The sequence below is a fragment of the Melitaea cinxia genome, chromosome 2, assembly GCF_905220565.1.
Source record: "Melitaea cinxia chromosome 2, ilMelCinx1.1, whole genome shotgun sequence".
In the NCBI taxonomy this organism is placed as follows: domain Eukaryota; kingdom Metazoa; phylum Arthropoda; class Insecta; order Lepidoptera; family Nymphalidae; genus Melitaea; species Melitaea cinxia.
In genome coordinates, this window is record NC_059395.1 from 5,601,190 (window position 1) to 5,745,368 (window position 144,179).

At 32.8% G+C, this 144,179-nt stretch overlaps 13 protein-coding genes and 1 non-coding gene across 16 annotated transcripts; 7 read left to right on the forward strand and 7 right to left on the reverse strand.

Annotated features, from left to right (window-relative positions):
• The first annotated feature begins 6,393 nt into the window (after positions 1-6,393).
• On the forward strand, positions 6,394-7,987 carry LOC123659876 (proteasome subunit beta type-6). The gene is made up of 4 exons (XM_045595042.1): positions 6,394-6,500; positions 6,653-6,918; positions 7,101-7,235; positions 7,651-7,987. Exons 2-4 carry the CDS (start codon positions 6,657-6,659, stop codon positions 7,926-7,928), a joined length of 675 nt encoding a protein of 224 aa, XP_045450998.1. The 5' UTR covers positions 6,394-6,500; positions 6,653-6,656; the 3' UTR covers positions 7,929-7,987.
• Positions 7,988-9,675: 1,688 nt separating this feature from the next.
• LOC123663230 (PHD finger protein 20-like) lies at positions 9,676-25,057 on the reverse strand. Its single transcript, XM_045597926.1, has 17 exons — positions 24,804-25,057; positions 23,798-24,178; positions 23,259-23,394; positions 22,350-22,582; positions 21,190-21,627; positions 19,401-19,657; positions 18,454-19,005; positions 16,793-16,887; positions 15,691-15,958; positions 15,269-15,371; positions 14,347-15,075; positions 14,027-14,137; positions 13,377-13,528; positions 12,877-13,088; positions 11,545-11,885; positions 10,588-10,734; positions 9,676-10,260 (listed from the first exon to the last, which is right to left on the reverse strand). Exons 1-17 carry the CDS (start codon positions 25,033-25,035, stop codon positions 10,133-10,135), a joined length of 4,515 nt encoding a protein of 1,504 aa, XP_045453882.1. The 5' UTR covers positions 25,036-25,057; the 3' UTR covers positions 9,676-10,132.
• Positions 25,058-30,199: 5,142 nt separating this feature from the next.
• LOC123659883 (small G protein signaling modulator 3 homolog) lies at positions 30,200-33,740 on the forward strand. The gene has a single exon (XM_045595048.1). The coding sequence runs from the start codon at positions 30,337-30,339 to the stop codon at positions 32,725-32,727; it is 2,391 nt and encodes a 796-aa protein (XP_045451004.1). The 5' UTR covers positions 30,200-30,336; the 3' UTR covers positions 32,728-33,740.
• A 4,772-nt stretch (positions 33,741-38,512) lies between these two features.
• On the forward strand, positions 38,513-40,242 carry LOC123663243 (60S acidic ribosomal protein P1). Its single transcript, XM_045597934.1, has 3 exons — positions 38,513-38,697; positions 38,911-39,160; positions 40,135-40,242. The coding sequence occupies exons 1-3, from the start codon at positions 38,626-38,628 to the stop codon at positions 40,146-40,148; spliced, it is 336 nt and encodes a 111-aa protein (XP_045453890.1). The 5' UTR covers positions 38,513-38,625; the 3' UTR covers positions 40,149-40,242.
• A 1,200-nt stretch (positions 40,243-41,442) lies between these two features.
• On the reverse strand, positions 41,443-42,607 carry LOC123663250 (28S ribosomal protein S14, mitochondrial). Its single transcript, XM_045597942.1, has 3 exons — positions 42,350-42,607; positions 42,061-42,284; positions 41,443-41,602 (listed from the first exon to the last, which is right to left on the reverse strand). Exons 1-3 carry the CDS (start codon positions 42,413-42,415, stop codon positions 41,500-41,502), a joined length of 393 nt encoding a protein of 130 aa, XP_045453898.1. The 5' UTR covers positions 42,416-42,607; the 3' UTR covers positions 41,443-41,499.
• Positions 42,608-42,819: 212 nt separating this feature from the next.
• Positions 42,820-43,685, forward strand: LOC123663259. The gene is made up of 2 exons (XM_045597950.1): positions 42,820-43,143; positions 43,372-43,685. The coding sequence occupies exons 1-2, from the start codon at positions 43,040-43,042 to the stop codon at positions 43,631-43,633; spliced, it is 366 nt and encodes a 121-aa protein (XP_045453906.1). The 5' UTR covers positions 42,820-43,039; the 3' UTR covers positions 43,634-43,685.
• A 1,791-nt stretch (positions 43,686-45,476) lies between these two features.
• LOC123663267 (60S ribosomal protein L10a) lies at positions 45,477-47,518 on the reverse strand. The gene is made up of 5 exons (XM_045597960.1): positions 47,409-47,518; positions 47,095-47,250; positions 46,592-46,747; positions 45,978-46,143; positions 45,477-45,676 (listed from the first exon to the last, which is right to left on the reverse strand). Coding segments are annotated over exons 1-5 (651 nt in total). The 5' UTR covers positions 47,411-47,518; the 3' UTR covers positions 45,477-45,505.
• A 570-nt stretch (positions 47,519-48,088) lies between these two features.
• On the reverse strand, positions 48,089-50,811 carry LOC123659890. Of its 2 annotated transcripts, none has more exons than XR_006744096.1 (3): positions 50,576-50,811; positions 49,365-49,535; positions 48,089-48,247 (listed from the first exon to the last, which is right to left on the reverse strand). XR_006744096.1 is itself a non-coding variant. In XM_045595056.1 (3 exons), the coding sequence occupies exons 1-3, from the start codon at positions 49,752-49,754 to the stop codon at positions 48,107-48,109; spliced, it is 456 nt and encodes a 151-aa protein (XP_045451012.1). In that variant the 3' UTR covers positions 48,089-48,106. The 2 variants fall into 2 exon arrangements, 1 of the variants encoding a protein (XP_045451012.1); XM_045595056.1 differs by lacking the exon at positions 50,576-50,811 and adding an exon at positions 49,611-49,754.
• A 594-nt stretch (positions 50,812-51,405) lies between these two features.
• On the forward strand, positions 51,406-53,291 carry LOC123659902 (phospholipid phosphatase 6). 2 transcript variants are annotated; one of them, XM_045595072.1, is made up of 4 exons: positions 51,406-51,539; positions 51,840-51,986; positions 52,537-52,636; positions 52,838-53,291. In XM_045595072.1, the coding sequence occupies exons 2-4, from the start codon at positions 51,876-51,878 to the stop codon at positions 53,230-53,232; spliced, it is 606 nt and encodes a 201-aa protein (XP_045451028.1). In that variant the 5' UTR covers positions 51,406-51,539; positions 51,840-51,875; the 3' UTR covers positions 53,233-53,291. The 2 variants fall into 2 exon arrangements, with proteins under 2 accessions (XP_045451028.1, XP_045451022.1); XM_045595066.1 differs by lacking the exon at positions 51,406-51,539 and adding an exon at positions 51,623-51,718.
• A 641-nt stretch (positions 53,292-53,932) lies between these two features.
• Positions 53,933-55,342, forward strand: LOC123659914 (single-pass membrane and coiled-coil domain-containing protein 4 homolog). The gene is made up of 2 exons (XM_045595081.1): positions 53,933-54,575; positions 54,694-55,342. The coding sequence occupies exon 2, from the start codon at positions 54,701-54,703 to the stop codon at positions 54,881-54,883; it is 183 nt and encodes a 60-aa protein (XP_045451037.1). The 5' UTR covers positions 53,933-54,575; positions 54,694-54,700; the 3' UTR covers positions 54,884-55,342.
• A 1,787-nt stretch (positions 55,343-57,129) lies between these two features.
• LOC123663276 (thiamine transporter 1-like) lies at positions 57,130-82,801 on the reverse strand. Its single transcript, XM_045597968.1, has 7 exons — positions 82,567-82,801; positions 70,265-70,395; positions 67,283-67,427; positions 59,824-59,969; positions 59,006-59,191; positions 57,892-58,109; positions 57,130-57,612 (listed from the first exon to the last, which is right to left on the reverse strand). The coding sequence occupies exons 1-7, from the start codon at positions 82,799-82,801 to the stop codon at positions 57,363-57,365; spliced, it is 1,311 nt and encodes a 436-aa protein (XP_045453924.1). The 3' UTR covers positions 57,130-57,362.
• A 1,938-nt stretch (positions 82,802-84,739) lies between these two features.
• On the forward strand, positions 84,740-90,794 carry LOC123659923 (zinc finger protein 878-like). The gene is made up of 6 exons (XM_045595089.1): positions 84,740-85,209; positions 85,299-85,420; positions 86,805-87,014; positions 89,193-89,327; positions 89,825-89,890; positions 89,972-90,794. The coding sequence occupies exons 1-6, from the start codon at positions 85,091-85,093 to the stop codon at positions 90,715-90,717; spliced, it is 1,398 nt and encodes a 465-aa protein (XP_045451045.1). The 5' UTR covers positions 84,740-85,090; the 3' UTR covers positions 90,718-90,794.
• Positions 90,795-90,859: 65 nt separating this feature from the next.
• LOC123663285 (protein slender lobes-like) lies at positions 90,860-118,874 on the reverse strand. Its single transcript, XM_045597978.1, has 6 exons — positions 118,726-118,874; positions 113,531-113,896; positions 98,296-98,420; positions 96,479-96,769; positions 95,842-96,031; positions 90,860-95,436 (listed from the first exon to the last, which is right to left on the reverse strand). The coding sequence occupies exons 1-6, from the start codon at positions 118,872-118,874 to the stop codon at positions 91,557-91,559; spliced, it is 5,001 nt and encodes a 1,666-aa protein (XP_045453934.1). The 3' UTR covers positions 90,860-91,556.
• Trnad-guc lies at positions 97,645-97,716 on the reverse strand. The gene has a single exon. It is a non-coding gene; the product is annotated as a tRNA-Asp (tRNA).
• Positions 118,875-144,179: the final 25,305 nt, after the last annotated feature.

Below are 144,179 nucleotides of genomic sequence, written 5' to 3' on the forward strand. Positions count from 1 at the left end.
AACGCGTATTTACTTGACTATTTTTTTCGTTCGCCTACGATGTATTATTTGTCGACGCAATTGAAGTCGTTTTTTTTTCGTTTGCGAACAAACACAATTATTATCTTTTTATGCTCAAAAACATTTATTTATATTAGTAGAGTAAGACGTTGTAAGGTTTTATTTTTATGTTTACCTACCTGTTAACTTGTTTATTATGTGCTTTTACCATGCAATTGAAAACGAAAACAATAAATCTATGTTTTTTTTAATACCATCACTCTTTCTACATACTTTTTACATAATATATAGGTTGTAATATTCAAATTTGTAAAATTAAAAAAAGTATCTTATAAAACCCTAGTTGACATATTGTTCTGTAACTTAATCTCCTAGATAGCTCTGATAATTTAATATCAAATAAAATGCATTTTTTTTTTGTTTTTTGGTTGTATAACAGTTGATGTCGTAACCAATTTATGAAAAACCTTTAAATATTCTAGGCTTCAATAAAGAAGAAACAATCAACCTTTTTGGTTAATAAAATGTCGTTAAGTTCAGTTTAATTTTATGTAAAAAATTTAGCAAAATGCACGTCAGCCGTTAACCAGACATCAACAGAATGGACATCAATTCAAGTTCAACGGAAACTGCCACATCTCCATCACAAAGCGGGACCATCGCGACTTAAAATACATTGTAATATAGAAAAAATATCAACATCTGGCCGTTGTCTCGATAGCGGGGGAGTCGCTATAAAATAAAATAAATAAATAATAAAATGTCTACACCGCACGCGTCATTATTCAAGTACGATTGACAGCTACTTCCATAGGTCAGGGTACGGCATAATAATACGCCTACTTATTGCTCCTGAAAGTATAAGGAACAAACAATTTTGATATTATATAAATTTCTATGTTATTAACATACACACAAGGTCGTTCATATGGTAGGCAATTTCAAGGTCGCGTGTCAGAATGAGCCGCCAATAGTGATGAAGACGTTGGTCCCTGGACTATTACAATTCCATAACCATCGGTTTGCATCAACAACGTTTCCCTTAGATATGAGGATCAGGCTCTTTGGTTCGATTTTAGCATTTGCATACTGAACCACTGCAATTCAAATGCCCTCCTCATACTCTATCTCCCTTGACCACATGTTTCGAAGTATGAAGCAACGCAACACGTCTGGAGCCAATCTCCAGCCTACTACAGAAACTTTTATGATCACTCACGAAGGGACAATTTTATCGTCGTGCTCAATTCTTTCAGAGTTTCTACGAATACGCTTGCTCCATGCCACAATTTGTCTTCTCCTGGCTACTGTGTCTGGCCCGACCCGAAGCTTTACAGTCTGCCAAATGGAGCCCTGTACAGGCTAATATGGCGTTAGCCTTATGATGAGCGCGTCTGGGCCTCTGAATTTTGGCACTAATAAGGTCCGCCAAAAGTGTTCTCTGAGAAAGCTGCGTAGGTATTATGGAGCCTTTGGTTGTCCTAAGTCGCCTTTTAAGACACTGTAGGCATAGGGAGCGGTGGTTCAATTCTTATCTGCCGGAGACTACACGCCATTAATATTGTTTTATATACTTAGTTACTATTAACTTACAACTATAAAACAAGAAAATATCAGTAGGTACATAATTATATATCTCACGATTAAATTAACCTTTGTTATTTATACATATCAGTAATAGGTAAAATTAGACCATTTATAAACTTATTACTACGAAGTGAGTATCTCTTGTTTAAGTTAAATAACGATAATAAACAACAAACATTTACTACATTGGCGCCTCTTTAGATTATTCTAGATATTAATTACCAAAACAACAGCTCTGATTAAAATTATACTTTAAAAAAAATGTGATCTTTATTTCTATGACCTTGATATATAAAATAGGTACAAATATCAAAATTGGTCGAATGTCTATATCAAAAGTATTTTTTTAAACGCTCGTGAGCTATCGCTTTAAAAGACGGTGGCGAATCGAAAACTTCATGAATAAATATAAATTCGATATTCCTTTTAAATAAAAATGTGGAATAAAAAGACGATCTATCAAAAATGTTCGCTCATTCAAACCGAAATCTTTTATAAAAGTTTAAATAAACAACTATTTAGGATGACGTACAAAATGGTGCGTGCCGAATTGAAGATTTTTTTTAAGTTCATTTTCAGTGGGACAAGAGTACTAATGAGTGCGGACACCCACGCTACGATGATATGCGATTCTATTGTATAGAAATCACCAAAATTCATATTCACGTTTTATTTACTTTTCGTTGTAACGGTTCAAGTAATTTGTTGACATAACGCTAAATATAGTTAAAGTATACCAGACCTGAGGTGATTTTTTGTTTTCTACATTTAGGAAAATATCTATAGTATGTGGCATCCGTAATAGCCTATAGAAGTACAGCAAAATAAAAACTATTTATGTCAAATCCGTAAATTACTGACCTGGTAGAGCAAGATAACACGAATATAAATTTTACCCTGTGAAGAATTGCTAAAATATTTTATAAGGAGCAGAAAATATCGTCAAATTAGTGTCTGGCAATTAATACTGCCTACAGAAGGTAGGCAATGCAAATGTAATTTTGCTTACAATATTTCCTACTACCACACTTAAGAATATAAGTAAGGTTAGCACAAATTTTACGTAGTTGAAACGAGTATTTATACGTTCAATGTTCACACTAATACTAGGTACTCTATTCTATATATTTGTCTATCAGCAATATGACTAGACCGTTGGCGCAGATTGTAGTGACCCGATTGTGCTTTCTGCTCTGGGGGTTGTGGGTTCGATTCCTACCTCGAGTCTGGATATATATATATATATATATATATATATTTGATTATTTATATATGTTTTATTTATTTATTTATAAGTATGTTTATCGAAAAAAAAATTTAGCTCTACCAGTCTACCATATTAAATACTATATTATACTACAGAAAATTATTTTTATTCTACAATGCCTATACTATAGTGTATTATTATAGTACGGACATTTGGCATTAAGTTGTACGAGTGGAGCGCCAGTGATTGCGTTCCAATGAAACAAAGTTTAGTAATATTCCTATATAGCACTATATTCGATGAGTGCGAAAGAGACAGGCCGACGCGTGAAGTTAAAGATTTCATATGAGAAATTAGCCTAATCTGGAGCACGCTCACGCGCAACGTTGCTAATGCTATATCTACCGCAGGTTGGCTGTGCAGCGTGCGGCGTGCGGGGTGTCCACGTGCAGCGTGGATAATCTGTCTAAAACTATGCGCTGTACCGTTTTATGTATACAAACAAACATGTTGGCTTCGTCAGTTATTTAACAGTTTTTCTTTTAAACAAATAATAAAACTAATTTGTGCGCGAATTTTGTGTTTTAAAAAGGAACAATACAGTCTAGCTTTTATTAAAAAGCCTGAAAAGACTCAAAATGTGCCTCGAACTGAAATCGTACTTACTACTTACTCAAAAATGTAGTATGAAAACTTGTTTACGCTTTTACGCTTGTTTTTAAATTTGACGCGTTGGCGCAACGGTTACAACATTGATTTGTGGCTGTTGCACTGGCGGATTCGATCCCCTCACATGGAAAACTTTTGTATTAGCCATACAGATGTTTACCGTGGTCGGAGTGTTTGTGCTTGTGTATTGTGTGTGTTTCCGGACCCTCGACATAAAGCATCGCTTCAGCCTGTAATATCCCACACTGGGCATAGGCCTCTTTCCCCATGCAGAAGAAAGATCAGAGCTTAATCCACCATGCTGCTCCAATGCGGGTTGGCGGATATATTCCCTACTATGAGTACCGATCACTATCGGGTGTGCATGATAACAACTGGGACCGACGGCTTAACGTGCTCTCCGAGGCACGGTGGAGAGACCCATAAAGACTGACATAAAGCATAATAAATGATTTTGTTTTCCGTGTCTGGTGTTTGGAGCTGGCGCGTGCAGTGGTGGTGAATCTGCATGGACGGAATGGATTTTCTATAAATAAATAAATGGTAAGCTCTAGTTTTTCTTTTTTGTTTTTTGTAAACCCCAATCAAAAAATGTCTCGAGCCACCTGTATTTACAACAGTTTTATACATTCCTCTGTAATTTAATAACTTAACTTTAAGTTTTTTATTTGATATATATATAAAGGTCGTCTGGAAGAAATCGCTTACCTGGCGATAAGACCGCCTTTGTGCATAATATTATTTTGTAAGTTTTATTTTTAAAGATACCTATGTATGTTAGCTTGTACTGAATATGCACAATAAAGTATATTTCTTCTTCTTCTTCTTCTATCTTTTGTGTAATTCGATGAATCCTATTACAAGCAATTGCCTCCATAGTACAGCTCTAAAGCAAAAGAATATGCAAATTCCTAGTATTTTACAACACAATTGAAAACTTCTGAATGATTTTGTTTTATGGTAAATGATTACGTCTTACACAGAATTTTTTTAATTTTTATTTTCTTGAAGAAAACTGTAACTAATCTTTTGTCATTTTAAGATTTATAATATTAATATTATTCCTGTAAGTCTTACTTCTATAAGTTTCCGTTGTAAGTGGTAGTTGTTGATCACGGTTAGCCTCGCTCACCATTTAAGAGAACTCGGTATCCGTGGGGTCCGTCAGCCATGATGCAGAAGGCAGCCATTACACAACTCATCTAGGATTGTCCGGCAATTTCTCAGCCTAATCAAACGGCAGCGCCCGCTTATATTTATGTATGTAAGTATATGTCAATTTATTACATAAGTTACACGTCGATAAGTATTCACGACATTGTATTATACATACATGTCTATGTATAGAACAGCTCAGACGGGCCAATTGGCAATTAGAAGTTAATAATAATGAGCTTTATATTTGATTGATATTTTTTTTTTGCACTGGATTAAGCTTTGTATTTTAGGTATGTATGCGTTTTGGGCTATGGGCTATGTACTAGATAAAAGTACGGATAGTACTTAATTGATTATGGAAGACGGACATCTGAGAAAGGAAGAATCCAGAAATACAGACGATCAGCGCCCGGATCGGGTGATAACATGATCAAGTACTAGTAAGTATGCTGTGTGGTTACTGCATTAAAGAATATAGCCACCTCCTTTCTTCCCGCGGGTATCGTAAGAGGCGACTAAAAGATAACACAATTCTACTACCACCATGGAACTTAAAAAGCCGACCGATGGCGGGATCGGTGCGTCTTCGGTGCGACAAAGCCTGCCCTGCGGTCACCAACCCGCCTGCCCAGCGTGGTGACTATGGGCAAATATGTGAGATCGCGCCATTTTTGGCGCGAACTTGTGGAGGTCTATGTCCAGCAGTGGACTGCGATAGGCTAAAGTGATGATGATGGAGTAGTGCGTGCGTGCGCGCGCGCGTGCGTGTGTGCGTGAATGCTTGCGTGCGCGCGTGCGTGCGTGATTGTGAGCAGGCGGGCGTGCGAGCGTGCGTGCGTGCGTGCGTGCGTGCGTGCGTGCTTGCATGGGTTCGTGCGTTCTTGTGTGCGTGCGTTCTGTTATAATACAGCACTGAAGCCTAAATCGCATACACCTTTATTTCCTACTAAGTCAGCACTCTCAGGCTAGGAGCTAGAGACGACAGTTTAGAAAGACTTTCTTTCTTTCAGTTCGGTTCCATCATCCGTCACGGACACACCTCTTGGCTTATCCATATTTAATTAATATTATACTTAATTTAAGTTCAAGTCTTAAATAAAATGCTAAAATTATATTTCTGTTTTTTAAAAAAGCCAAGCATATGTTTTTTTTTATGTCACTAGGTCGGCAAACAAGCGTACGGCTCACCTGATGGTAAGCGATTACCGTAGCTTATAGACGCCTGCAACACCAGAAGCATCGCAAGCGCGTTGCCGACCCAATCCCCAATCCTCCCAGGAGCTCTGGTCACCTTCTGGAGGTCTATATGTCTAGCATATGTGCTGAGTATGCTTTGTTCTAAAAGTTCGTATTATTAATATTATTAATTAGTTAGATAAGACCAAGGTCATGTTAAACGAACACGTCACTTCCAAACCTATCTATGTCGAAGGTGTAGCCCTAGAAGTTGTCCAGGTGTATATGTTACTCATAGGCCATAGCTCGGCAAACGTAGTACTGGACTACGCAAATACGCATAATTTATTTCATGTAGTGGATATTACAGTGCAAAAAAAATACAAAATAATTTAAAAGCTTAAAATCTTATATTACAACTTTATAAATCAAATTAAAATAATAAATTTGGATAACAATAATTAAGTTTTTTATTGTATTAAAAAAGTAAGGTTTGGCAATTATAAAGGCTTCAATCAATTTCATTTTTATAAATAAAAAAATAATCCAGAGGTATTAAATAAATCATAATCATACTTTATAGCCTGTGTATATAATTTTTGTTTTTGACATTGAAACTTGACAGTTACCACAGCTTACCGCAACCGAATCGTGACTTTCATAAATTGTTAAATCTTATTTTGTTTGCAATAATTAAAATACAGTAAGTAATATTTTATTTAGTTTAAAAAGCTAAATTTAAAAGTAATCAGTTCGTATCAGCAAAATTTATTTACTGTGAATCTTATAAGATTAGAGTATTCTTCAAGGAAGTAGGTTTTGTGTACAATGATTTTGCATGTGTAAATTTTATAGAAATATGGCTGCGTCGGTTGTTGATACTTACACGGACCCTACCATGAGCTGGATGAACGCGCCTCACAGCACAGGGACATCTATTATGGCCTGCGAGTATGATGGAGGAGTTGTGATCGGCGCCGACTCTAGAACGACCACCGGCGCTTACATCGCTAATAGAGTTACGGACAAGTTGACTAGGATCACCGATCACATCTACTGCTGCCGCTCTGGTTCAGCTGCAGACACTCAAGCTATTGCTGATATTGTCACTTACCATTTGAGTGAGTAGCTTTAAACATAGGTGTAAATTGTTAAACAACTTCTAATAATTGTAACATCCTTTTAATGTCGATTGTCGTCTATGTTTCTCTTCTCATTTCTTAAAAAATTTTAGATTTAAGGTATGATAAGGCTGGATATTACTTAAATAATAGCTGCTAAATCTGTTAATTTTGTGTTCCAGATTTCCACAAGATGGAATTAGGTGAAGAGCCGTTAGTACAGACTGCTGCGGCTATTTTCAGAGAACTGTGTTACAATTATCGTGATTCTCTTGTAGCTGGTATACTTGTTGCTGGCTGGGATAAGAAGAAAGGAGGTATGTTTCATTGTTTTCACTTATATTATCTTTATACTACTACAACATTTGTGTCAAGTAAATGATAATATTTCTTTGTAGACTACAGTGTAATATTATAAAATTTTCTCTTGTTTTTGATGATAATACCAATATAAATTTAAATCTAGAAATAAAACAAGTAAAAATTTTCAGTATATGATGGTAAAACAAGCAATATTTTTTATTTCCTTCTATACCAACCTTGTTTTGACAATAACAAACACAACAATAATCGATTATCCAATTTAATGCATAACATATTTTGGAAGCTACTTAATTTTAAGCTTGTGATAGTGACACTGTTTGTACATACCTACATTTCAGTGATTCTTTTTATGTTTAGACATTTAATAGATGGATGAGATATATAATAATATTGGTAAACATCTTTCAGGCCAAATATACTCTGTACCAATTGGTGGTATGGTACAACGCCAAGCAGTTTCTATTGGAGGATCGGGTTCTACGTATGTCTATGGTTATGTTGATGCCAATTTCAAGCCCAACATGACTAAAGAGGAAGCTAAGAAATTTGTCACCAACACCCTAACGTTGGCTATGTTACGAGATGGTTCGTCTGGTGGGGTTGTAAGGCTCGGTGTGATATCTGAGGCTGGTGTTGAGAGGTCGGTTATCCTTGGTGACCAGTTGCCTAAATTTTATGAAGGATAAATGTTGGAGAGTGAAATGTAATGTTTGATTTTTAAGGTATTATAAATTTGCTATAAAAATTTGTTTCATTTTTTATAACATTCTATATTCATTACCTCAAGTAAAATTAATAAAAGTTAATAGGGGTAATAAGTCTTAAGCTGTAACTCTTATTATATATCTTCATGTTTGTTCCCACAGTGAGGCAAAATGGGGCTTCTGCCCCACCCTGACTCGCAGCAAATAATTGATATTTTAGATTGTTAATTAGGAAATTATAGCCAAAACCTCTGCAAGCTATTATTGTAGTAATGTAGATAGTGAAACGTAATGAAAAGTTGAGTAAATAAAAATAATTTAGTTTTCTACTACATATCGAGTTTTGCATTTATTTGTTTTTGCCCCACTTCGATAATATTCTGGGTACGCCCATGTATATCTTACAAATCTTTTGTAGTTGAATAATCTTCCTTTGTATTTAAAAAATTAAGTAAGCTGTAAATACAATAAATGTAAGGTCAAATCATTGTTTGTGTCTAAGCTAGAATTTCTTATTGAATAAAATCATTAAGGTTTACTGAAATACACCTGCCCAGCGTGGTGACTATGGGCAAAACACATAAGTTCACGTTATTTTTGACGTAAACTTGTGGAGGCCTATGTCCAGCAGTGGACTGTATAGGCTGTAATGATGATGATGATACTGAAATAAAGTAAATAAAACTGAAACAACTTTTAACTGAGGTAGGACACAGCAGGAAATATCCTGCTCAAATCTGGAGCAGCCTGACTGAGGAAGTGCCTTCGCCTTACACAAGATCATATCTAATTAATACTGCACTAAGTAGGAGGCCATTCATTCATTACGTAAGGATGCTTTTTGATCGTAATTAATGAATGCCCCCTAGTGTTGTATTCCTGGGGTGAGTTAGGTAACCTGCTCTTTAGACTAGGGTCGACGACGCGCTTGCGATGCTCCTGGTGTAGCCGCCGTCTAAAACTACGGTAATCGCTTACCATCAGGTGAGCCGTACGCTTGTTTGCCGACCTTGTTTTAAATATAAAAAAAAATGGTTATCTTTAAAGTTATCTTACGGACGATAGTTTAACGTGACAACGTCATAAAAACACATCTCGGACGTATAGGCCAATAATTAGTACCAGCGGCCCTTTACTAAATTATACTTTAACAATTATACTAAATTAACTCACTAAATAACTCACTAAACGACTAAATTATATTTAGTTTCTCAAAATGCAACACCGGACTCGTAAAATAGTAAACTCACGACAATAAGAAAAGAACAAACACGTTGTCCGTACTGATTACTTAACGAAACGAAATAAATAATCTAGCGTGTAGTATAATACAAACAAAAATATTCTTAAATATTAGTTTTCAAAATATATTAAGTTCTGGGCATTGAAAGGAAAAAAGTTCATATTTAGTTACAACAGAATACAATTTGACATGGGACTAAATATATTATACGGCAAGGTGAGATGTTCTAGACATCGAAAGGATTTTTTTTTTCTTATTCTGTTACAATAGAGTACAATTTAGCTTTGTGTACATTTGAGTAGTAAAGTAATTCTTTCAACATAAATAACGCTTGCCAAGTAAAATAACTATATCCGGTATCGACTCCTAGCCGGCTAAAATTCATCCATGTTTAAACTTTGACGGGACTCTTGACACCACCTTTACTAATCAGCTAGTAGATTATCTACCAAACAACACCATGATCAATTAAATAAAGCACAGAAATAATAGTAGCAAATAATTCATATATTATTAATATTCATTATTTAATAGTAACAAGTATTATACAAAGATTAGTTCAAAACAAGTTATCTTTTGTTAAAGCACTATACATTGAAAAAAACACAGTGAGATAGTGTACAATTATTACTTTTTTTCATGTACACTGGGGCGTGGTCACGATAAAGTGAATTTATTTTTTAAAGTGCATATTACATACTTATTATACAATACCAATTACTATAATAGTGAAATAGTGTACTGAACAAGAACAATAATACATTAGATATAAAGGGTCAACCATTAAACATGTGATGGATTTTAGAAACTTTTTAATCCCTTCCCCCCCCCCCCCCCCCCATCTTTCCCTTGGGGATATTTGGTAAGGTTTTAAACTACCCTCCCAGGGACCCAAAAAACACCTCATGTGTTTAATGGACGACCCCTAAGATGTTTAATATATTTATGTGATAACTCCAAGCTCTTCCATAGTTTCAAGGTCACGCATGAGCATTTGTATGGTTTGTTTGGTCCGAGGGAAGTAATCTGCTGTTTCATCATCTTCGAATGATGGATCCTGAGATTCAAGCTCTGCAAATGGAAAAAAATTCGCGAATATGAAATTTTGATTTTATACCTTTTGGAAAAATGTCTTTATTTTTTATCAAAAGTAACATATTTAAACAGAGTGAGAGTGCGAGAGAGACAGAGATATTTTTTATTACTTTCAATGAAACGATTCGTTAATTAACAACATTTAGCCTGAAATGTAAATGACAAAATAACTATAATATAATTTTAGCTCAACGATAATTTTATATGATAACCGCGACACTTGTGGTATGAAATAACAAATGGGCACTGGGGATTTTTTAGGCAGAAAATCTGGTGGGTTTGTTAATATAATTAGTTTTTTACCAGCAACTTGAGCATCGATGGAGTCTAATCTCGCGTCGATAAGAGCTTGACAGCGTTGAATGTGTTTCAGAAGTCTTTCCCTGCAAGCACTGTTCTCAATGGCCGCTTCGGGTTGAGGCACTATCATATTCGTGTGAACTTCTTGTTCTGGGGAATTAAAAAAAAATATAAGCTACCAAATTGGTTTTTAGTACTGTAAAACAATCGACTTGACTTGATTGAATTGACAACGCGTTGGCGCAATGGTCACGGCACTGGTTTGTGACTGTTGGGTTAGCGGTTGCGGGTTCGATCCCCGCACATGGCAAACGTTTGTATTGGCCATACAGATGTTTGCCGTGGTTTGGGCGTTTATACTTGTTTATTGTGTGTGTTTCCGGACTCCTGACACAGGAGATAATCCTACCTGGGGCCGTTGAGTGTGAAGCGTTAATGTTTATATTAGGTATATTATAACAATCAGGATCGACAGCTTAACGTGCCTCCGAGGCGCGGTGTGTCCTTAAGGCATCCAGAACAAAAACAAATATTTGCACTAATATAATATCCATCCCAAGCAGGAATCGAACCCGCGACCACTGGTGTGCGCCACACAGCAAAATGAAAATCCTTGGGAAACACAACAGTCTCGTACACCTAGACCTCAACAAACAACAAACAAGGTTCCCTGGAAGAGATTGCTTTTAAGCAATAAGGCCGCCTTTTCTACATTTTTTTTTCTACAAATTATTGTTCATGTTGCTTGTTTATTTTATTTGTTTGGTGTACAATAGAGTAAAATAAATAAATAAATAATAAACATGTATGGCCTATACTTAATAATTTATTTATTTTATCGTGTGTAGAGAACTAAAGATTGACTGACCACTAGCCCATCTGATATTTACTGTGACCAATTCGTCTTCATATGATATATAATAATTTTTATTTCATACATGTATTTGAAGAATCATTTACCTTGAACAGATTTCGCCAACCTTTCCAACTCTGATGTTGTTATCGGTAAATCCAAAGATGGCCCACCGCTGGAACTGGACAAGGCAGTTGTCAAATTTAACAAGGAATTAGGATTCTGAATAAACCTATCTTGATCTGTCTCTTCAATTATCGGTATTCTCATATCTAAGCTCGCATCTTTTACTTCCTCTGGCTTTACTGGTAGGTTTTCCTTGCCTATGTTATTTATATATTTGATATTTAGATCTGAGTAATCAGAGTTTAATCGCTCTTGAGTGAAGGTTGTTTCAGCGTTCTCCCAATCTTTGGCCCATAGATATAGCTTTGGATGATCTTTTTTACTGCAAAATAGTAGATTAGTAAGTTTCTTAAAATGTTTTAAGTAAGGTAGAATTAGGTTATAATGAGTAGTTATATGCTCATATATATTATTCACATTTTTTTTATGTTAAAAATGTGAATACCCGACATTCAACTAAAATTTTTACATAAATTTTATAGTCAACTAAACCATAATGGCTCAGTTAGAGTTGTATTATTTAATAATTAAATTAATTTAACATACTGACACTATGAATCAACAAATAAAATATTACATACAATAACATTACTTCCGGGAAGGAAGGTAGTAGTAAAATTCTAAAAGTAATATTTTTGACTTCTTTTTTTCTTATAAAGACCCCTCATACATTATTTTCACAAATATCTCCTATATACAGACAAAAATCAGTTACAGTTTTATTGAAGTAGCTTGACTTTGGGAGTAAGCTGGTGAATGCGTTGCGAAAAGTGTGATCGGGCAAGGCGAATGGAAGTTGAGAGGGAGATATAAGTTAGATGGAGCTAAAGAGGTTTTAATTCAGTCGTGTGATCCAAATCACACTCGTTTTTGTAGCTACATTAGTCAAATGATTTAACCATCAATTTGTTTAAATATCATCATCATCACTTCAGCCTATCGCAGTCTACTGCAGGACATAGGACTCCACAAGTTCGCGCCAATAATGGCGTGAGCTCATCTGTGTTGCCCATAGTCACCACGCTGGGTAGGCGGGTTGATGACCGCAGATCTGGCTTTGTAGTGGCTGGCAACGAAGACGCTGCTGCCCGTCTTGGGTTTGTGTATTTAAAAGTCAGTAATTGGATGGTTATCCCGCCATCGGTCGGCTTTATAAGTTCCAAGATGGTAGTGGAACTGTGTTATTCCTTAGTCGCCTCTTGCGACACCCACGTGCAGAGAGGGGGTGGCTATATTATTTACCGCCGCAGCCACACAACTAAAAGCTGATGATGATGAGTGATGTTGTTTAAATAAATATAAATAGTACTTACGTAGCTACATAGTATTTAACCCTTAAAGCATGCAGGGCATCTTGAATCCTGAGCAAATTGCCAGACAACTCATGCGACCTACGAAGGGATTCGCAGGGCTTCGCCCCCGGCAGCAGACCTTCGTATAACCGATCTTGGTCATGCAAAAATCTTTTCGATCGGCGACCACGTCGAGGATTGAGGCAAATACTACATGTGTACTTTTCAGGGACCTAGAAGTAAATTATCATCGTATAAAGTTATTTGCACTAAAATTGATTCATCCTTATCTACTTAACTGCTAAACCGTATCTTGTTCACAATTACTCATTTTAGTTTAGGCCAATGCATCCAAGTATCCTGTTATAATATTTTGATTATAATACAATATTTAGATATATATTTAATTAAAAAAAATAGTCAATTATAAAAGTCGATTGTGAAAAAAAAATCGGATTCAACAGTCCACTTGGCAACACATTTAGCGATTAATTTTGATAAGATTTTCAAATTATTTTCACCTCAGTTTCATGGTGTATGTTATGGCAGAGAGCATGTTGCCAACATAGACAGAGCTCACACTGTACCATAAGACCATCTTCCTCTCGGTAACCACAATGACAATTAATTATTTCTTCACGTTTCATGTGCTCTATTTTAATGCGCTCACCGGCTGTCAAGAAAGTAAAGTATTATAATTTGTAATACAAAAAGACCTTATATCAATTTAAATATTGGTAAATGAAAAAATCTACGTGTATAATCTATATATAAAGGATTCAGCCTGTAATATACTACTGCTGGGCAAAGGCCTCTTTCCCCATATAGGAGAAGGATCAGAACTTAATCCACCAAACTGTTCCACTGCAAGTTGGCAGATAACATGTATATATTTTCTGAGAATTACTATATAAAGGAACACTGATAACAGAAAAAAGAACCTTAATATCATTAGTATAAAATATTATTTATAATGAAAAATACCTAAGCAATCACATAGAAATATGGATTTTTATCCACAAAATTTATAAGGTAGCTTTATTAGGTATGCAGAGTTCCTGAGTAGGGTCAGGGATAGAATGGGCAACGGGTTTGTAATACTTCTGTTTCGGAATATTTATTTACCAACTTTTGTAATATATAAAAAAAATGAATACAATTAGTAACTTACTTTCTGTGTATATATACATGTTGCTATCTTTCTGATCTTCATTATTGGACTCAGAGGACATAATTTGCTGGTTACACATCCCTTTGTCCATAGTCTTAGAATCAGGTGTACCTGAAATTAAATGAAAATATTTATTTCGCCATAAGGTGATTCAGACGACAAAAAAAATTATAATTCCAAAAAAAAAAAGTCATGATAGCAAATGACTAACAATTTCAAAATTGCCACAATTTAACATTAGGTACATCACAAACTCAGGTCAAATATACCCAGTGCTATGCAATAAAAATCAATACTTATTATTTTACTCTAAAACTTGCCTGAACCTGGAAAGCTAGACCTTGTCTCCATATCAGAATTAGCGTACCATTCATCATCTTCACTTAACGGTTTCTTTGATATAGTCGAGAAACATTTACGTTTCTTTTCCGTTATCTTCCTAATATCATCCAAAGGTTTTTGAACCGTGTGAGTGGAAATTTCTGCTTCGAAATCTAAAGCTTCAAATGGCGGTTCATACACAGTTTCAATTGTACTATCATCGTATTCGAGATTTGGTTCTTCTTTTTTCTCTACAATCGGTTCAGGGTCTGGCCTTCTAACTGGTAGCAAAACTTTTGGTCTTTTCAGCGGTTTGTTAGCAAGTGCTTGACGTAGTTTCGGCGAATCTTGAGACCTTGGTATAGGCGAATCGATTTTAGTTGGAACCAGCGGTAAATCAATATTCAGTTCGGGTACCGGTTCTTCTAATTTCGGTTTTATTTCTAATTTTGGTTCTTCAGAACGTTTTGGTGCTCGAATTTTGACTTTGATTATTTTGGATTCTGGTTCGTGACGTGGCTTCGACGGTTCTAAATCCGTTGGTTTGGTTCTCTTTCTAGCCAAATCTAGTACTTTAGGAGTTGCACCCAACATTTTCCTCAATTCTCTGTGATAATGTTTTATGTGCATTTGTAATAGCGTATTATTTCTGAAATTTTTAAAGCAACCTTCGGCTGGACATCGAAGTAAGTTTTCGATTATTTGTACTTTTAGCGATCCAACATACACTACAACAAGGACATAGGATTTAACAAGTAAATTATTGATTTCCATGGTACTGATATCTTAATAACTTAGAATTCGCTTTTAAACTATCAGAAAAATAATTTACTACTAAAATAACTCATTATAACAAATCAAAATACATTAACAATTGCGTTTAGCCAAGAACAAAATTTCAAAATATAGTTTAATACTTACCATAACCATCTTCCAAAGTGGGAGCCTCAAAGGATGCATCGGTTATGTCTGATGTATCCAAAACAGCTTGACTACTTGTGCCGGGCTCATCGTCCAAAGAAGGCTATTAAACATATTATTTTTACAACATCTTCAAAATCTCTAAGTACACAATGAATATTTCATAGCATCACTAAAGAAAGTTTGTTTAAAAATGATACAGTCATGGACAGTGTATAGTAATGTTTTTTTGGAAGCAAAAAAAATATCAGTAAGAATATCTTAAACATTTTGAAGATTCGGAAAAATGTCTCTAATGATGATATATTTTTACTTGTTTTCTTGGAAATCGTCGCCAAGTCAAACTGTTTTTATTGATAGACAAATTTGGCGAGTTCAAAGAAATTTTTCCTAGTCTTGAACTAAGTCTACTTTACTTTTACCTTCTTCTTCTTACGTCTCCTCTCTTTCTTGTCCTCTTTTCGTTTATGGCTTATTTTCTTTCTCTTTATCAGAGGCGACAAAACGTTAACACCACTCACTGGTAACGTCCCATCACCTGTGTTACTGACCCAACCCATGCGTCTCGACAATTTGAGATGAACGCCGAAATCTAACAAAGCGTACTCGTAAGGTTTGAGATTTTCGTCTCTATTGAGTTCTAAGAAGGCGCGCATATCCGTCTTTGTATGGAATTTTCGGTTATCTGGTCTGAAATAAAGGAATGAATTGTGATGCTTATGGAATTTACTCTTTAAGAAGCTATATAAGTCCCGTCGTACAAAAATATAAAAGAGATATCGTGTGAAACAGTAACTAAGCAGTGATGTTGAGGCCTGTCCTGAGAATGACGTTTACCGCACGTCTCTTGCGAAAAAGAGTACGGTTTACGGTAATTGTTCTGAGGAGTAAAATATTGTCGCGTGTCGGAGCTAACACACACTTTTTTATGTCTTATGTCATGACTTCTGTAAATCATGTACTCTTCTTTAGTATACTTTCTATAGAATATTAGAATTGCAACTATCAGAGGTAGAGAGTAATTCAATCCATAAAATATATGAAATATTATGATGAAAATAAAAAAAAAATAAAGATACTAAAAATATTAAGTAGCGCAGCTAGTTTAGAAACTACCATGTTTATAAAAAGAAATTTACTATTTATTTAATTTACATTTCAAAAATTACGTCAGTCAAAAACTTTGAATATTAAAAAATATATTTCCCAGAAGATCATTAAAATAAAATGAAATAAAAAATACCAAAATATTATTATAAATAAATAAATAATTAATTGTTGAAACATTAAATTTGTGTAAAATAAAAATTATCTTTGTAAAATCATATCAATATCGGTTTAAAAACACCAAAATCATTACCATTACAAAAAAATCATTACCATTACATAAATGGTAACATACAGACGGACATAAATTCCTAAGATAGACAACTAAGTGCCTGTGTTGAAGCAAAGTCACCGAAAACTGCGACAACGGGTTAATCCAATTATATAAAATAGATAAATATGAAAAAAAATACTTGCCCAACTAGAACCACATCCCATTTTCCAGCAGATTGACCTAAACTCCGCCGAACCATGTGCTTCGTCCAGCCCGGAGGCAATCTCTTATCTTCAACCTGCAATAAATGATCATATATTTACATTTACACATATTTATAAGATTATGGTGATAGATCTATAAAATCACTGAATCGATTTTCTTATACCATATAACTGTCAAGTACATATAACTAGATGTGTTTAAAAAACCGGTCACTTGTTCTACTTCCGTAAAGGTGATGAGCTTTCCCAAGGTGACGTCGGTTTTCTGTTCTACAAAGCCCTCACTATCAACGTTGTTACTATAATTTCTTGTAATTTTAATTTTGTTCTTTATTTAAATGTGCAATAAAGTATATTATTATTATTATTATTGTGGAAGTCAGCAGTGTGTCAATGGACAGTGTACATTGTACTTAAACTCACTGACAGTTACTCCCTGAAAGTGATACAAGGTATATGCGCTGACCTCGAGACACTCTGACAATTAAGTCGAAGCCTTGTATAAAGATACTAAGATATACAAATGCAGCGCTTGGATAGCTTAAAAACGGAGGGGCCCTGGGGGATGACGGAGTTTCGACTGAGCTCCTTATAGCCGCAGAGAGGCCTGCCCTAAAAGCCTTACGCCGTCATCCACCGAGGAACCACGCCGAAGTCGTGATCCAGGAGTGTGGTGGTGCTGTTCTTTAAGAGAGGCGATAAGTCTCTGTTATAGAATTACAGACCGATCTTACTTCCGAGCCACGTCTATAAGCTGTTTTCGAGGGTTGTTACGAATCGTTTCACCAGAAGACACGACGAATTCCAACCACCGTAGCAGGCTGGGTTTCGAAATCGCTACAGAACAGTAGGCCACATCCATACTGTTCGGCAGATTACTCAAAAGACAGAAGAATATAATCAGCCGCTGTGTATGTCATTTGTGGACTACGAGAAAGCATTTGATTCGAACTAGGCATCAACGTCGCCGACGATATCGTCATCTTTGCGGAGACGTTGGATGAGCTAGACCAAATGCTGGCCAGCCTAAACGAGTCCTCCCGACGAGTTGGTCTCGGTATGAACTTGGACAAAACGAAAGTTATGTTTAACAACCAAGTCATACCGATACCGGTATCGGTCAATGGTACCCTTCTCGAAGTTGTTCAGGATTATGTTTACCTAAGCCATACCATCCAACTCATCTTCATCCAACAGAGGCTGATAAGAGAATTCGATTGGGCTGGACGGCATTTAGCAGACTTCGTCGAGTCTTCACTTTGAAGATTCCGCAATGCTTGAAAACAAAGGTCTTCGAGCAATGCGTCCTGCCTGTGTTAACATACGGAGCCGAGACGTGGACACTGACGAAGGGACTGGTCCACAAGTTTCAAGTCTAGGCTATGCTTGAGGTTTCTTTCAACGATAGAATTAGAAATGAGACTATTCGCAAGAGAACGAAAGTAACTGACATAGCTCACAGAATTAGCAAGTTGAAGTGGCAGTAGGCTGGTTATCTGTGCCGCTGGACCGACGATCTATGTAAGATTGCCGATGTAAGCTGGATGAGAATTGCGGAAAACCCGGATGTCTGGCGAGAACTTGGGGAGGCCTATGTCCAGCAGTGGACTACAATAGGCTGAACTAAAATAATATATTACCTGTACACTTCTCCGAAGCAGAGGTAACTTCCCGCCATCAACTTTTGCTTCAGCTTCGATCTCACTAACATTGCCAACTGGTTGACCATTAACCCACTTGCAACACCACTCGCCCGGTAAAAGAAAACTTTCTGGCATTTCATTAGGCCTATCAGTCGATAATTCCTGTGATTTCAGTAAAATTTGTTTCCTAATCTCCTCAACTTGTTTTCTCATTGCCTTCATCTGCTCAACTTCTTTTCTCATTTCTTCAAGTTCATTTTGCACTATCTCCACTTGTTTCTTAACTTTCTTTTCCTGTAACAATCTCAATTTCTTAGTTTTCTTTATTTTTGATACTTTCTTTCCTTTCTTCTCATTATCTATATCCTGTACTTCGCTTACTGATTTAGTTTCGGTTTTGGTTGCAGGTTTTGGTGAATCGACATTTGTATCCGTTTGATTCAAACCACCCTCAAGTTTGTTTATGACTTCTTTCATTTTCTCAATTTCCTCTTGTTTACTTTGGTCTGGCTTTTCGAAATTTTCTAATTTCATTTCCTCTTCTATGGCCTGTACATTTGATATATTATTAGTAATTTTATTTTATTCAGACATAAATATAAGTATAGTGTGGTCATATAGACTGAAGCTCAGAAATAAGGAAAATAAGAGTAATCATCACCATCATAAATGTTGGTATACGGATTTTTTCTCAAAATTCTACTAAAACATAAATTACCATTCATTTTTAAACGGGAGTTTTTGTGGAAGAAATATTTATAAAGTAATATTTTTCCTAAATCTTTATCTATTTTTTACAAAAAATATTTATGACATTTTTCAAGCTTAACAAATATCCTTCAAAAGATACGTTAGCACTAATAATAGCTAAGCACTATTTCTCTCTTCTATGTCTATAACTAGACTAGTAGATCTAAAGTTAAATTTTTAGTAAGTACACTTACAGTTTCCACATATGAAGTAGGGCTCTCCAAACCTAAATCACTAGGCTGAACTAAATCTGAACTTATATCACCCGAGTCCTCTTTCATCTCTTTCTCGGTTTCTTTTTCTATCTTAACATCTTTGGAGTCAGATTGAGCATCTTCAGGTGATTGAACTTTTTCATTTTCAGTTTCAGTAACAGTTTTTTCATCATTTTCTTTCTTTTTTACATCAGGTTCATCTTTGGCAACCATACCAATGATAGACGCTACTGCATCTACGAAAATATTTCACTAAAATTGATACTTAAATATCAGAGTTGACAAACGAGAAATTATCAGAAAATACAGGTACAAATATACTTTCAACAATATCTTAAAATGGAATTAATGTCTTATGCGGTTGTTTTAAGATTTTTCCTTTATAAGGTTTTCCCAGAAGTACTTAAAAGCAATTCATACAATAAATTTTTAAAAGTTATTTTCAATATTCTATATACAGACGTACAAAATTTAAAATTAGCTCCTTATAAATTTGGAAAGCTGTAATGATTGCGAAGAAATAACATAACGAGCAAGGTGTGTCTTTTCAATGTGACTAAAATACCTAAACCCTGGTTGAACCATATCACAATTAAATAATTGTGATATGGTTTATAAATTATCTGCTGTGTCTAACTATTTAAATAAAATGTACTCACATGCATTGCTAAGTACAAAACTCGAAATGGGTGGACATTTTTTTTGATTCTCTAACATTTAGTACATAGATAGTTCTTACAGTATCAAAAGTTAAGAAAATTACAAAACTTCAGAAAATGTAACGATTCAAATACACGCATTTGACATTTCGCAAGACGAGACAACGTCTGTCAAGTCAGCTAAAAACATAATTAATAAAAATAATATGGCAGGTCGTAAATATTTACGGCCTGTTCCACCAGTTGCAAATAACGCTGTTTGACGGATGACGGACCGACAGTTAAAATTTTCGGATTCATTATATCATTTCAAAAATCGAATTCTACTTATAATTATATTCCCATATATCTTAATGTTGTTGTTTATTGATTGAGGTGAAACAGGTCCTAATGGCTTATTCTATCTCCTGCTGTTAAAGTTATGTTATTTATAAGTTACTAGCTTCTGTGCGCGACTTCGTCCGCGTGGAACAGAGGCGCGCGCAATACTTGATCATTATTTTGCTGCGATGTTATTTTAAAACTGCGATATCTCCTGAGATACTCATTGAAATCGAATTATATAAAAGGCTATTTTGTTTTAAATTAAATACTTGTAACGAATAACGCATTTATTTAGCTAAGGATTAATATCATGTTTATAAAAACATCTTCGCAAATAATGCATTATTTTAGAACGAACTTGGTTAGCATAAAAAAGGTTATAGTGAGCCAACCTTAAAAGATAGATATATGCTGTCGCTGACTTTTTTTTTAGAACTTTTAAAGGGGACCAATTCTGTCATACATGATTTTTGCGAAACTTTAACTGTTTTTACAGCGCACGCAGCGGAAGCTCTCAAAAGGAAAAAAGAACCCCCGATTTTGAAACATTCTTCATTGGTGCTCCGCTCCTTTTGGTCTTAGCGTGATGATATATAGCCTATAACCTTCCTCGATAAATGGGCTATCTAACACTAAAAGAATTTTTCAAATCGGACCAGTAGTTTCTGAGATTAGCGCGTTCAAACAAACAAACAAACTCTTCAGCTTTATAATATTAGCATAGATTCGCAAGGTAAACTGTATCTGCAACTGGTAAAATCAGCCCTTAATTAAGTCACACTTACCAGGTATCTCCACCTGAACTTCAGTTTTATCCTCTTCCACCGATTTTACTGATTGAGGCTTCTTTTTAAATACCTTAACTTTATTTTCCCTTGGAACTCTATCAGCTTTCTCATTTGGTGACTTAATTTTCCTCTTCTTTTTCTGACCAATATTGAAAATCTCTTTTATATTTAATTTCCTTTTTTTTTCCCGTCGTTCACTTTTAGTACCTAAATAATCACGGGTGGGATCAAAGAGGTGGTTATGAAATATTGGATACAACTGGTTTGTTGGAGATGCACTTGGTCCACCGGATAATATCGGTGATGGTGTAGATACTGTAGGAGATAAGGAGGTGTCAACTGTTAAGCTATCGTTTCTCGATGATTTTAATTTATACAGCCTCGATGTACTGCACTTCCATACGAAACCATCGTCAAATACAACCTCGAAATGTCCTGTAGATACAAAAAGAAACATAAAGCTACAAAAAAAGTTAAAAGTAAAAGTACATTAAAGATGATAAGATTAAAAGTGGACTCGTCAAGCTAAAACTTTGAATAAAGATATCATTCAGGTAGGGCACAACAGGATATATCCTGCTCAAAATCTGGAGCAGCCCGACTTTAGAAGTACCTCTACCTAACAGAAGATCACAGCTAAATAATACAGCTTTCTAGCAATGTTCTGTTCTTGTGTAGGGTAAGATGACCAAAGCTCCTGAAGGGATTGGGGGTGGGGTTGGCAACACGCTTGCGACGCTTCTGGTATTACAAGTGTCTATTGGCTACGGTAACCACTTACCAAGAAGAAGGTTGTAAGTTTGTTTACCGACCAGTTGTATTAAAAAAAAAGTGAGCCGTCACGTGATGACTGGCACATGTGAAACATTTATTTTCTTAATACACAAAAATTTTTAATTCAAAAACTTTAAAATCGTACATAGATTCCATCATATAGCGTGGCAATGCGTCGTCACGGCCTGTATCGCTACGCAAAAAAATCAGGTTTACCCTATTACTACATAATCAGGTTTACCCTACTACTACGTAATCAGGTTTACAAATTATATGTGTATAATGAGTTAATAGTTTAAGGGAAACTACAATTGATTCAATTATAGAAAATATAAACCTTTTGTTTACTATAATTATTAAATGTAATTAGGAAATAAATATACCATTCCCTAAATCGTTAGTAATCGTAGCAACAAATCTACGATTATCCCTCCAACGTGCCAAACATCTTTCTCCGACAATAAACTGTAATTTAGTTTTTTCTTCTTGTTTCTCTTCTTTCCCTGTTTCACGGGGTTCGGGTGGTTCTTGAATGGCAGAGGATGTGGACGGAGTAGACGTATTTGCACTCATAGGCCTTAGCCGAGGGCTACTCACGCTTATCCATTCATCATGTCTGAAACAGTTTATAAATAAAGAATAAATATAAATAATACCATCAAATAATAGTGCTTGCTCGCAAACAAAAAAAAAACACTTTAATTACATCATCAAGTAGTTCGATTTAGGTAGTCAGTAAAACAGTCAAATATTATTAAGAATAACAAAATTAGGCATAACTCAAAAAGAACTCATCAGATATCGATCAAATTTAAATGGGACCACACGATAAGCAATAGCTTACGATTAAAACAAGAATCATTAAGTAGTTAGTGATATAAAAAAGACGAGTGTGCTTTAGACTGCACAACTGAAGTAAAACTTCTTTAGCATTAGGCCTACACTGTGTCTTAGATATACGAAAGGTGACTTAGCTAAAAGGAAACTGTCTATAAGAGTAAGAGAGAAAGAAAATGTGTGCTCCCATCTCTTTCTCTTGCTCCGTTTGATCCGATGATCTCACCTTTCGTAACTCTCTCATCAGGCATTCACCAGCTTACTCCCTAAGTAGTAAGTCGTCTTGGTACATCTTTTAGAAGTTTTACTTCAAAAAGCATGTTTATGTATCATATCTTATTATGCATCATAGTTACTCTGAGATAGAATCTTCTTGGTAAAACTACCATACGTGTAGTAAAAATATTGATATGCATTAAATTCTCAAATAATAAAAAAGTACTAAGTTTACTTACTTATTAGTTACAGTGTTATAGTGCACTAGTACCTCCATCTCATCATAGTCAACTTCAACAATCTCAGCTGGGTACCAGAATTCGCCAAAATCTTTCACTTCTACTTTCGAACCCACTGACAAGGCCATACTGTTGCCTGAAAAATCATGATAAAATATTAATTGCATAACAATTTTTCTTTCAAAAGACTATATGAGGCAAAATAATCATACATTATATGTATAATGAGACTGTAAACTGTAGTTATAAATAAACATTTTTTTTTTCAGTATCTTAAAAAAAAGCAATGCCTGACTAACACCGGAAATAGTTCCATAAGTATTTTAATACACAATCAAAATCTAAATCAAAATTTACTTTATTCAAGTAGGCTTCAAAACTTTTTTGAACAGTCATTTTACAAACTAAAATTATATCAGTTTTTAGTAAATGAATTATAGTAAATTTAAAGCTACCACTGCTTCAGAATCGAGATTCTACAGAGAAAAATCAGTGAGAAACTTCAGTTACAATTTAATACTTTCAAACTATTGCCATACCTTTTTCTTTAGGACTCAAACTCTGTTTCGTTATAGGTTTCATGTTTTTATTTGCTATTTTAGCTTCTGATTCACTCAAGATCATGTCCATAACACTGGTTGCTATGACTATCGGATCTCCTTGTTCAATCACTTGCATTTTTTCTATAATATCCTTATTTTGTTCCATTTCACTTTTTGCTTTGTCTTTTGTTTCTTGAATTTCCTTTTCTTGATCTTCTATGAATTTCTTTATAGCTTCTACATTTTCAACCTCGGACTCCTTACTAGTGTTGGGTAAGTTTAATTTTTCATTTTCATCTTTGGCGGAGTCCTGCGTCTCCATTTTTGTGTCTTTTGTAACATCTGTCATGTTCCAGGCAAATATTGATGGTACAGCATCTGCAATGTATTTATTATATATATATTAATTTTTTAAATAATTTATGAATTGACAAGACCAGGGATGGTAAGTGTATTAAGAGCTGCGGAGATTTATTTGTATAGTCTTTATATTTGACTAAATATTTACGATTTTTGTATTCTCAATTAACTACTGATAAAAAGAAAATGATAATTTAGCAAAATTACAATTTATAGTTCTAATTTTATTGTCAAAATTGTGTTGCTTTGATAATAATCTATATCGAGTGTCATGCAAAACTTTAATAATAAATGACTAATATAACTCTACTAGATATAATAGTTGCAATAATAGAAAATTAGTGTCTTACTAGTATGTGTAGTCCTTACTACAACTCTAAGTGTGAATTTCAGTATAAAAATATAACCAAAATTCAAAGCTAGCAAATTAAAAAAAAGAAAAGTTTGAAGCCACAAATTCTATAAAAAAAAAAAAGTAAAATTACATGAATGAAATTAATGATACGATATATTAGTAATGAACTATGTTCATCATTGTGTAGAAAAAGTAAAATGAGTAGGACACAAACAAATAAAAAAGGAAAAACTACAATTCTAATAAGATATACAATATTTGAAAATCTAAGTTCTTCTATGTAAATACCTGACTTCAAGACATATTTCGAGTCCTGATATATTTGAAAATCGCTTTTACAAAAGTGTCGTGAGCACACATAAGAAAAGTGGTCTGTGTTAGTGTGTGTGAACTGTGTAACTGACACCCATTTTTCACGTAATGCCTTATCTTTAGGGAACTTGTGATATGTTACACCAACATCTTCGGCTCTTGTTGAAGACGAATTACAGTTTTCTACACAACATTTTTTAACAGCCATCCTATTTCACAAAAATTATTAACATAACATCACTATTCAGAAAATTATTACACCACGTAATAGTAAGTCCATTATAGTGATTTCTATAGGTTAAACAAGGTGATTATAAACAAAAAAATTAAATAAACTTACCTAAATAATCAGTAATTCAAAATAATGATACTGATGTTTGGTTAGAAATTTGTTTTTATTTTCTACATTGCCATAAAATCATGAATACATAACATATTATTAATAGTGAACGTTCATAAGTTGCAATTCAATTTTATATTCCAACAAAACTTTATTAAATTATTTTAATTAGTAATTAATTAAGTAATAATTAATGATCCCAATGTACGTATAACACACAAAATGAATATGGAATACTCTTTCAAGTCTTTGGGATTTGGGAATTATGAATAATGACATATAAAGAAAAGTCAAATAACAAAACGTAAACCACAGATTGTACAGACTACAGATAGAGTTCTTAATATAGATAACCCATAAACCCAACCTACCCCACCCCAGCCCGCAAAATAATGATATTTGTAATAAAAAAAATACTAATTGATAGATTTTGAATTGCTCAATTCAACTACGTTGTCCTTTTAAATTGCTCACCTCAAATTATATAATTAAAAATCAAAATTTAAAAAAAAAATCAAATATTTTCAAACTCCTATATCTTTCGATGTATACAATATTTTAAATTGCTCAAAGTGTTAAAAAACTGCACAAGTTGCATTTATAATTGCTCAAGTATAGTTTGGAACAGATCCACTTCCCTTAATTTTTAAATAAATATAAATAGTTTGCACAAATAAAATATTGATATTTGTAAAAAAAAATACTAATCGATACATTTTCAATAGCTCAATTCGACTACGTTGTCCTTTTAATTTGCTCACCTCAAATTATTTAATTATAAATTAAAAAAGTCGTTGGAAAATATTCTTTTATCAATATTTTCAAACTCCTATATCTTTTGATGTATACAATATTTTAAATTGCTCAACGTGTTAAAACCCTGCTGAAGTTGCATTTATAATTGCTCAAGTACAGATTTGAACAGCTCCACTTTCCTTAATTTTTAAATAAATATATAAAGTTGGAACAAATTTAACGTTTATATCGATAAAGTGAGCGCTGCAGATGCGCATAGACAATGATGGGAAGCCAAAAAAATTGCGGATATTCGTAATAAAAAGATGCTAATCGTTCGATTTTCAATAGCTCAATTCAACTACGTTGGCCTTTTAAATTGCTCACTTCAAATTATTTAATTAAAAATCAAAAAAGTCGTTGAAAAAAATCATTTATCAATATTTTCAAACTCCTATATCTTTTGATGTATACAATATTTTAAATTGCTCAACGTGTTAAAACCCTGCTGAAGTTGCATTTATAATTGCTCAAATACAGTTTTGAACAACTCCGCTTTCCTTAATTTTTAAATAAATATAAATAGTTTGAACAAATTTATCGTTTATATCATAAGACAGGTGTATATACGCTGCGCGTGCGCATAGACAATGATGGGAAGCCAAAAAATTGCGGATATTCGTAATAAAAAAGATACTAATCGATAGATTTTCAATAGCTCAATTCAACTACGTTGTCCTTTTAAATTGCTCACCTCAAATTATTTAATTAAAAATCAAAGAAGTCGTTGAAAAAAATTCATTTATCAATATTTTCAAACTCGTATATCTTTTGATGTATACAATATTTTAAATTGCTCAACGTGTTAAAACCCTGCTGAAGTTGCATTTATAATTGCTCAAGTTCAGTTTGGAACAACCCCACTTTTTTGGCAGGCAGATTTCATACTTTCCTCGTATAATTAAAATAATTACCTACTTTTATTAGTTATCAGGATTCACATACATTGTTAAAGTAACATTACTTTCCACTGTTATCCTCAATTGCCGGTTGCTTCTATTAAATAGTTTAAGGTGAGCAATTTAAAAGACCAACGTAGTTGAATTGAGCTATTGAAAATCTATCGATTAGTATCTTTTTTATTACGAATATCCGCAATTTTTTTGCTTCGCATCATTGTCTATGCGTACGCGCAGCGTACACCTGTCTTACGATATAAACGTTAAATTTGTTCAAACTATTTATATTTATTTAAAAATTACGGAAAGTGGAGCTGTTCAAATCTGTACTTGAGCAATTATAAATGCAACTTCAGCACGGTTTTAACACGTTGAGCAATTTAAAATATTGTATACATCAAAAGATATAGGAGTTTGAAAATATTGATAAATGAATTTTTTCAACGACTTTTTTGATTTATAATTAAATAATTTGAGGTGAGCAATTTAAAAGGATAACGTAGTTGAATTGAGCTATTGAAAATCGAACGTTTAGCATCTTTTTATTACGAATATCCGCAATTTTTTTGGCTTCCCATCATTGTCTATGCGCATCTGCAGCGCTCACTTTATCGATTTATACGTTAAATTTGTTCCAACTTTACATATTTATTTAAAAATTAAGGAAAGTGGAGCTGTTCAAATCTGTACTTGAGCAATTATAAATGCAACTTCAGCAGGGTTTCAACACGTTGAGCAATTTAAAATATTGTATACATCAAAAGATATACGAGTTTGAAAATATTGATAAATGAATTTTTTTCAACGACTTCTTTGATTTTTAATTAAATAATTTGAGGTGAGCAATTTAAAAGGACAACGTAGTTGAATTGAGCTATTGAAAATCTATCGATTAGTATCTTTTTTATTACGAATATCCGCAATTTTTTGGCTTCCCATCATTGTCTATGCGCACGCGCAGCGTATATACACCTGTCTTATGATATAAACGATAAATTTGTTCAAACTATTTATATTTATTTAAAAATTAAGGAAAGCGGAGTTGTTCAAAACTGTATTTGAGCAATTATAAATGCAACTTCAGCAGGGTTTTAACACGTTGAGCAATTTAAAATATTGTATACATCAAAAGATATAGGAGTTTGAAAATATTGATAAATGATTTTTTTCAACGACTTTTTTGATTTTTAATTAAATAATTTGAAGTGAGCAATTTAAAAGGCCAACGTAGTTGAATTGAGCTATTGAAAATCGAACGATTAGCATCTTTTTATTACGAATATCCGCAATTTTTTTGGCTTCCCATCATTGTCTATGCGCATCTGCAGCGCTCACTTTATCGATATAAACGTTAAATTTGTTCCAACTTTATATATTTATTTAAAAATTAAGGAAAGTGGAGCTGTTCAAATCTGTACTTGAGCAATTATAAATGCAACTTCAGCAGGGTTTTAACACGTTGAGCAATTTAAAATATTGTATACATCAAAAGATATAGGAGTTTGAAAATATTGATAAAAGAATATTTTCCAACGACTTTTTTAATTTATAATTAAATAATTTGAGGTGAGCAAATTAAAAGGACAACGTAGTCGAATTGAGCTATTGAAAATGTATCGATTAGTATTTTTTTTTACAAATATCAATATTTTATTTGTGCAAACTATTTATATTTATTTAAAAATTAAGGGAAGTGGATCTGTTCCAAACTATACTTGAGCAATTATAAATGCAACTTGAGCAGTTTTTTAACACTTTGAGCAATTTAAAATATTGTATACATCGAAAGATATAGGAGTTTGAAAATATTTGATTTTTTTTTTAAATTTTGATTTTTAATTATATAATTTGAGGTGAGCAATTTAAAAGGACAACGTAGTTGAATTGAGCAATTCAAAATCTATCAATTAGTATTTTTTTTATTACAAATATCATTATTTTGCGGGCTGGGGTGGGGTAGGTATAAACCCATCCTCACAAAACCATAAATAAGAAGAAATAAGTTATTTTTAACCCACCCCACCCCAGCCTGACCTATCCCACCCCAACCTGTAAAATAATGATACTTGTAATAATAAAAATACTAATTGATAGATTTGCAATAGCTCAATTCAACTACGTTGTCCTTTTAAATTGCTCACCTTAAATTATTTAATTAAATATCAAAAAAGTCATTGAAAAATATTCATTTATCAATTTTTTCACACTCCTATATCTTTTGATGTATACAATATTTTAAATTGCTCAAAGTGTTAAAAATCTGCTCAAGTTGCATTTATAATTGTCCAAGTATAGTTTCGAATAGATCCACTTTCCTTAATTGTTAAATAAATATAAATAGTTGCAACAAATAAAATAATGATATTTGTAAAAAAAAATTCTAATCGTTAGATTTTTAATAGTTCAATTCAACTACGTTGTCCTTTTAAATTGCTCACCTTAAACTTTTTAATTAAAAATCAATAAAGTCGAAAAAAAATATTTAACAATACCTTCGGACTCCTATATCTTTTGATGTATATAATATTTGAAATTGCTCAAAGTGTTAAGAAACTGCTCAAGTTGCATTTATAGCCCTAAAAATGTGTGTACAATGTTTCATAATGATCGTTTAAGTAGTTTTCGCGTGAAATCGTAACAAGCAGACTTACATTCACATTTATATTACTAGTAGTCATTAAATATGCATACCATCGACCTCAAAAAAATACATGTACTTAATTATACATGTACTACGGATCAGAGTCTTAAAGATAGGAAATGTAAATTATAAATATTACTTTTTCCAAAAAGACAATTATGCAACTATAAAGTTTGACTCATCATCATTACAGCCTATACAGTCCACTGCTGGACATAGGCCTCCACAAGTTTACGCCAAAAATAACGTGAACTCATGTGTGTTGCCGATAGTCACCACGCTGGGCAGGCGGGTTGGTGACCGCAGTACTGGCTTTGTCGCACCGAATCTTCGGACTGTGTATTTCAAAGCCAGCAGTTGGATGGTTATCCCGCCACCGGTCGGCTTTTTAAGTTCCAAGGTGGTAGTGGCAATGTGTTATCCCTTAGTCGCCTCTTACGACACCCACGGGAAGAGAGGGGGTGGCCATATTCATAAGTACCGTAGTCACACAGTACGCCATAAAGTTTGACTACAAAATAAAATTGTTAAAATTAGATTACAATAATAGAAATTTGCTTAAACACATGTCTGTTCTTAACATATACAAGCCAATGATAACTAGAAAAAGCATAGAGTTTAATTGAAAGCATTTTGGTGACAAATTTTTATTACAAATTTTCTTATGGCAAACGAAATAAATGGAAATGACATTTGGAGTATAGACTATTGCTCTGTGGACTATTGTTGAGTTATTGACATTTAATTAGAAAGTGTTTTGTGTTTGTGTTTAATTTATACAAATTCTGATTCTAATTATTCTAATCTAATTCATGTAATTCATAATAAAAGGAAATGGATTTAGCCAAGTCTCTATTCAGCTCACGCGATCACGTCGGGTATGTGGGGCGTGAAGAACACGAACGCAAAATCAGTGCAGCTTTAGCAGATGACGACCCAGAAGATATTATTGACGCTATTCGTGGTATGAACGTCGCTGATGAATTACTACCTGCTCCCGGTGGACCCTTTTCCGCTTTAACAGCTAGCATGGTGCCCCAAGATATCATGGCAAAACTCGCACAGCCAGAATCTGAAGGTCACGGAGGTGGCCTACCCGATTATAGATTCGACGAATTTGGATTCTGTGTCGAGGAAGAAGACGGACCTGAACAAAGCTCTAATAAATTACTTGCTAACGTTTTTGTTGAAGATGATCAACATCGCCTGCAGTGGGAATTTTACAGCAAAGAAATAAGCTTTTCAGAGAGTGAAAACAAATTAGAAAAGACCGACAAACTACAGAAAATGGTTAAAGATGGCGTACCTCACTCTTTGAGACCTCAAGTTTGGATGCATCTCTGTGGTGCAAACAAAAAAAGAGTATCCACAGAAATTACTTATCATGAAATTGTACGGGCATCCAGTGATGATGGATTGGTTACAAGTAAGCAAATTGAAAAAGATTTAGTTCAAATTTTACCGAATAATGTGTGTTTTTCTCATCCAACAAGCACTGGCGTACCACGACTCAGGCGTATTCTTAGAGCATTGGCGTGGCTATATCCTGATATTGGATATTGCCAAGGAACTGGTATGATTGCAGCTTCTCTATTATTACTCATGGAGGAGGAAGAAGCATTCTGGATAATGTGCACAACTGTAGAGGATCTTTTACCAGCTTCTTATTATTCATCAACATTAATAGGAATACAGGCAGATCAAAAAGTGTTGAGGAGCCTAATATCTACTTATTTACCAGGTATTGACCAAGTCCTTAATGCCCATGACATTGAACTCTCTCTTATAACTATGCACTGGTTCCTGACTTTGTATGCCAATGTGGTTCACATGAAGATTTTACTAAGAATTTGGGATTTGTTCTTCTTAGACGGCTCTATTGTTCTGTTCAAAGTAACATTAGCAATGTTAAAGATCAAGGAAAACCGATTTACTGAAATATCTAATTCTGCTCAAATTTTCAATGCATTGTCAGATATTCCTGGAGAAATTGATGATGTTGATCTCTTAATCAAAACTATAGATGAGGTTTGTGGTGAAACACTAAGTCCAGCTTTAATTGAGACTCATCGTCGAAGACATTTGGCTTATCTGATGGCTGATCAGGGTGCCTTGGTTGGAAACCCAAATGCGGTACCAAATCTCCCCAAACAGCAACTCCAGAGGCGTCAAATTAAAAGAAACAAATCAGTTATACAAACTATTTTGTTTGGAGATGACAGTAACAATGAAGATGCAGTGTCTAAGAATGTGAAACAAACTGAAATCCTTGTTGATCTGAGAGAAGCTATTTTACAAGTTGCTCGACATTTTCTTGCACTTGAACCTCAGTTAGCATCTGAAGTCCAACTTACTGCAGATTACAGTATGCAGAGTCATGCAGCTGACAGAGAGAGATATGTCAACGTCTCTAGAAGTAAAAGGCGACGTGCTAAGGCTTTGCTTGATTTTGAAAGGAGAGATGGTGATGAATTAGGATTCAGAAAAAACGATGTAATCGAAGTTATCAGCTCTAGAGATGAACATTGTTGGATTGGAGAATTAAACGGTTTAAGAGGCTGGTTTCCTGCAAGATTTGTTAAATTGTTAGATGAAAAAGGTGTGAAATATAGTAGAGCTGGAGATGACTCTGTAACAGAAAAAGCAGCTCATCTAGTAAGAGGAGTATTAGCACCAGCATTTAAAAGGGTATTGTTGCATGGTATCAAAAAACCCAGTTTCCTAGATGGACCCTGTCATCCATGGCTGTTTATAGAGGAAGCATCATCCAGGGAAGTGGAAAAGGATTTCAATTCTGTATATAGTCGCCTAGTTTTATGTAAGACATATCGCTTGGATGAAGATGGTAAAGTTTTAACACCAGAGGAGTTATTGTACAGATGTGTACAAGCAATTAATCTTTCTCATGACAATGCCCATGCCCAAATGGATGTAAAATTACGTACATTAATATGCATGGGATTAAATGAAGAAGCATTACATCTATGGTTGGAGGTTCTATGTTCCTGTGTCGACGTTGTACAGAAATGGTACCATCCTTGGTCATTTATCAATTCTCCAGGCTGGGTTCAAATTAAATGTGAATTGAGAATACTTTCACAGTTTGGATTCAATTTAAATCCTGACTGGGAACTGCCGTTAAAGAAAGATACCCAAAATCAACCACTAAAAGAAGGTGTCAGAGATATGTTGGTGAAACATCACTTATTTTCTTGGGATCTCTAATAATACATTTCATTCAGTCTAAAATATTAACACTGCTACACATAAAAGAACGGAAGAGCTACCAACATAGCAAAACTTTACAAAATTCATTATCTTCCATATACTTAGCGCTTAATTGCTTAAAGTTTTATTTTATTTCAAAGATTTTGTAATCGAATTTTGTACATAAAGCTATTATATATATAATGAATGAACATTCCAAAGATACTGTACTTATAAAATTTTTTGTAATTAAATTACATTGTTTTAAATATTATTTTAATTTTATTTATATTAAAAATATATATATAGTTTTAAAGTGTACATGATGTGATATTTTTCCTTCTTATATGATATTTGTTTGTTTTTCATTTATATGCTAGATGAACTTATGTAGTATTACTAAAAAAACTTTTTGCTTATAATGTAAAAAATACAAATCTATCGTTTTTTATGACTTAATTTGTAGTTTGTAAGTAAAATCGTAATATTTATATAATGTATAATAAAGAAGAAAAGAAAATAAAAATATAATTATTTGTTGCATATGTACACACCGTATTATTTTGGACATAGTTGGTTTACAATTTGGCTATTGCAAAAATGTGAACTGGTATAAATGTGACATTTAAATATGTTTACAATTATTTATTTTTATTAACACAAAGTAGAGTTTGAGTAAGTATTTGGGTGGCTTTCGTTAACAACTTTTTTTTGAACCAGACAGATTAGATATACTTATTATATCTTAATCTAACTGGCTTTGGGTTTAATTAATATATTTAATTTTATTTTTATGTTATACTTTAAATGAAACAATATGTTTTTAATTTGACTTCGAACCTAGTAGTCTATTTTTATTTACCAAGACGTCACAATAAATAATTTTAAGGTACAATAATTGATAGATTATAATCTGACGATGTTCAAAACACTATGGTGCTACATTTTTTTTTTTTGTATAATTTATATTTCAATAATTTTGTGATTGTTGTTTGAAAATAAAATACTTTATAACATCTCTTAATTATTAACAGTGCCTTTATTTCATACCAATTAGGTTAGTTCTTACTTCTAAAAGCAGTTCCAAAGGAATTTCGTTAATGTAACATAACAGTTAATAACAAAAAGACGATGTCTATACCATGGCGTATATGTTGGAGCCATCTCTGAGTATAGGTACATTTTCAGACTTGGAATTTGGTCTCATGACATACATACCTACTCAATGATTTCCACAACAAGACAGATAAATATTGTTAAATATTGTTTTTTTTTTTCAATAAGATACACTTATAAAGACACGCCACGCTTAACTGCCGCACTCAACTACCTTACTCACTATTTCCATCGCTTACCACCCCATCCCTTTTTTTTAGCGTGGGGAAAATCCTTATGGACACCCTCCGGCACGGGGGCCCGGAAGAGATTCAGACTTACTGAATAAAAACCGCCACGTGTGTCCGCCTAGGTGCCTATGTGGCGGGGTCGCGGGGACGCTGTAGCATGCTTCCGCAAACCCCACTGGCGCTTGCCCTTGCGGGCCCACCGTGGTGTAAAGCACCTAGGAGGGCGCGCTCGAACACGAAGCGCGCCCTCCCTGACTTGGGACCGTGCAATGCGAACGACGAATCCTTGACCCATCGCCCGCTGGCCCCCTCGGGCGGGGAGTAAATCCCTCGCCCGCCTTCGTGCCCTACGGCACCGGAGGACGCCACCTCCTCACGCCGCCCCGGCGCCCCAGGCCTAGCCCAGGTGCACCAGGCCTAACCCGGGGCGGACAGTGCCAACCGGAGTCGACAAAGGCCAGGGTGGCCACGGCCCCCACACAGAGGCTGACCGCAGCCTCGGCGCGACAGCGCTTTCGCACGCCTTAGGGCGGGCGAGCGAACCCACCCACCAACCGAGTCCTCCACGTAGGGGAAGGAAGAACCGACACCCACGTCACCGCGCCGTCTCAACGCCACACACACCTCCGCACCTCCGTGCCAACACACCTGCGCTCACAGGTCCACTCTGAGAACCCGGAGCGCATCGTCTGGTGTTGTTTGGTCCGCGGGAGTCCGAAGACCCCACCACCCGCTGCGGCTAAACAGCGAGTGGTATTATTAGTAGAAGTGCAGATACAAATAAATAGTGCATAGCCAAAGAGTAAGTATATTCTATCATAAGGTTGTGTTTTTATCTATACATACATATCGCACCTTCGGTGGAACAAGGGCGTATCTTACAAAAAATCGTAAAATGAGTTAAATATGCAGAAATGCCCAAAAAACACTCTAGTATCTAGTGGGACAAAGACTCCCATTAGATTCACTTTAAAAGTCGCTACACGGCAATAGTGACTTTGTCATTTTGGATCGAATTGGTGGGCGTTTTGGCGCGACATCGTCTCATTGGTCAGTTGCGCCGTTGCCCCCGCGCGCAATTTTTTTATCTTGGAGCGCCAAAGCCGCGAAGGTAAATATGCCTTTTGATATTTGATATTCCTGGAGAGACAAAGTCATATTTAGCACACTTATGCCTTTTTCGTGAGCAAATGCTTGGAAAGACAAAGCCATTGCAACATTTGTGACTTTGTACTTCCAACATTTTTATTATTTTATAGTGTTATGAACAAATGTGGTGTTGTTATTGCAATACATGTTTTATAAAATAGGCATAAAAACAATTCATACTTTCTCATACCGAATTCCTTTCTAACTCTTGAGTAGTTGATTACATTGTGACAAATATATATATTTTTTTTTAATTTTAAAATGGTGTTGCTGTTTAAACTCTGAAGCTTTATTCTAAGTTATACAGTTAAATTTTCAGGGAAAAATGGGATCCCGAAGTCGAAAAGTTTTGATGATGTTAAATGATGACAAAAAACATTCAGAATATCGAAGAAATGCATGTTCCTCAAATTTATAGCATCCAAGCCACCTTCGTTGAAGACCACCAGAATAAAAAAATCATCATCATCATCATAATACCAGCTCATGGACGCCCACTGCTGAGCATAAGCCTCCCCTAATGCTTTCGACGACGATCGGTCCTGCGTTGGTTCTTTTTTTTTTTGGCAGCGGGTCTTGAAGAACTTAGACCCCACTGCATGGGCAATTTCCACCAGCCCGTCGTTGAGCTCGTCCACATTTACGCAGTCGGCCAGGCGACAGGCCAAAGCGATTTTTGGAGTTCGAGTTGAAAGCTCTCGGGGTTTTGAATCTGAGCAGGCGCAGGTCGGAGCGCAGACCCTATCAGCCGAACCCTCTCAAACTTGACATCTATATTCAATGTGCCTCGGACAAGTCGGTGATCACTTCCTGTTTTCACAGCATTGATCACTGAGACATCACTAAATATGTGCTTGTTCGTCGACATGATAAAGTCTATCTCGTTCCTGACGGTGCCTTCGGGACTCAATCAAGGTCCATTTGCGCCGTTCCGGCTTCCTGAAGAAGGAGTTCATTATAAAGAGTCCCTCCTTCTCCATGAAGTCAGTCAGTAGCCAGTCCCGGGAGTTCGGTTCATCATCATTACAGCCTATACAGTCCACTGCTGGACATAGGCCTCCACAAGTTTACGTCAAAAATAACGAACTCATGTGTTTTGCCCAGAGTTCCGTTCTCCGAGTTCCGTTGCTCGTATCCAAATTGCTCTACTCACAACTCATCACCGCATCGTCTGCTTAGCTTCGCATTGAAGTCCCCCATCACAGCAGTGTAGTGGCATGTAGAGCTATGTATGGCTGTAGAGATTTCCTCATACATAGCTTCCACTTCGTCATATGGATGTGTCCAGGTCGGTGCGTAAACCTGTATGACCTTTAGCGAATACCGCTTGGATATTCTGAGTATAAGGTACGCCACCCTGCTCGACACTCTCCTGACGACGTCGATGTTGTTGACGAAAGCCTTGCGGACGAGGAACCTGACACCACCCTGGGACTGTTAGTCGCCCTCCTGATAGTACAGCAGGTTGCCAGACTTGAGACATCGAGTCCTCTCCCTCTCTTCGGACTTCAGATAAGCCTATAATATCCCAGCTCAACCTGCTGAGAGCTTCTTTCAACTCAATGAGCTTCGCGTCGGTCCGCAGCGTCCTAGCGTTATATGTTGCCAGGGCCAAGTGTCGTCGTTGGGTGTGGCGGCCTGGCTTCTGCCGGAGATTATAGCCTCTTGCCCCGCCGTTATCAGGGCCGCCGGGGACTGGGGGACAATTTTTTGTCGTGTCTGCCATTTAGGGGGATTTGGCGTAATCGCCACGCTTGCTAGGCTGTGCTTAGAAGGCGCTGCTGCCCACCCTCTAGTGGTTTTTCCTCTATCGCCTCTTACGATACCCACGGGATGAGATGGGGTGAAATTACAGATACCTCTTTAAGGGATAGATCTCGCGCTACGTGATTCATTTGTTTTCTATGAAAGCATCGTTGCTACTATTATTTTAGTTTCTTAGATACGTTTTCTTTTTATCGTTTTTTTTTTTTTGCTAAATATTTACTGTAAAATGCCAAAGTGGTCTGTACAACAATAACTATGAAGATTGTTTGTAGTTTTATGTTCGTTAGTTTTGATTTGTTCAAGTGGAGTTAGTGAGTAAGTGAGTTTGATTTGTAAGAGTAAAGTAAAAACGGACTGATTACTATGGACAAAGATTTTATAACGTTAATATTGACGCTAATTTTAAAGGCAAATTCCAAAGAGTTTCGCTAGAGTTTTTTAAGATTTTTCAACAGAAGTTCCTAAAAAAGATGTTTAATTATAAAATAAAACATTTTTTGCAACAAATAAACTAATTTCTATTTTTCAAAATCTTTAAAACACGAACGATAAATATGGTCATAATTACAAAACGATTTAAATGTTGGTGGAACAAAGGCATAAATGTACACCTTATTTTGAAAAAAATATTAATAGCAATTAACAAAAAATATTTGACACTTGCAAAGTACATGGCCATATTCACAAATAAATAGGTCGTATTTCATGCAAAGAACAAACACTTTGAAGCAGTACAAAGACGAATAATACGACTCGGAATGTAAAAAAAACTTTAAAATGGCTCTCCTGTAAAATTACAAAAAGTGGAGTTGAGCCCTTGTTCCACCGAAGGTGCGATATAATAAAATGGTAGGAAAGTCAAAACTGTACATTGAATATTTTTTTAAAAGAATACTTGGGGTGTGATCTACAATCGATACCGAAGCCAAAAATATAGTTTTTAGAATTTTTGTCCGTTTGTCTGTTTATCTGTATGTATGTCCGGGATAAACTCAAAAAGTACCGTATGGATTTACTTCAAATTTGGCACGAATATTATTAAGAAGTCGGGTCAACATATAGGCTACATATACATATTATCACGCTATCACCTACGGGGAACGAGCAGTGAACCTTTATTTCCTCAACTCATTCTATAACAACGTGTAATCTAACGACGCATATTTGAATGTTGTTGTTATTATGTTAATAACCATGCTATATAAGCTAGCTTCACACTATAAAAAATCACGCAATATAAGTAACTAAGCCTTTAAACATAATTAAATGATTATAAGTAGACAAGACAATTTTAAAGCAGCGCCATCTATGAGATTTTTTGTAGATATGAAATGTAAAGAAGAAACGGGTAAATGAATGTTATTTTAAAAGGTATAATCGTAGGCATTTTTGGTGCTGTATAGCGTTCACGCAGATGACGTCGCGGGCAGTAGCTAGTTGATAATAAAATAAAGATGTATAAAAAAATGATTATGATGATTTTTATAAGCTTAAAGAACTTGTATTCAAGGCAATAATACGATGACAAGTTGTCAACTGAAATCATTTTGACAATAAGACAAACAAATTTTTCTCTCTTCAATTTTAGAAGTCAAACGTGCTTGTCCTCCTTGAGCTAAGGCCACTCGGCGACTTGCACTAAATATTTGAAAAAATGGTTTCAAAGGCTGAATTAGCTTGTGTTTACGCTGCTCTCATCCTTGTTGATGATGATGTTGCCGTTACCGTAAGTTACTGTACATTTTAGTCTTCTATAATTTAAACTAGGTTGGTTACATCTGCTTGGATATTTATCCGTTAACATCCGATCAAACATCAAGATATTTCAAGTTGAAGTGCTTTATTTAGATATAATGTATCATTCAACATCGTTACCATACCGTATTTGTTTGCTAAAACAATATTATAAATTATAAATAACCAAGACGTTTGTTTACAGGGCGAAAAAATCTCCACCATCTTGAAGGCGGCTAGCGTTGATGTTGAACCTTACTGGCCGGGTCTATTCGCGAAAGCTCTGGAAGGTGTCAATGTGCGTGATTTGATTACCAACATCGGCTCTGGTGTCGGAGCGGCCCCAGCCGCTGGTGTTCCCGCCGCGGCCGCCGCCGCTGCTCCAGCTGCGGAAGCCGCTAAGGAAGAAAAGAAGGAGGAAGAGCCTGAAGAATCTGACGATGACATGGGCTTCGGTGAGTGATTAAAACATTAAATGTGTATTTATGACACGTGTGAACTACGATACTGCTCTTGTGGTTTAAATGTTTTTTCGGTGATTCAGGGCCGGTTTCACACTTCGCAAATAAAGTTTGTCGTATGTACAATTTACGTACAGACTACACACAGCAGGATGTAGACTAGGCATTAGGGCCTTGTTTCTCCTCTAATAATAAACTACAACTTTTAGATTCATATTTGTAAAGAAACATCTCCTAAATATAGTTTAATTTGATGGTAAAAGAGAATAATATATTAAAAACTTTTATCTGTTGGATACCATGATACATCCAATAGCAATATACTCAACTGGTGAAATGGGCCTTTAAAGTTCGATATCTAAAATTTATAATGGTAATCAGTGAAGGCAGTTTAAAATAAAATGGCACAATCTTGTTCTATATATATATAAAAATGAATGTTTGTCTGTATGTTCTTTAAAGAATCGTAAACTATGAATTTGATCATATCATGATCTTTAGCAAAGTGTTGTGCATGAGCCCACAAAGGTTTCTTGAGTTGGTATGATATAAAAAAAAGAAACTTCGCAACGCGCGCAGCGTACAGCTAGTAATATATAATTGATACAAAAACTAGTAAATTGTAATAGCAGTCGTAGTTAAATTATAGAGGTAATTTTCAAAATAAGTTAACTGTACATGACAACATTTCAAAGTAAACTTGTTGGTAATAGACTGTTTTAACACAGACTAAGCTAAAATAATTATCTAGAAATTTTTAATATGTTGTTTTCAATCCTCAAATTTTCTTAAACTTTATGGAGATTTCGGCTTTTGAAAATTACCTTGTCAATTATCAATGATGTTTGATCTAATGTATTAGCTTCAGAAAATATATGATAGACAACATTTAACTGAGATTTCAATGTTATGAATAAGAGCTTGTTTAAAATAATTATAAATTTAAATCTCTTGTTTGTTTGTTTCAGGTCTTTTCGACTAAAAAGCTTTTTATAAAAGCATTGGTATTCCATTAAGCTTTATGAAGCTTGTTTAGTTGTAAGAAAACTAAAATGATAAAAATTTTATAAAAACAGCATGATATCTTTTATTTATCCATTTTACTTATACACAACTTATGCAAACTCTAATGTTACTTAAAACTTTAAAATTTACGTCAGTCTGTGTTTATTAAAAGCATTTTCGACTAATTAACAGTACAATGTACTAGAGTAGATATTTATGGGTGTGCAAGATCGGGGATAACCATCCAACTGCTGGCTTTGAAATACACAGGCCGAAGACGGGCAGCAGCGTCTTCGGTGCGACAAAGCCAGCCCTGCGGTCACCAACCCGCCTGCCCAGTGTGGTGACTGTGGGCAACACACATGAGTTCACGTTATTTTTGGCGTAAACATGTGGAGGCCTATGTCCAGCAGTGGACTGTATAGGCTGTAATGATGATGATGAAGATCAGAAGCAGGAACTTTTTTTCTAAAGAAAGTGACAAAACTAGCGACATTCAGTATATTAACTTTATTGTGAAAATTAGTTTTTTTATGATTTGCACTTTAAACCTTCCAAACTTACCTAACCTAATAATAGTGAAAAAACCCTTAATATTTATTTCCAAGTGAGATTTATATTAATTGCAAAAATAATAAGTTGCAAAACTTGTATAATGTGACAATTTTACGCATTGAAGATACTTATGGAGTGATTTTTGTAAATAGTTATTGATTTTGGTTTCTTGTTGACTATGAAACCTGATCAAACTGAGCTAGAAATATGGATTCATAGGGACTAGGTAAGCTAGGACAAAACAATGTGGGTATTGGTTATCAGTAATAAAAAGCATAACAAGGTCACATCAAAATTTTCAACATAAATTACACTCAAGTTTATTAAGTCAAGTTTAATTAGCCCACTAGTTCACTACTATAGATACTAAAAAGAACAATTTTTTTTCTAGTATGGTAATATTACGCTTCAGCCTGTAATATCCGACTACTGGGCATAGGCCTCTTTCTCCATGTAGGAGAAGGATCAGAGCTTAATCCACCACGCTGCATCTGAGTAATTTGTATTTTAATGAAGAAAATGGGAAAACAGCCATCTAAGTACTATATCAATTATTTCAGAGTGAGTTAGAATATACAGAACCGTAATTTCTTTTAATATGTTAATTTTTTTTTTGATAAATTTAATTTAATGTACATATTGACTTCAAAATAATTTATTCTAATTATGACATCTTTATTTTAATTTATAAAAGGAAGGTTTGTTAAAAAAAAAACTGGTAACATTATTTATTATTATCTAATCCTAAAACAGTATAGAAATGGATTTATTAATTAGCCCCACATAGCCCTCTGAACACCAGAAAGCTTGTTATAATCTGCAAGATGTCTCCATACAATTCGGCTCATTCTCCATTCCTTGACAATACCACGAGGCCTAAAACATAATTAATAATTAACATTTAAGAGTTCCACTATTACGATAAAAAGTTCAATTTTAACTCTAGATGAGTATTGGTAAAGGTCAACTATAGATATTTGTATGCAGTATTTCAACATAGAAAACATGTTGCATAATAGCCTGCAATTCACTGTCGCTGATGGTAGTCAGTTGCAGTATGCTTATGAATAATTTTTTAATTGTGAGACAAAATTTGTCATCTTAATTTTTGTGTTTGGTCTGGGTATTCTCGAATCCTACGTCTAACATCAAGATTTTTGTCCAAAAGAAGCCTCTGAGTGCAAAATGTTTATTTTTATCATTCATAATATTTTCATTTGTTGCTTATTAACCCCCCACTTTATTACTGAAGTTTTATTTTTGGTATAATTTTCTATTTATGATGAGTAGTATATCTTCCTTGTAATTAAACAATGATTAAAGAAAGTAAATACCTGGACGTAATCACACATCTGTTGTTAATCCGAAGAGGTGTCGCGTTTAACTCAAATTTATTTATTTCCTTGTCCGCAATTTCTCTGATTTCTATTGGAAGAACATCATTCTTTCTTAAAGCATTAATTCTAGACCTTTCCAGAAAGTTTTCAGCACTCATACGCCTTCTCTTAACATCTCTTATCATTAAGGCATTTGCCCATTTATTTCTTACTTGCTGGAACTAAACAGGACCGAATGTTATTTTAATAAACATTACTATTAATATCAATCCTTGGTTATACTTACCCCGAAACCTGATATCGTTTGAGACTTCCAAACAAACTTACTAAGACTCGAAATGTTTAGGTTCATTTTAAGAAGTTTTCGTATGTATATACGACGACTAATTTAATTAAAATCTTAAATTTCAATTAGCTATAATAACCTTAAATATTTTCATTACGAAACTACGAAACTTCACTATTTCATTGACAAGTGACAGGTTTGTTGTTAACATTTCATGCACGGAAGCCATTATACAAGAAGAAGAACATTTCATGACAAAAAAGCTTGACAATCGTGTTTTTTTTAACGACTTTATTGATTTTTAATTAAATAATTTAAGGTGAGCAATTTAAAAGTAAAACGTAGTTGAATTGAGTCGTCTAGTATCAAAATCCGCCAGATCCATTTTTATTAAAAAAAAAGTTATTATGCTCAGTGGTTTCTTTTTCTTAAAATCTATGCTTCCATAAAATAAATTCATATCAATCCCACATACATCTATAGTAAATTGAGGTTAAAAACTTGTATTTAGTATCAAATCCCGCCAGATCTTTGACAATTGAGGTTCATTCGCCGCCAGATCCAAATAGGCCAATTAGAACACAGGATTTTGACGGATAACTGTCATGGCGTCCTCGGTCTCAGTATGGACGCCCATACATTGTTTTGTGGGTTTCGTGCTGCGTTTTATGGTGAATTTAATAAGAAATAATGGCCGATTTTCTGAAAAAAATAGACAGAGTTCCGCCAAATCAGGCAAGGAAGCGAGGTGTGAAGAGAGAAAACTGGAAAAGAGAAAGAAAACGTCGAGAAATGTGAGTAAAAATTTCATTGAAATTGTTCTTATTAGGCTGTACAGGCTGTTAAAATAGTAACCGTTTTTGAGTCAAATTATACGTGTAATTTATTTTATTGGATTTGGTCTATCATAACAAAAGAGTCGATGACATTCAAATTGAAAAACGATGGTTAGGTTACGTGGTTTTGCGTTTCGTCCGTAGTTGCTGACTCATTAAAATATTTACATTATTTATACTGCGCAGGGGTCGACAGAACGTTAGCGTGCAAGGTGAAGAAAACTATCGGAGTGAAATTGGGCAACCTAAATATGTAACGAAACGAAGAAAGAAAATCTCTGACTTGGCACCCGTAATTTTGCCAAGAGTCAATAAAGTAAACATTAAGAAAATACTTGATGTTGCAAACCTTTTAAAGAAGCACTTCGGTGAAGACTGGAGGATTGTCGACCCTTTGAAATATTATAAAGACATAGAAGAAAATAATAACAATTTTGCAGAACTTTAAATTTTATATTATAATTAATAACATTAATACAATTTCTTAATTTTCATCAATACGTTAGTTGTTTTATTTATGACTTCTCAATGACTATTTCCTAACATCACTCATTATTTTCACTTTTTGAATCTATAATGCTCATCATCATCATCATCATCATCATCATCATCATCATTATCATCACCATCACCATCATTTCAGCCTATCGCAGTCCACTGCTGGACATAGGCCTTCCCAAATTCGCGCGAAAAAGTGGCACGAACTCATTAGGGGTTTTGCCCATAGTCACCACGCTGGGCAGGCGGGTTGGTGACCGCAGAGCTGGCTTCGTCGCACTGAAGACGCTGCTGCCCGTCTTCAGCCTGCCACTTTTAATACTTCCTGTATATTAAGAAAATGAATGTCAAAACCCGCTACATCCATTGAGTTGAATAACAAACTCCGTCAGATCCTTTTCTCAATATCAATATCCGCTACATCCATTTTTTTTACTTACATTTAGTTGTATAATTTAAAAGTTAAAAATAATTTTGCTTAGATGAGTCGGAGATTCGAATAAAGTAAATTTACTTTAAATGTATAAAATGATATGCCACTTGTAACTGTGACAGTAACGAAAAGTCATTTATTGTAAAATTGACCTTTCTGGATCTGGCGGATTTTGATACTAGACGACTCAATTGAGCTATTGAAAATCTATCGAGTAGTATTTTTATTACAAATATCATTATTTCATTTGTTCAAACTATTTATATTTATTTAAAAATTAAGGGAAGTGGAGCTGTTCCAAACTGTATCTGAGCAATTATAAATGCAACTTGAGCAGCTTATTAACACTTTGAGCAATTTAAAATTTTGTATACATCAAAAGATATAGGAGTTTGAAAATATTGATAAATGAATTTTTTTCAACGACTTTTTTGATTTTTAATTAAATGGTTTAAGGTGAACAATTTAAAAGGACAACGTATTTGTATTGAGCTATTGAAAATCTATCGATTACCATTACCATTTTTATCAAATTTCTCTTCTGCTGAAACAACATCATCGCGCGGAACATAATTTTCACATGGCGATAAATCTTCTCCAATTAATAAAGTAAATCACCTAATGATTTTACGGACATAAGAAAAAAATCAACTGTTTTTCTCAAGTCTTTGATTTGGATTCAAAGTCACAAACAAGTTATGGGTCATTCTATCATTAAGAATTAGATGCGACCAGCGACGGCAAGCTAACCACTCTACTGATTTGATCGTCCCCAAATGCCTGCGCGTTGATTCTCTCCCAACTCCTGGAGTCTAGAAGCAACCACAAAAGCGAAGCAAGCACCACGCTACTCCACTGCCTATTAGTAGTTTTGTATAAATATCATTAATAGTATCAGTTTTTCAATCTAACATAAGGAAATAGAATGTAAAAAAAGCTGTTCTAATATAGGTATAACGTCTATGTTATATCCAGGCTCAATTCGACCAAGTCTCTTAGAAGGAAAATAGAACTGTGCTCTTTATACATATTTTTCCTTTCTATGTCAATGTTCAGTATTTGACAGCATACAGTAAACAATATTTGTATTTGAGAAAATATAGCAGTATCTTCGGTGCGACAAGGCCAGCCCTGCAGTCACCAAACTGTCTGGCCAGTGTGGTGACTATGGGCAAAACGCATGAGTTTACGCCATTTTTGGCGCGAACTTGTGGAGGCCTAAGTCCAGCAGTAGACTGCGATAGGCTGATGTGTGTGTGTGAGAAAATATATCATAACTGAAAAAAGAAAACAAGTTTTCACTAAGTTGCTGTTTGTATAAATTCTAAATATTTAGAAGTGAAAAAGAAAACAACCAAACTATCAGTAGTCAAATTTTATTGTTAAGATTTAGTACAATCTCTGTGGTGGGCCCATGGTGGACTTCATATGGAGTGACCTAACATTCTGCCAGTGCTTCTTCAACAAAGACACGAGGAAATTGATTGAAAGATGTACATTCTGGGCGAGTTCATCAGGTGTCATGTCAACATGGCCGACAGCCACAGAGAGACAGAGTACCTTAAAAATGAGAGAAATTTTTATTAGTGTATAATTTTTTTACTGCATTAATTAATTTATTATTAATTAAATTTGTGGCATCATAATATAAGATTTTGAATTACAGAAACAAGTAAACATTCATTAAGACAGTCTAAAACACAATTACAATAGCCAAAATGTTATAATAATGAATAACAGAAACTAAGAAATATTTACAAGATGATAACAGATATTACATTTAAACTTTATATACAAAAATAAACATTTAAGACAGTTACCTAAAAATAGATAAAATAAGATTATAACTTCAGAGGTTTACCTTCTTCATCTGGAACTTGATGGTGGCTTTGACCTCATCAATTTTCTGTGTCATGGATTCCTGGTGGGAAAGAAGACCAGGGAACTTGCCAGCCTTGTTCAGACCAGGACCCAACAGACGTGGGATCTGTTTGATGAGCGATTCAGATGCAAGGAAGGCATCATATCTGTAAGTTAATATTAATATTAAAAAACTATCTGAAGAATACTTCTACATGATTTACAGCTTATGAATATATAATGATAACTACTTCATGACCTTGGTAAACAAAAATATATTAGCCAGTGATCCAAAAAATAACAGATACTGTCTGGTCTAAAGCAATAAATGTTTCATTATAGATACAAATTCATGTAGAAGTGCATTTCTAATTTGTTGTTTTGTGCGTTCTTAATTCTTCATATAAATATCAGATATATGTAATTAAAATCACTGTACTTCAAATGAATTTCCTTAATATAATCGTAAACTATGCATGCCATGATCTACAGCAGTTTGTGCATGAGCCCACAAAAGCTTCCGAGTTCGTATGACCAAAAAAATTAAAAAATGCATAGCAGCACACTCAGGGTCAGGCTATTTATTTTAATATATAAAAAAAAATTGTAACTTACTTCTTAGCTAGTTTCTTAACAAGCTTCTTGTTCTTGTTCAACTTCTTAAGGGCCTCTGCGTCCATGCATGGTACGCTGAGGGTTTTGGCCTCGTCACAGTGCTGTTGGTCACCCAAGACGCACACTTGCATCTTAGGCCTGGGAATGTACTTTAGCCTGAAAATAGGTCCTATTATTATTAATTATATCTTTCAAAGGAATAATCGTGTATATTTAAGTAATCAGTTTAAGTTTTGTCATCAATAGTCAGATAATACATGCAATTTTATTAAATCATCATCAAAGAAACATCAACACTAGAACATCTAGAACACTAACTAAATCTTACCAAATTGGACCTCACGTATTAAATTAAATCGGTAAGCCGAAGCAAACCTACCCATTATTTAAAGACTCTGGGTCGAGTCCCGTCAGTTTACACTGACTCCCTGTCCAGATACACCTTTGTGCACAAGGATAGAAAACATTATGTTCACAAAAATGCTCTTTTCAGGTAAACGTACTTGACGGTGCCGGAGAAACGCTTGTCCTTCTGGGGGTCATAGTTCTTCAAACCGATCTGGAGTTCCACGGTCTCCAAGAAGTTACGCTTCTTATCCTTTGAGGATTGGAGTACAGCATTGACGCACTCATAGAGCGTATCACGCGATACCTTTGACCTGTAACATTTTAAAACTTTAAAGTTGACATACCGCAATCATAGAAAATCAACATTAATATTGTAATCTTTATATAACGTAGCACAAGCTCTGTTTGTAATTTTAATAAAACATTAAAAATATAAAGAGATTGTTTAAATAATATTGGATTAGCTTACATTTTTGGTTAAAACAACCTCGTCGATGTGATGTCAAAACCGAAAAGACAAATTTGGCAATGACAGCTTTATACCTATAATATGATTAGTCGACGTTTGGTCCACAGATTATCATAACAAATCAACAAACTGGCAATCATGCTTTCATGATTTCATGCCACGCCTCGGAATCCATGGCTACACAATACCTCAGTACTTCAGTAATCAACCAAAAAATAGTCAATAAAATTCAAACTTGTCGGATTCTGAAGACGAACCAATACTAAAACTTAAAATTAAAAGTATAAGTAATGTAGACTGTAAGCGACGTGTTAATTATCAATGTTTATTGCTGACTAAATTTAAGTATAAGCAGCTAAAAACTGAAACTAAAACTAAAAATAGGTATTTTTTTTAAATATAATCCCTAATCGAATATATATAATTGTTCTCTCATACTGGCTTTACAGTTCAATAAATAGTTCGAAAACCTGCCAAGTATGTGACTACTCAACAAAATTTAGATTTTAGTATTTAAATTTTGTGATTACTAACATTAATAAGTTTTTTTTTTAATTGACCGCACTTATAATAATTTTCTTTCATTTTAAGATTATCTAATAAAAAATACAAAAACAAAACTTTTTTATAATATCTATAGAAACAAGTGACTTTTTAAATTGAAATTATTTCAAAATAAATCAATTTAAAAATTATATTTAAAATAGTGTAGCGTATTTATTATTCTTTCTAACAACATCAAGAGTAAGAGTATTCGGTGATGAAGGCTGCGGTCTTCTTGGATGAGTTTTGTACCAGGAAGACTCATTGATAGCGGGATCATGCTGCCACCACCCGTACTAAACAAAAACAATATCTTGTCCTAAATTCAGATTTAAAACAACCTCATACTATTAAATAGTATTCGTTATAAAACTTCATGTAATATTTTGTAAGAGTAAAATATTCTTATATTTTTGTCAAATATTAAAATTATCACCCATAATTATACGTATTTTAACTTGATCTACATCAAGACTGTACAACCTTTTTAAAACCCCAATATTAAGAAATGAATTTAAAAAAGAGTGTGCTTTAAACCACACGACTGATAAGTAAAACGTACGAAACGTAACTATCTCTTTCTATCTTCAATAACTTATATCTTCCTCTCAACTTCCGTTCGCCTCACCCGAACATACTTTTCGTAACGCTCTCGTCATGCATATACTACTTACTCCTCAAGTCAAGCAGGCGTCAAAAAGTTTAACTTTAATAATTATTGTTTATTTCATTTATTTGCAGTGTTAATAATTAGTATATAAAAAAAAAACAAGGAACATACTGTTTTGTTTCGTTTGGTCTCGATGTACCCAGCAGTAAATATTGCACATCGTCTAGTTTCGGATTTCTATTTACTCAGCCGCGTACGACAGAGGTGAGGACTAAACCGAACTAGCTGATAAGCAATATAAACTACCTGCTAGTGTAAGTACTTTGTTCTTTCCGCGGCAGCTTATTTAGCATGATGTATATATAAAATTAAATAGATTCAGTTTCATGTGTACTTCGGAACTTGCTGGCGCAAACCATTGAAAAATCGTTCACGGGACATAGTGTGGCCCGCGGGCATTGGGTTAAGCAGCCTTAATCTAAATCAATGATCAGTTCTAACTAAGAAAACACTTGCTTAGAAAATGTCTATTCACTGTTTAGAAAACATACACTTTCTCTTCTCTTTCAATTTTCAGCTAGGTGTAATCTCTTCTTTGTAAAATAAAATATAAAAAATATCTACTTATGTATTAAAGTAAGAACGTACGTTGCTAATTTCTTCTTCGTTGACTAGCTAACTTCGGGGTGTCGGATTTATTCGTGACGGTGTGCACGCGCATCGTAAAAATTTACTCTATAATTTTTCCCTAACGTACCAAAAAAAGTATAACTTCAATAATAAAAGTAGATTAGTATTCTTACTTCAATAGATGATGTCGCTGGTAATCTGTACATATCTGCTGGGCCAACAGGTTTCAAAACCCCCTTACGTTTCATTTTGATAAATCTCTGAGACGAACCGTACGCAAAGCCATTGACTCTTCCTATGTAACAATCAATGATTCGGATTTTGTCTACATCAGGCCTCTCAACCTAGAAAATTATAATTTATAATCGTTACTTAGAAAGTTAAGTTTATAACTTTATTACAACAATTAATATATTAACCTTTTTTGGCATTGTAGAGTTTTGTATTACTTTTTTCATGAATGCATTAACGTCTTCTTCTGTAGTTGGTTCTTTATAATCGTCTCTTAAAATATCTTTAATATAATTTTGTGGTCCATACAAAGAAATACCAAAAAATTCCATGACTAAATTTTGTATTCATATAACTACACTTCACATTAAATAAAAAATTACTTTCCAAAAATTCAATCATGAATAATTCGAAAGGAATATCCAATGTACTATTGTTTTGAATTATTACTTATATATTGTCAATAACTTTTGTACATTTTTATTATAGTTTTAATAAAAAGAAGGTGCTATAACTAATAATATAAATTATCTTACTGATTGTCATTCATCATCATTACAGCCTATACAGTCCACTGCTGGACACAGGCCTCCACAAGTTTACGTCAAAAATAACGTGAACTCATGTGTTTTGCCCATAGTCACCACGCTGGGCAGGCGGGTTGGTGACCGCAGTACTGGCTTTGTCGCACCAAAGACGCTGCTGCCCGTCTTCGGCCTGTGTATTTCAAAGCCAGCAGTTGGATGGTTATCCCGCCATCGGTCGGCTTCTTAAGTTCCAAGATGGTTGTGGAACCTTGTTAACCCTTAGTCGCCTCTTATGACACCCACGGGAAGAGAGGGGGTGGCTAAATTCTTTAGTGCCGTAGCCACACAGCACACTGATTGATTATTCACCAATTGTCTTTGACTCCGTCATTAGTGTTTTAAAAATTAATAAAACCAATGTGAGCTACAATTTTATAGAACAATTGTTTAATTTATTTTATAAGCGAAAATATTTTACTAATTGTTTGTCAGCTTGTCTTACCTCTTTAACATTTATTGTTAAAAATATAATATTAGAGGCAGTGCTTGGTAACGATACGGCTAATGTTACCGATACGTTGCGATCGAATAAAAATAAATAAAAGATAGTATGAACTTTTACGTACCCTACAACTACCGCATAACGTTATAATTTAATGCCACGCCCTATTACCGTCACCGTCTCTTCACAAGTCTTGCAACAACAGTAGTGGGGCCTTACGGTACGTCGGCTTAATGGTTGCGCTTTTGTTTTCAATTTACGACCGCCAGAGGCATGACGATAGATAGGTGTGCTGTGCAGCGAAGACAGAATAGCATTCTGTCTTTTTCTATCACATGCAACGCATTTATGTTTTAAAATATAACCAATTACAATGAAACTTTACTCAATATAACCAATTACAGTGAAACGTCACTTAACCAGCGTGCGCAGTGCGTACCGCACCATGCGACCACACACATCGATAGCAGTGACGTACAGCGGCGCTGACGCGAACGAAAAGTTATAAGATTATTATACTAAATTACTAATCTCTCACCATTGAAATTGGGCTTAGATTCATGACCTGTATATAAGACCGTGATTCTGATTACTGCTCTTATCAATCCCCGCACGGCTTGACGCGGGGCTGCGATTTCCACGATCTCACCCGTCGAGTTGTACAATTTTTGCATGGAGCGGCAACGTTTAAGAGATGTCGGTAAAATAAAAAAAATCTTTATTTAGTGACGTCAGAGGTAACGTATCGGTATGGTTACGTTACCAAACCTTGCCGAAATTTGAACAACCACTCTGGCGTAGTGGTGCAAGACGCGAGTATTTTATTCGATTGCAAAGTATGGGTAACCTTATCGGTATTGTTAATTTGTTACCAAGCCCCGTTATAGGGGACAATATCGACGCAAATTAAGCAGAAAATTTTACTTGTAACACTCAGAAAATATGTCAAGTTGACATCAGCTACATATATACTATATAATCTGTGGTCAACATTTAATTTGTTAATATTTCTGATACGCTATTACGTTTACGGATTATCTATAATTTCAAAGAAAAGTCCCGGTGGATAATATCTTCAATCGTTCAAAGTAAAATATACAACATTTTAACATATTGTACCCTCTACGTATCATTATATTAGTTCTCCATTGCATGTGTCATCCCTTTTTCTTTTAGACGGGTATCCTAGCGTAATTTAAGATAATAGTATTACTATTTAAGCGGCAGACTAAATTTGCTCTTTCATTATTTGCTAACAGTAAACATGGTAAGACATTTTAACGTATCACAATTCATTGTTTTTCTTATACCTTATACCAATCGTATTTGCTTTATTTTTATTAATTTAAAAAGAATATATATATATATAAAGTATATTATAATTTCAGATCGGTGAGACAGAAGAAAAGCGAAAAGTGCCAGACATGTTGCAGAAAATATTGAGATATGACGTACAAATCACTAAAAAGTTTGTTGAAATGTCTCAAAACATAACTGCTTTAAGATCACTTAGAATACATTCAAAGTTCTTAGAGGTATGTATGAACCTACATATGTATATAAATAAATAAATGTATGAATTACAGTAAACTTAGTCAAATAAAGTGACTAAGTAGTCTAATATCTTTCGTGCGCATATAATTTGCATGCATAAATTAGCAACTGGTTCATGCTATGAGTCAGCTACATGTCTGTAACTTGAATATTTTTAAGAATATCCTTGTAGTCTAAAATGAGTACTCATTCTAATGCAGATTACAATATGTTCCTATCATTCTGTTAATTATCTTTTAGTTTTATTTGTCTTGGTGATGAGAGTACATATTGAAAAGAAAATTACATAAATTAATATTTTTTTTCAAAATTTAGACAAGGAAATTAATATAATTTCCTTAGAGGAAATGAAGTTAATACAAGATGTTAGACTATTTATATGAAAAAAATATTTGTGTGTTAAATATTCTATTTATTGTTTTCACTATACCTCGTCATAAAATTATAAAGCTGCTTGATTATTATAAAGCATATATATTTTTTTCATAGTGTTTGTTTGAATAATACATATATAAATTTTGTTTCTTTTAGTTATCATGTCATGGCATTGTATGGCTGGCCGGTTGGCTCACATTTATTTGGTTGTTTAACAATAAGGAATTACATCAACTACAGTTTAACATGTTATTTGGTATGTATTAAAAAAAAACCCAATGACTTAAATAGATTAATTTAAACTGACCACTGGTTACAATTACACAGTAACAAGTGAATCATAATGACTACTTGCTGAATCAAGTGATAAGTATTATCAGATAATTTGACATCATCTGTAAATTTTATTTGTTTGAATAATTTTCAATAGAATATTAAAATTGCTAATTTTTTTCAGCACTAATTTTAGACATCATAGTAATCGCGGTAATGAAAGCCTTTGTAAGGAGACGTCGCCCTATTCCAATGAATAAAATGTTACCTGGCAACCCGGATAAATATTCATTTCCTTCAGGTCATACAAGTAGAGCTGTCTTGGTTGCTTTCATATTGATTTCTATAGATCCTATTTATTTCATCTTTTACCCACCTCTGCTTGCTTGGGTTGGAGCCGTTGCTTTGTCGAGGGTATTGGCAGAAAGGCACTACTTCTTGGACGTATTTGGCGGTATGGGTATCGGATTACTTGAAGGTATATTCATGTCTCTGATTTGGTTCTCTCAAAGTGTAGCTACAAGTTTTATTACATCTTTGGCCAATGAAAAGAAAGATGGAGGAGAGTACCATGTTTAAGTTTTGTATTTGTTTTCAATTTCATTGTAAAAAAATAAAAAAAAATTTTATTTAACAAACTAAATTTTTGTCTATTAAGTAAATGTTTTATTAAAAAGCTATAAAATACTTAAGTGAAGTTTATATTTATGTATCAATTATGTTTGTGATTTTTTAAGTTGAATTAATAATATGATTGCTAAAATAATATAATGAATAAATAAATAATTTAAAAGTTTAAATTGGTCTTTTAATGATGTACTTATTATTTTTCTCTGGCGACATTTTTTTTTTAATATGTAGTTTTTCTTGCACATTAACAATTGTATTTTTTAACTACTTGTATAATTTTTGATAAAAAATATAAAATTGAAAATACATGAAACATTATCTTATATATTAATGTGTGTATTTTAAAAGATAAAATACAACGACTGATTCTGTTCATACGCAAACACGAAAGTTCAAAATTACTTTAATCAGTATGTTTGTATAACGAGACATTAAAATTGTATTATTAGTAATGAAATTGCACTGCCTTTTTGCCTGCATATATATGCAGGCAAAAAATAAACTACTCCATTTAAGGTTTGGGAAGCTGAATTATTATTTTTTTACAAATCACTAAATCGTACTGGCAAATTGGGTGTAGGCACCTAAACGCTAGCGATCGCGAGTCTGATTCTCGGTCGTGATGAGTAATGTATTTGTAAAATTTGTTTCGGGTTTGAACGTAGGTCTTCCTTCTGCGCCTCGGGGAGCGCGATAAGCTGTCAGTCTTGATTGTTATAAAATACGCCTGGTAGCAATCATAGCTCATAGTAGAGAATATATCCACCAACCCTTGTAGCAGAATGGTGAATTAGGCTTCGACCCTTATGCTTACATAAAAAAAGATACGTAACAGCGTGGGCTACTAAAAGCAGGTGCTGGGTGCTGGTAGGATACACTGTGTTTTAGAATTTGTGATAATGTTAAGTACATGAAAGTTCGTGTGTTAGTGATGTTCATGATAATGTTAAGTGCTATGAAAATTCTATGTTCAATGATTTACTATTGAATTGTTTAAGCAATGTTGTAGTCTAGTTGTCTGTATTACTTTATTATTTTACTTAAAATTCATATTCTGTCTTTTTCGTAACGATATAAATGCATCATTAGTTAAATAAATAAAACAAATAAATTGTGAAAAGGAATACTCTTTATTTTATTGTCACTGTCATTGTCACAATATACGAGAAAAATGTGGTGACGTGTATTTCACTTATACTTATCTTGCTGTTATCAAAATTATAAACAAGAAAACGTTTTCATTTAAATTATAAATTGACGACAAAATAAAAGTTTCTAAGATAAAATTTCATGTGAGTATTCATTTGTTCTCATCTAAATTCATATTTAATTCATTTTCCTAATAGTTTGTACTTTTCAAAGTAAATATTTAAAAAATATTCTACAACATCCTATTAACTCGTGTTTTAGTTTCACGATGAGAAAACTCAAGGGTACAGTTAAGGAAACCGCTAAGCAGAGGCGTGAAAGGAAGCAAGAATTCGCTAAAATGCGCCAACAAATACACACAATAGTCTTGCCAACTGTAGCAGTTATATTTCTGTTAATATGTGTTTATGTATACTTTAAAACGCGACCATCTGCCATTAAATCGGCGTAACGAACTGCAAACATTCTAAAAATGTTGTATATAGTAAATTATTGGTATCCAAATTATGACTTACTTGAAATATTTTCTATAAAATTTATATTTAAAAAATATGGTTGTGAATTATATGGTGACTTGTAGAAAAATAATAATACAATAAACTAAATCAAATTTTATAGATTATTCTGCTGTTAAACATTCCACTAAAGAAACATATCATTGTAAATATTAGAGTACATTTGATCCCAAAAGTAAGTTATTTACTAACGGATTATTTTATTCAGCGTCTGTATTAAGAAAAACTAACAATTGTTGACGCCAGTATTCTGTAAGAGAGCATCAGATAATAAAATAAAATATTTTCTTATTATTTATTTATATATTTAATAAATATCTATAAATAAATATACTTAATACGCAGGTTGATAAATATGTCATTTTATGTCGTATTAAAATATTTAATTACAAAAAGCATTTTCATTATTTTGTACATCCTTTTTAACTATGCAGATTTAATAATAACAGTACATCCTACAAATTATAGGAATAATACACCTATTGTTTTCTATAAAATATATCATAATTTTTTGAAAACTCAATAATCACGGTATTATTGCTTATAGTGATCTCTTCCATGAGATTACAATTGATATTATATGCTAATTAATATTTGAATAATAGTAACTTGAGAATAATTTTAATAAAAATATTGATTTGTTATTTTACTATTAAGGATTATTCCAACACCTAGTCCTGTAGAAGTTGATAGTTTTGTACTTTTCACATTTTTCATTTAAACTGTTTCTTTTGACTGTTGTTTTATAAATAATAAAATGTTATTTACCATATGATTTAAATTAATTAATATTTGTTACTAGATATTTATTATTACAACATGGAATGGATTATTAAAACATGTAATGGAAAATGGAAAAACAAATATTTTTTTAATATTTATGCTGATTATCAATGAAATCTGACTATGTAATAATAAACTAATATATAGTCATAAATATTTTTATAGTTGCAATTAACACACCCCAGTTCTTAGCATCTTCTATAACAATTTCATTGTTAAACAACAATATACATTAAATAACTTTGATAAACCCCTAGAAAAAAGGAGTGACATACTGATAAAAGAGAAATGTGAATATTTGCTGTTTCAGGTTTTATAACAGATAGATTAATTTTTCAAATACAGTCTAATTTTTATTGTCTTGATATTTGTAACAATGACATATCATGCAAGATACCTCGATTATAATTTTATCTATATTGATATCTATACATATGTATAATAAAACTATAAAAATTACATCCAAAACGTAATCCAAGTATTTGTTAATAATATTTTCAAGGTCGAATTAAATATATGTATATATATATATATATATATATATATATATATATATATATATATATATATATATAAGATTTAATTATATATTTATTATAAAATTGGTACAGAAGACAACGCTAAATCTTGTCTGTTTATCTGTAGATTATCTTGGCCGTGCATCATATCAAAACTACAAAAAGAATTTAAATAAAACTTGGCATGTTTTGAACCTTTACTACGAACAAGGTAGGTAGGTAGTAGCCATACAGCTAGGTATTTATTTAATCATTTTCAAAAGTAGATAATATTTTAATATATAAAATTCTCGTGTAGCGTTGTTTGTTGCCAAACTTCTCCGAAACCGCTCAACCGATTTTTATGAAAATTTATGTGCATATCAGATTGGTCTGAGAATCGGCGAAAATCTATTTTTCATACCTCTAAGTTACAAGGGGAGGGGGATGAGGCGGGTAATAATTAAATGGCAAACTACGTTTGGTGGGGCAGTTACTAAATTATATAACCCGCTCACAGAATTCTTTTGGTGAGCGCAAAAGCACGGCTATAAATTACAATTAAATAAAAATAACGAGAAAAAATTCGTTTCCATGTGCGGTTCTTCAGTTGTGTGCGGCTATAGTCCATTATAGTCAATAAAACTATACTAAATTAAACTACAAATTACACCATTTAATTTTTTTTTTTTTCTAAATTTAGTACGTCAACTAGAAGCCGTCATGAAATAAGATACAAATTTTTTTTTTTAGGTAATAAAAATTTCTTTTATAAATTTATAAATAATAAAATAAAACTATAAATTTTACTATCATAACAATAAAACCAAAAAAATTACATATCAGATCATTCACTGGAACCTCAGATTAATAAACAAAAGTTATTAATCTGTGACTGGAACAATAATAATAAAAAAATATTGGTTTCATATTTGATGTACAAGTTAATAAATTGAAGTTTTTTTTGAATTTCAAATACTTTCTTTCAATTAAGTATTGTCTTTGAAATTGAATTACCAGTATTTGAAATAAAAATCACAATTTTTATTTTTACATTTATACAAAATAAGACTTGAAAGATTAACCCTACATTAAAAACTGATACATCAGAATAAAAACCATAGCAACCAAACTATTAATACTGATTCGTTACATTGATACTCTTATTCTGTCTACATAGTTGTACTACCCAGCCGAACATCCACAGCCCTGCTTGTATAATTAACAGGAAACTAAGTGTGAAGTACTGGGCTGTTATGTGTAAGGTAAGACTTTGTATCATTACAAGCGTGAGCAGAGACTGTAGACCGGTACCGAGCAGAGTATTAATACCGAATATTAGACCGAAGCAGCTGTCATCGCTGAGTTGTCCAGCTATTTTTGCACTGTAAACAAATAAATTTATTATATTAAAGATACATTAAGCTTCGACCTTTCTTTATGGAGAATGAGGCCTATGTCTAGAAGTGGGATATTACAGGTCAAATTAGAGGTAAATTGATCTTTCAGTCAGAATAACCAAAAAAAAAGTAATCCAAACGTACCAACTGGTACGTAGATAGCTGGAAATCCAGAATAATAACAAATATAATTATAATGATTAGGCTACTTTTATCCTGACATTGTCATCAGTCATCCATAAATTTAAGAAAATGTGTTATCACCTGGCCAATGTGATAGTGTAATGGTAGAGCAGACCCATTACTATGTAGCCCGCGTAGGAGACGAACACGTTAGGTATATAAGTGCCTATGAATACGGCGAGGCCCTGCACGGCGGCTACTGGGGCGGGGAGGTATGCGCGTGCGCAGTGCGACGCTACGTATGCGCCGAGAGCGCCTAGTAGAGTTTGAGCAGCTTCCACTGCGCCGTTGTATGCTACCTGAAAATAAATTATCAGAAAAATAATGTAATATATGATTCCATATGATATAGTTTATTACAATAGTTCTTATAATAATTTTTGTTCGGAAACGATAAAAAAAAATTCGATACTAATTACGTCAACAAGTAATACGACGCAGGTAGTCGATATAGCAGTCGATTAAATAAGCATTATTAGGGATAATATTAGGGGTTCGATTCCCGCTCGGGATGGATATTTGTAAATGTATAAATATTTCTTTCCGGTTTGGACGTCTGACCTTGTGAGTCCCCGCCGTGCCTCGGAGAGCATGTTAGGCCGTCGGTCCCGGTTGTTATAAAAAAATAATTGATAGCGATCGTTACTCATAGTAGGGAACATATCCGCCTACCCGCATTGGAGCAGCGTGGTGGATTAAGCTCCTATCCTTCTCCTACATGGAGACAGAGGCCTATTCCCAACAGTGGGATGTTACAGGCTAAATCATTCGATAAAAAAATATTTAAAATCGGTACATCAAGTGCCTAAAAGCTTAGGGGTTACACAAATAAAAATACAGTCGAATTGAGAACGTCCTCCTTTTTTAAGAAGTCGGTTTATGAACAATATCACTTTGTTAACGACTGATTCAAAAATTGTAGAAACGATTTGATTAGTTGGCGATTTAGGAGCGACTTAATGGGTTACTATCAAGAAGTAGCCTAGTGATTTCCGTTGCTTATTGGTGTTAGAGTACCCTAACATTTTTTTCTAGGGATAGGTGAGCGTTATACAAAAGTAAGCAAGATAAGTAACAACAGGAGCTTCGACTCTTGGTTCTTTTTAATTCTATAACTTCACAACTTCTCTAATTAAATGGTACTTTCTTTTCAAATCCTGATCTCACAATCTAAAATTAAAAGCATAATACTAACCGGTGAATTACTCTCCTCCTGTATCTGTTTCCAAAGTAACTGAACATACGTCTGAGCTTGGACAAAGAGCGCCATCGCTACAGCGTATAACGATGACCACGCTAGAACTTTAGGTCTTGTGTACGCTGAGCGTGCGTGACGCACTATGAGATATGTCGCGTCAGTCACGTCATGACGGAATGAACGCTGTAACAGATTTGGTAATTTTAGTTGACTGCAATTAATTTATCGTTACGGGGATGCAATTTATGAGGTATTGGACTGGTAGGAATTCATCGTCCAACCTGCAGTGGACAATCGTAAGAGTTAAATTTAAGCGCTGACGTTCTATCTATTATCTTTTAAAACATAATAGACCTTGACAGAGTGTTTTACTATTCAACATAACTCACTTCAGCCTATCGCAGTCCACTGCTGGACGACTGGCGCGATCTCTTGTGTTTTGCGTATAGTCACCACGCTGGGAAGGCGGGTTGGTGGCCTCAGGGCTGGCTTTGTAGTGACTGGCAACGAAGAAGTTGCAGCCCATCTTCGGCCTGTGTATTTCAAAGCCAGCAATTGGATAGTTATCCCACCATCGGTCGGCTTTTTAAGTTCCAAGAGGGTAGTGGAACTGTATTTTCCTTTAGTCGCCTCTTACAACACCCACGGAAAGTGAGGGAGTGGCTATATTCTTTACTGCCGTAACCACAGAGCATGGAATATGATTTGTGACAATTTAGTAAGTGAGTTTAGTTCATAATTTTTCCGCCCAAAAATACCTTAATTTTCTTTTTTTTTTAATGTATTTTTAGGTGAAAATATACTTGATTACTTACCTTTTCAGAGTCTTGAGGACTTTGCTTGTCTATATTTATCTGCCCTAAGTCGATTTGTGTAAAGTTTACTATTGATCGTCTGTGAAAGTATATTCCATAAGGGACAGGTGGCAGCCAGAATGCCCAAAAAGTTGCTAAAATTTGTGCTGTGAATTAAAAAAAAATACCTATCACACTTTTTGACTTAGTAAAACTTGACTTAGTAAGTAGTAACAACTATTGTTATAATAAAAATGTAACAGATCCAGTTCTGTATATTAAAGATAATAAAAAAAATCTTTTATGCCTGTCTGTCTGTATATTGGCTGTGTATCACGCATAATTAGTGATTAAATAAAATTTGTCACATTTGTATTTGTTGAGTAATTCATTGCAATTTCCCGTGGGAAAAGAGATGAGACTCACGATCAGAATGATCAGAGTCTTAAAAGAAGTCAAGCATTTTAAATTAAACGGAGAGAATTAATTTTAAGATACGGTGAATATATAATTTTTTACAGAGGTAAAAGTTATAAAGACGCTTTGTCCGTAATCAAAACTATAATGTTATGACATAATAAATCATAAATATAAATATCTTATAGCTTACACGCGGTCGTCTGCTCCTACGATAAGCAACTTAATTTTGTGTTATAGGTAGCAACCGACTGATATAGTTAATATTTTTTGATAAATATACTTATGAATAATACATATAGAAATAAATACAAGTACACTCACCGGCACGGAAACTTGGCCAAGTATAAAATTTGTGATAACTTTAATTTTTTTCAGTTTACACTGCAAATTTAAGCCAATTTTGATCGTTGTTCATCTAATTAACGTCTTTGATACGTAATTAAACATAAATAATGTTTTTTTTTAGTTTATAATGAAGTTTAAGCGCAAAATCACATTTACACAAAATTAAACACTGCAGTTTTGAGCACTAGTAATAAAAACTGTTTGAACTTTTTGATCTTTGGTGAGCTTTTTAATATCGCGTGTTTCCTTCTCTAACCCTTAAGACCGCCTGCATTCGGTCTGGCATGCTTTGGATGACATTTTTGATGTCCATTTGCGACAAGTCGCGCCAGGCAATCAATGCAGCATCTTGAAGCTGGTTAAGAGTTTGTGGTGGATTCGATGCTGTTTTAATTGTCTTTTTTAGCTTATCCCAAATATGCTCTATTGGATTTAAGTCGGGGCTGCGAGCTGGCCACTGCAATTTTTGAATACCAACCTCTTGAAGGTATTCATTTACGATTTGAGGTACGTGAGGATGTGCATTATCATGCATTAAAATAAATTGGTCATATCCAATAAACCCTCCAAAGGGTAAAACATGTTCTTGAAGGATATCCTCGACGTATCGTGTTGCAGTTAGAGCGTTATTGACGATGACCAATTCTGTACATGCATCAGAACTAACGCCACCCCATACCATTATAGAGCCTCTACCAAAACTCACTGTTGGAGTGCTACTAATCGCCAGATATCGTTCACCTTTCCTTCTCCACACACGTTGTCTACCATCAGATGCATTTAAAGCGATCCTGCACTCATCCGTTAACAAAACCCTTGCCCTTTGTTCATGAGACCGTTAGCATGTTCGCGGGCAAATTAAAGTCGAGGTGCTCTATGCTGTGGGAGAAGCTGTGGGCTACGGGCTAGTCTTCTTGCCCTTAAATTAACTTCCTCTATACATCTTCTCACCGTACGCTCACTAACATTTACGTTCCTGGAGATTTGAAGCCGCTGCTGGATCTCGACAGCAGTAAGGAAGCGATTTCTTAAAATCTCTAACACAATAAAGCAGTCGTCATGAGCTGACGTCCAACGTAAACCACCACTACCTGGTTTGCGTGTGCAGAGGCTAGTCTCTTGCTACCGTTTTAGTGCATGTTGGATCGAAGAACGCGGTACATTAAGGGTAGTAGCCACTTCACGATGGGTTATCCCTTGTTCGAGAAATGCCACTGCTTGTGGAATCTGACTTGGTGACAAAGGCATTTTTATGGATTTTTAGGCGCCTTTAGATGTTTATTTATCACAATAAAACCGAAGAACTTCGACAACTTAACACTCGCAAATTCCACAACACAATTCAAAACGTAGAGTTCGTCGGATAAATGACACGATTCAACTAAACTTCAGAATCCAAACCAATATGCCCGTCAACTCAGTTAAATATCCTCTTAGGAATAACGTAAACATTATTTCTACCCACTTATACAATAAGAAAAAAGTTAGACACACCTAAAAATTTGTTATCGCATGTTATGAGTTTGGCCAAGATTCCGTGCCGCTGAGTGTATTAGGTACACCCAGACTCAGGTGGGTATCGAACCCACAACCCCCGGAGCAGAAAGCAGGGCTACTACAAACTGCGCCAACGGGCTAGTCAAATTATAAACGCTATAAACTTCTGTATTCGATATTATATCCGAAGTTATTAAAATATGTATTCTATAAAGAAATTTATACAAAGTCAAATTGTAAAAAAGTTTGATTACAAACGCACAAACGAAAAAACCGATTTCAATTACATTGACAAGTAATACTTACAACATAGGAAGGAGTAAAAATCAAAATCATCAAAGATTACTCAAAAAGTAGTCATCAGATTTCGATCAAATTTAAATGGGACTACAAGACAAGTATGTTGGCGTGTTGGCAACATTGGCGTGTTGGCGCATTGGCGTATTGGCGTGTTGACCTGTTGGTGTATTGGCACATTGGCGTGTTGGCGTGTTAGCGCATTGGCGTATTGGCGTGTTGGCGTATTGGTGTGTTGGCGTATTGGCGTATTGGCGTGTTAGCGCATTGGCGTGTTGGCGTATTGGTGTGTTGGCGTATTGGCGTGTTAGCGTGTTGGCGTGTTGGCGTATTGGCGTGTTGGCGTGTTGGCGCATTGGCGTGTTAGCATGTTGGCGTGTTGGCGTATTGGCGTGTTGGCGTATTGGCGTGTTGGCGCATTGGCGTATTGGCGTGTTGGCACATTGGTGTATTGGTTTGTTGGCGTATTGGCGTGCTAGCATGTTGGCATGTTGGCGTGTTGGCGTGTTGGCATGTTGGCGTGTTGGCGTGTTGGCATATTGGCATATTGGCACATTGGCGTGTTGGCACATTGGCGTATTGGCGTGTTGACCTGTTGGCGTGTTGGCGTATTGGCAAATTGGCGTGTTGGCGTGTTAGCACATCGGCGTATTGGCGTGTTGGCGTGTTAGCGCATTGGCGTATTGGCGTGTTGGCGTATTGGTGTGTTGGCGCATTGGCGTATTGGTTTGTTGGCGTATTGGCGTGCTGGCATGTTGGCGTGTTGGCGTGTTGGCATATTGGCACATTAGCGTGTTGGCACATTGGCGTATTGGCGTGTTGACCTGTTGGCGTGTTGGCGTATTGGCAAATTGGCGTGTTGGCGTGTTAGCACATCGGCGTATTGGCGTGTTGGCGTGTTAGCGCATTGGCGTATTGGCGTGTTGGCGTGTTAGCGCATTGGCGTATTGGTGTGTTGGCGTATTGGCGTATTGGCGTGTTAGCGTGTTGGCGTATTGGCGTGTTGGCGTGTTGGCGCACTGGCGTATTGGCGTGTTGGCGCATTGGCGTGTTGGCGTATTGGCGTGCTGGCATATTGGCACATTGGCGTGTTGGCGCATTGGCCTTTTGGCGTGTTGGCGTGTTGGACTGTTGGCGTATTGGCACATTGGCGTGTTGGTGTGTTAGCGCATTGGCGTGTTGGCGTATTGGTGTGTTGGCGTATTGGCGTGTTGGCCTATTGGCGTGTTGGCCTATTGGCGTGTTGGACTGTTGTCGTATTGGCACATTGGCGTGTTGGCGTGTTGGCGCATTGGCGTATTGGCGTGTTGACGTGTTGTCGCATTGGCGTGTTGGACTGTTGGCGTGTTGGCGTATTGGCACATTGGCGTGTTGGCGTATTGGTGTGTTGGCGTGTTGGCGCATTGGCGTATTGGCGTGTTGACGTGTTGGCGTGTTGGGCTTTAGCATGTTGGGGTGTTGGGGTGTTGGCGTATTGGCGTGTTGGCGCATTGGCGTGTTGGAGTGTTGGCGTGTTGGCGTATTGGCGTGTTGGAGTGTTGGCGTATCGGCGTGTTGGCGTGTTGGCGCATTGGAGTATTGGCGTGTTGGCGTATTGGTGTGTTGGCATGTTGGCGTGTTGGACTGTTGGCGTGTTGGCGTATTGGCACATTGGCGTGTTGACACATTGGCGTGTTGGCGCATTGACGTAATGGCGTGTTTAAGTTAAGCGGACAATAAAAAAAATGTCGATGTTTCCGATTTTAGTAATTTTCCAATATGCAATGAAACAAAACTAATGAATGAAAACTATTGCTAACGGGCGTCAGATGTAGCACGGACGACGACCGCTGACTATTGCGCTCAGTCAGGCGTTATAGACATTATATAATTTATATGTAGAAAGCCGGTAGAGATAACTCTAGAAGAAGTCTCTTCCAGCTAACCTGCGATAGTTGTTTTATTTATTTTTTATTTTATTACTGGACTTTCATTTGGACAAAATATCTGTGTTGTTACGGTAATAAAATATATAGCCGCCCCCTTTCTTCCCGTGGGTGTCGTAAGAGGCGACTAAGAGATAACATAGTTCCACTACCACCTTGGAACTTAAAAAGCCGACCGGTGGCGGGATAACCATCCAACTGCTGGATTTGAAATACACAGGCTGAAGACGGACAGCAGCGTCTTCGGAGCGACAATGCCAGCCCTGCGGTCACCAATCCGCCTGCCCACCGTGGTGGTATATGGCAAACACACATGAGGAGCTTGAACTTGCGGAGGCCTATGTCCAGCAGTAGACTGTACCAAGCTAAAGTGAAGATGATGATGATGATGATGAACACGGAATCAACTATCTGTTTAAGCGTTATATCAAGTCAGTCAGTCAGTCCACTGCTGGAAAAAGGCCTCACTGAGTTCGCGCAAGACATCCCGGTTTTCCGCAATATAACAATATATTTATATATAATTACTAGCTGTACTCGCGGCTTCACCCGCGTTTAAATCAGTGAGTCACAAAGTTTTCCCGGAAAACTTCCAGTGAAACTCAAAATCTCATCAAAATCGGCTTAGTCGTTCCGTAAACCTTCCTCTTGAAGCCCTCTCTCCATTGGTAAAACCGCATGAAAAGCTGTTCAGTAAATTTTGAGGGAATCAATCACATACACTTTTGGGGACTTATTGTTATAATACACTAACTGTTGCCCGCGACTACGTTCGCGTGGTTATGAAGATATGCATTACTATAAAGATGTTTAAGCAAATTATTTTTTTATTTCAGTCACTTGAAATGCTTATCACGCTGAGTAATTTTTTAGAAGGCACAATTTAGTATAATTTATTAGTTATTTTTATAAAACCTCTCTATACACCACATTTTTAGTTTTATTTTCAGGCTGCAGTATAAATAACCTAGCAGGCGAACTCATAGCTGCTGTATATGTTTCATACAAACTATCAACCCCAATCAAACGTCCTTAGCAGTGGAATATTAAAAAATCCGTTCTTAGCGGACGTTTACTAACAATAAACCTCCCTGCTAAATTTCATCTTTGTCCATCCTGGATGGATGGACCATCCAGCGGTTTTTGAGTTCTCGTAATGAGTGAGTCAGTGATCTTTCTCTTTTCTATATATAGATTACGATGCATTATTTGGACGCCTTCTCACCATCTATAGAGCATACATTTTAAATTTCAAGTCTTTTACTTTAAAAACATAGGCCTTTCATACAAACTTCCGATCCCCGTTTTATCCTCTTTAGGTGTCGAGTTTCGTAAAATTCGTTTTTAGCGGATGTTTACGTCCTATAAGGAGCCTACCTGCCAAATTTTAAGTTTATAGTTGTTATATTTTCGGAGATTTCGTGATGAGTGACCTTTCGCTTTTTTAAATATAGAGATATAGATATATGTAATATTTCTATGTATATATTTATCAAAAACAAAATATTTAGCTGTATAAGCCGGCTGTTAGCTATAACACGAGCATTAAGTTGCTTACCATAGGAACAGACGACCGTGTGTGAATGTTGTAAGATTTTTATTCATTTCGGCACCACGCTGGGCAGGCAGTATGGTGACCGCAGGGCTGGCTTTGTTGCACCGAAGACTTTGCTCCTCGTCTTCGGCCTGTGTATTTCAGAGCCAGAAGTTGGATGGTTATTCTGCCATCGGTCGGCTTTTTAAGTTCTAAGGTGGTAGTGGAACCCTGTTCTCCCTTAGTGGAACCCTGTTCTCCCTTAGTCGCCTCTAACGACATCCACGGGAAGAAAGGGGTGGCTATATTCTTTACTGCCGTAACCACACAGTATGGAATATGATTTGTGACAATTTAGTGAGAGTTTCGTTCATCATTTTTAAGCCTAAAATATGTTGATTTAACTTTTTTTTGATAGGTATGACATGATTGTATAACAAGCTATACGTAATTAAATGCAGCTTCGAGTGTTCGACCATCTAAACTTAGATATATTTTTTTTGTCTTAACGATTTTTTTTTTGTTAAAATTTTTCTATTAACGTTTACATAAAACTAAGAATATTTATCCATAAAGAACAGTCATAAGTAATCTGTTAAGGTAGGTACATACTAGTGTACACATGTCAATTAAAGAGCACGCTGTACCATTGTTCTTCTTATTTGCTTTGATTGTTATCTAATCATCCTTATTAAACATGAGCACACGTCTGTAGGTATATAGCAATTTTTTAAGCTCCTCCGTTGTTCTTGGTAAAGTGGAAAATATTGGGTATTATTTATCCGACTGCCAAAAGAGGGTTAAGTTTTTTTCGATCTCATATTTATATGTATTTATATCGAATTCGTTGTTGTCATTTGCAGGCTAAACGGCTTATCCGTTTTGCAAGTATGGGTTAGCGTTGAATTAGTCTTTTTTTTGCGAGTGTTATAGGGGTTAAAAACAAAAGTCATCGAGTCGGCACGAAAATGTGCCAGTAGCCTTGTACCGATTTAATGCCGCAACTTACGATTCATGTGACCTGTCTACCGGACAATTTCGATTATTAATTAATAAATTAACAACCGCTCTGGTGTAGTGGTGCGAGTACTTGCCTATAACACCGATGGTTTGCGGATTCGATTCCCGCTCAGGATAGATATTTGTATTTGTACAAATATTTCTTTGCGATGTCTGTCCTTGTGAGTCTCCCCACTGTGCCTCGGCGAGCTCATTAAGCCGTCGGTCCCGGTTGTTATCATAAATACCTAAAAGCGATCGTTACTCATAGTAGCGCTGTGTATGTATGTTCGGACACCGAATTTCACCCTAATGGAGTAGTTTTGAATATAAGAAGATTACTTTCATATTTATTTATTTGCAATAACAATAATATCTAAAGCCATGATAAACGAAGTCACAAAAAAAATCTTTAGTATAAAATGACGATAATATATTATCAAAAAGTACAGGGAGAACATACCGGCAAAGGTGATGTAATTCAAATCCCGATAATTCATTAGCCCGTAATGCGTGAGAAGTTGCGAACTTGCTCCGGACAAGAAACGACCCGTTAACGCCGCGATACGGGTACACGACGACACCAGAGGGTATTTCGCGGAATCCACCTGTGAACATATAATTATTATAATTATTTATAACAATATTATGTATATCCGCCAAAATATTCATTGTTTTGAAATAAATAGTAATAGTAATAACAAAATTGTAACTCCAAGTTTCCGACTGCGCAAAGTAAACGTTTCTTTTCTGGGTCATGGTATTCGCATGTCTAATAAAATACCACAAACGATTTTGGAATTGTCTCAACATAAATTTAAAGGTTTTATTATAAAAAAAATAGATAAAGCTTTATTACTCGGTGCAGGATTACATGGTTGATAAAGATGTGTGGACTTAGTGACGCTGTATTTCATGCAACACGTTTCTAATTTTGTACTAAAACACAGTTTATATTTATTTTCAAAAGAGTAACTGCGGAGTTTCTTGCCGATTCTGTTCTGCAGAATCTACATTCCGAATCGGTAGTAGCTAACTTTTACAAAAATAATAATTTGTTTTTAAAGTTTTAATTTGTAAAATGACGATTTGAAAGTTCTCTTGGAGCCTATTTGAATAAAGCTATTTTTGATTTTGATTTTGATAATTTAATAACAACTAACACTATAAAAAAAACTGACTTCAAATTACGGGAAGGCCCAAAAAACTACTCATCTCGCTTAAATTAATGTGTTACACATAAAAAATACAATGATTTTTCTTTAAATAGAGTTCCTTTAAATAAAATTCTAAAAACATAATTAAAAAATAAAAACAGACTCAGAAAGATCATATGACATACATTCGATTATGAATTCAGAGAATCAGTCTGTGTTCTCAGTGTTCTTATTTTATTAAATACTAGCTGACTCGGCAAACGTTGTTTTAAATATCGGTGGTAGAAAGGTGAAAATTTAGGGTTGTATGTATTTTTCAACGCCAAATCATAATAAAATAAAGAATAAATAATTTATCTAAAAATTAAAAAAAATTATGGGGTGGACTACCCTTAACATTTAGGGGGATGAAAAATAGATGTTGTTCGATTCTCAGACCTACCCAATATGCACACAAATTTCATGAGAATCGGTCAAGTCGTTTCAGAGGAATTTAACTACAAACACCGCGACACGAGACTTTTATTTATTAGATTTTTAACTTGATAGTTATAAAGCACGTGCATTCATTGTTGCAATATCGTTGTCGTCGATTGGAAGTCTCTCATTGGTAGTATTTGACATTTTTCAAAAAAGGGCCAATAATGTTACTGAATGTTACTAATAAATTAACAGAGTAGATACCATGACTGTAAAAACTAATTATAATATTCGATTACTGATCTACGATAATATAAATTTAACTCAAGACTTAGAGCTTATACTTTTAAGGTTTGGTGCTTTATAAAAATAATTAAAATTTTTAATCCGATATCTGTGAATTTAGAAACCCTTAATTCGCGTTTATTGACATATAAAACTATAATATATATAATATATCTACTAGCTGACCCGGCAAACGTTGTCTTGCCGCTAAACGCTATTAAGAAATAGGGGTTGGTGGTAGAAGAGTGAAAATTTAGGGTTGTATGTATTTTTTAATGTTGTATCATAAAAAAATAGAAATTAAAAATTTTGTCTAAAAAATAAAAAAAAAATTTAGGTGTGGACTACCCCTAACATTTAGGGGGATGAAAAATAGATATTGGCCGATTCTCATAGATACCGGATAAGCACAAAAAATTTCATGAAAATCGGTCAAGCCGTTTCGGAGGAGTATGGCAATGAAAACTGTGACACGAGAATTTTATATATTAGATGTACCTAACACTTTGATCAGTAACAAAAGTATGACCAACAGTGATTAAAAGAATTTTTTTCCATACTACAAAGATGGCAACACACAACGTATAGTCCAACAATACTAGAAGATACCATCCCCGACCCTCCCCAGGTTTTCTGGCTGCCTTACCACAGCAACACAACACTAGTAATGAGAATTACATATTATTTAACTATGATCTTTTGTAAGGATCCAAATTTTGAGCAAGATATTGCCTGCCGTGCCGTATCAATAAAAGTGAAACAAGAGTGGTAGTAATGTTTTAAGTTATACAATATATATAGGTCGCTTTAAGTATACCAAAGGGATTGTGGAACCGTAGCGGTAGGTCGTTGAAACTCAAAGATAATAATTTACATGACACATTCAGACTTACAAACATACTTGACGAAATAAACAATACCAAGTATCTATAAGATAATTTCATAGTTTACTGGCAATGTATATAAGTATAAGATACATAATACATACGAGTAGTTATAAGATACCCTATATGAACAATTGTAATAACCCAAGGTATCGATTGTATACTAAGTTAAAGTTATCGTATACTAGCTGACCCAGCGAACTTCGTATCGCCTAACAGTGACTTTTAAGTATTATCACAAATCTTTTGTATGGGAGTATAGAAAAGTGTTGTTTTTAGACTTTTTCAGAAAATTTAAATTTTTTTTTTTTTTAGAATTTTTCGCTCCGTAAGAACCATCCTCGTACTTCAAGGAATATTTTAAAAAAATAATTAGCGAAATCGGTCCAACCGTTCTCGAGTTTTGCACTTAGCAACACATTCAGCAACTCATTTTTATATTATAGATTAGCTGCGTCGCGTGTTTTCACTCGCGTAGTGGAAATTTAGGGATAAAAAGGAAAGTAGTAAAGGAAAAAGTACTATATGTATGTTATATATATTATTCTAGCTTTCCAGCTATCTACGTCCCAAGTTTCATTATGATCACTTCAGTAGTATTCGAGTTAAAAAGTCAAACATCTCCTCAGAAAATTTCGTATTTATAATATTAGAAGAATTAGGTACATTAATGTTGTACGAAATAATATTAAAACTCACCTTTGCATATATATAAGTTAAATAAGCAACTTCTGTAGCCATGTACAGCCCATAAAGGAACTGGGATACTTGAAGCCATTCTATACTTGTTGTCCATAATAATACAGCGTAAACAGATATGCCACTAATACCTTCAACAGAATCATAAACCTTTTAATTGAAGTAAGTAATAAATAATAATCAGTATCAAAGGAAAGTAATAATAAAGAATCCATAAATATTGATTGCCGTATTGTCCATATGTGGGTTAATAATTCACGTAAAGATAACCCAAATCGTGTACCCTACTACTTAGATTTCTTAAATGTGTAGGTAAAATCGTTAAAATTATTAAATAATATAAAATTATAAAATAAACAATCTTATAATACCGCGTGTTTGTTTTAAAGCGTGCATCCAACAATAAAATGATCACAATTTTCAGCATGTGATAGCTTGTTATTAGCTTTTTTTTTATTCATATTCTGTATGAGTTATAGTTATAATAAGCTGTAAGCTATCCAAATAAAATAAAATAAAATAAAAAATAAAAATTTTGGATAACAGCAGAGCTATCAGATATCTACAAAAGGAATGAATGACCTTGCCACTAATCAATTTGCAGCAAGGTCAATTTGTACTTAAGTAGATACATACAGATTAAAAGCTAACTAAATTGATACCAGCTATCAGCACGAGATGAAGACCTGTTATAGGATGATTACGATAAAGGACCTTTCGGAAAAATTTTTTAGTATCAGAATGGCGACCCGCATGTTAATATCAAATCTTAATATTCTTATATGATTCGTCCAGTAAAAGCATACCTACTTCGAATTAATATTAAAAAAGATAGCGCTTAAAGTTATGGTCAAAAACGATACACTCACCACCAAGTAAAGGTTTATAAATAATAATATTCGTCGTTCGCCGCTCGTACGAGTAACGTGTGTGTGCTTCGTTAATAAAAATTTAAAACTACCTTCAATAATGGCTCCAACTAAATGTGATCAATGCGATAAATCTATCACCAAGAAGAATCCTGGAGTACACTGCAGCAAGTGTGGTATAGTGGTTCATGCCAATGCCGAAAGTGCCAGTCTCACCAACAAACAGCTAAGTGTCATCAAAGCTAAAAATCTCGAGTGGACGTGTGACGACTGTGTGAGCAGATCGCCCCAAAGGTCATCACTTATCGTTCCTGAAGATGATGAGCAAGAAGAAGAAATTGAGCAAATTCCTAAAACTAAGGAAGTAAACATTGACATCCGCAGAATGATAGAAAACATTTCAAAGAACATCGAAAAAGCAGTAAAAAAACAACTAGTGGAACTAGAAAAAGCTATGGAATATTGCAGTAACAAAGTAGATGAATACGCAGAAGAAATGGCAGCATTTAGAACTAAGATAAAAGTGCTCGAGAAGAGGAATGAAAGTCTAGAAAACAGCAATAAATGCCTCAATTTGAAAATGATGGCTATGGAACAAAGAATTAACGAAGATAGACAAAAAACCCTCGTTAACTACCTCGAAATAGCTGGAGTACCCTATGAGGAGAATGAAGACCTGAACCAAATAACTAAAATAATAGCAAATAAACTCGACAAAAACATAGGGGACGTAAAGAGTATTGAACGCATTAAAGGTAAAACGGACGGAATTATTACATTGGAGTTACACAACAACAGCGAACCCGCCTCTTGGGTTAAGTCATCCAAAGCTGCTAAGTTGAAACTGTGTGAATTGATGCCTAAAGCTAACACTAATAATGCACAAAAAAACGTCCTAGTTCGTCATGCTCTTACTACCTACAATAAGACGCTGTTATATAAAACAAAGCAGCGATTATCCGAAACGTATAAATTCATATGGGCCAGCGCAGAGGGAAATATATTAGTACGCAAAGAACACAACAGCAAAATAAAGGTAGTTAGATTCGAAGAAGATATAGTTCAACTTTTATCTTAAGGTACTTTAGATTCCAATTAACCCCCGCATGTACTAAGTTCTGTAACCAATGGCTAATAATAATGTTAATTCAGAAATATTTGATTGTCCTAACTTAGGATACTATTTGTCAATAATACCTCCCAAAAATAATTTCTCTGTAATACATATTAATATAAGATCGCTAATTAAGAATTACCCTCAGCTACTTTGTCATGTCAGTAAGAATCAAAATCAAATAGACGTTATTGTTCTTACTGAAGTCAATATCTCAGAACATCTAAGTAGTATGTTTAATATAAAAGGCTATGCAATGTACACAAAGTTACGAGAAAAACGTAAAGGTGGAGGTATTATTATATATGTTCGCGAAAATCACTGTTTTTCTGTATGTACACACCACACCTTTCATACCGAATGCTTAATAGGCAAAATTACAACTTCACATAATCTTTCCGTGACTATTTGTGCACTGTATAGACCCCCTAATAACAGTAAGTATCATTTCCTAAAATCGGAACTCCCGCAAATACTAGGCAAACACTATTACGACCAAAATTTTATTTTGATTGGTGATGTAAACATAGACCTAAAAAACAAAGATGTCACTACGGAACGTTATATGAACTTTCTATCCGAGGAGGGTGGGTCTTCAGCGCATTATTTCGGATTATACAAGAACTGAGACGACCAAAGGTCGAATAAGTAAAACGTGTATCGATCATATTTTTGTCCGAAATTGCGCTGAAGAACTCTGTTCGGCAGTGCTGGGTACAGTAATGGCTGACCGTCGTATGATTATTGCTACGTTTACCGGAGTACGCACTATACAGCGTGCTGAAAAAATAATTTCTTATATCGATAAAAAAAAATTAAATAATGAATTAAATAAAATAGACTGGAAAATAACTGAGTCAATGAATTGTCCAAACCAAATATACAATTATATTTCTAGTACGTTTAATGACGCATATACACGTTCGACCTTAACAAAAAAAAATATCCATAAATTCAAAACGTAATCATCACAAATGGATTAATGATAAAATTAAAGATAAATGTAATGAAACTGATAAACTTTTTATTAGATGCCTAAAAGATCCCACCAATAGACTATTACGCCTAGAGTACAATAATCTTAGAAATAAAACACATAAATTAATTAATAAATCTCGAAATAAGTACATATCTGATTTAATATTGTTAAACAAAAATGATCCAAGAAAAACATGGAAAGTACTAAATTGTTTAATGGGTAAAATAACTAAATCAATAGACGACATAATATTAAAAGCATTTAAAAAGTACACAATTGATGAAAATGTAATAGCTAAAAATTTTGCAAACGAATTTAATAAATCAGTAAATGACATTGTACCACAATGCAATACTCCACTACTGGACAAAAAGCACTATCTAATTAATGAAGACAAAACAATGCTATTTAAGAAAGCAAAGAGCAGAGATATATATAAAATTATTAAATCACTAAATCCAAGAAAAGCTCCCGGTATAGATAAAATACGCGCCCTCGACCTCATAGAAATAGGGGACAAGATTGTAAATTCAATAAAAAAACTAATTAACGTTAGCGTAATGCAAGGTATATATCCTTCAGAACTTAAAAGTGGACTGATTAGACCAATTTTCAAAAAAGGTAGTGCAGATCAATACTCTAATTATCGCCCTATAACCTTATTACCTATAATAAATAAAATAGTTGAAAAATATATTGCTGGACAAATTTATAATTTTTATGAAAGTAATAACATATTAACTAATACACAATTTGGATTTCGGCCTAAAAAAAGTATTCTTCTCACAGAATTTACTGACGCAATAAACTCTCACCTGGATAGTAAAAAACACGTGTTGCTTTTATTCATAGACTATAGTAAAGCTTTTGATACCTTAAAACATGATCAGTTAGCGGAGAGATTAGACGCCACTGGTATACGTGGACCTTTGTTGGAATGGTGTAAAGACTACCTTTCCAACAGAAGTTATAGCGTTAAAGTTGGCGATACCATAAGTGACGCTGTTAATGTTAATATTGGCACTGCTCAAGGATCGGTAATTGGCCCTCTTCATTATTTGACGTACGTAAACGACGCAAAAAATGTTTTAAAATATTGCCAAATATACCAATACGCCGATGACACGTGTTTAATTAGTGGGGACAGAAATATAGAAATAGCTTTGCAAAACTTATAAACTGATTTCACAGCACTGAGCATGTGGTCTCATGATGCTGGGTTAGTTTTAAATGCTAATAAAACTAAGCTCATACACGTAAGGTCAGCCTACAACACTCGAGGCCTTAAAAATATTGAATTAATAGCGCACAATCACTCTTGTCTTCATAGAAGCCAGGGTAAACAATGTGCTGGCAGATGTGAGAGAATTGAGCAAGTCGGAAACGCTATGTATTTGGGGGTGGTTGTGGATGATAGACTCAATTGGGCTCCTCATATAGAGATGATATGTGATAGGTTACGAGCCTTATTATCCAAAATACGTGTACTTAAAAATAAAGTGTCGCTAAAGACCTTACGAAATCTCTATATTTCACTGGGAGATTCCATTATATCATATGGTATTACAAGTTATGGGCGAACCTATACAACATACCTTAGCAAGATTTACGACCTACAAATTAGACTGCTTAAACAAATAGTACCTAATAAGGTTAAAATTAAGTTCAAGGAAAACTATCGCGCCTTATTTGGCTACTGTGAAGTAATGCCGATATTTGAGAAGGTTGAGTGTGCGCTATTGATCTATCAATTCCTTAACTCTCAGCGGTTTCTTATGCCTTTAGATGCTAAAATTGTCACAAGAAGGACCCATCAGAAAGATATGATCAAGAACACTAAAACTTCGAATTGTTACGGTAGGCGAACGTGTAGCTATCTAATACCTAGAATTTATAATAAATTGCCAGTGAATTTTAGAAACAAGCTAAGCGTAACAAACGTAAAATATAAATTAAAACAATACTATACACAAAATATTAGGAATGAATTTGAATCATTATGATAATTATTACTTCTAGTTTGCCTTATTGTAAAATTGTAATATTTAATGTATCTCTTTATATATAAATATATACGATAAACAAAAAAAAAAAAAAAAAAAATAACATATTAAAAAAAAAAACATGTTACACAGCTATTTTATTTTTATTTTAAATTATATCGAATCAGTAAACAGACTGTATATGTATAAACCTGTCAGTGAGCGTGTTGTCCGCACGGTATTGAACATGTACCCGCATTTTGCGCACAAACATTATGCTTGCATCTCTCAAATGTTTTGTTAAACTACCCTATATACTGCATAATTGTTGTTTATTTATATTTTGATTTGTATTCCTGTACTTAATACTGAGAGCAACTTTGACTTATAGATTGTAGCACACACAAATATTTTTTAATATATTTCTTTTCTTATTGTGTTAAAACATAGAACTTCGAATGTAAATATGCCAAGACAAACCCAATAAGGGTTTAATGGCATTGTTACTGTAAAAATAAAAATATGTATGTATATATAAATAAATAAATAAAAATAAATAAATAAAATACAAAGTTTCAGCTAGTCTTTAATGAGCCTCTTATCAAAAACTACATATCTCGAACATACTACCTTGTGATAAGGATTTCAACATATCCCCATATGAACGAAACGATTTATAGTTTTTGGAGGAACAATTTATGTTATGCTGACCGAACCATAAAGGCTTTATAATTTCAGATACAGACATACTATTTCTTTGGGTATTCATTAAAAAAAATCACGGTTGAGCCCTTATAAGTCAAAAGGTTTTACAAAGTAGTAAGTTAAACAACTGGGAATATATTATGGAGAAGTAGGGTTTAAAAGAACCGTGTGGATATTGTGCATAGGATGGAATTGAAGTTCTATATTAATAAGATCTAGAATGGAAAAAAGTGAAGATAATAGCTCGGGTAGATAGTCATGGGCCGGAGCGAGGTGGTGAATGCTAGCGTGACCCCATCTCGCCCCACCCAGGCGGACGACTGCTAACACGTGGTGATTTTTTAGTCAGTAGGAGTCTGACATAATCCTCTGGCGCTCCCGCGCCGGAGGGTATCCATGATGGATTTTCCCCACGTAAAAAATAAAATAAAATAGAGTCAACAAAGTGATAGTAAGACGAAAACGTACGTTAAATTTCTTTGAAGCTTCAGATAATAAAACTTCTGATTTAAAACGTATTAGCAGAAATTTAATATTATTAAAGAAAAATAGAAAGTCAACATGTGCCCCAGAGGCCAAAAGTTCACTTTACTTATCTAAACTGTTTAATATTTACTACAACAAAAAAGATACTTTATCTGAAATAAATATGACAAAATTATCTCTTTGATTGATAATATCTACTCTTATGATATCCATGTTCCAAAAAAATTCTGAAAGGTGTTAAACCGTAATGAAAAAAAAAAATCGATCTTAAATGTTGTACTTCTTATTTTTTAAATATAACTCAGTCGGCAAACAAGCGTACGGCTCACCTGATAGTAAGCGATTATCGCAGCGTATTGATGTCTGCAACACTAGAAGCATCGCAAGCGCGTTGCCGACCCTACCCCCGATTCCCCCCAGGAGCTCTGGTTACCTTACTTACCATCAGGAAAATAACACTGCCTGAAAGCAGTATTATTTAGCTGTCATCTTCTGTAAGGTCGAGGTGCCCACTCGGGCTGCTCCATTTTTTGAGCAGGAAATTTCTTGCTGTGCCCTACTTCAGTTACCTGTAGTATATCTCTACTCTCCCTCGAACTCCCTAAGAAGAAGACACTCTGTTTGATCCGCTGAAACAGTTATAATGGTCTGATCCTTTTTTTTTAATAATTTGTGCGCAGACCATTCCCAGACCAAATTGACATAGTAGAGTAGACTGAGTAGCTTTTGGACCAAATGTTTTTTTGTTAATCCACAAAGTTTTGAAATAAATTAATTAAATAGATCTCTATCTTGATATACACTATAAACGATTATCATAGGATAAATTATAAATGAATTATATCAGATTATGGAGATACGAAAATTATATTACTGTATAATTGTTTGCTTGCAAACGAAAAAGAACCAACTGCAATTATTCTTACATATATATCTTCAATCATAATTACATCTACAAGTAAATACAACGTAGGTAGATGAAAATAGTCAATTCAACACACATTATTAGATATAACTCAAAAAATACTCGTCAGATACCAATTAAATTTATGAATGACAAGAATGACAAGAACCAGCTTTCGACTTAAAAAAAGGATTATCGAAATTGGTATAACCACTAAAAGTTATGAGGTGACCACAAATAAAAAAATACAGTCGAACTACCAACCTCCTCCTTTTTTGAGGTCGGTTAAAAAGTCTAGCGGAAACACAATGGTTATCACCACATTTCTCTGATATGACACAAGACAAATCTTCATAGGTTAGATAAAATGTATCTTGAAAGTGTTTATAGCTTTTAATCTTGATATAGCTGGGTTGCGTTTATTGGTACTTTTGTATGTTTTGCATATTGTATTATTGTATTTATTTCATGTAATATGAATTATAAAGTAAGATCACATCTCTTATTGTCTTTTAAAGTCGTTAAATTGATTTTTATGAGTGTGTCCTGATTTGCATAAGCGGCCATCCATAAATTACGTCACACAAATACATCGATTTTTCGACCCTTTCCCTGTCCTAGTCACAGATGTCACATTTATGACACCCCCTCCTACCTAGTGTGACGTCACATATTTTGCAAATTTGCATGAGCAAACTTATGATAATTTCGACATTATTTTTATTTTCATTTATTTCAATTCGCCAACAAACAAATATAATAAGTACGATTTTATTTTTGTGTTACCCTCACATTAGGAATTCTAAACATTTTTGAATATCATATCAAAAATTGACCGCTCCAGCGGGATTCGAACTTTGAATAGTTACGGGTCTCTGTAAAGAACTCACTATAGACGGCGCCACGGTTCGCTTAAACCGAAAATAAAAATCATCATATCAAAAATTTCGCTCTAGCGGGTACATTGTTCCATAGCTTAATTGGCTAGAGCGCCGACACGGTCAGTCGGAGACGCGGGTTCGAATCCCGCTGGAGCGGTCAATTTTTGATATGATATTCAAAAATGTAAACAAATATAACTTTAATTTTGTAAGTTAGTTATTGATAGGTTGTTGAAATATCATGTTTTTGAACTTACGTATTGATATTATTATATTTGGAAATGTGATGTCACAAAATTTTGGACCCCTCTTAACGCCTTGTCACACAATTTCACACTTTGTCGATCTCTTACCCCCCCCCCCCCCCTCTTAACGTATGACGTAATGACGACGGATGGATAATGTGTATAGATTTGTTGCTTATAATAGGAATTATAAATTAATCACAATTGACAAGCCCATCGGTGCTGCCCTGCTTTTTAGTCCAGGGACTCTGGGTTTGATTTCAACCCTGAGCATGATTGTAATAAACATAATTATTTATACTAGTACGAGCCCCGATGCGAAATAGTTCGTCTAGTGTGAAATTTTCTCTGTGAGATTTTTTCTAACTTCATTATTTTTGTATATCTACATAAAATATTAAGTTGTTTTACTATCGCATGTAGCGTTACTTATGCCATTTTTATAATTAACCAATAAACTATTTTAGCTTTTTAAATTTATACATATCCTGCTTTAAATTCGAAGAAGTTATAAGCAAAATAGTTCGTCTAATTGTTAATCGATGCAACAGAGTTCGTCTATCAGTGATCATTGCTTCTTTGTACAATTATGTTGCATAATTTAAATTTGTAAAAGTAATTCTGTGTCATTTGTCGTGTGAGACAGTATAAATTCTGAACATTTAAGATTTTTTCATTAGTTTTCAAATAACAATGGGTCGTGGTAAACCCGTGTGTGAAGAGCTTCGAAAGCAAATAGTTTGTGGGGTCGATGCTGCCAAACCAAGTTACCAAATATCTAAAAAATTGATACTTCCCAGGTCTACAGTCCAATCTATCATTTAGCACTATAAAAAGAATAGAACAACTTGTTGTTTGAAGAAAACTGGTCGATCACGCATCACAAGTGCAGCAGAAAAAATAATCCTAAAGAATATTATCAAAAATAATCGTCGTACTCAACCTGGAGAACTCACGGTACAATGGAAGGACATGATTCACAAAGACGTCTCAGTTGATACTTGCAAGAGTCCCAAAAAGAATGGGTTACGGATTTTACACCACTAAGGAGAAACCACTGTTGACTGCTGTTCAAAAGAAAAAGAGGTTGAAGTTTGCTCGTGATCATTTAAATTGGACTTCCGATCAGTGGCGTAGTATCATTTGGAGTGACGAGTCCAAATTTGAAGTGACATTCGGCAATGAAAGGAAAAAGTGATTCGGAACATAAATGAGGCATTTCATACTGATTGTTTCAAACGTAAAGTGACTTATTATATGGGGTTGCATGTCTGCACAAGGTGTTGGTGGTATGCAGTTTGTGGATGGTTCTATCAATTCTGCAAGGTATCAAAACCTTTTGGAAGATAATTTACTGCCCTCTATTCCGTCACTCTAGCATCAAGATTCCTTCATTTTTCACGAGGATGGTGCTTCCTGCCATACTGCAAGGACAACAAAGACGTGGCTACTGGCGAAAAGCATCCCTATAATCGAATGGCCATCTAACAGCTCGGACTTGTCGCCGATCGAAACCCTATGGTGGAAAATGAAAAAAGTTCTCCTTAAAAATCCATCAAAATCGAAGAGCGACTTAAGGCTAAACTCTTGGCTGTCTGGGAGTCAATTACGCCTGAGGAGAGTGCAGCGTTGGTTGCAACCATGCCTCTTCGCATTAAAGCTGACATTAAGAGAAGGCAACACAACTAAGTGGGAGACGAACTATTTTGGGTGAGTGTTTTTTAGAATATTTTTTAAAAATTTTAATGTTATGTAAAGTCATGAAAGAATTTCAGTTACATATGTTAAAATAAACTTTAAAATGTTACTCAAATTGTAGTTTACTTTTTATTAAACGTTCTTAATTATTTTACCAATATTTACTTTGTATTATTTTACGCTTTGCACTACTTTCCATACTAGACGAACTATTTTGCATCAGGGCTCGTAGTCGCCCTGTGGTCGAATTTCGACCATAAATAATTTAAATTATAAGTTTGAACATTTTAAAGATTTTGTTGTTAGAGACTATACTTTTATAATAATAAACAAAAGAGTACATTATTGGGTGTGTGTTTGTGTGTGTGTGTGTGTCAAATACATGGTAGTGTGTGTAATGTTTTTGAAGTGAAACTTCTTTAGGCGCATGAGGGTATTTTTTTTACGGATGAAACGCAATAACAATATTATTAGCATCACGAAGATTTGCAACGTTTTTGTCGAACCTCAGAGCCACCTGGCGTGTACTATAGAAACTACTAAGGTTGTTACATTAATATCGATAGTATTACATTGCAAACTAACTATATGGCGCTGAAACGGAAATATAAATCTTTAGATTTGTATAAATATAAACGAGACTTAAAAATTAGTTTGCCAAAGAAGTTTCACTTCTGACATGTGTACTTTGTATGCACCCACTTAATAATTACTTAATACTTTAATGTATTTTTTATTCATAATTTTAAAAAAATATTAGCATTCTGCACTCCTTCTCTATATAAACTATAAGTGTGCAAAATTTTAATACTCCTCCGTCCGCGTAATTTTCGTAAAAAGGGGCACAAAGTTTTTGCTTCACATATTAATATTTATAGAAGAAGATCTAGCGAAACCAGCAGCTGTACAACCCGAAATATCTTCACATTACACTTGTCATACGGACAGTAGCACCACTTACTTCAAGTCATCCAGGAAAATATCGAAATATACATACAATATTTGAACCTAATCGGTCCAGTTGTTTAGGGAGAGTAAGGAGACAAGCACTTGTATAGAAGAATTATATATATAAAAAATTTTTTTTTTTCATATATAGGCCAAATCTTAGCTGGGATCTCAACTGATGGTAAGTGAAGATGCAGCCTAAGATGGTGCGAGCTTACCTAGAAGATGCCTATTCACTCTTGATTTAAAGATACCCAAGTTATAGTTTTAAAAAGTATGAAGCGTTATTAGTTGTCTATTACCTATAGGGCTATAGCACAGGCACAAAGTTATCTTAGTATGGTATGGTATGGTTAACACGGGCTGGTTTCCGCAACTCGACGACTTTCAACAAAGTTATCTTAAAACTAGTGGACCATAACATAACATAATAATAACACACATAAGTCTGTGTTAATAAAATTATGACAGCGTTGTCAACATTTGGGGACAACGGGTGCTATGGACATGACATTAATAATCATGAAATATATAACTGGTTTCCCTTCAAAACGCATAAATCTTTTGCCTTTTTATCACCAACATAAATAGTAGGTATATATATATATATATACTGTGTAATTTAAACCAATATTATAGTGTTAATTATTTATAATTTATAATTTATTTTTTATGTCAAATAGTATGTACATTGTGACTGTAAAACCGTGTGTCATAAAAAAAATTAAAAGTTTATATTTAATTTTATTTTTCGGTAATAATTAACAACTTAATGTTATTGTAAAGCCATCTATCTTTCATATATATATATATATATATATATATATATATATATATATATATATATACATTAAATGTAACTCATACATTGTATTTATGTTGTATGTATGTACATGTTCATGTAAGTGTGTATGTTAGTCAAGTAAACATGTATTTTATATTACTTAATTTTGAATATGTTTATACATTTATAAACATTATCAATCACTTTTGCACTACTGGGCCCCACAGTAACATCAGTTATCACCACCATGGGAAGACTGATATAGGGTCTAATAGAGATAAGTTTGCCTTTACTAACTTTCTTTGTAAATATGATTTTTACTTGTTTCTTTCTTAAGTACAATAAAGAATATATATAATCTTGGGTCATATTTATTGTTATTGTATATAGTGTTTTGTGAAATTATTATGTAATACATTTTTTCTTTACATGAAAGTAATTATTAGTTCATTAATAATTAGTTTTGTCTTCAGTTATTGAATATCACTAAAACATTACTAAAATAATTTAATGAAAATATAAAGTATAGATAATGATATGATAATATATATATAAATAAGTATTGATATAATACTAAAACAAATTTATCAATACTGTCCGTCTTAGAATTAAAAAAAAGCACAGCCTCCTTGGAGGCTTACAAAACACTCAAGGAAAACAAAAAAAGGCGCCAAAGTGAAGCTATTCTAAGAAATCGCTACACTCACCTGAGAGAATTATAACTGGTTTGAACCTAAGGAAGTCTGTTATCAAAAATACTAACACAAGAAGTGCTAAATACGAGTAAGTCCCAACGGGGTAAACATCGCGATTTAATTGAGCTTCTGTAATATTTCGCCATTCGCCTAGTAAAAATTCTGTAACAAACGGTTCCGAAGGTCGAATTTCACGTAAAGTACCAAAAAAACACAGAACGAGCGTTATTTTTATCCAATTTTGCATTTCAAAAAATTTTTAGGTTCCGAAATAAATGATTTATGTAAGAATAGCACGTGCGACGTGCTTTTATAATATTCGCGCAACACGAGCGTTCTTCATTAGTAGCCAACATATACAATTGATTTTTGTGCATCGTGCAGACGTCTCGTTTTTTCCCCGACAGATATTAATTATTATTTAAGAATGATTATTTTTTGTTAGACTGAAAATTTGTGATAATACATTTTTGTAACTTGAAACAAATCTCGATACGTTTCATTTGCTTTAAAAACTATTCTATTCCTTTTATTTATAAGAATGTATTAAGATTAAACTTAATGTGTAATGTCAAATTTATAGAAACCTTAAACACATATTATAAATTTATAAGGATTTGATTTTATTCATTAATTTTAAATCAAATTTGTATTTGTGTAGCAAGTACTACTTCAAAATTCTGTGACATAATATGACATTGACATTTAACCTTTTTTTTATTCATTCATTCATTCAGATTTATGAACCTTTTTTATAATGGACTGCACTTAGTTCATTGCCAATGACGAGACAAATGTTCAAAAATTGAGGATAAACGGACAAGAGGAATTTATGATAGGATTCAGAACAGGATAGGAAGAAACAAAATAATATATTTTATTATGAAAAGGAAAAAAAAACATAAATGGGATATAATATTAAATATCTTCACTATTAAGAAATATATAGTGCAAGTTGCAACACAATTTTATGGATATGATATTAATTTATTTCGTTTAAAATATAAGTAGAAATATGAAAAATATATACAGACACAAAATATATGATAAATACACTTATAGCTAAAATAGAAAGTTCAGAACTATGTACAGAAATATTAATTAAATTAAAAGGAAAGTTTTTCTCAATGAGAAAGGCTACTCCACCAAAACTATCTAGCCTATCTTCTCTGATGGTATTATAATTTCGAAACCTAAAATTATTACTTGGCCTAAGACAAGTTTCTGAGATAGAAAATAAAAAATGTTTATAATTATTTAACAAATAATTTATGTCTTTTTTTTATTAATTACACTTTTTCAATTTTTTCAAATTCATTGGATGAAAATTCTTTTATTATATTTTTATGAGCTATTTTATCATAACCTATATTAGGCTTAATAGGATTCCGAGGTCTAGATATAAATGTTTTTTTTTGTATGATTTATTAGTATTTTGACTAATATTTACTTCTTTACTAACTTCTGAATAAGATTTATATGACGTTGGTATCTCTTTATTGGCCTCTGCATATGATACACACCGTTCAGCCATATGTAATTTAATAGATTTTTGCCTATTCAATTCAGGGCACGCTTTACTATTTGCCATATGGTTGCCGGAACATAAACAGCAAAAATAATTATTTTCATTGGCATTGCATGACATCTTTTAACGTTATTAGAATCGTTAGAGTAATATAATAACTAAAAATTCAACTTCAATAATTGGTATTAACTCTAAAAATGATTTTACCAAAATTTCAGATGTGCTTTCATTATTACAGAGTTGTTTACAAAACAACAAAAGTTTTCCGTCCATCGTTGCCCCTTTAATACAGTGTGTCGTAGATTTTAAATTGCTCAAAGTGTTAAAAAACTGCTCAAGTTTCATTTATAACTGCTCAAGTACAGTGTGGAACAGCTCCACTTTCCTTATTTATTTAAATATTTTTTTAAATATTTTTTTTTTTGTTAAAATATTGTATACATCAAAAGATATAGGAGTTTGAAAGTATTGATAAATAATTTTTTTTCAACGTCTTTATTGATTTTTAATTGAATAATTTAAGGTGAGTAATTTTAAAGTACAACGCAGTTGAATTGAGCTATTGAAAATCTATTGATTAGTATTTTTTTTATTACAAATACCATTATTTTGCAGGCTTGGGTTGTGTATGTTACCTATATACAATATACTATATTCTCTTTGGTTACTTGATTAAGTTGACTTTTGGTTGACTTCATTCATAGAGCAATTAATGTAATAAAATAATATGACTTCATTAATAAAGGAACTCTTTGATTGAAGAAAACGTAGTGTAGTCTGTAGTACTCATAGACCAAGTAATGTAATATAGGGTAGTACTCTTCGGTAGCTTTCATAAAAAGAGTAAAATAATTTGCTTATGTTGATCACTTGATCATTTATCTTTTGTGAATTACTTGTGATAGTCTGATAGGCTAGCTGATAAGATAATAAATGAAGAGTAAATAGTCAATAGCTAAATATGTGAAGTAAATAATTCAGTCGTCATTTTAACAACATTTATTAAAAATGTTATCGTGCTGTTATTGCTCCAAAGAATTTAAATATGAAAGTGAAAAGAAAAGACACGAACAGAGTCATTATTCTCTGTTCGAATGCGATAAATGCTCTAAGAAGTTTAGTTTTATGTGAGCAAAGCAATATTTTTTTATTTGCCTATGTGTTGTTGTTAAAAAGTATCTATTTTTATATTTTTAAAACTTAAAAATATTCGTAGATCTGCTTTAAGAAGGCACAAGAAACAGCATGAAAGAACAGGAAGTGTTCAGTGCACTGATTGTGGACGTAGCTTTCGTGATGATGATCTTCTTCAGCGTCATATAAAATATGCACACAATGGTAAGAAACAAATGCTTGTTATTGATACTTTAAAAAAAAAATGCAAAAAATTAACTAATTTTTCTTAACAGGATATTTGTTTGATATTATGGCTACATAATCCTTAAATTTTGTTATGTTTTAAAGAAGTCATCATATATTTACACAGATTTAGCGTTAGATTACATTTACAAAGCATATGAATATGTTTAACGGCAGCTTGTGTTATGTCCTAAATGTGCCAATCTATTCGAAGTTTCATCAAAATCTATTAGGTTGTAAAGTGAATTATCCCAATACATTTTTATATTATATCACTAAGCTTAAATTATAGAATAGCATTTAAAAAGTCTGATAATGTTAAAAATCTAAACTAAAAATGCTTATTACTATATATTTTCCATTTTAGTATTCCTAGTTTTTGCTGCTTACAACTTCCTCTATCTTAAATTTCATTATTTACTCTTTTTTTACCAAAACTGTCAAACAAACATACAAATATGAACTGAGTTTGAGCATTGAAATTCTTGGTTAAAAAGAAAATTGAAGCACTCATAATTAAAAACTTTTAAAAGTTCATCCAACACCGCTTCATTTCCACTAACCTCCCTCCCAAAAGAGATATTTTTCAGTCATGTTAAAATAGTAATTTGTGTTTTTTACTTAAATTTAAATGATTTTTTATAATATTGTCATTTTTAACTAATTTACTGTACTTTTTAATGAATTTATTTAACTACAAATACTTTTTAATCTTATCACCATTACTGAGGCTGACTCTTGCCCGCTGTTAACTCACTGTTGATTCCATTACGTCAAGAAAAACCGACTTCAATTATATCGACAAGTATTAAAACATAGGTAGACAAAAAAATAGTTGAGTAAAATACACATCATCAAAAATTACTCCAAAAGTTGTAATCAGGTCTCGATGAAATTTAAATGTAACCACATGATAAACATTGGTTTTCGTTTAAATTGAAAATCATTAAAATCGGTAAACCCAGTAAAAAGTTTTGCGGATTTTCGAGAGTTTTCCTCGATTTCTCTGGGATCCCATCATGGTACCAAACTAGGGATATCTCCTTTCCAACAATAAAAAATTTTCAAAATCGGTTTATCAACAACGGAGTTATCCCAGAACATATATATACGGTACAAAAATATATATATACGGTCGAATTGTGTATCTTCCTCATTTTTTTGAAGTCGGTTAAAAATATTTACAAAAATAGTAAAATTGTGTTACCTACTACTTGCCTTTTACCTAAACATGGTAGAATAGTTATTCTATCATTTCAAATGATAGATCGTAAATTTAACACAACAATAGTTGTTTTTTATAGTCAAAATTATTTAAAAAGATCTTTGTGGTAAAATTATATAAAGACAAATTTTGTTTCAGGAACAAATAAATGTTTTAAATGTAGTGCCAGTTTCAATAGTGATTTGGCTTTAAAGTCGCACATGAAAACCCATAAACCAAACGCTGAAAGGAGATTCCATTGCAGCTATGAGGATTGTAAAAAATCTTTCAACTTCCCACATCATCTCAAACACCATGAGCTGACTCACACTAATGCAAAACAGCATTATTGTAAAATATGTGGAAAAGGTATCAATAACTTTATTTTATTAACCGAGGTAGGGCACAGCAGGAAATATGCTTCACAATATCTGGAGCAGCCCGACTGGGAAAGTGCAGAAGATGACAACTAAATAATACTGCTTTCAAGCAGAGTTGTGTTCCTGTGGTGAGTAAGGTAATTAGAGCTCCAGGAGGGGACTCGGAGTAGGGTCGGAAACGCGTTTTGCGATTCTTCTGGTGTTGCAGACACCTAAAGGCTATGGTAAATGTTTATCATCAGGTGTGCCGTACACTTCTTTACCTTTTCCCATAGTTCCGTCCACCAAATCAGTCCAATATTTTTTGAGTCAGTCTATTAAAACCATCCAAAATACACAAAAAATAGAATCTTTCATTTGTATAATATTAGTATAGACGTAGGTAGAGTCTCTTGAAAAGAATCAGAATTAAAACTTGAGTAACTAAAAAGTTACTCCATTAACTACTTAGTTTATTTTCTATAATTTTGCTGGATGTCTTACATAAAAAGACAACATTTATTAAAATTACAGTAACATAATATTATTATTGGTATCTTCATTAAGTATCAATATTTTTTTCATCCTTTTATCAAGTTTCAAAATGTATAGATAACTAAAATAAACATTTTTATTATAAACTTAGAAATTACTCTAACATTAAAAAATTTAAATGCTAGTTCATAGGCCGTAGTACAAAATTAAAAAAAATGAATAACATCAATAAATTAATTATGACTAATACTGACATTATTGTATGATACATAATACAGAAAAACATATTTCATATTTTACTAAATAAATTTATTCAAATGTGGTTTACTGATATTGATATTACAAATATGTACACATTGTGTCAAGAAGTTGGTGAATCATACTTTAAAAAATATATAAGTAATATGAGAAGACTGAATTTAGATTATTATATGTAAAACTAGTTATGCCCGCAACTTCGTCCGTAAAAAAATCTAAACATAAAGCCTAAGTTACTCCTTATTACATCAGTTGGCAGATCAGGTCAAAGACCCGTGAACATCGGTGCAGCCGTTTTAGACATTAGCCGGAACAAACAGACAGACGGAGACAAATATTGTAAAAAATGTTTTTTTTTTTGTTTATGTAACGTGTATACAAAAAACAAAACAATCATAATTATGCATTTAGTAATAATTGTGTTTGCTCGCAAACGAAACAAAAAACGACTTAAATAGTCAAGTAAATACGCGTAATCAAAGAGTACTCCAAAAGTTGTAACCGGATCTCGATGAAATTTATAAGCATCAGCTTTTGATTAAATTAAAAATCATCAAAATCGGTACACCCAGTAAAAAGTTATGCGGTATAATACAACGTAGGTCGACGAAAAAATAGTCAAGTAAAAAACGAAAAAGTAGATATAACTCGAAAAGTACTTGGTGTAGATCTCAAATAAATTTCAATGGGACCAAATGACACGCACTACCTTTCATTAATTTTTTTTATCGAAATCGGTCAACCCAGCCAAAAGTTCTGATGTAACATAATATATTAAAAAAATATAATCGAATTGAAAAGGAGGTGCTCCTTTTTTGGAAGTCGCTTAAAAATCGGCTCTTTTAATATTACAGACACTCCAAATTTGTTTATTTGTATAGATGAATCAAGGCAATATCAACTGTATATTAATTGTAAATTTTTTTTGCAGAGATTTTTAGCAAGTTAATTTTGAATTTCAAAAAAGGAGAAAAAGAAGGAGGTTCTCAATTCAACTATTTTTTTTTTCTGTGTTACTTCATAACTTTTTACTGGGTGTACCGGTTTTGATGATTTATTTTTAAATCGAAAGGTAGTGCTTGTCATGTGATCCTATATGAATTTGATCAAAATGTGAAAAGTACTTCTTGAATTATCCCTAGTAATGTGTATTTAATTGAATATTTTATGATTGGCTTCGTTATAGTAATTATTGATGTGAATTGCAGTCAGTTTTTCTTTCGTTTGCGAGCAAACACAATTATCTAAATAATGAACAATATGATATATTTATTTATTCTTTTACGCACCAATTCATAATAAACCAAATACAGAATTACATTGGAAACTAACATAATTGCATCAGCTGCAATAGGCGGCCTTATCGCTAAAATAGCGATTTCTTCCATGCAAACTTATTTATACGTTTTAACCTTACATATTTTTACATTTCAAGGTTTTATTCAATTTCATCATTTCAAGTCACACTTAAAAACCCATGAACCAGATCATTGGCTGCATTGCACTGTACCGGGGTGTGGAAAGAAATTTGTTACAGAGTATGCAAGGAAAAAACATCTTACGACACATAGTAAGTCACTTTGATGATGATAAATCAGTCTATAGTTCCCACTGTAGGAAAAAGCCTTCGCTCCATGTAGGAATAGCGTTGAACCCATTAGGGTTGTGTTAACACAAAGCCGCTCGAAATCAAGTTTGCGGATATGATCCTATCATGAGTAACGATTGCTAGCAGTTTTCGGTTTCTATGATAATAATTCTGACCAACGGCTTTACATACTCTCTGAGGCAATGAGAGACCTATGAGGAAATAAACTCAGACTAGAAACAAGGATTGAAATAGGAATCGAACCAGCGACCGCTCGCGTTAAAGCGAATACTTACGCCAGTGTAGTCACCGGCTCTGAGTAAAATTTAGTCCCGTCTTAAGTTAGCACAGCAATTATTGTTTGTTTTGTTAGCTGTAGTGTCGAAATTTGTAAAGAAAATCTGGTTGTTTATTACGAGTATATGCTTTGTCTTGAGTTAAATAAGCAAATGACACACAGTATTTTTTTTTTGTTTTAGAAACTACAATTGATAGTGGTATATCCTCAGATTCAAACTGTGATAATTCTCAAGATGCTTTGAAAGGTAATTCATATATAGTTAGATAATTGGTAATTCTTATAAAGTTTTCAATTATGGCTAATATGATTAAATATTAATTTTCAGACGAAAATGTTACTTGTGCTACATGTGGACAAATTATTTCTACAGCATTATACAAAAACCATTTGAAAGAGTGTACATTGCTTTTGCAGCAGTCAGAGAATTCTGTCAAACTAAGCGATGAGATAGAATTCAACAATAATTTGAATAACATCGAAGTTTTCAGCGATTGCAGGAAAGTTTTAGGGAAATGTATTGCCAATGAGAATTCACCGAATAGTTGTTTGTGTGCTCAAATCGTAGAGGCTAACAATTTTTATAATTCCATACTCACAAATAATAGTTTTGATCCCGATCCAGAAAAAAATGAAGACAAATTAACTGTTAAAATGAATGTTGTAGAAGAAAATTCTATGAATAACGAATGCGAGGGTTGTGAATGTGCTTCTATAAGAAATAATCACCAAAGTATAAACATTAAGGAACTACAGAATACTTCCACTGACTGTAATATACCAAAATTGGAAATCAGAAAAGATGGTATTATAAAATTAGAAGAAACGTTTGACTTAAGTATCAATATTGAAAATGATATAATTAATAGGAATAATAAATATAAAAATATTAATGATGAAATTATGAATATCAATAATAATATACCCTACAATAGCTGTAAAGCTGTTTTAGGTAAGTGTATAGTAAGCGGCAGTGGTACTATAAGTGAGAATTGTTTGTGTGCTAAGATGGCCATAGATGATCAAATAATGGACCAAGAAATTGACGAGATAACCCCTAGACCAGCATTGTAGTTGTGATAATGTTTACTGTGATTCTGATATTTTTTTTAGTATTTATTTTACAGAAAATATATTAAGATGTACTGATATTATACTTCAATTATTAATATATTGTGATGTTGTCATATTAGATATGAAATAAAAACATTATGGATTAATATTAACTTTATATTTATTTACAACACTTCTTTACATTTTCAACCATATTATACAAAATATATCTTAGTTAACAAGAACTACAGTAATAAAAATTATTATTTTACAATCAGACCTCACTTCTAAAAGTATCACTAAGTTAAAAATTATATAATCGATAAATGGAATGCCACTTAATCGTTCGGAAATATCACATTACGGCACAGTTTCTATAATTTAGATATTGACGAATTTTAGGAACAAACATCCCCTTGATATAATTATAAATCAATTTAAAATTGTCATTTAATAATTATGGAAAAACAATGATTTTTTATTTAAAATATAATATATATTTAACTATGGTAACAATTTTAAAAGAAATCCTTCAATTACTGAAGACAAAAAAATAAATGGATAATACATTTTTGGCCGTGTATGTCTCACGTATTTGAAGCAATAAATAATCTAAAATCCTCATGTTGATGATTTATTTTTTCTAATTTGACTAGTCTAATAAAACAAGTTATTATTTATCAATATAGGTAAAATATCTTTAGTATTATTAATAAAACTTAGAACCATTTGGAATCTTAGCAAAAGAATAGTTGTAACGGATTCAATTTACAATGGTATCTCTATAGCTTTTAAAATCACAGGAAAGGGAGTAACAATAATGTACAACTTTATCTTGTTCATAACTAGTGCTCGAAATACTACGCTTCAAGGTTTAAGACGGAATCAAAATTATTTACATCTGTTCTCCTATCACTCTTTTTGGGCGAATCACTAATGTAATTGAGTTCTTGAATGCTTTCACTATTGAATTTTTTTTTTAGTTCGTTATTTTCCTGTTCAATCGGTACTACGCTAAGAAATTCATTATCAATATCTTTTATAGTTTTCGAATTAGTTAATTCTGCTTCTTTACTTAAATCATTTGCAGGTGACGCGGTTGGTCTTTTTGTCGTATCTAAATCATCGGTATCTAACAAAAATGTTGAAATAGGTAATACTTCTTTACTACCAGATTTTTCACTCGATTGTTCTTCATTATATGAGTTAAATGAGTTTGTTGATGGTTTATTTATTTCTGTAGTAGTAGAGATTGATTCATCTACACGAGAGTTACTATTGGTAAAGAGTTTATTAAATATGTCGTCAATATTAGCGGTCGTGGTAGTTGTTGGAGCTGATATAACTGATAGGTCGTTTTCTTCAGCAGCGTCCTTAGCCGGTAATATATTTGATTCGTTTGTAGATGGTACGCCTGAGTTATTCATATTATGGTCCTCTCCATTTTCATTTTGAGTTTCATTCAAATTAGTTGGCTCAATGTCATGACCCTCCTGTAGTTTTTTTACGAGGCTCTTATTATTTTCGACTTCTGGCAAGAATGGGTTCATGTCAGTCTCGTGATCTACGAATTCAGACGATTGGGCATTTGTAGATTTTGATGTAATGAATGATTGGTTGTCGTTCTGATTTATTTCATATATGGTAACGTTTAAATTGTTTACTTGTGTTGTGTTTTGAGTACTCGAATCGGCCATTTTAGGTAGATTATTTTGATCCATGTCTTGTTTATTTAATGCAGCTGTCGTTGTAGGCACGGTCGATGTCATAACGTTTGTGGTTTCAATAGGACTATCGTTTACTCCAGATTTTGACATTTCATCAATAATTGGTCCGTTTTCTGTTTCCTCCCAAACTGGAGCTGGACGAGGTGTTGTCATTGAAGTTTCTGGAGTCGTAACAGGTTCATTTATTGTTTTTTCCGCCATTTTGTAAATGTATTGTCCTACTGTTGTGGTTTTAAAGGTATTAGAGTTCAGCGTGGAAGTTTCTACAGATTTTTCAGATTCATCTTTTTGAGTATTTATTCTCTTAATTCTAGAATCGTCATTTTCATAATCTTTAGACATGCCGTATAACATTTCATCTTGATCTATTACTTTACTATTGTTAGATTCCATGTTATTTAAGTAATCAGGCTCAAAATCATCTTTTGCAAGACCGTGATTCATAATTGCGTCTATTTTACTCGCTGGAGGTTCAGTAGATTTGCTGTTATCATTATTTTTTGCAATATCTTCCAAACTAACTTCGGTCACAGATTCTGACAACCAATCGGAATCAGTGCTTGTTTCAGCCGAATCTTTTAAAACCTCATTAGATTCTGTTACGTCTTCCATACTATTTTCCATGATTGCTTTTGATGATCGATTATAAAGCATATTAATGGTATCAAAAGTTATCTGTTTATTTTCATTGTCATTAGAAATTTGACTGGACATGGTAGTTTTTTCTAAGGCATCCATTAGATTCTTATCATCCTGCATATCTTTGTTTTGTCGGTTATTTGAACCCATTGTATCCATTGCAGCAGTAGTTGGTTCTGTTTCTTCATTTTCATTGAAAGGTATACTTTGGGACCCTTGCGATTCCGATGCATTAATAATATTATCGTTACTGGGTTGAGTACTTGTTGTAATAGTACTCTCCATATGATTTTGATTTAAATTATTTGTATCGTCTTCATTTTGATCAACGATTTTGTTAGTGAAAACATGTGCTGATGTAGTACTCTCTACAACATTTTTGCTATTCTCATCTTCAGCATTATTTTCTTCCATGTCTTTTGAATTCGGCTGAACAGATTCTGAATTTTCCATATTTGTTTTAAGAGTTGTTAATTCCATAGGTACTTCATTATTTCTCTTAATCATATCAAACGTAATACCTTCATCTATATTTTCCTTTGTCTTTTCTGTCGTTGTTTCAGCAGAAAAATCATTTAAGGTTTTTGAAGATCTCGATTCTGATTTATTAATGCGATCATCACTAATTTCTTTTTTATTTTGGTTATTGATTTCGTCACTGCTAGATATAATCATAGTAGTTTGGGGAACTGAAGTAGTACTATTTTCATCAGCTTCAAGCCATTCATCATCGTTTGTCGAATTCTCGTTTGTAGACATTAAGTCTCCATTTTGTTGCAAGATAGAAATAATTTCAGGATTAGGTTCATATGAAGGGTCGTTAATAACATTAGGTTCAGAAATAGAAATTCTCATTGTTGTTGCTATCGAATCATCCATATTACTTTCTGTTTTGTCACTCATTATGTCGCTTATCGATACCATTTTTTTGTTTCCAAAACTTGCTTGTTCTTCATTTATCATTTCTGTTTTTTGAGTCACGAATGGTTCTGGAGTTGTATGAAGTCCAATTAAACTATCTAAATCGAAAGTAGCGTGATCAAACATCGGTTTAGGTGTTGTTTTCAATTCTGTTTCTTCATTTTGTTTTTGTTCATTTTCACCGACCATTGTTACCATATTTCTGTCCGCTAAATTAGTTTGGTTAGATTCATTATTTGATTGCGTCTCAGACTCAGGTCCATTCGATTCCGTTATGGGAACAGATTGTATTATTTCTGATCCAGTTTCTATTTTTGTATCTTCCTCAGATTTTATTTCGGACGTTGGTTCTGGTTCGGCTTTTGGTTCTGCTGTGGGTCCAGGTTCTGGTTCAGCTTTAGGTTCTGCTGTGGGTTCAGGTTCTGGTTCAGCATTTGGTTCTGGTTCTAGTCCTGCTTTAGGTTCTACAGTGGGTTCAGGTTCTGGTTCAGCCTTAGGTTCTGCTGTCGGTTCCGGTTCAGGTTCAGCTGTAGGTTTACGTTCAGCTGTAGGTTCAGGTTCAGCTGTAGGTTCAGGTTCAGCTGTAGGTTCAGGTTCAGCTTGTGGTTCTACTGATAATTCAGGTTCATGTTTTGCTGTCGGTTCTAATTCAGCATTAGGCTCCGCTGTAGGTTCAGGTTTCGGCTCAGCTGTGGGCTCAGGTTCTGGCTCGGCTTGTGGTTCAGATTCTACTGTTGGTTCAGGTTTTGGTTCAGCTGTAGGTTCAGGCTCCGCTTGTACTATCGCGTCTGATTCAGATTCAAGTTTGTGATCGACAGTGGGTTCTGGTTTAGATTCTTCTTCCGAAGACTGGGGTTCAGGAGTTGAATTAATCTCGTGTCCTGGGCTTGGTTCCGGTTTTGGTGTTTCTCCATCCGCATGACCAAATAAATGTGAGAAATTTAAGTCAGACTCCGTTTCAGTAGTTGTCTCTGGAGTATAATGTTGCCTTTGCTTCCAATCGAATTCATTTTCCTCACTTTCCATAGTCGGTTTTTCTTCTTTTGCAATGCTCCTCATTGTATTTTCATTAGAGTCAGGGTTTTCAATCCTTCGACTGGTTGTTTCGGGAAGAAGTCGAGGTTCAGAATTGTCTAAGACAGGCATACATTTCTTGGGTGAATTGGCATCTGTGATTTGTCCATGAGGACAAACGCAGGTAAAATCGAGGACAGAATCATCAAATTCACACTTGTATTCACAATCGTTATTATTAATTTTACATAAATCAAGTACTGGTTTTGTTGCTAAATCTTCCTCGGCAACGTGGTATATATTTATCATTCTATTGTTAGTGTCCAAATAGTTATTAAGATTAGTTTTTAAGCTTTGTGCTGTTAAGAGGTCTTCTGTTGGTTCTGTATTGTGTTTAGGTATCCAATGTATTCTGTATGTTACGATAACTGAACCTGGCCTGCAATGCAAAAAGAAATTCAATTTAATAATTAGGTAGTTTTAGCAACTGAAAGAATATTGAAATATCCATAAAGCTTTTTAAAAGGTTAGACAACTTCATCTGGTCCGGTAGATTTTTTTAAAAGTTATTGTTCAGTTCGCAGAGTTATAAAATAAATAAATTTCTAAAATAAAAGCCGCCTAAGTTACTCCTTAGTACATCAGCTATCGGCCAGTGAAAGTCTCGTCAAAATCGGTTCAGCCGTTTCAGAGATTAGTCGGAACAAACAGACAGACAGACAAAAATTGAAAAAAATGTTATTTTGGTATATGTACCATGTTTACATCCATATGCATTTAGTAAAAAGCGGTTATTTTAATATTACAAACAGACACTCCAATTTTATTTATTTCTATAGATTACCTTATTTTTACAACTTCTACCATTATTTCATTGTCTCCATTCTCAATACTGTTTCTGTCGAATAGGGCATGTTTGAGAGCATCGCTGAATGTTGATGTGAACTCTTTGTATTCTTCGCTCTCTGTATCTTCAAACGCTGGCACGAAGTTTTCGTTGTCAATCTTCAATTCTCCTTCTACTGTTCTCGGAACTAGAAAAATAGGTTACAATAGTCAATACATTTGTTTTGAGAAACAAAATATGTAAATATGTTTTTATTATTAAAACAGCAATTGTGTATTTCATTGTAATTCATCGGGTATTATCTTGCAATAATCAACAAAAACATTGCCTAGCTTGAGTATCCTTTCTTTGATAGGAGAAAAGACATCTGCTCAGCAGTAAATCTGAGATTTACAAGGCAGTACACATTACACATACACGGTACGTAAATAAATACAGTATAGGTAACGTACACGTAAATCATATGTCGAAGGTTTTGGAAACGCATCACATAAATGCCAAGACCACGAGTAATACCTCTATGGCTAAAGAAATTTCTGTCATGTGCAGGAAAAAGAATGCTAGCACCACCCAGTTGATGTGGCCACGCATTAACGCGTCATGGTAATTAATATTGTAACTTTATTTTACTCACCATACATAGAAATATCACTTGATTCATCTGACATTATCGAGGGATTTAGTCCTTCATCACTTTGTATCTCAGTAACAATCTGGGGAGGTGATGAGGAGCTTTGTTCATGCTCGTGGTGATCGTGGTCGCCGTGGTCATGTTCGTGATTGTGGTCGCTGTGATCGTGGTTGTGGCCATGATGATCGTGATCATGACTGGTGCCGCTCGAAATACCGCCAAACGCACGCGCGGAACTGACCGAAGCGTTATATTGCTCCAGGGGAGTTGGAGAATTCGTGAAGAGGATACCAGCTGAAAATGAAAATATTTTTTATGTGAATATAATAAACAAAATATTGATAACTTGCTAGTTTTAAAAATGTTACATGTAAGAAAAATATACTGTGCCTTACCTAAAATTTTCCATTCAAATGTTGTTTGCAAGAAATTTGCAATAAGGTCGTCCACAAAGGGCGAAATTAAATTTTTTTTTTAAAATATCGTTATTATTTTATGTCGACAAAAATACAATGCGTTACAACAAGTCCTCCTATAATTTTTTTCCGTTGACGAAATTTAATCTTACTTTGTCTAAATTATTTATATGTATATTTAGAACCACAAAACAAAATTTCAAGTAAACTAGTGTTAAATAGTACCTACATATATGTAGGTACATGGTATATTTTACATCTTAATTTCACTGTAAGAATATGATCCGAGATTAGGAAAAGCGTAACCATGTCACATTGCGTATAGAAATATCTAGGAGTTTTCGGAGCGTATCTCAACAGGTGATACCTACAGTTGAAATCATTGCTTGCATTTACAATCAATAAAAATTTAATAACTAACATTATTATAAAAAAGGACCATAAAATAAATTAAATACTAAATGGAATTGTTTTGCAAAGAAAACAAAAGTAATGTAATGAATGATGTAATGAACCAGAGTAATATCATATAGTACATGTGTATAACATATATGTAAAGAAAAATATCACGAACGCGCTCATCGTGAAATTTTTAAGATAATGGAGATAGCATTAATATTAAATTTTGAAAATTTAATAGAAGTTGGTAGTGGCACTTTTTTAAAGAAGTAATTTATTGTAAGTTTCGTTATTTAAAAACAAAATATATATATATAATACAAAATAAATTGCTAGTTTATAAGAAAATAAAATCTCTCCGGCGGGGAATCGAACCCCGGTCTCCCGCGTGACAGGCGGGGATACTTACCACTATACTACCGAAGATATATTTACGCAATTTGAAATTATGAACCATATTCAGATTTGAGTTTTAACCTTATTTATTGTATCTAAACAACAATTGTTCGATATCTTTTATTAACGTTGAAAACTTGAGGTAGTCTGATACAGACCCATGTAACATTAACTATCTAGATATTTTGACATTTGATAGTAGTACCAATTTCTTTGTGTTTCTGATTCCAATGTTTAAATATTAAAAATAAATCGAATCAAAATTATATCAGATAAGTAATTTAAAAAAAAGGCACGGACATGATGATAACAAACATGTAAAAACGTAACATTTAGTAAAACTAGCTTTTACCCGCGGCTTCGCTCGCATTGATTTTTTTTTATAAAAGTAACTTATGTTACTTCGAATACCTCTAAGAATACGTGTACAAAGTGTCATGATGATCGGTTAAGTAGTTTTCGCGTGAAAGCGTAATAAACAAACTTACATTCACATTTATAATATTAGTAGGGATATACAAGTTTTCAATAAAAGAAATTTTTATTTATTAGCCAGAACTGTCGGAATAAAACTAAATAAAAAAGCATACTATACGAAATTCAACTCACTGGCTGCTAAAACGATAAGCGCTACTATGGCAGCGACGATCAGGCCGAGCAATGTCCAGCAAAGCGGCCGTTTGCAGCCACCTTTTTCGCCACGTTTGTCGGCGGTTACGTAAAGTTTCTCTCCTCTGAAACATAAAAAGAACTACTTATTATAAATTGAAATTACGTGTTAAAAGTGTAAGCTGAGTTAGTTTTCTTTTGTAACGCTGTCAATCTTTTAAATTTTTAGTAATTTGATGAGAATGCTAGGTAAAAGTAAAAAAAAATACATATAGGTCTTATCTAATTAGTTGAAATAGTTTTATGTATTACAATAAATTATTTTATTAAAACCTCTTCTTGTTTCAGATTTTTAAAACAGTCTGATCTTTTAATTATTTTTCGTTAGCTGCAGACAGGTTGTACATACAAAGTATACACTAGAAACTATTTTATGAAAGACATGTTTAAAAGATAATACGTACTTCTCCTCATCTATCGTCGTTATAATTTTAGCAGTGGTGTTAAGAAGTTGTCGAATCTCTGGACCAGTCTTATCCATTTGAAGAGTAAAAATTCAAATACAGTAAAATATTTAAAATTGATTATTACACCGACATGGATAGACCACGATCACTCACATAAAATAATTAAAATTACTGTGGCTTAACAAAAGTTTTTCTGTTTACGTACATAATATCGAATTTCTGATGTTGTCATAGTATGTCTATTATTGTACTTGTATATGATAAATACTATTAAACGAAACCTTAAGCAAATGGAATTAGGTTCAAAATATATTGAACTGGTTTGTTGAGTTGTATGTTTATGTTTGTATATTATACCAGGTTGCTGAGTGTAGGATTATACACCTAAGCAAATAAATGCCACGAATGGTTTGGAAGTTAAAAATACGTTTTATAAGAATACAATAAAAGACACAGGACCGGTGTTTCATTTCAAGGTTTCTTATTATAATTTGAGCCGTTTCAAAACTTGGATAACCGATACTTTACGAATATTGTTTTAGATACTGCGAATTTAATTTACATTAAATAGCCTGTCCTACTGTAACAAATCAGTAATCTTATACAATTGTATCATGATATCTTTTTTTTATACTACTAGGTCGGCAAACCATCGTACAGCTCACCTGATGGTAAGCGTTTACCGATGCTCATAGACGCCTGCACCACCAGAAGCATTGCAAGCGCGTTGCCAATCCTACGTCCAATTCCTCCCAGTATCTCTGGTCACCTTACTCACCAACAGGAACACAACACTGCTTGAAAACAGTATCTCTTATTTTACTGTGATCTTCTGTAAGGTCGAGGTACTTCCCCAGTCGGGCTGCTCCAGATTTTAAGCAGGAAATTTCCTGCTGTGTCCTACCTAAGTTAACTCTTAGTACATTCCGCTTACTGTGACTTGGCGATACATTTTTTGCTAAAACTGAGGATGGGTAGAGTTATCAAGTGCTTATGCTGACAACTGCGACTAATTACTTTAAAATTTTCGATTTTAAAATTTATACGCGATTTTTGTTTATACGAAACTAAAACGAATAAAATATTGACTAGCCGTATTCGCTAGCTGTTGGCGCAGTTTGTAGTGGTCTTGCTTTCTGGCCGGTAGGTTGTGAGTTCGAATCCCATATATTTATATATATGTGTGTGTGTGTGTGTGTGTTAGGTATATTTATTAAAAGAAATGTAGGAACAGACGACCGTGTGTGTAAGTTATAAGATATTTATTTATTGATAGTGCTGATTGTTAGTTTGTATGATATACTTATTTCCGCACGAGCTAGCCGCAGGCTGCAACTAGGTCATTTATAAAAATACGTAAATAAGCTTGTATAACTTTCGAAAACCTTTAAATAATATTTTTTATTGATAAATACATATGAACGAGGACACTATCTTATTTCATGATAAAATTGTTTCAATTTTGAGGTCTCGTAGAACAGAAAAGGTTGAATTGCGAAATTTAACTTTCAAAGTATTCACAAAAGATTAAATCATAATTATATATTATATTCTGAAATGCTTTACTGTAACACAAGTGAAGTTTTATTGTTCGCATTGATAATAATTAATCAAATGTTATAAATAATAACGTTTTCTTATATTTTATTACACATTTATGTTGAACATAGATATAATATTGTAACATTTATTATTACATTAAATTTATTTAATTTTATAATAGGAACAAAGATTTTTAACGTTAATTTTATAATATAAGTATATAAAAATGATATTTTTAAAAATTAATTTAAAATAAAAAATGTTTTTTAATTTTATTGTATGAATTGAAAATTTAATATCATTTTATTTAATTTTATTAAATTACAATATTATTTTCTATAAAATTTTAACAAAAAATGACGATGAAATATGTTATTATTTTACTTCATAGACGTTATTAAATGTGAAAGGCGTATTTATGAAACAAAATGACAATTACGATTTGTATACAAAAATAAAAATATAAGTGGCAAGTAAGTATTACTTACGAAAACTTTAACTGATAGTATTATAGAAAAATATTTGTTTCAAGTTATATTATTAATTATTTATGGCAGCTGAATCTTTAGCAAAATTTTTAAAACATTTTTACGATCTATCGTTTTCAACCGATTGAAATGAATGAAAACAGGTGAAGGTTCTCTATTCGATTGTGTTTTTTTTTTATGTGTGCTACATCATATTTTTTTACGGGATGTGTCGATTTATATGATTTTTTTATTCGAAAGGTGGTGCTGGTTATGTATTCCCATTTAAATTTGGGAGAGATCAGGGTATTTTTGAGCCATAATTTATAATGTGTATTTAATATTAATTGTCGATGAAAATTGAAGACGCTTTTTTAGTTTCAGAACAAACATAATAATTTACAATAACAATGAATTCAAATAAAAATAAAAGGCAATATCTTGGAAAAAGAATCATGTGGAATCGAAACAAGAACCTAGTGTTATAATGTCCGCTTGGTGCCCGGTATGGAGCGGTGGTCGTTGACCTGCGCTTTGTTCCTGCGGGCCTTTCATACGGTAACTTACAAAGGCCCTGGAACACTCCTTGGGTGTTTCGACGTGACCCTCTATTTAGATCTTCGTAGGTGGCTCTTTGCTACTTGTATACTAATTAAGAATATGACTGAGGAAGTAAAATATTTACATTCTGTAAATTAAGAGGCTAAAAATGTATACAAAACTAACCGTTAATCAAAACATGTATTTATTTCACTCTAAGTTACATCTTTACTAATGTGCAAAAACTCCTTTATATTTTATTAAGAGGCTTGTTTATCGACTACGGCTATAATAGGCTATAAAATATCACGCCTTGATATATAATAAATAATGGAAAAAATGGAAATAATCGCGTACTTTGTCGACTTCTTTTTCAATATAACTTTATGTAATCAATCGATTTTTGTAAATTTGCGTGATTCGCACACACACGGGATACGACTTCTATATCAATTATCGATATTCGTACACGTTTTAAATTAAGTGTATTATTACCTAGCGATTAGAACGAGGATGTAAACTGCAGAGGTTTCAGTTAATAACTTAGTTAATGCATTAATGACGATAAAGAAAAATCCTTATAGCTTCCACGAAACAACGTTATTACCGTTTATTGATATACTTAATTACTTAAGACACGCGATTTTGTGTAGTATTATGAAAAATATAGCCTATAGACATGAATGATTTATAGATAACTAGTTAACGGGTGAACTTCGTACTGCACTTTTTTGAATGCATCGATTGTTTATTTCTTTTCGTCGTTCAAAGTTTTTGCGACACATTTTATCGATTCACTTGTGCATTATATAGACTATTTACTATGAGATTAAATAAGTACATACTAAATTTTTCTTACGTTAATGAAATGGACAGAGCCGAAACGGTTCAGTAAAGGACACGGATCTCGACCAAAATGTGTTCAAAAAATTCATCTCATGACCGTCAGTGAAGGAAAACAACGAAAGGAAACCGGCTTGACTCGTAATGATTTTTGAGACGAACGGTACATTTACCAAAATAACGACAAATACGGCTGGACCGATTTTGACGGGACTTTCATTGGCAGATATTTGATGTAATAAGGAGTAACTTAAGCCACTTTTATTTTAGAAATTTATTTATTTTATAACTCTGCGAACTGAAAAATACGCTTATTGTTATATATCACGCGGACGAAGTCGCGGACACAGCTATTTTAATAAATTGTGTATTATATGCGAAATTCGAGATGCTTTACAGATTTACACTGTAACTTTTTCTTAGAGAAGTTTTCTCTCTCCAATTTTGGGACTTAAAGTAACTATGCATTAGTATACAAGCTTATATCTCAAGAAATAACTTAGAAGTTTCTAACCCTAGAGATTCTGATTATATCTGTAAACAGTACTTAAGTTATATCGTTGTTACCATTTCAAAATAAGCTGTGATGAAATAATCAATTTATCGTTTATTTCAAATGATTGTTGTGTATCTTTGGATGTCAGTAAACAATGTATTTGTTTCATTGTTTTGGCACAAAGATGTTATAATTACTTACACATTTTATTGTTCTGTTTTTAAATTATGAGGAAAACAATTTTATTTCAATAACAAAGGACACATAACTGTGATTTATATACAAAAGACTTGGACAGCATGGATGCGATAATTTTTTACTAATGTATTAAATAAGTAAGTTTATTTACTAAACAACACGTGTTTTAAAATCAATTTACTAAAAATTGTTAGTAATTAAGAACATGTCCTTCGTATATCGTTATAATAGAATTTTGTTGTTATGTTTTATAATTATGTTTTTAGTTAATTTCCGTTGTGAGTTTCTAATTTTTAATAAATGTAACGCAGTCAATGTTTATAACGTATCCTTCCTCAGTGTGTTAATTAAATTGATTAATTAAATATGTAATGAGTTTTGTAATGATTTATTAATTTATGACATAATCGATTATGTTTAAACCTTGAAAATCGAGCTAGAAAACTAGAAATGTTTTATTTATTTTAGAGCAAAGAATATAAAATTCTGAAACAGTCGATTAAAATGTGAAACTTGTTAGTAATATACAAACGATATTATTGAACATAATTGCGTTAAATAATTAAAAAAAAAAAGTGACTTCAATTGACATTGACAACGTAGCTAATAAAACGTAGCTAATAAAAATAATAAATCAAAAACGAAATTATCAGAGATAGCTCAAAAAGTACTTATCAGATTTCGATCAAATTCAAATGGAACGACATGACGAGCCCTTGCTTTTGATTAAGAAAAGAATCATGAAAATTATCAAAGAAAAAGCAGTTCAACTGTGAAACTGTAAAAAAATATAAAACAATTTAATGCCTTATTTTAATGTTATTAATTCCCAAGAAAAATCACTTAACTATAATTTTGCTCATACAAAGATATTCGTCTATTCATATAGTTATTGTATGCATGAATAAACATTAAATCGTGCAGACTTAAGTTTTGTAAATAACTTTCTAAAATTTCAAACATTTGTCCCTATGTTAGTAACGTGGTAATTTTTCGATCAATCAAAATATTTCAAGCTCTATTGAAGGTCCTATTGAGCAAGCGCATCTGACTTTTATGAATGGGATCAACTACAAACGTGTTTTCACTTGCGTAATATCACAATGGGTCGTCACAATAAATGCTACGCTGTGATTACCCATGAGTTACGGTGTGTTTTAGTGTTAATCTTTTATCAAATGATTGCGTATCCTGTTTTAAAGATGTCTTGGACATTCCCCAATGCCATAGGTATACACCATGGTTTAAATCATATATTTCAAAGAAAAAGTAATATTAAAGAATCTGTATGGTCTATGGTTGAGTGAGAGATGACATGTGAGGCAAGGTTATGAGGGAAACCAAGCGCAATGAAAGTCGATCTAACACTAAGTTTACTAAGATTATTTTGAGTATATAAAGGCAGAAGTACAGACGTCATCCACAGCAAACAAATAAGTCGAATCATGATGGTTATGATAATGACATGAATATGATGAGGAAAATATTTTCGTATTACTTCTATAGGATTTTGGTATAACCATAGGTATACTAAACAAACTTTTCTATGTCTACGTTAATTAAAGATTTACCTAAAGTAGGTACTACAGATACGTGCGCGTCTTGGATTTCATACTTAACCCAAAATATAAGAATAACATAAAATAATAATATAAATGAGAATAATATAAATAAATATTGGTCTTTAACTTATTTAAGCGCAGTTTTTGCTTTTATAAATACTGTACTGTCTGTAAAATGGGCGTACCCAGAATTATGTATGGGGGGGGGGGGGGGAGGATATGAAAAACTCTATAAGTACGTAAATACCCAATAATAGCTAGCGGGGGTTTAGGCTAAATCCACTTAAAATTTCCTTATCAAAATCTAAAATAACGATTATTTATTAGCTTCCAGTCAAGGTGAGGAAAATGAGGGATACCTTGCCCCACCATGGGTACGCCCATGCTATAGATGTGTAGAAAACAGGCCCTTAGTACCGAGACCAACAATAATTCTTTAAATATTGTTCTACTCGAAAATAGTTCAAAGAAAATTGTTTTCGAACGTATCTATTGACTGATCGAGGTTAAACATGTCTGTAATGATTTGGATGCGTCAGCCCGTATTGTGGTCTAAGTCTTATTGTTTTGAATTTCTTTCAGTTGACGCTGGCTTTGTTTTCTTTCTGACGGACCTGATGAATATGCAACCGCTTTCTCGGACAAATTCTAAGTTTAGGTATACTACATACGAAATTATTCAGACCCATATCTACCTGTCACTATATAAAAATTAAGGGGTACTTTTTAACGATCTTACATTTTAAAAGCTTTTAAGCCACATGAAAATTAAGTCAAAATAGTTCTAGGGTTGCCATTTCATCATCATTTCAATCTCTTATCTATGGACCCGCATAGACTGAAAATTCCTAGTTCTACTCGGTAATGTGTAGATCATTCTTATTTTTTTAAATAATGATAGTGGCTTAATTTATATCTGATCTATCAATAAGGTTAAAAATTTAATTGCACCTACAAATTAAAAATAAATAGGAAATATTAGGTCTTTTATATAGAAATTCAAAGGTAACTTTAACTTTAAAAAATTTATTTACATTCATAAAATATATATGTATCATTTTGTTCGATAACTTGCCGCTATCTCGTAGGTAGTGAAATGATTTGCAAATTTTGAGAATTCTCATTAAACAACCGTGTCAAGTAGTTTGACAGTCGTCTCTTGATGTTAACGTTAGCCAGCGACAAACAATATAACGAAAAAGATTTTAATGCAATTTTTTTACTAGGAAATACGACAAGACTTCAGCGATGTAGCATGTCGTTCGCCTTAGAAGAAATATTTACAGCTATGTCTATTGATCTCTTGACTGTTTTAAAACTTTCTGACACATTTTTAAAAACAATAGCAGTGTTATCTGAAACTGCCTTTCAGTTCGTGATTTGAATGATAAATACAAAAAATTAAAAAGAAATTGTTTCTCTAACGTAGAAATAGTAACAATGTGTAAAGATACTTATTTAGAATTTATAAAAGTATCTACATTGAAATCGCAAATAATCTATAACACCCAATTTTTTTATAAGTACACCCAGGTCGGCAAACAAACGTACGGCTCAACTGATGTTAAGCGACTACCGTAGCTTATACGTTTGCAATACCAGCGCGTTGTTGACCCTTCACCCTTCCTCTTAGGAGTTCTGGTCACCTAATTCGCTACTGGAACACAACACTACTTGAAAGCAATATTATTTTGCTGTGATCTTCTGTAAAGTCGAGGTACTACCCCAGTCAGGCTGCTCCATATTTTGAGCAGGAAATTTATTGATTTACTAATTTATTACTATTGATATTTATTACTAATTGAAATTAATATTAACCAGAAACTTATTTTTTTTTCTAATACTGTTTAAAGTCTAAACTTTAGAGCCAGAAAAACATAGATTTATATGTATAATTATATTTATTATTATATTAATTATATTTATTTATATATATTTATACATATCTAACTAATATTATAGTCATTTTTATCTGTTTTATTAAAATATTGTTATTGTACTTACTTCTACGTTTTTAAATTAATATTAGCAAACCCGTTATAAATATACGTAAAATAATATTACAACGTCAGTTCATCGGTCGTGTTCTATGGTGATGTGTTATGTAATATAATATTTCCTAGAGAACGATATTGCCTCAAACAGTCTAACATTTTAACGATGCGTTCTTGATATCTTTTGATCTTTGATTTATGCGATAATTTTGAAAATAGTTATTAATATACATACATATTGACTTGATTGACTTTTACTAGCCCGTTAGCTCAGTTTGTAGTGACCCTGCTTTATGCTCCGAGATTTGGGAGTACGATTCCCACCCCGAGTCTGGGTGTAACATATATTTATTATTATATTTTATTTATATATGTATTACTAGCTTCTGCGCGCGACTTCGTTCGCGTGGAACAGAGGCCCGCGCAATACTTGATCATTATTTTGCTGCGATGTTATTTTAAAACTGCGATATCTCCTGAGATACTTATTGAAATCGAATCATGTAAAAGGCTATTTTGTTTTAAATTAAATACTTGTGATGAATAACGTATTTATTTAGATAAGGATTAATATCATGTTTATAAAAACATCTTTGTAAATAATGCATTATTTTAACAAACTTGGTTAGCATAAAAAAGGTTATAAGTGAGCCAACCTTAAAAGATAGATATATGTCGCAGACTTTTTTTTAGAACTTTTAAAGAGGATCAATTCTGTCATACATAATTTTTGCGAAACTTTAACTGTTTTCAGAGCGCACGCAGCGAAACCTCTCAAAAGGAAAAAAGAACCCCCGATTTTGAAACATTCTTCATTGGTGCTCCGCTCCTTTTGGTCTTAGCGTGTTGATATATAGCCTGTAACCTTCCTCGTTAAATGGGCTATCTAACACTAAAAGAATTTTTCAAATCGGACCAGTAGTTTCTGAGATTAGCGCGTTCAAACAAACACATTCTTCAGATTTATAATCTTAGTATAGATTTATATGTATGTTAACCGACAAAAAAAATGTAGCTATACCAGACGGCTGTTACCTATAACACAAGCATTAAGTTGCTTACTTTAGGAACAGATGACCGTGTGTATGTTGTATATATAGATATATACATATTGCATGTTGATGTGTGATCCTCAAAAGTATCCAATTATAATAAAGCGGCTTAATCTTAACTAGTAAGTACCTATATTAATATTCTAATCTTAACGCGAATTTCACTCATTATTAAGTTTTTTAGACATCCTCCCGTGACCATGGTGGCTGTAAAGTATCCGAAACGTTGGGCGTCTAAAAAACTTAATAAACCGCGATAAAATCCGAAAAATAATTCCGGAGGTAACAACAATACACAACCGCAAGCACCCAGTTTGTTTGGTCTATAGTTGTATACAAATATTTGTCATGATTAGGACCACTAGCGTTTCAGGTGAACCGGTTCAGAGGTATTTGTGTAAAACAGTAACAAAATTCCTTACCGACCAAATTTCGCATTTATCATATTAGTTGATTTTAGAAAAGTAAAAATAAATAATTTTCTAAATAAAGCATTCATTACCAATAAATAAATTTCGTAATTGGTAAGTAATCAAGTATTAACGGTAAATCGAGGTGCAGGTCCAAATATATATGCATTTTAATACGTAATAAGCTCGCCCAGTTTCAATTTTACTCTAATTGCATTCCACTCAAATCGCCTTTTACCTAAGTGGACCAGGTAATTAGTGTTACGTGTAGTAATGGACTTTTAATAGTATGTTTAACTTAATTTGTCCTAATCTACTATTTTAAGTCACAATCTGTTTTGAACTTGTTAAAACATTGTTTTCAACTTTTTTATGGTTTAACTTCCGTCAGATTATTATTTGAAACTACTTTTTTATATAATTTTAATTAGATGTAACGTTCTTGTGAATTTTTCATGGTCAGAGTATTCAAATAAATTTAGGAAAACCTGTTATATTTTTTACTTTTCCGGTTGTAAGATTTTGACGGATTTCAAATTACTTTTTATTATAAGTCCTTACGAGTTTTATCCCCATCGATTATAATTATTTTATCTATGTCATGGCCTTTTTATTAAATAATTGTCTGTCTTAACTTAAACGTAAAACGAAAATCTTTATGACATATCCAGAGAGATAAAAAATTTGTTGAAACAAAACTAAAATAACTCTTGAGTTTGAAAAACCAATCAATCAATCAATCAATTCTTTAGTTTACTTACTCAATATAAGTCTTGTATAAAATATTAAATTAATAAGAATGTAAATACTCACAATAGACTTTAAATTTAATATTTATAACAAAGCCGGTTTGAGTTGAGTTTGAGCTGCCAGGTTTATTTATGATTATACTTGAAACAATGTCTGATGAACTTAATAAATAGTGACAGTATATGATCCAAAGTTATCTAAGCACACGACTAGCTATAAATATCATATCGGCCAATGCAAGTTATAGATGCCGATGTCTGACACGGCAGCGAAAACTTGTCCTACTGTTGCCAGAGAACATATGGCCAAATGAATGGCCATGTAAATTCATAAGCTAATTCAACCAACACAAATCACAGACACCAAGAAAGAATATTGCCAAACAACTGGCACAAGACAGTGTGCCATTACCATGTCGGCGCTGGCGTAAAACGTGAATTTTGTCCTGATAAATATAAATAAATAGTCATAGAAGATATGTTGTAGTTTATATACAGAATGAATCAAATATCGTAAACATAACATAACGTTTAGTAGGTGCTAAGCTTACAAACACGTCAGTCACGTACGTAGGTGTAGCTTTGTGAGGCATAAATTGTTAAAAGCCTACTGGAATTTACTAAAATCAGCTATCTTGACTTATTTTGACTGATACATGAAATTAAGTATAGACCTACAACCTTAACATCAAATTCCGGACGCATCTTCAGTTACATGCCAAAAGCCACATAAACTTAAAGGAAATTTAAACAATTTAAAATTCACTACAGGCTTCGATCGAGGATTCCTTGACGCAAAATCGTTGGTGTCAAACGGATTTATTTAACCGGCCAAGGTCGGCGTGTGCGTTAAATAACATTCGTAAGTCTTAATATAGTCGTTATTAGAACGAGGACGTGTGATGAGAATCGTGTGTCGCTTGCGGTTTGTTCGGTGACCGTATTTTGAATACGTAATATTGAAATTAATAAATAATCTGCTAACTAACCGGTTTTAGCGATAAATTTTGATAATTTATTCCAATTTTACTAAGAGTGATTATAAACTCGATTTTTTAATATTTGAGTGATATAATTAAAAAAACATTTGACCGAATTATAAATATATTTCTAGGAAGTCAAACTGATACAGAATGTTGTGATTATAATCGTATCTTTAATTTTTAAGCGTTTCGTAACGTAAACGTTTTATAATTAAATTGAATTTCATATCAGCAATTTATTTTTGAGGTCAATTAATTACATATGCAACAGCTCAACTATTTTTATGTATAATAGTGAATAATAATTATACTTATTATGCGCGGGGACAGAACCTGTAATAGTTAATAATGCTCGACCCCTATGACCTTGAAAAATCTAGAATATACCGATTAGTACAGTGTTTAATTTACAATGTTGCTTTCATGAATAATATCTTCAATAAAGAACATAACATACCGTATTTATTTGATAATATCATAGTAAGGAACTAAAAATTTTTCGTTTACAATAAAATCTGAAACTATTATACTGGTTTTCATAACTCTTTCACCATAGGAACATTTAAGTATGCAGAAATACCACGGTATATAACAAAAGGTCGAGTTCTGTAAACTTTCTGTTTTCATTTACTATCAAACAGGAAGTTTTCTGCTCAAAATATAGAGCAGCCTGACTGGGGTAGTACCTTACAGAAAGATCACAGCTAAAGAGTAGTGTTTTCAAGCAGTGTTGTGTTCCTGTTGGTGATTAAGATGACCAGAGCCCCTGGGGGAGAGTCAGAAACGCGCTTATGATACTTCTGATGTTTCAGACGTCTTTAAGCTATGGTAATACCATCAGGTGAGCCGTACGCTTGTTTGCCGATTTAGTTATATAAAAAAAAACGTAAATATATCAATTTTTTTTATTTTCTTATATACAAACTTAGTCCTGACAATAACGAACACAAAAAAAAAGAATATTATCCAATTTCGTGCAGAAATTCGGAAGTTATACGCGTACATACATTTCGGCGATTAATTTTATTTATTGTATATAGATTTTAGTTCCTTGATCGATTAAGATAAAATTGTCAATGCAATTTGATTAATATGATATATTTTATAAACACAATATCACAGTCGGTGGGTTGCGTAACAGTGTTAACCACATTCTACTTGGGAAACCAGATTTGCAAAAGGCTGAGTGACGCGAATTTCAATTTGCTTATAGCAATTTATTGACGTTATTTTATTAACATTGTCAAGAAAATCCGTAATACGTTCACAATAAAATATGGCAATCTACTATTGAATTTGCCTTTTTATAAACTCACATAGGTACGTCGATTGAGGTCAGAACAAGACAAAAGATTCAACTTAAAAGGTTCATTAGTCTTTGTAATTGTTACTTAGTTTAACTTAATTTTAGAAAAGGCTTCAACGATTTTTACGCCACTATCTCTCTATACAAATGAGGCTTTTGAAAAATTAGAACTATTTCACAAATATGTTTAAACCCTTGGAAATAATTCATCAATATCACAAAAATATATGAAGACGAATACGGATGTAACTGTAGGTGTGTGTATTGCTGCGTTGACACGTGAGAGGCTTTCGTTGCGTCGGCATATAAATATCTTATATGTATTATGTAAATTCAATACGAGATCTTAATTTCTAATTTGTTTACGATTTATAGATTTATGAATATAAATCACATCTATTATTCTAACTAAAAATATTAAGTAATTTTATAAAAGTTTAAGTGGGTGTCGTAAGAGGCGACTAAGGGATAACACAGTTCCGCTACCACCTTGGAACTTAAAAAGCCGACCGATGGCGGGATAACCATCTAACTGCTGGCTTTGAAATACACAGACCGAAGACGGGCAGCAGCGTCTTCGGTGCGACAAAGCCAGTACTGCGGTCACCAACCCGCCTGCCCAGCGTGGTGACTATGGGCAAAACACATAAGTTCACGTTATTTTTGACGTAAACTTGTGGAGACCTATGTCCAGCAGTGGACTGTATAGGCTGTAATGATGATAAAAGTTTAAAAAATACCGTTAAATATGCGTGAACTCGTAGGGCCTGTGTTTCACCAGTTATGGATAAAATTTATCCTGCAAATAAGTTATGATTAGACTTTAACAGCAGGAGGTAGAATAGGCCATTAGGACCTCATCACATCAGCCTATCATAGTCCACTACTAGACATAGGCCTCCACAAGTTCGAGCCAAAAATGGCGTGAACTCATGTATTTTGCCCATAGTCACCACGCTGGTCAGGCGGGTTGGTGACCGCGGGGCTGGTTTTATCGCACCGAAGACGCTGCTGCCCGTCTTCGGCCTGTGTATTTCAAAGCCATTTGGATGGTTATCCCGCCATTGGTCGGCTTTTTAAGTTCCAAGGTGGCAGTGGAACTGTGTTATCCCTTGGCCGCCTCTTACGACCCCCACGGGAAGGGAGGGTGTGGCTATATTCCTTATTGCAATCAAGCAGAATTAGGACCTGTTTCACCTCAATTAATAAACTACAGCTATCAAATTCAATTGCGAATAGAAATATCTTATAAATACAATGGAATTCGACAAAGAATTTGAAAAAGGATAATACATCAAAAACTTTATCTGTTAGGTATCATCACCCGTCAAATAGCGTTATCAACAACTGGTGAAACAGGCCCTTACACTTTATTTTTTGTTAATAGGCTAAAATAGTGCACACTTCAAATATTATTTTTCCATTCGTCGCTCAGGAATCATAACAAGTTTTTCAATTTGTTTATGCTAGAGTATGTGTATGACTATGTATGGTATGGTTTTTATAACGACTAATATAAGGAATATAATGAAGTTTATATAATTAATAAGGACTTTTATTATATATGACACATTCACTATGGAAATTATTTCCAGTTTTTACTTAATAAATTAATATCTAATAAATAATAAGAGTTATCGAAAGTTAATATACTTAAAAGAGAAAATTCTTTTGCTAATATAAAGCTACATTATACCTGAGTATATTGATATTTTATTTCCGTAATAAATTTTCAGTAAAAAAAAAATACATTTGTGACAAAAATCAGAAGAATATGTAGGACTGCATCGCTTTATTCGCTTACGCTGACGTTATGATAAGTGCTAGGTACGTTAATACAATGTACTAGTTTAATACAATAATTAGTCTTTACTAAATACAAAAAGTTCGCGACATAATCTATTTTCGGTAAATAAGCCGTTAAATGTTTTTTTTTCGGTGCTACTGGGTGGACAAAAAAATTTAAGCCCAGCGAAGCGAAGGCCGCGTCTGCTATTATATTGTAACGTAGATCAAAACTATTTGCATGCGAAACCAACTCGAGCTTGGTTACATAATAAATATTTTTTGTCCTCACCGAAATACAACAGCTACTGTTATCATTTGATTACGATTCGTTAGTAATTACATCGAGTTCAATGACTGCGGGATTCTATTATATGTCTATCTTTCGTTTGGAACGGTACCTCTAATAGACGGATAGGATCAGGTTGTACAGCTGCTTGGTTCAGTGTTACAGTGATAGTAAAATAACGGTTCTCTTTTAAATACATCGAACGTGGAAGGAAAGTTAGTGTTGTACAAAATAGATAAATAATTAATTGTTTAAAAATAATAAGTGTAATGATTAGGTATTTACTATGGGTTCTGTATATACGATTAGGTCCATAGGTCGATAAATTATGTACGGATACAAGCGATAGGCATTCAATTAAAACACATGTATTCGTACTACATATAGTTCAGCTGTCAACCTATTTTGAGTCTAAACTTCCTTTCGAGTTCTATTTGATTAATTTTGTGTTCAATTATTTCATTTTGTTTGTAGATGTTATATTTTTTCACACTTATAACTTGATACTTGTCTTCTTAAAAGAATGAACGGAGTAATCTTAAAGCCACAAACCTCATATATTTCCTGTGTTCGTTGACCGGCACGAAGTATTCATCGTAGGGATTTGTTGCGTTCATATCGACTTCAACTTCCTTCTTCTTCGTCCCATTTTTAGGCGTTAGATTTATCAGTTCTAAGTTAACTGCTTCTAGCGTTTTGGTATCACCATTGGGTTCTTTAGTGTGTCCATTTTGGTGAGGTCCGTTCGAGGTAAACGAATCATTGTGGTTCGGGTCGGATTCGTCGTGTTGGTACGCTCGGTTGTCGAATGCGGCTGGTGATGAGGGTGGGGAAGGGGGGCGGTGTTGTGGCCGCATTGGGTCCCTTGGGGACGCCGATCTACTGTGGCTATCCATTACTTTTGGAGCGGACTGACATCTGAAAAGAAAAGGGAAATTTAATAAAATGTAGGCAATCAAGAATCCTTTCTGTTATTAGTTTTGCTTTTTTTGACATGTATAATTACAATCGTAACAAAAAAAATATTTTTTAATGTTTATTACCCATGAGATAAAAATCAAAATCAAAAACAGCTTTATTCAAATATAGGCTCCAAGAGCACTTTCGAATCGTCATTTTACAAATTAAAACTTTAAAAATCAATTATTATATTTGTAGAAGTAAAGCTACCACCGATTCGGAATTCGGTTACTTTATTTCGGATTCGGTTACTTTATTGAAATATAATAAATTGCACTGTATAATACTTTTATAAGATTGACTAATATCAGTCACGTGGAAAATGGTTATCGTTTTAGAAATAAGGTAACAACCATAAAACAGTTTCAAGCAGGAAACAATATCGCCAGCTTTGAGGCTTTTATTATGATATTGGAACGACGGTTGCGATTTATTGCAAATGACTTAGCACGAAATGCATTGGTCACGTCTTTAACTGTTTCACTTTTTGAGACTTGAACAATGTTTTTATTACAAACGTCTTTGATGTCTCGTTACATTTTTATTTGAATTTGACATCTCTATATTGTTGTTATTTCGGAACAAAAGGCAGGTGATTACAAATATGACAATGGTGATTAACTATGAATTCTATTACACGATTTCTTGTCTAGTACAAACAATGAAGCTTGTTGTAAAACAATATTCTTCAGCATGTTACATTAATCTGGATGATGTGTTAATATGTTATACGGCGTGTTATTTATACGTGTAACAATATATTGAAATTTTGTAGGCTAGTCTTATGAATGAATGTCTTTGTAGCTAGAGGATAACAAATATGTTACATAATACAGCTAAATTCCAACCGCTCCGATTAACCATTACTTTATTGTGTATTTTTTTATATGTATAGTTATATTTATATAATTAAATCAAAAAAGTAATTTAGAGTTAATGTTTAAAGATATGTTGTGTCCTAATGTTTACGTGAATTTCACTCATTATAATAAAACAACTTTTTCGGATTTTATCACGGTTTATTAAGTTTTTGAAATGCCTGACATTTCGGATACTTTACAGCAACTATGGTCACGGGAAGAACGTCGGTAACACGTAACCGCGATAAAATCCGAAAAATTTGTTTCATTTTAAAAATATGTTTTTAATCTGGATTCATTCGAATACATAAAGTTCATTGACATTAACAAATGTTATTTTTTTTTCCAATTACTTGTTTATTGCACATGATCTTAATGCAAAGCGCATTTTGTAATTCTAAATTTGATTTCAGTAATCGCAAGAACTTATCTATTGCAGTTAAATACTTTAACCTACTTTATTATGAAGCAAAAAAACACAAAAAATAAATATTTAATCTTTTATAAAATAATAAATTATTAAATTATAAAATATTGAGAAATTATAAATTGGGTATTATTAATCATCAGTATAAAAATGCATAATAACTATTGATGAGAGGTGAAACAAAATATTCACAGCATATGCAGTTAATTACGAGTATATTGATCTAAAAATAATATCCAATAACCATGGAAGTTAAAAATTTGAGTTGGCCTTATTTTTATTTGTCTCATTGCACAACAACATTAGTTTAGACTTTGAAGTTACTTAAAAATTAATGTCGAACTTGTAGGTCTCGGTCATTGTCTTAACAAAACAACACGAAACCTGTTTGTTGTACAATTAAATTGAACAAGAAACGTCTTACACAGAAACGCAATAAAGATTTGGTGATTGTCACTCAAGTCATCCTAACGAGTAAAAACCCGGTCAAGTAAGGGTTTGAACTTGGACTTGCATATTATTATTCAACTGTAAAAAATCGTCCAATGCTAGATCTCTCTAAGAATACAGCACTGAGGTCCGATCCGCACATATGAATTTCGATCCGCATACAGCCCTTTGGCGTATATCGTGACTCTCTATCTAGCCTAAAGGCTAGAAGGCGTTCTACGTTACGCTTGCTTGCTGTATTTTAGTATGACAGCGTAAAAAATTTCTGCAGCTGAGTAAAAGCCTCTTGTACATGGGACAAGAATTATCTTTTGTGACACATGAAAATTTCCTTTAGATGTTTTTCTTACGAGTTGAAGATGATTTAAAAAAATCAGCATATATATACTTATTTAAATTTTCTTTTGTCATTAACATACACACACGATTATCTGTTCCTAAGATAAGCCATTATTATGCACTGTCAGATCCACTTGCATTAGTGAGTCGGCGACTATTTAACTCTATATCGTTTTTTTTAATTGACGTAACTAGGAGAACGCGATAACTAACTTTATTAAAGAAATTTTATTTCTTCTTTTTAATCATTAAAATGTGATTAACAAAAATGACGTAAAATTTAAGAAAATTTTAACGGACAAATGAATTGTGATTTTTTGTCCATTATAATCTGGTAAAAATGCGTGTAATGTGTTGCTGTCCTTAGTCTCAATACAAAGCCGGCGAGGCTAACCACCTTTTACTTGATGTGAAGTTATGGTCCGGATTACCTGCGATTTTTTTTCTAAATTCTTGACATTCCAATCTTTGATTTATTATTTATTATAAAGATGATAATTGTGTTTGCAGGCAAACGAAAAAAAAACCGACTTCAATTATATCGACAATTAATACAACGTAGGTAGACGAAAAAAATAGTCAAGTAAATACGCATTATCAAAGATTACTCCAAAAAATTTAAATGTGATAAACATCGGCTTTCGATTAAATTAAAAATCATTAAAATCGGTACACCCATTAAAAAGTGATGCGGATTTTTAAGAGTTTTCCTCGATTTCTCTGGGATCCCATCATGGGATATCTACTTTCTAACAAAAAAATAATTATCAAAATCGGTTCATAAATGACGAAGTTATCCCCGAACATACATAATATATATATATATATATATATATATATATATATATATATATATACGTCGAATTGAGTAACCTTCTCCTTTTTTGAATTTGGTTAAAAAATGACAATTAATATTATAAATTCTTATTTAAAATAGTTTGAATTTTCTTTTAATAATTCCTTTTTTATGTAAAATTTCTACAACGTATTTTGTTCTAAAATAAAAAAACTTTTTTTAAAACATTAAGTTATATTCGTTACATCAATTTGTAATATATATATTTTCTCACAAACTCGGTAATATGTAGAATAATTGCATAACGTGCGAACTAAGTTTAACAAATGTAGTTTATCTAGATAAAAACTGGGAATTCAAAAATCACATTGTTTATCTCTGTTGAGTTTTATCTTATTAATTAATAATGTAATATTGAAGCTTAGTTTGTTTCATTGTTGTTTAGAATAATATTAATTATAATCCTATTTGTTTAAGGGTCTAACGGCGAGTTGCACGAAAAGAAATTAAAATTTAAGTAGTGATTAAACTAATTTAATCGCAAGAATTGTATGAAATTGTTGTGATTAAATTAGTTTAATCTCTACTTAAATTTTAATTTTGTTTCGTGCAACTCGGCGTAAGACTGTAATACATACGCGATATATCAACGCGGGTAAAATCTGATAACTTTAAAATAAAATGGTGTTGGTTTAAAACTATAATTTATTTTAAAATATTCCACCATAAACATAAAAACTAAATTAAATAAAAACAATACGGTATAAAAACACTTTTCATATGAAAGAAGTATGTAAATCTTTCATAAAAAGAAGGAAAGTTGAGATTACAAAATCCGAAATAGTAGTTTAAGTGTGACTTTTAACTTTGAGAAAAATAATAACATTATTTTTTTTGCCACAATAATTTTTATCAGCACTAAAAGATTGATGCTTTGATAATTCTCTGCGCACAAATGTATGACTCATCACACGACTAAGACACGAACAAAAAACCGACACGACTTGAACGTCTTCGGATGAACGAAAATATTTTTTATAAAGACTTCAGATTCGACTGTGTGATTTTAGTACAGATTTTAGAACCGTTTTCTTATAATAGCTATCAATTGCATATAATTTTTTAAATGTTTGATCGGAGCTAGTCTATTTTTAAAATTGATACGATTATAAAGACAGTGAAATATGTTTTTATAATAGACATTTATAAGAATAGAGTAACAATTATCAGCTTAAAATAGATACAGCCCATTGACATAGGTTTGGTATTCAAATTGTGTTATAAGAGTGGGCTTCAAAATTTTTGGTAATTTTAACTCGATTCAGAAATCTGTTGTAAGCAAATCGACGCGATATTAATGATCGACCATATGAGACAAAAGAGTAGTAAGTAGACTTAGGGTTAAGTACATTTCGTGGGAATTCTCTTGCCTAGTTACAACAGCTTTTATTATAAAAATTGTATGAAAAGATTCAAAACAAATCAAACATCTGATCGCTGCCAATGAAGGTAACTAAATAACGTTAATTGTGATGTTATATTTAATCTAATAATATTAAAAAAAAAAAAAAAAACTAGTAAAAAGCAGGCTAGCAACAAAGCAGGCAAGTATACTAACAACTGTCGACTAGTTATCCTTCAATATGGCAGGTGATGTGAGGTTCTTATTAAAGGAGATTGAAGTACATTAATTCGTTTCCGGGTCTAACTGCTCCTCAATGGTGTCGACGTGTATTTGTTTTACGATAAAGGCCGAACGGAAAAAAGTACCGGACGACATACAAGTTAACTTTAATTATATACTTTACCAGGATTTTTTGCTTATAACTTTAATTGTAAAGAAAAAAAAATGATAATTAAGCGACGAAAAAGTAATTTTTGGTAAGTAACATATTATGTAATTTTAATTTCTCACCTTGACCTCGGAGATTTAAGTTTCCGAGATGCATACGATGGTCCTACCACCATAGACCTAGTATAATAGTATCGCGCATGCGCCGACCTTGGGGTTCGAGGCGTCTTCCTATATCTCTCGTGTCGCAACAAATTCCCGCCACCTGGCATTTTTATTCACTCACATTCTACTTTTTCGATAAGGACGCAAGATTTAACATATTTTTTTTTTATTTGAGTGTGGGGCAACGGTTACTCGCGGTGTATCGACTGCAACGCTGTCAGTTGACGTAGAAAACAATCATGTAAACAATAATTGTTATTGTATTATACAGGACAAGTATCTTTACGACATCTTTGATTTTTTTTAATAATCTTAAAAAACTACAATTGCCAGACAATTTCTTACTAATGACAATAGTGTTGATACTGATCATGGTCTTATAAGAACCAAAATCAATTGTCACAATTCTAAAAACAAATGATTTTATATTGGTTTATTAATATGATTAATATAAATTTAATTAAAGATATATTTAAGTTTCAAAAAGGTTATGCTTTTTGTTGTGACTCGTTTGTGTTCTGTTAAATGTACTAATTGACTTTGTTTTTTTTGTCACGTATTCGTTTTGTTCAGAAAGATTAATTATCTATCTATATGTGAAACTTAACTGTGGCTTATAATGGTGAAGTAAACCTTTATTAAACGACTACATTAGTGTTAAAACATATCCCAGGTGAAACGGCAGGAGATTTTTTGTTACGATATAAGTTTAAGGGCTTGTTACACAAGTTGCCGTTAACGATATTTGACTTATGACGGTTTCCAACGAATAAAAATTTATGGTATATTATTCTTTTTTACCATCGAATCATACTCACTATATTTAGTATTTATGACCTATTTCTATTCTCAATTATGAATTTAACAGTTGTAGTTTATTAATTGAGGTGAAACACGTCCTAGCAGATAATTCTACCTAATGGTATTGTTTTCTATGTTAACGCGAATTTCAATAACTTTAATGAAACAACTATTTCAGATTTTATCGTTATTTAAGTTATAAAGTTTATTAAGTTATATAATTTATTAAGTTTTTTAGATGCCCGACGTTTCGGATACCTTACAACAACCATGGTCACGGGAGGACTTAATAACTTAGTCCACCCTCGATCATGGTTGCTGTAAAAAATCTGCCTCCTGGTGGTTAAATCCGTAACATAAGTGCAGGATAAATTTAATCCATAACCGGTGAAACAGGCACTTTAAGGTGGTGATTTATGTTCACTTCTAAACGGTACTTCTAGATAGAAGTAACTGTAAAATGTTTAATAGAAGTGTTTATGAATTTTGATTTCAACGATGTTTTATTTATGTAATATCTAAATAACGTGTAATAAAATGATACCAAAATGTCGTATTTTATGTGTTTGACACAAATGTATTTATTAGCGACCTTTCGAGTTTGTTCAGTTGTCGAACACACTGTATAAAATATTTTCAACAAGAATGACTTCATGCTAAAAGTATATTGTACAAGCATCGCCGGTTGCATTCATAGAAATTTTAATAAACCGTATTAATTAAATTATTTTCTATTGTAATTTTATTTACATATTATAATAATTATATAGATATAAAATGTTTTTCTGTTTTTACTTTGGAACTCTAAAATTAAAAAAAAAACCTTGAGGACGCTTAAAGAAAATGTGATATCAACAAAAAAATACACCAGGTAACCCGTATCATGAAGGTTATATATTTAATTTATTATTTGGCGTCCAAATATATTTTAGAAAAATAAATAAAAAAATCCTCAAATAATAATGAATACATCTGATTCTTCTCCTACATGGGGAAAGAGGCCCATGCCCAGCAGTGGGATATTACAGGCTGACGCGAGCGCATAATTAAAACAAAAAGGCAAGAAGAGATTAAAAATTGAGATAGTAAATAAGATCAACTATAAAATATCCATTCTACTTACAGATAAATTATGTAAAAATGTCTAAACTTAAATGACTATTTACCGCGTTAATTTTTTTTGCGGTCAATATTAATTGCAAGATTTGTTCTTTGTTTATTAATAAAAAAAAAATATATATTTGAAGCCATATTCCGTTCACTTTTTATAAGTTTATTTTTTAATAACTTTATTGTATTATACGAATAAAGGGGATGTCGTAACTATAATTGATAACATTCTTAAGGACGGAATGTCAGACAGCTAGTCGTGAAAGGCTAGCCGTACTGGTCGCATACTAGACTAACAGCATTTTATTCTAGGACCTAGGTTTTTGCTGCACTGGTGCAAAACCTTTGTAAATAGATATTACAGTTAGGAATCGCATTTTCGGTTACAGTTTTCCAATAATGTTGCTTAGTTTGGGATGAATATATTTCAATCATTGAGATAGAAGAGTTTTAGATATTAGAGTTTATTAAATTATATTTAAGTTTTTAAAAAGTTTTTTGATTTTTGGTCGTTAATTTTTTTTTCAAATCTATATATATGAGAGTATTTTTAATAAATTTTAGAAAGGTTTTGATGCTGTGTAAAAAATATTTTATTTGAAAAAAACAACAAAATTAAATATGCTAATCTATGACGAAATGAAAATAAATTTCACGGCATGTTTAACTATTAATCGATTAACTAAAATATTACACCTGAACTTTTTGATATGAAATGTCATCGAATACAGTAAGGATGTGGGTACATCACTGTGGGGGATGCATTATGAATTGTTCACGCTCATTTGCGAAGACGTGTTCACGCCCGCGTCTAATCTGCGCATGCTTGTGAAAGTGAGCTTCAGGCCACATGAGTCACGACAGGTAGGGGGCCCACCATATATAAGACCATTTACTTCTACAATTTAGATGAAGTCAGACGTAAAATAATAATACCATACATAATTTTATTCTACAAAAATGAAAAAAAAAAGAAAGAAAGATAAAAAACTTGTTTATGGCAAATTATCTTATATACGAAATTCTCGTGTCACAATGTTAGTTACAATACTCCTCCGAAAGGGCTGGACCGATTTTTGAGAAATTTTGTATGCATAGACCTAACCGAGGTTCGAGAATCTGCAAACAGGCAAATCGGTTATAGGTTAAGGGGGTTAATAACATATAAGGCAAAACAACGTTAGCGGGGTCAGCTAGTACATACATATATATATCATTAATTTTACAATAATAAAAGTTAATTACAGTATGAACAACAGAGTTGTAAAATAGTGAAACATAATTCTGATTATAGAAATACAAGAAAAAAGATTCCTTGTACCTTATTTAGTTTGTTTTGTGTATGTCTGTATTAGGAGGTTATCAACTTTTTGCGCTACCGCGTACCTGTTGCGCTAGCGGTTGCGGGTTCGATCCCCGCACATGACAAACATTTGTATTGGCCATACAGGTGTTTGCCGTGGTCTGGGTGTTTGTGCAGTCCTTGTGGGTCTACCTACCGTGTCTCGGAGAGCACGTTAAGCCGTCGGTCCCGGTTGTTATCATGTACACCTGATAGCGATCGTTACTCATAGTAGGGAATATATCCGCCAACCCGCATTGGCGCAGCGTGGTGGATTAAGCTCTGATCCTTCCCCTACATGGGGAAAGAGGCCTATGCCCAGTAGTAGGATATTACAGGCTGAAGCGAACAACTTTTTTATCGAAAAGAGAGCGATTTCTTCCAGACTGGTGTGAAGTTTTACAGTAATATACTCGTAACACATATATAAATAAACACAGCACAGTATTAATACTTAGAATACTGAAATCATTCCATAAAAGTATTAAAATATAGCGAAGACGGCGTAGATAACAAGTTTTAATAAGCTTAGCACCGAGTGATCTAGTTTTTAACGTCTGGCCTACCGAGGCTGGAGATTTCATTAAAATTAATTGTTTTAATGCAGATTACGTCGAAACGATTTTACGGCTTGAATCTTTTATTACCTAACTTTTAAAAAGAATCGCCTGTAACACTTTCAATATTGGTACATATTAATGTTGAACGGTAAATGGAATTAATGTAATAAGAGAATAACATATGTTAATTTACCATCTATATTCAATAATTTAATTGTACATTACGTGACATTATAAGTAACGAATTTAATATATTATTGTACATATTTTAAGAAATCATTTTAGTGTAATTAAATTGAAATTAATAAAAAAAGTTAAATCTAAAGATTCTTGATTTCCATATCGTTTCATTACTACTAAAACAAAAATGATTTACAATTTATTAGTAAAATTTTGCTATAGCAAAACATAAATGTAAAAATTCAATTATTGTGAAAATAGTTTAATTGTTTTCTTTAGTATTTACTTCTTAATATTATGCGTTTATAATGCGCCAGAACTGAATTGTATTAATATAATGTCTTACAATAATTCATTCGTCCAAAAATTCAAAGTTCAAGTCAATTGAGTTTTGATACTGTGGTCTCTTTTGTGCCAGACTATCGCAGATTATTTCGTCAATGTCAAGTGTCATGGAGAAGACACGATAGAGATTGGTCGATGCGGTTTAGAACGCAATGTAAAACAAAATTTAACGTAGACTTTAGTCTTAGTAGTGATTTATATCACAGGCCTAAGAATATTACCTATTTAGATAATTAGAATTATAGCACAGTCGACTAATATGCTTTTATTAGGAAATACGTAAGGAAAGAAGGTTGTTAAAGGGTCACTTCGAATACAATTAAAATTTTACTCACAGCAAATCTCTTAGCATTTTCCGTACGTGTAAGGTAATTGAATTCAAAATCACTCAAGCCCTTGTGCTCGATAATTGTAATTCATTGAGTATATCTTCAAGGCCATAAGGTCTAAATTTGCATGGACCTCGTTTGAATCACCGTACAAAATACGAATAGCCAAATGAACGATCACAGATTCAGAGCGAAGCGTTGCATTCAGTGGGCAATATTAGGTAATTCCGATCATGGCTGCTTGCGACACGACACTCGATCTGAATACAATTTTCGATGCAACTAGCTTTACGTGCACCACGTATAATATACAAATATCCTAACACAAACACGCACACACACACAGGGGGAACCACGCCGGTACAGTATGGAGAAAGAATATGCCCAGCTGTGGGATGCTACAGGTTAAATCAATAAAAAACCCTGTAGTTAGTTACCACTTAGTGTACATTATACTAAGACATCATGCTACATAAGATTTAGAAATAATGAAAATGAAAAATATTACTTTTGAGAGTAGGCAAAGTTATCTTTTTATTGATTTAATTCTTGATCCTACATATATATATGTACATCTATAATGATATTTTTACACGCACGTATTGAATATCGATTGTAATTTATATATTGCTGTAATTGGAATATATTTAACATTACACAAAAGAGAAAAACGATTACAGAGCCTAAAAAGGGATGAGAATTCGTATGCAGATTTATAAATAAAAAAGTTAATCATTACGCATGACTCAGTATAATTATGATATTAATTATGTTCAACACAAATTACATGGTCTTACACTACTATATTTATGTGTGTGATTGTGTACGTCTGTTACATTGAACCTCAAGTTTTCGAACGTGGGAGTAACGTTGGATTGTCTCGATCTTTAACTTTGAATCGCAGCGAAACCCACTCAGCGCGAGTTGCCAATCAAAATTCCAGCCTTCATTATGTAGTTTAATATATAGTTAGTAATGAATCTTGTTATATCGCGGCTTTTTTGTTCTTCTTGATTAAATGTTGATGTGTGATATAAAATTTAATCGATAGAAATAAAAACAATAATATAATAGGTAATTGGAACGAAATTCCTTACGGCAGGCTTGACATTTGGCTGGGCGACCGAACTGAAAAAAAAATGTGATACTAAAACCGTAAGAAAAATATATAACAGAAGTGACGTAATATCAGTCACACGATTGTATAATATGACGTTTGTAGAACTAAAATATTACTAGTAAACTTTTTTTTTAAATTATTTATGTAATTTTATACTGTCGACAAAAATAAATAAAGACATGTTTTTTATTTCACTTAATAGTTTGAATTATTATTATTATTATTATTTTGTATGATTTATTTTATTTTACGGTATTTGTTTTTTTCTAAAATACTAAATTTCCTAAATACTTTTATTTACTTCATTAAACAAAATTAAAAAAAAAAAAATCAAGAACTAGAAAATACATATAAAATTCAACATTTTTTTTTACATTGTGTTGCTTTTATACTATCCGAAGGGACTTCGTTCGTACTTGGTGTCCCATGACACCACATAATTTTTATAATAATTTTGTATTTTTAATAGTTTATTTATTTTCACATTAATTTATATTAAATATATCATCTTATTTATTAGTTATTTATTTATATTAAAATGTAACTTACATTAAAAATAATTGTATTGTGTATTTCCTACATTTGTATAATAACAAAAAATTAAATGATACATGCGGAAACTATAAATCTTAACTCATATGGACTTCATAGCCTCTCTCTCAGTCAACCTTGGATGTAAGCTAAAACATTGAGAGTTTTAGAGTATTAGTCATATATATAACTTCACTCCAATTCAATAAACCGGATACTTAGAGCAATATTGCTCTATTACTTGATAATTCGAACAGGCTTTGCCCTTATTATTTTGTAAATTCGTTTTCAATTATTGTTTATGTTTTACGCTTGAAAAATTTACAAAATTGACATTATTTATTTATATAATAGATAAATTATATGTCAATCACGACTTTGTGTTAAGCTATTCAGGGTTCAAACGTTTAAAGTTGCGAAACTTTCGCCCTCACACAACAAGTGACACAAAACGGCCTTGTTACGATTTTGATTTGGATCAGAATTAATTATACGTGTGTTTCGATTCCTATATAGTTGAAATTGTTTGTTTGTTTCAAACAATGACGTATAATATTATTAAATAAATGAGGATAAACTTTGGATTATTAGTGTAAAGTGAACACAAAGACGAACGTAGTTTCTTTTAAAAGTTAATTTGTGTACATTTTATTTTTATTGGTTTATTTAATTATGCTTTATTGTATAAAGAAATATAAACACAGTAAAATAAATCAGAAAAAGTTGCACTTACTACTGTAACAAAATCAAGTAAAGACAATTGGGGTAAAGGTTTTTAACAGCTGGTGCAAATGTCTGCCTGTTCGAAATAGCATTAATACTAAACGATTCTTTTAAATAAATTGTAGTTCTTGTGACTGTGCATGTTCAAGTGAAATCAAGGCACTGCTTTATAAATTTGGCATAAATTGCATTATACATAATCGGTGCTGTAATGAAGATTGATTATCGGCATCATGATAGCCATTACGAGTAAGTGCAAGGAATCTTCCAAACGAGTTTTAGCTCTACACTATTCTTATACTCTTACACAATTTAAATGTAGATATATTTTCTTCTTAATTTATTAGCAGATGTTACAAATACTGTCTTAAACTTAAAGCTTAATATATACCTATAATGAAATTTAATTACAAAAAAATTTGATCATAGTTTACTGTATCCTAATCTTATATTGTATAAAATTCTAGTGTCAAATTACTAGTTACAATACTCCTCCGAAAAGGGGTCAGCTGGTTTAATATATATCTTTATATTAAAGAGATATAGATGAAATTAACATTGACATAATCCTAGTCAAGTATCTTGAATTTTAAATAATTTATTTTTATTTCTATCTAAATAATTTCTATACTAAATCAGAACAAGACAATCATCATCACAAAATATATTAAGTGTCAAGTTTTCAATTAACCGTAAATCTAAAACATGATACTAAGTTCGACAAAAAAAAGCCGTTATAACCATTTTTAATCATCTTTATTGTTTAAAAGTTCCATATCTGTACCGGCCCTTACATCACCTGAAGTGAGTTTGGTGTAACTGTATAATGGTCAGTGACCAGCTACTTGGTATCGGAGGTAAATGAACCAAGTCGCGTGGGAGCACATTCGCAACTGTAGAATTTTACTTTGAATATAATTTACCGCACTTTTAATGTGATAAGAAATTAAATATTGATAAAGTAAACCAAAATGACTGAACTATATCAAATATGTAATTATATTATATTTTAAAATCGATTGGTTAAAACCTTTAATGGTAATTTTGATACATTATAATATTCTTACAAATAGTTATTTTAAAACTTAAAAATATAATTTCGTATAGATCTAAAGAATATTGAGGTGTAAATCGTGGGTTTGAGGAATTGTGGCAAGAATGGTGGCTATATTTTTATTTTTCATGTCTAATTTAATAATATTTTTTTAAAATACAGACTTCTTATAATAAGTTCAGTTATTTTAAGTACATACTTCTTTTTTATCCAATAATAAATATAGATAATTCTAAATACTTTATTAAGCATTAAGACCGCGAATAGACTTAGAAAAAAATATAAATCAACAAGTTTCTTTGTCCTCGATGCTTTATATTCTATTTTAAAAGATCGAGTTTACAAGATTCCGTAATACTAATTAATATTGTACTAAGTGACGAATCCGGTTTTATAGTTAAATCTTCATACAATTACAACTGGTTTATATTGTTCTTGCTTTTCCGTAACTCGTTTCTTATTATACGTGTTTTGTTGCTATTTATGCGTCTTGCTATTTTTCACACGCTTGGCAATGGAGATGAGCGAATTTTAAAAAGGAAACGTAAGGAATAATGCATAATTATTTTTTAATATGAGTACACACTTGCTTTATTTATTCGTTGTATGTAAATAAAATAAACACTGGTAGGTAACACGATTAAATTACTTGATGACATTGCAAAAAAAAAAAATATATTTTATCTGTGGGTCTTTTAGAAACTCAAAGTTTAGTTAAATAAAAGCTTAGAAAAAATAATGTTTAAATTTAGAAACTGTGTACGTATGAATATAGATTGCGACTTTTATATCCGTCTCCTATAGTAATTTTATTTAGGAAATACTTTTTTATTGTCTATTAAGGTAAAAGTGTCACATCTCTATTTCCTCACAGTGTAGTGAAAGTCAATAAATAACAAATTAAATTTATTAATACAAATTTAAATATGAAATAAAAGAGAACAATTATTATTGTTCATATAATAAATTATATGAACAATAATAATTGTTCATATATTTTATATTTGAGATACAAGTGTCCGAAGTGAGTTTACGGAAACTTGGGCTAGTACAAACATTACCCCCTCTGCGCACACAGAAAGAATGTCCTGATGTGATCATGTGATGTATTTCTTTTAGACATCTAGGTCGGCAAACAACCGTAAGGCTCACCTGATGGTAAGCGATCACCGTAGGTTACAGACGTCCGCAACACCAGAAGCAAAGCAAGCGTGTTGCCGATCATAACCCCAGGAGCTCTGATCAACTTACTCACCAAAGTTACACAAAACTGCTTGAAAGCAGTTGGTATTATTTAGCTGTGATCTTCTTTATGTTGAGGTACTTCCCTTGCGTACACTTGGGCTGCTACAGATTTTGAGCAGGATATTTCCTGCTGTGCCTAACCTACCTCAGTTATGTATTCGTTGGACAGTTCATTGTGTTGTCATATTAAAGGAACATTGCAGTTCTAATAATGAAATATTTTTACTAAGTAATATTTTCTTACTACATTATTCACGTTTTATCCACAAAGGTTTTATATATAATAGTTATTAGAACGATTGAAATTAAAAGTTACTGCTCTGCTCTTCTTTTATCAAGTATCGTTTATCCATTACAAGTTGAGAGGAAAAATTAAACGATATAAATATATCCGTGAATTTTTCTAAATACAGGCTATAAAACGTAATTTTGAAAAGAAATTTCGAAAATCGTCATTGCTGATGTCAGCGCGGTTACAGATACAAATCTTTTAAGATTGTTATATTGTTATTATATTAACTGCATTCGATCGGAAGTTTCAATCCTTTCAGTTCACAAGGCCGCTAACAAAGAGTGTCATAGTGCTGCAATGCTGAATTCAACCGGTCCGCAACCTTATTTGTGATATTGGTCACGCGCAGAAATGATTAAGGCTTTAAGGTAGTATTATTAGTAGGCCTATTTATTTCATATCCGCATTTATGCACAATGGAGACAAATAATATTACGCCTGCAGGTATGTTAACCTTTTGTTTCATAAGTATTATTGTAGGGTTTAGACGCAGATCAAGTAACGATGGTTTATTTTATAGAGTATACACATTTCAAAACTTATACAAAGTATCATCATAAAATATTTTTGAAGAGATTTATAAAATAATATTAAAACCCAATTGTATAGACACTGAAATTAGCTCGATATGTAATGTAATCGAAACAGTGGCGTAGCTATCGACGGGCTACACAATGCTGTGCACCGGGAACAATGTAGTAACTTATTTCAGTCGGTGAGTTACTGCTTTAAATTAGCTTAAAAGTATTAAATTTTTAAAAGGTCCGATAACAAATTAATTTACATTTTTAGACTATTTATATTTTGGCTAGATAAAGCTATAACCGTTAAGTTATAAGTGCCAACTTTTTTCTTTGAACAAGAGCCTTCGGTTATCTAACAATTCTCGATGTTGAATTACAAATACACTCATAATGGAAGCATATGGCATAATGGTTCATAAGCAATTCATACAAATCGTAGGTAATATCTATGCATGACAAATGGTATGCAATATGAGACAGGCTGACAAGCAAGGTATGAGTGTGAAGAATTTGGGCGCGGCGAGACCGTGACGCCTGCACGACACAATTGAATTACATGGATAATTTAGGCTGAGAATTATAACTGAGATGAAAGATAAAATGTGTACTTTTATATTTTTAAACACAGCCATACCTTTATACAATAAAATTTAAATATTATAATAAATGCGTAAGCTTTAGAGAATTTTGCAACAACGACACAAGAGTCCAGTGGTTATTTTCTTACCACCATCATCATCATCACTTATTTCTTACCGAACATTATTGAAATTCATCAGAATCAGAGTTTCAATTGGGGAATGCAGCGAGTGCTCTTGCATCCTTTGTATGGACATCATTTGCGCATTTAACTACAAATAATTATTTTTTATGTTTTGAAATTTAAATATAACTTTAAAAAATTATTACTATGAAATTATATTAATATTATAATATTATTCAAATAGGCTTTAAAAGTACCTTCGAAGGGTAGAAATTAAATATTTAATTATTGTTAATAGTGAATCTACCACCGATTCAGATCGTAGATTCTGCACATAAGAATCGGAAAGAAACCCGTCAGTTACTCTTTAATAAAAATAAACTATGATAAATCATGATATCTTGTAAACACATCTTCACCAAATTTAAATCAGTTTTAATAAAACACTGACAAAAATATAATTCTACAAAGGCGTTTATCACTTCTACCTGTCCAATATTGCATGTAACGAGAAATTAATGAAAGTGTTTCGAAATCAATCTAAGATATATCTTTAGAACAGCTGTAATGGATGTGAGACTTGCTTTTGATTAGTCAATTAGCCGACAGCGTTTATGTAAGCAGTAACTTTTACTTGACAATGAACTGCCGAGACTGCCTCTTGCATAGCGACCTCGACGGACTACGGAGAGTTTCTATAATATATCTGTTACTTTGCTTATTATAGATATACTTAGCAATACCTGTGCGAATAGTACGCATTTAATAAGTAAAAAAATTACCGACTGTTAATCATGTTGGCGTTGTTTCAAAATTAAAGCAGTCATATATATAATTTAATTAATTAATTAATTTACAAAAACAAAAGCAATAATAATTTTTTTAGTTTTGGATGCCGGTAGAGCACGCAATTATCTATAAAATGATATATATAATTTATGTGGAGTGAGGTTTTTTTAAAAAGAGTGGCGAACATCAACAACAACCTTAGCGTATTAATATATATTAGCAATACCCGTGCGAATAATTCGCACTAAATAAGTAAAAAAATTACCGAAGATTACCGAAAAATTGTGTTTGCTAGCAGACGCAAACGAAAAAAATCGACTTCAATTTCATAGACAAGGAATACAACGTTCACGAACACAATTAACAAAGGCAATAGTCGCCACTACGATTTTCGAAGGTTTCCCTTGATTTCTCTGGGATGTCATCATCGGATCCTGGTTTCCTTATCATGGTACCACCGTTGGGATATCTCCTTTCCAGCAAAAACAGAATCATCAAAATCGGTTCCCAAACGACAAAGTTATTCCCGAACATAATTAATAAATAAATAAATATATATATATATATATATATATATATATATATATGTATACGGTCCAATTGAGAAACATCCTCCTTTTTTGAAGTTGGTTAAAAAGTACTAGTATGTTTGCAGTAATACTTGGAGATTCATAATCAAATAATTTCTTGTATTACACATTATGGTGTCATAGACCTTAGTGATTGAATCGATGGCCATATTCGCACGCGACGTCTCATACCGTTACTTCCGTTGCAACCGGATATAAGGCCGAATGTGAACGTTCCTATGAAAGTGTTTATCGTATTGTGTAACACTGATGTAATGAAATATGTAAATCACTTTTACGTCGATCGCGTTACTTTTCGCTTGAACGACAACCAATTTGTAATGTGATGCAAAAACTTAATTTATTAAAGTTGGGTCAGTTCTCGTTGCAACGGATAACGTAAGCTGACAGACTGTTTGTCTTAGAATCTTTCGTTTTTATAACGCTGCCGCTTTGTGGCAATATATTTGTAAATATATTTTAAAATTTGATTTATTTTTGTTAACGGTTCACCTCTCTTTTAGGAAATGTTTTTTAAATTATTTAACGTTTGTGATTGTTTCCATAAAATTATAGGTAAAATTTAATAATATAAAAAAGAGATAAATTGGTTAAAAACTAAACTAAAAAATTTGGTTTATATTTTAAGCAATTAAATAAAAATCAGATATTAATTAAAAATATTAATTGAAGCGTGCATTTTATACATCAAAAAAAAAAAAAAAAAGTAAGACCTTAGGAAAACTAATCCAAACAAATTCTTTAGTTTCTTCACACAGTTCCTACGTGAGTTTTTTTTTCATGCAAATGAAGCAATTATATCGTGGTTAACCTTGAAATACTCACTATTTCTACTGCCCTCAAAATGTTTTCAAGTTTGCAAACTTAACCGCACCGAAAAATCTTACATGTCTTCTCCATTCTAGGTGACATTAGCGATCCTTGTTATATCACAATTAATGATACAGAGATCGTATATAAATAAAAAATAATTTTTTCAACAAAAAAATATACAATTTTTCTTACGTTGTATAAAACACGCAATATTATTATTTACTAAGTAAATACAATGAGCAATTATAAAAAAAAAAAATATGCTCTTTGTCTGAGAGAAAGGCTATTTCTTAGTGTCGCATTCACAGCTTTATGACGCTTTGAAATTTCTTTTTATTAGTTAACTTTTTATTTCACAACTAAAAGAAGTCGCTACATTACATAATAGAGTTCATCTTAAGGGTGAAGTTTACCGAGTAGTTATTTTATGTATCTTAGTACTACGATTAACTTAATGCCTGTATTTTAGTTTACAGCCGGTCGATATAAAGATATTTTTTGTAATAATCGTACATATACATATTATATATAGACTCGTGTTGCGAATCGAAACCCCCGGAGCAGAAAGCACTGCAAATTACATGAACGGGCTAGTCGAATTCAAAAAAATCTCTTACATTATAATTCCAACGTATGAGTAAAACAATTATTCCTTTACGAAATTATGATGATTTTTAACGCTTGTTAGCAATCACAGCGAAGGTCGAGGGCCTACTTTGGTATGGAGGTGTAGATTTAAAAATTCCACTCTCACTGTTTCTTAAACAAGTGTTTCTTACATTGGTAACGCGGAGTAGAAATCGAGAGTCAATGTGGGTGCTAAACGACCCTGAGATGCCGCCTGCAGTCATAAGTTATGCCTACATCATCTATTAGGCAATATTTTCCTAGTCATAACTGTTATATTAATAAGACATGGAATTTAAATATGAGAAATTAAGGTCATTGAATAATTATTTACATAATTCTTATTTTCGGTCAACCAACATGCATTATATTATATGTTTTGCAGTTTCATCTATTACTAGTTGATCGTTATGAGGTCTACTTTCTGGCTTTGGGGGCTTAGTGTTTGGATACTTCCGATTACAGACACAAAGATTAACCGTAATTTATTTTTATACCAATTTAGTAGCATATGGTGCGATTTCCGATACTTACTTAATTTATCTTTATCCATAACTTATTTATACCAACAAACACAGGAAAAATTTAGTGCTTAATATTTATTATCTCCCCCACCCCCTCTCTTCCCGTGGGTGTCGTAAGAGGCGGCTAAGGGATAACACAGTTCCACTACCACATTGGAACTTAAAAGCCGACCGATGGCGGGATAACCATCCAACTGCTGGTTTTGAAATACAAAGGACGAATACGGGCAGCAGTGTCTTCGGTGCGACAAAGCCAGCCCTGCGGTTACCAACCCGACTGCCCAGCGTGGTGACTATGGGCAAAATACACGAGTTCACGCCGTTTTCCAGCAGTGGACTGTGCTAGGCTAAAATGACGATGATGATTTATTATCTATTCAGCGTCCCTATATTACGGTGAAGAAAAAGTTAAAATTTTTTTTACTGCTTATCTATAATATAAAAATGAGTCGCTGAATGTGTTGCTAAGCGCAAAACTCGAGAACGGTTGGACTGATTTCGCAATTTTTTTTTTTTAAATATTCCTTGAAGTACGAGGATGGTTCTTACGGAGAGAAAAATTCTAAAGAAAAAAAAAATTTAAATTTCCTGAAAAAGTCTAAAAACAACACTTTTCTATACTCCCATACAAAAGATTTGTGATAATACTTAAAAGTCACTGTAGGCGATACGAAGTTCGCCGGGTCAGCTAGTTTACAATAAATATTCGAGATATGTGAACAGCTTTTAATATAATTTCAGTCTTTAATTACCTAAATAATTAATGATTATATTTTTGCTGAATGTCTCAAATTTCATAGCTGTAAATTTTAAATCCATTGAATTATATTTTTTTTCTCGCAAAATACATTCATGGCCATATTGTATTTTGTAAATCAAAGAAATGACATTCAAGCGTGACAGATTACTGCAATCAAAAAATCTTAGAAAGAGTATAAAAACTGCTTAATGGAATGATTGAGCCATATAAAATTCAAGTTTTATTGGTTACCCGCAGTATTTAAACAAGAATTTGTATTTGTAAATTATGAAAAAAAATAAGTACAGAAAATAAACACGTTTTCACCGTAAGTGGATTTAATTGGTGGCTTTTAAAACCTTGGCCAAATAGCCCAAACTGTACGTTTGAAAAGTGGTTTGTAAAACATGGTCTTAAGCCTTTTGTAATTTGAAAATGCAAAATAGTATGACAGTTATTTTTTTATTGTAATAACTTGAGTCATTTTTTGACATTTGAATTGCTGAAAGTAATATCAAATTACATTTTTTTAAATGCACATCCATTAAATGTACGATATAGTTGTGTGAACGCATCCTTTTATTAAAATAATAATTAAGTTTATTTTGAATGATTTTGTGATAAATGAATATAGAAAAATATCTCTTGTAGAAACCTATTCTATACAATTACTATTATTACCTATATATTTGTATAATCTAAATTTAGTTTAATAGTACATGTTTAGTGATTAGTCGTGTCCTTGAAATGGACGCCATGCGGGTTTCCGGTTGACGCTTTTGAAGGCTAACAAGTATTCCTTGAATCGACAACACAAATCGTTAGAAATAAGATATATATTTTTTCTTTTTCAATATAAAAATGCAAATACTAGATAAAAAATAGATAAAAACTTTATTCACAATTCCACATTCCACATACACAAAGAAAGATTAAAAATAAAAATTAAAAGTATCAAATAAAATATCTTAATAGCATAGATCATATTTGTTTGTATCTTTTAATGGTGTGCAATAAAGAATATTATTATTATTAATATCATACCATAATACAGTGCGTGTGTGCTGCAGAATAGCAAAAGGGTATATAACTCAGTACTAAAAGATCAATCCTAGGAAAGATCGACTGATTTTCAGTTACTACCTGTTACGGTGAGAGAGCACAGTGCTTGGTTTGTACAATACAATTATTTGTGCCAAATTACACATATAAAACCAAAGTGCTTAAAACTTTTCAACCCCTTTTGTTAAATTGATATACCTCCTATACAAATCATGCGGTTTTACCCGGTTTTGTGATTAATATTACCTATAATAAAATAACTTCAGCTTTACTTTAAATAGGTTGGTTAACAATTAACGTAAAATGCCAATAATTCATGGCTGTAATTGGCTTCATTTAAGAACTTTAACCGGAATAATTGAAAGATTGAGATTAAAATTTAGATTATTTCCTTTTATAGTACGAAACAAATGTTTTTTCCGTGAATCATTAAAAACATTATACCTATTTCTTTGTTTCAAAGGAAATGTATAACAATTGATTTGGTTCCTTGTTCCGATGTTCATTTGATATTTAATAAGATTAATTTGTATTGTTATATTTTTAAGTAATAATTGTAATGTATAATACGTTTTTTTTTTTTAATTTATTAATTTACAAACATAATTTATTACAATTACAACTTTGAATCGCAATTAACGTGTTTATAAAAATTAATACATATTACATAAACAATCATTATTATTCAAAATGCGGTATTTAACACAGATTAAATATAAAGACTATAAAAATACTTGTTCAAAATGTTTAATATGTAGAGGAGGATAAATACGTGGACAATTTATCGACATTTATGTACAGATTATTATTAGATAATAACTTCACTAGTGAGTGTTAGTTTTTATGATAAAAAAACTTGAAGTTTTTGTTATTTGATACAGACTGTTTTTCGTAGCTTTTTTCCTTGAGGTATTTTATTTTTATTTTTTATTTGATGGGTGTTATCTTTAAATTATGGTATACTTATAAAAAATATATTGACTTAAGTATGTTTTGTAAAGAACAATTTCAATATATTACAATGAAACAATTTTTTCGGATTTTATCGCGGTTTATTAGGTTTTTTACATGCCCGACGTTTCGGATACTTGACAGCAACCATGGTCACGGGAGGACCTAAATACCTAATAAACCGCGATAAAACTCGAAAAAGTTTTTTCATTATAATTAGTGAAATTCGCGTGAATATTAGAAAAAAAAATTTAATCAATTTTCGAACAAATTTTTCAAACAAAAAGTTACTGAACTTGGTAGCGTAGATGTAGAGTAGCACGTATCGTACTCTTTATCCCGATATTTCCACGGGATAGGAAACTGCGCGGGTGAACATTAAGATGCAATTTGCTAACTATATAACGCTTCAACCTATCGCAGTCCACTGCTGGACATATGCCTCCCCAAGTTCGCGCCAAACATTCCGGTTCTCCGCAGTCCTCATCCAGCCTCCACGGGCGATCTCGTGTAGATTGTTGATATAGTGGCCTTCCTACACTGAGTTAACTATTTACCTACATGTACATTATTTTATTTTTATAAGTGAGTTAAATACACATACAAGCGCATCAAACAAGTCTGTGGTTAAACGATTTTGTAGTCATTTCATAGACTCGTTAGTTGATAGTTGAAAAAGAGTCGCAGACGGTCAACGAACTGAAGATTTTCTGATACAGTTAATCCTTTCATAGATAAAGGTCTAAAATATACTTATCGGCAAATTCGTTGGATTACAGTAATTTGAAATAAAGTTTTTATACAAAGTAAATTAACATGATGTATTTCTGTTTTTAATGTCGTTATTTTTTTATTTAAATTTCATAAAGTTGATATTGTATCTGTATATAGTTTTTTTTTTTTTAATATTTATTTATACATCTATTTCAGCACATTTGTTCCACTGTTTGTATCCGATTTGGTAGAAGTCACTTATGCTATAAAAAGTCAAGATATGACTTATAGACCTTATAGTTACAAAAAGAAAACGGGAAAACAGGAAATAGGGCTCCTGTTATGTATAATAGCGGTTGAGGCGGGTAAAATTACATTTAAATCGTGTATAAAATAAACAGGCAAAAATAAAAAATACATACACATATCTTAGTAAATATTGTACAACGTTACGCACATCTATCGCTATGACCGGTAAATAAATTTCTAGCTATGTTAGGTTTTCAATCAAACAAAAAAACGCTCAGGCCATGAAAGTGCATAGATAAATAAATTTTCCGTTACAGCACTCTGTGATCACTACCTAATAGCACCTTTAGCACTTTATCTAGGCTATGAGACCTCTGTTTATTAAAATAAGACTCTATTACAAACAAATAATGTTCACAATTGAATAAATTTTAATAGTAAAAGTAATTTCGCGAGCATCTTCGATTGGGTAACGTCGGACAATGCGCAATTTTGTTTTATTTTCACGTCTCGGATCTTGAAATATTTTGTTATTATTAATTGATTACTTTCAATATATTCGAATTAACATTTTTTTTAATAGAAAATAATTGCGGTTTTAAATATGGCCAGCATTTTTAAAACTTCACATTGAAAAAAAAAAGATTTGAAACGGCCAGTATTTTCTTAAAAATTTAAATTTTGTTCTGTAAATACATTTTATCGTGAAGTTATCTTAAATGTTAAAATATTATATGTAATTTGTTTATGCAGTTCACATAGATTTTTTTTTTGTTAATTAAATAAATATCCTTTTTAAATCCTTAAAATCCTTTTTATCCTTTATTAACATTTTAATAAAATACTATTTTTTTTACTACTATGAGAAATATTTCTGGATACCATCGTATTTTGTTGTACATACTTTATAATTTATCAACATGACATGACATTGCTAATCTATTTACAAACTATTTAATTTGTAATTGACGTTTAGAAAGTTGAATTATTTATCGCTCGTTAAAAGCATTTCAAATGATATGAGATGTAGCCAAGTGACTTAGAGATGTATCCATCATAAAAGGAAATTCGACAGATTACTAGTTTAACAGAAAATCGGAGTCAATATGCTTTAGTAAGCGACCTCAACAGGAGCCAGTCACATAATTTTGATACAAATAAATTTAGGAAGAAAAGCTAGTATTTATAGCTTTACTTGTAAAATTGTTATCAATTTTGGTAACTTTCATTACGGCTCATTTGATAGAGCAATAACTTCTTACCGCTACCAAACTAATTTAAATTCATACATTTAGTTTTAAAAAATATGTGGGAATGTACACATAATTTTTAAGTATATGTGGAAAAAAATTAAGAGCCAAATCGTATAATTTAGTACTATAAGATTATACAAATGACTGATATGTACAAATAATAATAATAATAATAATAATTAAAACTTTGAGTAATTTTTAATTTCTTTTTAAGAAAATACATTATCAAATATTTGTCTAGAATAAAGACATCTATATTTCTTTGTTTGGAGATTGAAATGTATATTCCACACTCATATAGAATTACATTGTAGACTCCTGTATCCACTGACTGTGTCTTACTTAACAAGTATGCCAGCATTATGTAAATGTAATTATAGTTGCCATTAGCTAATGTTTGTTGTAATATTCGTGATTAAATACGAAAAGTGTTGAGTTGGCAGCATAATGTTATATGAAAAACAATTTCTATCAAGATTATAAGTATATTTTCATTGAGTGGATTTATTAATATTTAGTTATTGAAAGAAAGTTTTAAATAAAATTTAGATAAATGATGTAGACGAAAAGCTAAGGGATGCGTATTTGTTCATTTATGAGTAATTTTATTGCTATTAGGGTCTGTGTCACCGATTGCTGATAAATAACAACTTTTGGATTGACAGATTGCATACAGAATTTTTTTGTTTGGTAACAAACAACGAAACAAATTTCGCGTTTTATAATGTAAGAATACAAGTACCATTTACAATTAGTTTGGTTTCATGTTAGATAATATTTTAATACTTGTTAGGTACTTTGTTCCGAGATTGATTTTCAATTACAAGTGTGTTATTTATCATTATTCATCATAATCAATTACTCTACTCGTTACGAAGTTTATCAAATTATCGTTGAATGGATATGGGCGTGTCGTTGTGAGTAAAAGCAGTCGAGAACAGTTTTACTTTCATCTCACATGCATAACAGATCAGTACTAAGCGTTACTTATAAAATAACCTATTATTTATTTATTTATTTAAAAATGACACTTATAACACATAAAAAAATTAACGTTAAACAATATAATAATAAACTATCTAATATGCATGTCACTTTCAACTTACAAGTGTACTTAGGAATACAGTGGTAAATAACACAAAAAATCATAAATAATTAAAATATTTGAATAAATTATACAGCCTAAGTGTTTTAGAATCAATAATATACAAGTAAAACAATTGTATTTGCTCACAAACGAAAAAAAAACTCACTTCAAATTACATCTAGAAGTAATAGAACGTAGGTAGTCAAAAAAAAAAATTAGTTAAATACGATTTATTTGAGAAAACAAAAAAGTAGTTGTCAGACCTGGATAATATTTATTATTAAATGGGAAAATATGAGGCGTTGGCGCAACGGTTTGTGGCTGTTGCGCTGGCGGTTGCGGGTTCGATCCCTGGATATGACAAAGAAACCTATGCCCAGCATTAGGATATTAGAGGCTGAAGTGACATGACAAGCACCAGCTTTCGATTAAAAAAAAGAATAATCAAAATTGGTACAACTAGTAAAAAGTATTTAGTAGTAAAAATAATATTATAAGGTTAACATACGAAGCTAGCTTGAATGTATTTGCGTTATTTTGTAAATTTTTGGTTAAACTCTGTGACGTTTATGTACTTAAAAAATGGTTTAATAATAATGTCATACGCAAATAAATTAAAGACTTATTTAACTGCCTAAATAAAGTATCTGTAAAACATATATTTGAAGTAAGACGATTTTTTTTTCTTTTCAATATCAAGTTTATTTATATTAAGTAAGGTTTAAACATGTTTTGACCTTTTTTAAAGAGGTAAGCAAACAAGAATGCCAACGAATCAGGTGAAGAAACACAGGTGAAACTGCGGTTACATATTAAGTGATACATATACACGGCATTTTATTTGCTTTTTTGCGACACGAAAATAAACGAAATCATATAATATTTGTTTGCCATCAAAATTTATTCAAGCCTCGCACAGTTTACTTTGCACAACATTCGAAGTGGCTAAGTAATTGACATCTATCGTACGATGTGGAAATAGACGAGATGATCACGAGCTATGAGGAGTTCGTGTTGTTGTATTTACTTACATAATTTTATCCTTCAGTAAACTATTTGTGACTTAAACGTTTTTACATAATAAGATTAAGTAAAATAAAATTATTGAAAATTTATTAATTTTATGATTTTAAACAAATGTTTATTCAAGTAGTTTTTCAGCGCATTTTTGAATTACCATTTAATATTAGTCATAATTATTACATTTTTTATCATTGAAGTGAAGCTGACACAGATATGGAATATAGATTCGGCAAAGAATGATCGACCAGAAACTTAACTAATATTACTAAGTTAAAATGACTAAATTTTATTTAAGTAAAAAATAAATGAGAGTGACATTTGGTCAGAATATTTTATTAAATGAATGATGAATAATAAAATACGTTTATATTATTACATATTGTAATCTACCTGTAATTACATTAGCAATATATTTCACAGTGAACAGACGTTATAATATACATTTTTATATATAAGAGTTCATTGGAAGGTTTTTTATATATTTTACAACTACGTTTAAATTTAATCCGTATTGTAATTAAGTATGCAGAGTATGCATAATGTAGTCAAATATTTTTAACTATGTATCTGGTAAGAAAGTAAAAACAAAAAGAAATACGGCGATGATTATCACGTGTCTGTTAAATCTTGTACTTTTTAACCGACTTCCAAAAAAGAGGAGGTTCTCAATTCGACTGTATTTTTTAACCGACTTCCAAAAAAGGAGGAGGTTCTCAATTCGACTGAATTTTTTTTTTTTTAATGTATGTTACATCAGAACTTTTGACCGGGTAGACCGATTTCGACAAATTTTGTTTTAATCGAAAGGTGGTGTGTGCCAATTGGTCCCATTTAAATTTATTTGAGATCTAACAACTACTTTTCGAGTTATATCTAATAATGCGTTTTTACTTGACGCTTTTTTCGTCGACCTACGTTGTATTATACCGTATAACTTTCTACTGAATGTACCGATTTTGATAATTCTTTTTTTGTTGGAAAGGGGATATCCCTAGTTTGGTACCATGATAAGGAAACCAGGATCTGATGATGGGATCCCAGAGAAATCGAGGGAAACTCTCGAAAATCCGCAATAACTTTTTACTGGGTGTACCGATTTTAATAATTTTTAATTTAATCGAAAGCTGGTGTTTATCACGTGGTCACATATAAATTTTATCGAGATCTGATAACTACTTTTTGAGTAATCTTTGATAACGCGTAGTTGCTTGACTATTTTTTCGTCGATCTACGTTGTATTACTTGTCGATGTAATTGAAGTCGGTTTTCTTTTCGTTTGCGAGCAAACACAATTATTCCTAAACATCTTTCAATCATCAACTTTAGCTGTCTCGCTGGACATCAAGGCTGCGTTTGACAACGCCTGGTGGCCAGCACTCTTCCACCGACTCCGACATATCGACTGTCCCTCTAACATCTTCGGACTCATACTCGACTACACGACCGACCGGACTGTGACCCTGGATCACGCTTGCTCCCGGGTCACGAAGAACATGACCAAGGGCTGCATTCAGGGATCGACCTGCGGCCCCCTCTTGTGGAACATCATCCTCGACGAGCTACTGGAGCTCGACCTTCCATCCGGATGCCGGATCCAGGCCTTCGCGGATGATGTTCTGCTCATAGCAGCTGCCAAGGACCTGCCCGGCTTACAGGCAACCACCAATCAAGCACTACACGCTATAGTGAGCTGGGGACTTATCTAATACCTAAACTGAGAAGACATGTTCTCCGCAGGCAAAACGAACCGTCTTTTTAATATAGTATACAGTGAGTGTATTAGTCTATAATAATAAGTAGGTATTATAGCGAATGAGCTATTTAACGAGCGAAGTAATAATAAAATAATTTTTCGATATAATAATTTTCCACCGACTTTTTGTTAATGAAAAATAATAATATAAAACCTAACGTGCATGTAACAAAATATAAAACAGAATTAATAAATTGTGAATAATTGTTATGCAGGCAAACGAAAAAAAAACCGACTTCAATTACATCGACAAGTAATACAACGTAGGTAGACGAAAAAATAGTCAAGTAAATACACATTGTCAAAGGTTACTCCAAAAGTTGTTCTCGATAAAATTTAAATGTGACCACATGATAAGCTTTGCCTTTCGATTAAATCAAAAATCATCAAAATTGGTACACCCAGTAAAAAGTTAGCGGATTTTCGAGGGTGCGTATTTCTCTGGGATTTTATCATCAGATCCTGGTTTTCTTATCACGGTACCACACTTAGGATATCTCTTTTACAACAAAAAAAGAATTATCAAAATCGGTTCATAAACGACAAAGTATATATAGTAGTAATATATATATATATATATATATATATATATATATATATATATATATATATATATATATATATATATATATATATATATATATATATATACGGTCGAATTGAGTAGGCAACCTCTTCCTTTTTTGAAGTCGGTTAAAAATGAATTGTAAAGAATAATCCAAAATACAAATTCATGCCATATTAAAAAAATATTTATATCAAATGTATAGAAACATGAAATGAGGTTTCTATATAAAAAGTCTGTATATAGATGTGGATAGGCCACAGTATATCTTAGAATATTTTTAGATTTATTTCGTATTGATTTCCTGGCCATGTTTTTCTTCATTTAATTTGTTAAAATAGCTAGCATGCACGTTAAAAAGTTGATAGCTCAGTCACGGCATAAAATCACATGTTTACGATTATTACATATAATTCATAACCTGTCTTTCATCTTACTAAGAATTCGTTTAATTCTATGTGAAACTTTATTATTTTATTATTTTTTGTTATAGCAATCAAATATTGCTGATACGTGAAAGTTTTAACAACATCTAAAGAAATTTAATAATTATTTAAATTCAGTTTTCATTTTTATTTAAAATTATTATTGTACCGCCATGTATATTTTCTTTGTTTATAGCGATAAGTATTTTTCTTTCATTTTTTTTATATAAACATGTGTATTTACAACGTAAAACTTGAAAACTAACTATCCACAAAAAATTTCGGCATTAATCATGTCCACTTGGAATGGTGTCAAGAATGCTGGCAGTATTTCCCCGTTGAATTGCAGTACTGATTCTCTGGGCAACAAAATGAACTGCCCTTCTGTCGCTATTTGAGTCTTTGAGACGTGAATTAAATTTCACTGATTTAATCTAATATTTTATTTGAAAAAAAAAATGTAACTTACACTGAAGATGTGTTTTAAGTATATATGTAAAGTCATAATTTTCTTTCTATTATTTTTAATAATATTTTAAAAATCAATTTGTTACGAAATATCGTAAATCACAAAATATCTAATGTAAAGGCGTGGCAGTGGTCCGCAAAATTTGTAATTATCTAGCTGTTCGCGATATTTAATTAATTCTATGCATATTGCATTTGGTATTTTATTCAAAAACTCCGCTTTGTTAGTAATGCTACTATCATGTTCTGTGTCAGTTGTAACGCTAATTCCGCTCTACGTACAAGCATACAAAACAAAGTATTAGTGACTGAGTTTATCAATTTATAACATTATTTTTATTCTTATATATTGAATTATATTATTTAGTTTTTCAGGAAAATATAAAGGTACGTATGTGCTAATGCAATAAATTTTATTTTTATTCAGCATGCCGAAGTTATGATACTATAAATAAAAATATATATTTTTTTGTAACAAAGAATTTCCGTATACCTTTTATACACATTTTAATACATTCTTTTTTCAAATTATTGTCGTATCGTCGTATTAAAATATATTAGTGATTCATGCACGTCTAGGTCTTTCCTATGAATGGTACATATCTGCATGAAAGCTATAACTGTGTGGTGGTACTATCTTCTACTTTCTGATGCCCTGGTACCTGTAGGTTTAGTATCTTATTCTATTTGAGTATTTGAACGTGTTTAACTGCTTTATTAGAGCCTTATTTAGGTTTAGGTTAGCCTATTAAGGTTAAACAACATAAAAGGGAAATTTATCATGTCAAGTAAGATAAGTATTTTTTTCTTAATAATAAGGAATGATTTTATTGCTATATTTTTTCTAACATTTTTACATTCTTAATTTAATTTCTTAAAAATATAATTTTATCACCTCAATCAAACAATACTGGGCGAACT

Excerpts from the sequence above, each read along its gene's own strand:
- LOC123659876 (XM_045595042.1), top strand. The coding sequence starts at position 6,657 with ATGGCTGCGTCGGTTGTTGATACTTACACGGACCCTACCATGAGCTGG. Across the intron at positions 6,919-7,100 it reads TATTGTCACTTACCATTTGA|ATTTCCACAAGATGGAATTA; the intron begins GTGAGTAGCTTT and ends TTTGTGTTCCAG. Across the intron at positions 7,236-7,650 it reads CTGGGATAAGAAGAAAGGAG|GCCAAATATACTCTGTACCA; the intron begins GTATGTTTCATT and ends AACATCTTTCAG.
- LOC123663230 (XM_045597926.1), bottom strand. The coding sequence starts at position 25,035 with ATGGCTGTTAAAAAATGTTGTGTAGAAAACTGTAATTCGTCTTCAACA. Across the intron at positions 21,628-22,349 it reads TACTAACGATTTAGGGAATG|GACATTTCGAGGTTGTATTT; the intron begins GTATATTTATTT and ends TTGTATCTACAG. Across the intron at positions 15,076-15,268 it reads CACTTTGGAAGATGGTTATG|TGTATGTTGGATCGCTAAAA; the intron begins GTAAGTATTAAA and ends TCCTTGTTGTAG.
- LOC123659883 (XM_045595048.1), top strand. The coding sequence starts at position 30,337 with ATGGATTTAGCCAAGTCTCTATTCAGCTCACGCGATCACGTCGGGTAT.
- LOC123663243 (XM_045597934.1), top strand. The coding sequence starts at position 38,626 with ATGGTTTCAAAGGCTGAATTAGCTTGTGTTTACGCTGCTCTCATCCTT. Across the intron at positions 38,698-38,910 it reads ATGATGATGTTGCCGTTACC|GGCGAAAAAATCTCCACCAT; the intron begins GTAAGTTACTGT and ends GTTTGTTTACAG.
- LOC123663250 (XM_045597942.1), bottom strand. The coding sequence starts at position 42,415 with ATGAACCTAAACATTTCGAGTCTTAGTAAGTTTGTTTGGAAGTCTCAA. Across the intron at positions 42,285-42,349 it reads AAACGATATCAGGTTTCGGG|TTCCAGCAAGTAAGAAATAA; the intron begins GTAAGTATAACC and ends GGTCCTGTTTAG. Across the intron at positions 41,603-42,060 it reads AGATGTGTGATTACGTCCAG|GCCTCGTGGTATTGTCAAGG; the intron begins GTATTTACTTTC and ends ATTATGTTTTAG.
- LOC123663259 (XM_045597950.1), top strand. The coding sequence starts at position 43,040 with ATGGCCGATTTTCTGAAAAAAATAGACAGAGTTCCGCCAAATCAGGCA. Across the intron at positions 43,144-43,371 it reads GAAAGAAAACGTCGAGAAAT|GGGTCGACAGAACGTTAGCG; the intron begins GTGAGTAAAAAT and ends TATACTGCGCAG.
- LOC123663267 (XM_045597960.1), bottom strand. Across the intron at positions 46,144-46,591 it reads GTTAAGAAACTAGCTAAGAA|ATATGATGCCTTCCTTGCAT; the intron begins GTAAGTTACAAT and ends ATTAACTTACAG. Across the intron at positions 45,677-45,977 it reads TCAAGTTCCAGATGAAGAAG|GTACTCTGTCTCTCTGTGGC; the intron begins GTAAACCTCTGA and ends CTCATTTTTAAG.
- LOC123659890 (XM_045595056.1), bottom strand. The coding sequence starts at position 49,754 with ATGGAATTTTTTGGTATTTCTTTGTATGGACCACAAAATTATATTAAA. Across the intron at positions 49,536-49,610 it reads ACTCTACAATGCCAAAAAAG|GTTGAGAGGCCTGATGTAGA; the intron begins GTTAATATATTA and ends ATAATTTTCTAG. Across the intron at positions 48,248-49,364 it reads CAGCGACATCATCTATTGAA|TACGGGTGGTGGCAGCATGA; the intron begins GTAAGAATACTA and ends GTTTTTGTTTAG.
- LOC123659902 (XM_045595066.1), top strand. Across the intron at positions 51,987-52,536 it reads TACATTCAAAGTTCTTAGAG|TTATCATGTCATGGCATTGT; the intron begins GTATGTATGAAC and ends TGTTTCTTTTAG. Across the intron at positions 52,637-52,837 it reads ACAGTTTAACATGTTATTTG|CACTAATTTTAGACATCATA; the intron begins GTATGTATTAAA and ends AATTTTTTTCAG.
- LOC123659914 (XM_045595081.1), top strand. The coding sequence starts at position 54,701 with ATGAGAAAACTCAAGGGTACAGTTAAGGAAACCGCTAAGCAGAGGCGT.
- LOC123663276 (XM_045597968.1), bottom strand. The coding sequence starts at position 82,801 with ATGCAAAATTGGATAAAAATAACGCTCGTTCTGTGTTTTTTTGGTACT. Across the intron at positions 59,970-67,282 it reads GAATTACATCACCTTTGCCG|CACAAATTTTAGCAACTTTT; the intron begins GTATGTTCTCCC and ends TTTAATTCACAG. Across the intron at positions 59,192-59,823 it reads GTCCTCAAGACTCTGAAAAG|CGTTCATTCCGTCATGACGT; the intron begins GTAAGTAATCAA and ends AATCTGTTACAG.
- LOC123659923 (XM_045595089.1), top strand. The coding sequence starts at position 85,091 with ATGTTATCGTGCTGTTATTGCTCCAAAGAATTTAAATATGAAAGTGAA. Across the intron at positions 85,210-85,298 it reads TCTAAGAAGTTTAGTTTTAT|ATCTGCTTTAAGAAGGCACA; the intron begins GTGAGCAAAGCA and ends AAATATTCGTAG. Across the intron at positions 89,891-89,971 it reads TTCTCAAGATGCTTTGAAAG|ACGAAAATGTTACTTGTGCT; the intron begins GTAATTCATATA and ends ATTAATTTTCAG.
- LOC123663285 (XM_045597978.1), bottom strand. The coding sequence starts at position 118,874 with ATGCCAGGTGGCGGGAATTTGTTGCGACACGAGAGATATAGGAAGACG. Across the intron at positions 113,897-118,725 it reads CTTAAATCTCCGAGGTCAAG|ATGTCAGTCCGCTCCAAAAG; the intron begins GTGAGAAATTAA and ends TTTTCTTTTCAG. Across the intron at positions 96,032-96,478 it reads AAGTGATATTTCTATGTATG|TTCCGAGAACAGTAGAAGGA; the intron begins GTGAGTAAAATA and ends CTATTTTTCTAG.